The sequence below is a fragment of the Balaenoptera musculus genome, chromosome 11 (assembly GCF_009873245.2).
Source record: "Balaenoptera musculus isolate JJ_BM4_2016_0621 chromosome 11, mBalMus1.pri.v3, whole genome shotgun sequence".
Taxonomy (NCBI): Eukaryota; Metazoa; Chordata; class Mammalia; order Artiodactyla; family Balaenopteridae; genus Balaenoptera; species Balaenoptera musculus.
The window spans coordinates 37,311,597-37,455,340 of record NC_045795.1 but is presented as its reverse complement, the minus strand read 5'-3'; the positions used below and the strand labels follow the sequence as shown (position 1 = coordinate 37,455,340).

At 43.7% G+C, this 143,744-nt stretch overlaps 4 protein-coding genes and 1 non-coding gene across 6 annotated transcripts in view; 3 read left to right on the top strand and 2 right to left on the bottom strand.

Moving 5' to 3' along the window:
• Positions 1–3,441, top strand: part of PIM1 (Pim-1 proto-oncogene, serine/threonine kinase) — a 5,366-nt gene extending 1,925 nt beyond the window's left edge. Inside the window, exons 5-6 of the mRNA XM_036870010.1 lie at positions 951–1,127; positions 1,915–3,441. Of these exons, the coding sequence (XP_036725905.1) occupies positions 951–1,127; positions 1,915–2,072 (335 nt within the window). The 3' untranslated portion in view covers positions 2,073–3,441. The remainder of the gene's footprint in view (positions 1–950; positions 1,128–1,914) is intronic.
• Positions 3,442–33,940: 30,499 nt separating this feature from the next.
• LOC118904233 (transmembrane protein 217-like) lies at positions 33,941–34,495 on the bottom strand. Its single transcript, XM_036870151.1, has one exon. It carries the CDS (start codon positions 34,493–34,495, stop codon positions 33,941–33,943), a length of 555 nt encoding a protein of 184 aa, XP_036726046.1.
• A 5,669-nt stretch (positions 34,496–40,164) lies between these two features.
• LOC118904232 (transmembrane protein 217-like) lies at positions 40,165–40,740 on the bottom strand. The gene has a single exon (XM_036870150.1). It carries the CDS (start codon positions 40,738–40,740, stop codon positions 40,165–40,167), a length of 576 nt encoding a protein of 191 aa, XP_036726045.1.
• Positions 40,741–64,650: 23,910 nt separating this feature from the next.
• Positions 64,651–129,015, top strand: TBC1D22B (TBC1 domain family member 22B). Of its 2 annotated transcripts, XM_036870268.1 has the most exons (13): positions 64,651–64,875; positions 77,280–77,336; positions 84,623–84,930; positions 87,229–87,408; positions 87,956–88,026; positions 89,416–89,544; positions 90,793–90,858; positions 94,693–94,807; positions 112,896–113,002; positions 113,469–113,544; positions 115,833–115,960; positions 116,249–116,344; positions 127,017–128,037. In XM_036870268.1, exons 1-13 carry the CDS (start codon positions 64,820–64,822, stop codon positions 127,143–127,145), a joined length of 1,518 nt encoding a protein of 505 aa, XP_036726163.1. In that variant the 5' UTR covers positions 64,651–64,819; the 3' UTR covers positions 127,146–128,037. The 2 variants fall into 2 exon arrangements, with proteins under 2 accessions (XP_036726163.1, XP_036726164.1); XM_036870269.1 differs by lacking the exons at positions 115,833–115,960; positions 116,249–116,344 and having other exon boundaries at positions 64,681–64,875; positions 127,017–129,015.
• On the top strand, positions 99,528–99,646 carry LOC118904560. The gene has a single exon (XR_005022014.1). It is a non-coding gene; the product is annotated as a 5S ribosomal RNA (ribosomal RNA).
• Positions 129,016–143,744: the final 14,729 nt, after the last annotated feature.

Below are 143,744 nucleotides of genomic sequence, written 5' to 3'. Positions count from 1 at the left end.
AGATCTCTTGCTGGTTTGAAAATTAGTTGGGTGTCTCCGCAGAGAGGATGAAAACCTATCCTAGGGAGGGGCTTGGAGAGGATTCTTTCAGAAAAGAAGGAATGGAGAGCTTGAGATCAAAGCACGGGAGGGTGGGTCATCATCTGAGCGGCTTAACCTAACAAACGACAGCCTTTCAAAACTTGTGACTGGGGCTTGTGGTTTGTGTTTATTTGCCCTTGGAGGACGCTGGGTTGGGCTGCATTTTTTTGTATTTAACAGTTAATGGCTGGCCGGGTCCTCCCATGTTTTTTCCTTCCAGTCTTTGCTGCCCCCTGGTGAGCACCAGCGGGATGGCCCCACTTTTTTTTTTTTTTTTTACAACTCAAAGTTTGTAAACAGGAATCACGTGGTCTGAAGCCAGCCCTGCCTCTCTACCTTTCAAGTGTGGGGAGGAAGGGGTGTGGGTGTCTACCCCTACATCCAGAGGGTGGGGAGGAAGGCCTTTCAAAGGGCACCCTGACTTAGGATACTGTACAGGTGTCCTTTCCTGGATCATATCTGAGATGAGACTCTCACCAGGCTCCTGGGCAAGGACATTTAATGCAGTTTAAGGATAGTCTGTGGGATACCTCCCTTGATTTTGCAGATATTCATCCCCTCCTCCCATTGAGGGTGGTCCTACCACATACAGGCCTCAGGCTTTGGGTCTGTGGCCAGCCCTGTTTGTTTCTTGGAGCTGTTTATGGTCTGAGCTGGTAGAGAAGTGGGTAATGCTTTGGGTTGGAGAGCTGCCATAAGCTTCTCATCTACTCCTTTTAGCCCTGGGAGGGGAAATGGAGTTCACCCAGCTGCTGAGAGAAGTAGGGTGGTGCTTTTCTTTTTTTTTAGGAGTTACTCAGCATACTTTGTTGCTTTGTGTTTTATTTTTGCTAAAAGTATGTTTTCCTTCCTATTCCCCCGGCTTGCAGGGACCCGAGTGTATAGTCCTCCAGAGTGGATCCGCTACCATCGCTACCATGGCAGGTCGGCAGCCGTCTGGTCTCTGGGGATCCTGCTGTACGATATGGTCTGTGGAGATATTCCCTTTGAGCACGATGAGGAGATCATCAGGGGCCAAGTTTTCTTCAGGCAGAGGGTCTCTTCAGGTAACTTCTGGGAAGCCCTTTATTGAGGAGAAGCAGGAATCACGAGGCTGTTAGTCCTCAAGGATGGTCTTTGAGTTTGGAGAGCTTCAGTCTCCAGGAGATACCATGGACCTTGCCTTAGAATTCTAGCCAAATGATTCACACTTGAGAGCTGGTCTGCAGGAATCAAATGGTTTGCATTTGAGGGTGCCTTGGTGGGGGGTCAGAGGAAGAGCCATGTGTGAGAATATTAAGAAAAGACCATTTAGTTTCACTGAAAGGTTTTTTTTTAAGTACCCAAGGATCCTGATCCCTCAACTCCTGGCTGTTTTGCCAGGGAGTGAAAAATTGAGGGCTCTTTGAGCCTTCTCCCTTAAGGCAGGCTCTCTTAAATACTGGGGTTCCAGTGACCTCATCGTGGGTGGTGTTCATATTTGTAGGTCGGTAGGTGAATTGAATCACCTCATCGTGCTTAGTGATGTCTCATCAAAATCTCTTGTCATCATCTTTCCTATTTCTGTTGAGTGGGCGTCGTGGGAAAGGCCCTAGCTATTGAAGTTTGAAAACTACAGGTTTAAGAGAGGAGCTCTTTTTTAGCTGAAAGCAGACTGGAGCATCTAGGTGTTAGTTAATACCTTCTCATTGAAGAATAAGCGTTAATACCTTCTCATTGAAGAATAAGCGTTCTAGAGAGGGCAGGGTCTCTGTTGGATCCCTGACTTGTGGGCCCCTGGGAAGCAAAGTGGGAAGACCTTTTCACTGCAAAAACAAGTTGAGTCATTCATAACCTCTATCTTGCTTTCTCTAGAGTGTCAGCATCTCATTAGATGGTGCTTGGCCCTGAGACCATCAGATCGGCCATCCTTCGAAGAAATCCAGAACCATCCATGGATGCAAGATGTCCTCCTTCCCCAGGAAACTGCTGAGATCCATCTCCACAGCCTGTTGCCAGGGCCCAGCAAATAGCTTCTCGGGCAGGTTCTCCCCTCTCTGTCAGATGCTCAGGGGAGGGGTAGTGTCTGTTTCCAGCTTCCCAAGTACCAGTGACACTTCTCTCCAAGCAGGACAGTGCTTGATACAGGAACAACATTTACAACTCATTCCAGACCCCAGGCCCTGGAGGCTGCCTCCCAAAGGGAGGAAGAGACTCCACTCCAGCCGTCCTAGGCCTCAACTCCTCCCATAGAAGCTCTCCTTCTCATCAGTGTCCAGCATTGCTGGACTTTGCAAAATCCCAGGGGTGGCGGGTGGGGTGGGAGTGGATCAGAATCCAGCCATGGAACTGTTCCCTTCATCAAGAGTTCTGCTGAATGCCGTGATGGGTCGGGTAGGGGGAAATCGGGTTGGGGTGGGATAGGACTAGCACCATTTTAAGTCCCTGTCACCTCTTCCGACTCTTCTGAGTGCCTTCTGTGGGGACTCCGGCTGTGCTGGGAGAAATACTTGAACTTGCCTCTTTTACCTGCTGCTTCTCCAAAAATCTGCCTGGGTTTGGTTCCCTCTCTTTCTCCTCCACCCCTTCCCCCCATCCTTCATATGAAAGGTGCCATGGAAGAGGCTACAGGGCCAAATGCTGAGCCACCTGCCCTTTTTCCACCTCCTTTAGTAAAACTCCCAAGTGAACTGGTCTTCCTTTTTGGTTTTTACTTAACTGTTTCTAAGCCAAGACCTCACACACACACACACAAAAATGCACAAACAATGCAAATCAACAGAAAAACTGTAAATGTGTGTACAGTTGGCATGGTAGTGTACAAAAGGGTTGTAGTTGATCTAATTCTTTTTTAATTTTGCCTTTAAATTATTTTACCTGCTTTTTTTTTGTTTTGTTTTGGGTTTTTTGTTTTTTTTTCTTGGAAAGATGCGCATTCTAACCTGGAGGTCAATGTTATTTATTTATTTATTTATTTGGTTCCCTTCCTGCTCCAAGCTTCCACAGCTGCCGCCATAGTTTTCTTTTCTCCTTTCCTCCTCTGACTTGGGGACCTTTTGGGGAAGGCTGCAACGCTTGCTCTGTTTGTTCATAGGGTGACGGGACTCAGGCGGGACAGCTGCTGCAGCTCCCTGACTGCTGCGGGCCCCCTCGCCTGCTTACCCAAGTGGGCATGGGGTCCGTGGGTGATGGGGGAGGGGCATTGCTGACTTGTGTATATAGGATAGATTTATGAAAAGCAGTTCTGGATGGTGTGCCTTCCGGATCCTCTCTGGGGCTGTGTTTTGAGCAGCATGTAGCCTGCTGGTTTTATCTGAGTGAAATACTGTACAGGGGAATAAAAGAGATCTTATTTTTTTTTTTATACTTGGCGTTTTTTGAATAAAATACCTTTTGTCTTAATTTGTGGCTTAAGTGTTGTCCATACAGAGGCATGCTAATGCGCATTAATTGAACACCTGGTAAATGCCAGAATCTATCCTGGGAGGAAAAAGGGAATTTTCAGCCTAAATCTGGTTTCCTTCAGTAGGACTTCTGGGATAGTCACCTTTCTAAAATGGTATGTATGGCCAAAGGGTAGATGAACCAAATCTTGTGTGGACAAGATTTGGCTGGAGGGGCCCAATGCAATCCCAACCTCTATTCCCAATGCAAATTCTATTAGAGCTGGGCTAATATGGCATATGTGGCTATTTCCCAGTGCTAGTCAGATTTCATGAAATGGCCACTGGTGACTAGTGGCTGTGGAACTGTAGAGCATTTCCACCATTGCAGAAAGTTCCACTGGACAAGGCTGACCTAGAAGATACCAAAATTTTGCTAAACTACCAGTTGAGGCTTTTTTCAATTGTCTCTCCCACTAGTAAAACATTTTGAGCACGTACCCTTAATAAGTGTTTACTGGGAAACTATATACCTGTGTAAATTTCCCTTCATCTTTAGTGTGGAGTTTAGTCATTGATAATAGATGTGTGGAAATGCGTTCACTGTTTTGACTTAGGCAGACTTTTCCTCTCCAGTGTGCTTGACAAAATGCTTATATTGGGAGTACGTGAAACGTTAGCCCTGCCATTTTCTTACTGCTTGTGCTGGGATAATTAGCATTTTTAGTCCGTGGTTTCTTTGCAGGGATCTGTTTAAGCCTCTTGTTCATTTGGTGAGAGTTCAGTTTAAACTAGATGGTAGAACCCATGAATCCACTTAGTGCACGTGGCCTGACTACATCCTGAAAGAACAGTGGAGCGAGCACCACTGTCAATGTGCGTGTCAAGTATTCGTAAATATTCGTTTTTTGTTTCTTTAGAAGCATCAATAGCAGCCTACAAAGTTCTTCCTTCCCCATCATCTCGCTCCCTCCCCTCGGTGCATGCACACACCCTTTGGACACTGGCCCAGATGCTGTCTTGTCAGGTTGTTTGAGGGTCCAGGCCACAATACCGCTCACTCATTGTCACTCCTCACTCCTTAAGCTTGGACTAGATCCCAAACCCTAGCTTGCCTCCCATGTGGCGGTAGGAGAGGAAGGAAGGATTTCTTGGTTCTGGGGGGCTGATTTTCTCAGTTCCCCTTTTCTCTATCCCCCTTGCTCTTCCCAATCTCTTGGAGTATGAGGGTTGCATGCCTCATCCTTTACAGTAACGTTGACAGTTGGCTTAAAAGTTGCTCTAAACGTATCGAAATCTATCAAAGCCCCACCCTTGAAGTGAGTTACTGGCAGTTTCCCCATCCTCTATTGAGACTGCTAGGGATGATAGAAGATGGTGTCTCTTTGAAGAAGAGTGCAAGATAGTAGGTGCCAAGATACTGGGTGCCAGGTATTAGGGTTTGTATAGAAGGGGTGAAAGGTCACAGTCTCTTCTATTGGGCAGTTTAAAATCTAGTGTGGAAAGGGGGTCAGATAACTAACATGACTGTGTGGCCACAGGAATATAGAGGGGAGCAATGGTTAAGAGCATGACTTGGGAATCAGCCTTGGATTTTACCGCCATTACTTAACTGGATCCCTTGGACCTTATAACACCCTCTGAGACTAATCTCTAAATAGAGATATTCCTTGAATGGATTATTAAGAAAATCCAGTTAAATAATGGGTGTACATACATGCAAACAAATATTACCTCCTGCTTAGGGATGCTTCTATATGTAGTAAAAGTACTTAGAAGTACACGGCAATAAATTCCCAGAGTCAGGATGGTGGCTGTTTCCTCTGGGGAAGAGGAAAGGAGGTTGTGATTTGGGGAGGGGTATCTGCATAGGGGCCTTCAACTGTTTGAGCAATGCTTTATTTCATAAACCAGATAGTGAGGACTAAGGTATTTGCATTATACTTTTTTTTTTTTTGGTCCACGCCTCATTGCATGTGGGATCTTAGTCCCCCCACCAGGGATCAAACTCATGCCCCCTGCAGTGGAAGCGTGGAGTCTTAACCACTGGACCGCCAGGGGAGTCCCTGCATTATACTTTATAGCTTTTGGTTTGTCTTAAATATTTCATGATAAAATTTTAAAAGTAATGAACAAATGTGTGCTTATCACAAAGGATGCAGCAGATGGAGTTATTACTGCCCTTGGCTGAGGTGATCTGGGAAGGCTTCAAAGAGGAGGCAGCATTTCAACTGGACTTTGAAGGGTGAACCTCAGTTCGTTCACCTGTAAAGTGAGGCACAGAACATACAGGTAAAGCAAAGAAATCCAGAGGGGCTAATGTTTTTCCCCCCATTAGACCGGGGAGGGACAAACCACAACCTGCTGACCGAGTCTGGCATACTACCTGGTTTTGCACGGCCTGTAAGCTAAGACTTGGTTTAACATTTTAAATGGTTGAAAACAGACTGAGTGAGGAATAACATTTCATAAGAGGTAAAGATTATGTGAAATTTAATTGTCAGCATTAATAAATAAGGCTCATCCATTTATGAATTGTTTATGACTGCTTTCATACTGCAATGGCAGAGCTGAGTAGTTGTGACAAAGACCTTATGGCCAGCAAAGCCAAAAATATTTACTATCTGGCCCTTTACAGAAAAAAGTTTGCAAATTCCTGCACTAGACCATGGTCTCATTGATTCATCTGCATCTTTCATAACACTTAGCGATAACAGCTAACACTCATTCAGTACCTACTATGTGCCCAGCCCTGTTCTGCATGCTTTGCATGTCTTAGTCTTACAACAACTCTCCACGAGGGAGATATTATTATTTATCCCCATTTTGCAGGTGGGGAAAACTGAGGTGCAGAGCAGTAAGTACTATGTCAAAAGTCACATACCTAAGAAGTGGCCAGGTTAGAATTTGGACCCAGGTGGTCCATGCTCACTACCACTCTGCTATACTGCTACTTAATAAACGTTTGTGTGGATTAGTCATCTCAAGTTTCCTTCAGGGCCCAGAATCTGGGTGGAGGTCAGGGCAGTTCTTCCCCAGACTCCAGCGAGTCAGGTAAGCAGTTCTGTTCCATGGAAATATTCATTACTGGCTCTTGTGAGCTACCCTTCACTTGGGCCTGGGTGGGGAGGAAGAGTTGGAGGCAGTAAAGGGAGGAGAGAGGGGATGGGGCGGGGTGGTTAGGGGGTGGGGCAGGCACACATTTCTGGTAAATGTTACTCAGCTCCCTCAACTGCTCTGCTGGTTCTTGGAAACCCTTACCACAAAGGACCCATCGAGAACAGTGTTAAAGCAGATATGGCCTCATCCCCAGTTCATTTCCTGCCCAGCCTTGCACTAGTAACTCCGATTGCCAAGAGCAAGGTTGCAGTGACCCCTCAGCATCGCTGTGGGAGGAAGTGCAAAAATAAGCAGAACTAGGGTCAAGCTGAGAGGACAGTCTTTATTTTTATTCACTGTAACAAGACATCCGATGTACAGAACTGGGTTAATCATAATCATTGGTTCATGATATATTCTCATCCTTGGTTCAAGGCTGGCCTGCTGTTATATTATACTGGGTGGTGAATCCCATTCAAGAAGCAGACATCAGCAATAACATCCATCTACCTATATGATCCTTTCTTAGTCCATTCCTTGCCTCTCCCAGACATAACCTGCTGTCCTGAATGTTGTGTTTAGCATTCTTTTACATTTCTTAAAAAAAGTTTTTATTTCATAGCCATGTGTTCCTAAATTATGTAGTGTTTAGTTTCCGTTGTTCTTGAACTTTATAAAAAGATTATCAGGCAGGTATGTTGTGATCTGCAACTTGCTCTTTTTACTCAACATTATGTTATAAAGATTCATGAATGTTTTAGCACGTGTTTCATTTTCACTCTAGAGTATTCCATCGTATGGACAGGCATTCGGGTTGTGGTCGTTGGAGGCCAGTCTTTAGGGCCCCCCTGGGTAAGTTACTTAGGAGGTCAGCACATACAGCCAGGTATAGCCCTTGCCCCATACCCCAGGGTAAGAGCCAGGGACTGTGGAGCCATTCCAGATTTATCCACGGAGCATCTACGGTGCACCGGGCACCATGCTGTAAACCCTGAGAACTCCTTTTTCATGCGTGAATGGGCAGAATCAGGCTTTTTTCAGGGTTTAATGTGATGCCAGCAAATAGACAAACGTCACAGCAAAGCAAAGATCCGATGTTGCATGGGGTCCAGTGAGATCTGTGGATCTGGCAGTTACTGTTGTGACTGTTGTGAATGGTGTAGGGATGATGATATGGTGAGGTGTGTGTATGTGTGCAAATATGTGTATCTTTGGTGTGTGTGGTGAAGCATGGTGGTGTATACGTATTTGCGTGTGTGTGTGTTCATGTGAATGTAGAGTATAGCATGTGCAGGTGTGGGTGTTGTATATGTGTAAGTATGTGTTGTGCCTCGGTACATACACACTCATTCTTTTTTTTAATTAAAAAAATTTTTTTATTTTTGGCTGTGCTGGGTCTTCCCTGCTGCACACGGGCTTTCTCTAGTTACAGTGAGTGGGGCCTACTCTTCATTGTGGTACATGAGCTTCTCACTGCAGTGGCTTCTCTTGTTGCGGAGCACAGGCTCTAGGCACGCAGGCTTCAGTAGATGCGGCACGTGGGCTTCAGTAGTTGTGGCTCGCGGGCTCTAGAGCGCAGGCTCAGTAGTTGTGGCGTACGGGCTTAGTTGCTCTGCGGCATGTGGGATCTTCCCGGACCAGGGCTCGAACCCGTGTCCCCTGCATTGGCAGGCGGATTCTTATCCACTGCACCACCAGGGAAGTCCCCACACTCATTCTTAGAGGTACTACCTGCTTCCCCACCTGGACTAAAGTGTCACATTTCTTCACCCCATGGCCTGCTGCCTCTTTTCCTACCTTTGCCCTGGTTCTCTCCCCTGCCCCACTCCCTTCTCTCACCTCTCTTCACCTCTTACCTTCTTCTCGATCTTCAACTCAGATCCCTCCTCCCAGAACCACCCACCCAATTCTCTTTCTTCCTCTTCCGAGCTCCTCCTCCAGATGGCCAATCCCAATATACCTTTGAGATCTCATCCTTATTTAACCTTGCAATCTTCATAAAACTGTTGGCCGCCCGCCTGGTTTCATAACTCCTGGTTTGCCTTTGACTCCTCTGTCGATTAGGCCCCATTTCCTCTCCCTCTCCTTGCCCTTTAAACTTGGGTGTTCTTTCCCTTCCTCACCCCCAAGCCCTCTGTGTTGGCCAGGATCCTGGCAGGAAACAGATGGCACACTCAGATTGGGTAATGCAGGGAAGAGTGTGAAAAAGAACTATTTACAAAGGTGTGGGGCAGGTGCTGGGAAACCGCATGGGGCAGTGCTGTACCCTGGGGCTAGCAGCAGTGGGAGCACTCCCTCGCTCAGGCCTGAGGGCTGGAGGAGGAGCCTGCCTGAGGTGAGCTGCAACCTTCATTCGGGAGAAGCGCTCACCCTGTGCTAACCCTACGTGGAGGGAGTGAGAAAGAAATACCCGTGCTTCTCTCTTCCCATCCTCTGATCTCCTACCAGGGCCTCCCAGGGACCAAACCCAGCTGAAAGCCAGAAGGCAGGGAGTCTGGTGTGAGGCAGTCCACAAAGGTCAGCCTTTCCAGGCACAGAGCAAGCTGGAGAAGGGTGGGGAATAGCTCTGGAGGCCAAGGGAAGACGCCCAGCAGGGTCGCCCCTGTATTGTGCTTCCTCCCCTGGCTTCACGGACCATCTTCTTCATGGTGATTGCCACAACTCCTGCATAGACCTCTCTCCTGAGTTCAGGCCTGGGGATCAATAGCCTCCTAGATACCACTGCCCAGGGGCTCCCAGGAACCCAGGAACTGAGTATCACTTGAGTGCCTGCAGGAAAATGATCGAGACCTTCCCAACCCCTGAATTCCACCCTGCCACTGCTCACCTCTCAGCTCCGCTCATGAAGTTCCTTAGAGACACAGATGCCCACATATTTTCTAAGTGAAAAGAATTTTTTTTGCTTATAAAAATGATACAAGCTTTTTAGTAAAAATAATGGTATGAAGTGAATTAAAGTTATGTGATGTAATTCTACCACTCCAGAGAGAAATACTTTTAGCACATCCATATTTATATTTATATATGTATATATTTATATATACACACATATTATCTATATATAATTTTATAGAACAGAGCTCATATTTTTGGTAACCTGTTTTTCCCCCACTTAACAATGTACTATTGAAATGCTTCCATTTCAAGAACTATGGACAAACATAATCATTTTGATACGGCTACAGTATGGGTGTACATTATTAATTTTGGTAGCTTGTGATTTTCTGCCGTTATATATGAAATATTCTGTTACCTGATACGGCTTTGGGCAGAGATGAATTGTTGCCTATGTCAGCATCTATTATTCTTTTCTTTCCTTGGTCATAGAACCTCTGATTTTTTAGCTAGTCATATGGCCTTTCTTAAGAATAAAGACTAACTCCCTCAGATTCCCTTGCAGCTAGCTGTGGACACATGACAAAGTTCTGCCCAGTGAAAAGGAAGCAAAAGTGTTTTGGGAGCAGATTCCAAGGAAATTCCTTAAGAGACATCTGGTATGCACCCTTCCCCTTTGGATGGAAGGAGGAGCTATTATGGGAAGAGGGTCATGTGGTTGTGGGGAGGGGATACATGCAGAGTAAGCAAAAGTAAAAAGCTCCCTCAGGCCACTCCATTCATCCAAGCCCCCATCACTATCATTTTATTTTATGGCAAGCTTTTAGTATTTCACCAGAAAAATATTTTCCCCTTAAGTGAGTGATTTTTTTAAAATGTATGGTGTCTTTAAGTATATTTCATTGTATCTTGGAGGCCAGTGTCTGCCCTCTCACGCCCCTCATGACACATCTCTCCAATTTTTTAATACAAGTCAGTTAAAAAGTGAAATTTGATATCAAGCCAAGTCTCATTTATTTACACTGATTCATGGGGGAAATTATATGGTAATATGAATAATCTAAAATAAAAGATAAAATGTATATTTGGCCCTGGAATGTGTGCCTTAATCTGACACATTTTCATTGATGGAGAGAGGAAGGGAATGAACATTCTTTTTAAAACCAACTTTATTGAGGGATCATTTACATATACTAACTAGCACCCATTTTAAGTGCACTGTTTCATGTGTTTTGACAAACGTACACGCCCATATAAACACTACCACAATCAAGATAGAATATTTCCACCCCCGCAAAAGTTCCTTTGGCCTTTTCCCTTGATTACCCATCCCACCCCCACCAGCCCCAGGCAACCACTGATCTAGTTTCTGTCACTATAGATTAGTTTTGCCTGTTCTAGAATTTCATTTAAATGGTGTCATACAGCATGTCATTTTTGAGAATGACCATTTATTGGGTGCCTAGCATGTGACAGACACTTTACAAGTGTATAATCATTTCCCTTTTAGAGATAAGAAAACCAAGACTTAGAAGTTAAATAATTTACGAAGGTCACATGGCTAGTATAGTCAGATGCTCAAGTCCCTTATAGAAAACAACATGGTATTTGCACGTAACCTACACATATCCTCCCATATACTTTAAATCATCTCTAGATTACTTTTAACACTTAATATGATGCAAATGCTACGTAAATAGTTGTAAATACAATGTAAATGCTATATAAATAGTTACCAGTGCAGCAAATTCAAGTTTTGCTTTTTGGAACTTTATGGAATTTATTTTCTTCCCAAATATTTTCGATCTGCATTTGGTTGAATCCTCGGATGCGAAACCCGAGGATACGGAGGGCTGACTGTAAATGGCAGAGTAGAATCCTAAGTTTATCTGACTCCAAGTTTATGGTCCCACCTTACACACCACACTGCTGCTGCCCTTGGTTTTACAGAGACCCTAAAAGATGAATATATTAGGGGCAGATGTAAGGTCAAAGTTTACAATCTTATGAAAAGGTGAGAGTAAGGCACACAGAACAACTGGAGAACAGACAAGAAGATACATAATAAAATGTCAAGATATATTGTGGTTACACAATAAAATACACACCCAAAATATGTTGTGTACATTGTACAGATACAAATAGCCACATAAGGCCTAAGAAGAGAATGTTGGCTGAAGATGTCATGGCAGGTTCTTAGTGGGGCAAGATTATCTGCCACCCTAGGCATTTACTTCAGACAAAATCATGGAGCTGAGCCAGGAGAATCTGACTCAGAGGGGCCAGATCTCAGGTCTTCTTCCTTCCTGTCTGGTCAAATCCATGTTGGAATCTGAAGTTTAGGAAATTATAATTTAATAAGGCAAACACAGAGTCCCCAAATCCCAGAACAGTAGCGTTAGAAGGGCAGCTGGGATGCTTCAAGGAGTTTAAGGACAAGTGAAAAGAAGAACAACAATTCTCCAGCTTCTATAGGGTCATGTTTCAAAAGTTTGTTTATCACTTGTTTGAAATTCAACACATCTTTTCAGAGAAACCACATTACAAATGGAGGTTGGTCTCTCAGATCTGCCCTCAAATGCTGAGTTAACACATGAGGTGGCTGAAATACTATACAACCACTATGAAAACAATACTGTGGCAATCCTAGAACTCAGACAAAGCAGTGGATTGTGGACTCATAGACAGCTTGACCTGTTGTCTAGACCTCCCTCCTACCCAGTACAGCGATCAGCTCCACCATACCCCTGTCTGTAGGCATTCATTCTACCTTAGCTGAGTCCATCCTCCTTGCAGGAGAGAAAATTCTTCCTTGTTTCAAGCTGAAGTTTGTCTTATGCTACCTTCCCTTCCTTGGTCCTAGTTCCACTCTCTAACTCTACATGAAACTGATCACTTTCCCATTTAACAAGTCTTCAAAGGGTTTATGGGTATTCATTTTACTATTTTTTTCAACCTTTCTTTCGGTTTGAAGTCTTTCCTAATAAGAAGTCGCAGGAAATTTTTGAAAAAATAAGTGACAAACAAGTGTTTGTCACCTCAGTAAATATTTTCTCTCTCAAATTGGCAAGGACTAAATATAGTAATCAAGAAAGATTATTGGCCTACTTGAAAAAAAAATGTGACTACAAAGTACCCAGCTAATCAGACATCTGTCAGGGGTAAGAAAATGACAGAAGAGCCAGCCAACTTCAGCACTTGGATGACTGGCAGAAGCCTAAAACAAAAACATTTTTCTAGGATGTTGTCAGGAATATTTGAGATTATGTCAAAGAAAGTATAGGGTGGTGGGACTTCCCTGGTGGCGCAGTGGTTAAGAATCCACCTGCCAATGCAGGGCACATGGGTTCGATCCCTGGTCTGGGAAGATCCCACATGCCACGGAGCAACTAAGCCCGTGTGCCACAACTACTGAGCCTGTGCTCTAGAGCTCACGACACACAATACTGAGCCCGTGTGCCACTACTGAAGCCCGCGCAGCTAGAGCCCGTGCTCCGCAACAAGAGAAGCCACTGCAATGAGAAGACCGTGCTCCACAATGAAGAGTAGCCCCGCTCGCCGCAACTAGAGAAAGCCCTCACGCAGCAACAACAACCCAACACAGCCAAAAAATAAATAAAATAAATAAATTAAATTAAAAAAAGAAAAGAAAGTATAGGGTGGGCCAGGTACATAGAAGGTGCTACTAAATACTGTCAGTTTTTGTCATTCACAGTAGCTGTGTTCTATAAAGTTGCTGCAAACTGAATTAGTGAATAGTGAACCACTACTCTTAGGGGAAATACAGGGTTAGGTTCCTGTGAACCTTTGGGCACAAACATTTCAGGTGTGCTTCGTGTTATTTAATATATATTATTGATCCATTCACATTAAACTCATGGCCAACAGTCCTATAATTTATGCCTGAGGGAAGCTTATCTAGCACATGGGGGCAGTTTTAAACAGCAGAGTCACCAACAATAAGCACAAAAATGCCAAAAGCATGGCACTAAATTTACCACAAAAGGACACTTGTTTACAGTATGATAGCTGAAACAAGAAGGCAGTATCACCTTACCCCACCTTAGCTGGCAGTGTTGGGCAAGTCATGCATGGCGGGTGACAAATATTTTGACAATTTGCATACATCTGAAATTACCATGAAAGCACTGTGAATATTGATTTGGGGATGACAAATAAGTTTTAGCGAGAAGGCAAATTGACAAATACAGAATCCACGAATAATAAAGATTAATTTTATCATGATATGGATGGTTGAAGTCCTTGGTGATTAAGGAGTTTTGTTTTTATTTATTTATTTATTTTTGCATTTAACTTTTCTTTCATATACTTTATTTCTTTGGAGAATCATGAGGTCAGCAAGGTAGATGGTCTTATCCTCATTTTATAGATGTTGAGTGGCAGAGACAAGATGAGAACTAAGTCTTTAACCTTCTGTCTGTCCACTCCAAGCAGGTTTTAGTTTCAGTTACCACAAAATGTAATTATTCAAGCCTACTCAACTGCCACTCAGTTTTGACATCTTCAAATTTCTAGTCATCTAGATACTCAGTTAAGGAAGTCTTTTTTTTTTAACTAATTAATTTATTTTATTTATTTATTTTTGGCTGCATTGGATCTTCGTTGCTGTGTGCGTGTTTTTCTCTAGTTGCGGTGAGCGGGGGCTACTCTTTGTTGCGGTGCACGGTCTTCTCATTGCAGTGGCTTCTCTTGTTGCAGAGCACGGGCTCTAGGCATGTGGGCTTCAGTAGTTGTGGCTCGCGGGCTCTAGAGTGCAGGCTCAGTAGTTGTGGCGCACGGGCTTAGTTGCTCCCCAGCATGTGGGATCTTCCCAGACCAGGGATCGAACCCATGTCCCCTACATTGGCAGGAGGATACTTAACCACTGTGCCACCAGGGAAGCCCTAAAGAAGTCTTTTTTTATGCAATGAGTTATTTATATCAGTATGGAGCCATGGATATTTGTTTTATTCTACGGGTTAGAAAATCCAAAACTATGGTTACTTATTGTCTTGCTCAAACTGTTCCAGCTTTGGCTATTGGGAGCGCTTTCAGGTTGGTTCCTGTGTCCTTTCGAAGAGCTCCCATCCTTTTCTGAGCGCTCTCCTACTTCCTGTCACAACAAGATGCCCTAGGCTCATCTTGTGTTTTGCCTCCCCAGCCCAGAATCAACCACTTCTCTAAGGAACCTTGGTTCCTTTTGTGGAAGAATGGTATTTAAAAACAAAGTCTGGGTTCTAGATGTGCTCAATTGCTCCTGGGGTGTCATTGCTTCTATGCCATCTCAGGGCCCAGAGTTAGGAAATGTATGTACAGATACTGATCCGTGCCTAAACGCAGATCTATTTATGTATCTATTTATGATACCAGTTAAGGAACTTTTTATGAAGGTCCTTCCTATGTCTTCACAACTTAGTATGTACTAGGTTTACAATAAATATTTGCTGAATTGAATCAAATTAATTAGAAATCTAGGGGAACAATATGACGCAGAACAGCGTTTGAGGATTGAAAGAGAGAGCAAGATAAATCTTTGTCACCTGGTGACGCAGAAAGGGCCCAGTCCTGAATCAGAGGTCAGGGGTCAAGGACCAGCTCTTGCTACTTAGGACCTTGAGTCAGTTACCTAACCTCTATGGACCTCAGTTTCCCATGCATAAGAAGAAGGACTAACCGGCCTAAGTGATTCATAAGATTCCTTTCAGCTTGGGAACACAAATCTGATCAAATTGCTCACTTGCTTCAAACATATTTTAAGGGCAGGCAGTTTCTCTATTTTTTTAAACCACAATCCTTATATAATTTATATATGGCCTGATGTGTGTACGTGTGTGTGTGTAAACACATATCCATATATGAACACACACATACATACACACGTACACATACATCTGTGTATTAGGGATTGGTTTGAGATACTGTAACAGAAATGTAAGTGTCCCTTAACTAAGATAGAAATTATCTTTTACATAACTTGACTTCTCTTTTATAGTCTGCTTTTCAAGGCTTTAACACTCAAACCACAGCTTTCAGCTCTGGGCCCAAAGTGACTGTTCTAGTTCCGACCATCAAGTCTGTATCCCAGCCAGTGGAAAAGGGAAAGACACAAAGGACTGCATACCATTCCTTCAGGAGCAGGACTCAGAAGTGGCACACACCATGGCTGCTCACACTGCACTGGCCAGAACTTAGGTACATGGCCACATCTGACAGCAAAAGAGGCTGGACAATGTAGACTCCTGCTGCGTGGCCACGTGCCAACACTTGGGGATCTGAATATTAAAATGAAGAAGAGGAGCATGGATTGATGGAAAACTTGTATCTGCCACAATATATAAAACTCAAACACCATTTTCACAAAATGGTGCTTACTTTTTTTTTTTTGGCCACGCTGCGCGGCTTGCAGGATCTTAGTTCCCTGACCAGGGATTGAACCAGGGCCCTCGGCAGTGAGAGCGCAGAGACATAACCACTGGATCGCCAGGAAATTCCTGGTACTTACTCTTAATACAGAGAGTATCATATTTCTCTATTTTATTCTAGTCTATTCCATTTAATTTCCTTTTTATTTTTAAAAATACTGGTCTTGTCCTACTAAATTGACTTCACCGTACTTGAATGAATTACAACCCTCATTTTGAAAAACACATCCCCAGAGCAAAGTGCAAACTCCTTGGCACAGTATGGTGGCCTCTTCAAGACATGACTGCCCATCACTCTGCAGCCTCCTTTCTGGCTGCTGCCCACCAGTGCTGTGGCAATCCAGCTGAGCTCCCACCTCCTCGGACACACCATTGTGTCCCCCACCTCCTTGTCTTGGGATGCTTTCTGCCCACCCTCGCCTCCCTCACCCCCCACCTCCAAACGATCAGCATGGCAAATCATCTTTATTGTTCAAAGCCTAACTTGTGTGAAGTCCTTTTTATTTGGCAGCACTGCGAGTCATGCTGGATCTTAGTTCCCTGACCAGGGATCGAACCCGTGCCCCCTGCAGTGGAAGCACAGAGTCTTAACCACTGGACCACCAGGGAAATCCCAAGAAGTCTTTTCTTATCCATTAGTCACCTGCAGAGTTGATCCACCCCTCCATGATATCTCTGAACTCCTTATTATCCCATATTGTAATTAATGTTCTTTTTTGGGGGGGGATTTTATTATGATATTAGGAAAATTACACTTTAAAAAGGGACATAGATATTCGCTTATAAGAAGTTAATTGTGGGCTTTTAGTTTTCTCACCCTGCCCGTGGAAAGCCGCATTGGTGTGGGATTGTAGGAGGATGTAGGAGTAACTAGCTCTAATAGCTTTCTTTTTCTTTTTCTTTTTTTGATTGAAATATAGCTGACATACAATATTATGATAGTTTCAGGTGTACTACATAATGATTTGACATTTGCATACATTATGAAATGATCACCACAATTAGTCTAGTTACCATCTACCCCCAAAGTTATTACAATATTATTGACCACATTCCTATGTTGTGTATCATAATCCCCATGACTTACTAATTATATAACTGGAGATTTATACCTCTTAATCTCCACCTATTTCACCCACACCTCTACCTCTCTCCTTTCTGACAACCACCCGTTTGTTCTCTGCATCTAAGGGTTTGTTTTGTTTTTTAGAATACACGTATAAGTGAGATCAAGTATCAATAGTGTTTGTTTTACTCTGACTTATTTCACTTAGTATGATACCCTCTAGATTCATCCATGTTGTTGCAAATGACAATAATTCTCTTTTTATGGCTAAGTAATATTCCATTTCAGATATATATATATATATATATATATATATATATATATATTACACCCTACTCACATGACTGACCTTCCTATATACTTGCCCCTACCCCAGCTAGTGATTGTTCTAACTTTTAGATCAGAACATGTCCGCCTTGATAGCTTGTCAAGGGGGCGGCGAGGGGCGTGCTCCTCTGCGAGTTTCCCTGGTAACTGATGAGCCAACATGACGTCAATTTCCCCTACACCTGGTAACCTCCCCCTCCCCAGGGGAGCAAAGACTGCCGCCATGTCCTGCCCCCCTCCCTGTCGTCTGCTGCACATGGTGGGGAGTTGCTCCAGGACCTTGCTTCAGATGTGTAAGCTCCCCCATCCACTAAACCAGCGGTCCCCAACCTTTTTGGCACCAGGGACCGGTTTCATGGAAGACAATTTTTCCACGTTCTGGGTGGGTGGGGGGATGGTTCAGGCGGTAATGCCAGCCATGGGGAGCAATGGGGAGCGATGGGGAGCCGCAGACGAAGCTGCGCTCCTTCGCCTGACGCTCACCTTCTGCTGTGCAGCCCGGTTCCTAACAGGCCGCAGACCGGTACCGGTCCGCAGCCCAGGGGCTAGGGACCCCTGCATTAAACCATTGATGGCTCTGTCGCTGACTCTGGCTCTTTCTTCAGTCTTGAATCTGGGCAAGTATAGGCTTTGCGGATCTGTGGGGTGCAGCCCAGCAATTGGTGGAGCAGCCAGGAGACCAAGGAAACTCCTGTGAGCACCGAGATGTCGGGAAATGAGGATGGGGAATGGAAATTTGCGGGGGCCGTCCACTAATGTGGGGTCCAAAAGTTGCAGGAGTGATCCCCAAAGTTGCAGGGGAACGTCTGGGGTGGCTGTCCTTGATGAATGGGGGCCCCCAAGAGAGCACAAAGAACTCATAGACACCCCTAAGGCTGTTGTGGAGATATTGGCTGCCATTACAGTGGGAAAAAAAAAGTTAGACAATAAGGCAGTGGCCACAGCTGTGGGCTGGCCGTTGCTTTTTATGTTAAGAAAGGCCACAGGTGCTGCGCTAACAGCTGAGGCGAAGGCTGACTTGAGTGCTGATTCATGTTCCTCTGAAAGTGAGGCATGTGAATGTGAGTGAATATGTATTATTGTCTATTACTGTTATTTGTTTAAACTGAATTGGCTATTTAGAAACTGAAAAAAAAAAAAAAATCCCTGAAAATGGCCAAAATGGGAATCTTTTGCTGTTCTAAAACTGGTTTTTGCATATGCCATTAGAGAAAGTTAGCTTTCTAGAAGGAATGGATATTTCTCTTCCTGTGCCTTTGAGATGTAAATGACCTACCTGGGCTCTCAGGAACTTTAATCTAATCATATGTGATCTCTAAGAGTGAAGAAAAAAAAAAAGCCTTTTTAAACTCTAGCAGGAAAACTGAGATCTCTGGGTCATTTCAAATAGGATAAAATATTGGAACGTTAATTGCTGTCGGGTCTTTGCCTTCTTACAAGAGGAAACTAAAGCATAAGTTTTCCAGTCAGGAAATGCTGGTATGACAGAGTTCACAATTACTTGCTTCTTGATTTTTGCTAGAGATTAAGGTTTTTAAAGGTTAAGATTATAATCAGTCATAATTCTAGTTATTGTAACCAAGTTTTTTCATTGATTACATAGTAATCAGTTGTTGAACTGTGCCTTTTTAAGTCTTTTGTCATTTATAGACAGTTATTGTACTCCGATGCTATTGCAAAGTGCTTCATCTTTTTTTAATTTAATTTTTTTTTTTTAATTTATTTATTTATTTATTTTTGGCTGCTTTGGGTCTTTGTTGCTGTGCGCAGGCTTTCTCTAGTTGCGGCGAGCAGGGGCTACTCTTCGTTGCAGTGCATGGCCTTCTCATTGCGGTGCCTTCTCGTTGCAGAGCACAGGCTTTAGGCGCCCAGGCTCAGTATTGTGGCTCATGGGCTTAGTTGCTCTGTGGCATGTGGGATCTTCCTGGACCAGGGCTCGAACCCGTGTCCCCTGCACTGGCAGGAGGATTCTTAACCACTACACCACCAGGGAAGTCCCTAATTTAATATTTTTTCATTGAAGTATAGTTGATTTACAATGTTGTGTTAATTTCTACTGTTCAGCACAGTGATTCAGTTATACATATATATACCTTTTTTTTTTGGCCGTGCTGCGGCATGTGGGATTTTAGCTCCCCAGCCAGGGATTGAACCTGTGCCCCCTGCAGTGGAAGCGCAGAGTCTTAACCACTGGACCGCCAGGGAAGTCCCTACATTCTTTTTTTTTTTTAATATTCTTTTCCATTATGGTTTATCACAGGATACTGAATATAGTTCTCTGTGCTCTACAGTAGGACCTTGTTGTTTATTCATTCTATATATAAAAGCTTACATCTGCTAACCCCAACCTCCCACTCCATCCCTTCCCCAATCCCCTCCCCCTTGGCAGCCACCAGTCTGTTCTCTATGTCCGTGAGTCTGTTTCTGTTTTGTAGATAGGTTCATTTGTGTCATATTTTAGATTCCATGTATAAGTGATATCATATGGTATTTGTCTTTCTCTTTCTGACTTACTTCACTTAATATGATAATCTCTAGTTGCATCCATGTTGCTGTGAATGGCATTATTTTGTTCTTTTTTATGGCTGAGTAGTATTCCATTGTATATATGTACCACGTCTTCTTTATCCGTTCATCTGTCGATGGACATTTGGTTGTTTCCATGTTTTGGCTATTGTGGATAGTGCTGCTATGAACACAGGGGTGAGTGTATCTTTTTGGATTAGAGTTTTGTCTGGCTATATGCACAGGAAGGGATTGCCTGAATCATATGGTAACTATATTTTTAGTTTTCTGAGGAACCTCCATGCTGTTTTCCATAGTGGCTGTATCAATTTACATTCCCACCAACAGTATAGGAGGATTCCCTTTTCTCCACATCCTCTCCGGCATTTGTTATTTGTAGTGTTTTTAATTATGGCCATTCTGATGGGTGTGAGTTGGTGCCTCACTGTAGTTTTCATTTGAAAAGTGCTTCATCTTTAAGAAGATTCGTAGGAAAGAGCTTTTGACCAGTACAGGTCTCTGATAAATTTTAGATCATTTGGCTAAACTGGGTAAGAAATTAAAGAATCCTAATGGAAGACCTGATGGCTTCATAAAAAGTTAACTAAAGGATTGGTTACTGAGTGAACTGGTGAATATGGTTATAATTTTTATGGTTTTTATCTGGAATATTACTGGTTTTGATCCGTGCTTTCCAGATATAGGGAAGCCTTTTCCTCAAGTTAGTTATGACTTACAGCAATTTGGTAAACTACACCTGTGGGTAGAATTGAGATATTTTTGTTTTCTCTCTGCCTGGTCCCCACAGAAATTGGAGACTCTTGGGTTCTGAGCAGCCTTATTAGGTGAATGGGAAAGACTCTTCTGGCAGGTGCAGGAATCTTAATATTTTGAGGACCTCTAGAAGAGAGAAATCCACTGAGGCAGGGCCTTATGGCAGGCTTTTGGCCTGCTCTGATCATTATTATTCCTTTCCGTCTACTAACTTTGTGTTTTGTTTGCTCCTCTTTCTCTAGTTCCTTTAGGTGTGAAGTTAGATTGCTTTGTTTGTTTGTTTTGAGATTTTTCTTGTTTCCTGAGGTGGACTTGTATCACTATAAACTTCCTTCTTAGAACTGCTTTTGCTGCATCCCATAGATTTTGGATCATTGTGTTTCCATTTTCATTTGTCTCCAGGTATTTTTTGATGTCCTCTTTGATTTCTTCAGTCACTCATTGGTTGTTTAGTAGCATATTGGTAGCCTCCACGTTTGTGTTTTTCACAATTCTTTTCTTGTAGTTGATTTCTAGTCTCATACCTCTGTGGTCGGAAAAGATGCTTGATATGAGTTCAACCTTTATACATTTATTGAGACTTGTTTCATGGCCCAGTATGCGTTTTATCCTGGAGAATGTTCCATGTGCACTGTAAAAGAATGTGTATTCTGCTGCTTTTGGATGGAATGTTCTATATATAAAGTCCATCTAATCTAATGTGTCAGTTAAGGCCTGTGTTTCCTTATTGATTTTTTGTATAGATGATATATCTATTGATGTAAGTGGGGTGCTAAAGTCCCCTACAATTATTGTGTTACTGTCAATTTCTCACTTTTTATTTATTTATTTATTTTTAGCTGCATTGGGTCTTCATTGCTGTGTGTGGTCTTTCTCTAGTTGTAGCAAGCGGGGGCTACTCTTCATTGCAGTGCACGGTCTTCTCACTGCAGTGGCTTCCCTTGTTGCGGAGCTCTAGGTGCACAGGCTTCAGTAGTTGTGGCTCACGGGCTCTAGAGCACAGGCTCAGTAGTTGTGGCGCACGGGCTTAGTTGCTCCGCAGCATGTGGAATCTTCCTGGACCAGGGCTTGAACCCGTGTCCCCTGCCTTGGCAGGCGGATTCTTAACCACTGCACCACCAAAGAATCCCTCTCCCTTTATTTTGTTAATATTTGCTTTATGTATTTAGGGGCTCCTATGTTGGGTTCATGTATATTTATAATTGTTATATCTTCTTGTTGGATTGATCTCTTTATCATTATGTAATGTCTTTCTCTGTCTCTTGCTACAGTCTTTGTTCTAAAGTCTATTTTGTCTGGTATAAGTATTGCTACTGCAGCTTTCTCTTCATTTCCTTTTGCATGGAATACCTTTGTTCATACTCTCACTTTTAGTCTTTGTGTGTCATTAGATCTGAAGTCAGTCTCTTGTAGGCAGCATATATATGGGTCTTTTTCTTTTAATCCATTCAACCACTCTATGTCTTTTGATTGGAGCATTTAGTCCATTTACCTTTAAAGTAATTATTGATAGGTATGTACTTATGGTCGTTTTGTGTTTTCTGGTTGTTTTTGTAACTCTTTTTGGTTCCTTTCTTCTTCTTTTGCTCTCTTCCGTTGTGATTTGATGCCTATCTTTAGTGTTACTTTTGGTTCCCTTTCTGTTTTTTTGTGTGTGTATCTATTTTGGTTTGTGGTTACCACAAGGTTTGTATACAACAACATATATATATGATTATTTAAAGTTGATGATCTCTTAAGTTCAAATGCATTCTAACAATGCTGCATTTTTACTCCTCCTTACTCACTTTAAAATTTTTTTCACCTCATGTTTTACATCATTTTGTTTTGTGTGTTCCTTAACTACTTATTGTGAATAAAGATGATTTGACTACTTTTGTCGTTTAAACTTTCTACTATCTTCATCAGTGGTTGATCTACTACCTTTATGTTTGCCTTTACCAATGAAACTTTTCCTATCGTAATTTTCATATTTCTTTTTGTGGTCTTGTCTTTTCTGCTTAGAGAAGTCCCTTTAACATTTTTTATAAAGTCGGTTTAGTGGTGCTGAACTCTTTCAGCTTTTAGCTTGTCTGTAAAACTTTATCTGTCCTTCAAATCCAAATGATCTCCTTGCCGGGTAAAGTATTCTTGTTGTAGGTTTTTTCCTCTCATCACTTTGAATATCTTGTGCCTCTCTTTTCTGGCCTGCAAAGTTTCTTCTGAAAAGCCAGCTGATAGTCTTATGGGAGTTCCATTTTATGTAACTAATTGTTTTTTCTTGCTGCTTTTAAGATTCTCTCTTATCTTTAATTTTTGCCTTTTTAATTACAACATTGTTTTGGCATGGACCTCTTTGGGTTCATCTTGCTTAGGACTCTCTACGTTTCCTAGACCTGGATGCCTGTTTCTTTCCCCAGGTTAGGACAGTTTTTAGCTATTATCTCTTCAAATAAGTTTTGAGCCCATTTCTCTCTGTCTTCTCCTTCTGGGATCCCTATAATTCAAATGTTAGTTTGCTTGGTGTTGTCTCAGAAGTCTCTTAAGCTATCTTTATTTTTTTAATTCTTTTTTTCTGTTCAGCTTGGGTGATTTCCACTTCTCTGTCTTCCAGTTTGCTGATCCATTCCTCTGTATCATCTAAGCTACTGTTAATTCCTTCCAGTGTTTTTTGTAATTTCACTCATTGTATTCTTCAGCTCTCTTTGGTTCTTCTTTATATTTCTAACTCTTTGTTAAAATTTTCACTGTGTTCATCCATTCTTCTCCTGAGTTCACTCTGCATCTTTATGATCATTACTTTGAACACTTGACCATGTAGATTGCTTATCTCTACTTTGTTTAGTTCTTTTTCTGAGGTTTTTGTCTGTTTAAACATATTCCTCTGTCTCCTCATTTTGCCTAATTCTCTGTATTTATTTATTTTATTTTTCTTTCTTTTTTAAAAAAATCTGTGTTTATTTCTATGTGTTAGGTCAGTTACATTTCCTAATCTTGAAGAAGTTGCCTTATGTTAGAGATGTCCTACGGGCCCCAGCAGCACACTCCCCTCTGGTCACCAAAGCTATATGCTCTGGGGGTGCCCCTTATGTGGGTTGCATGGGTCCTTCTGTTGTGGTGGGGCTGAGCACTGTGGGCATGCTGGTAGGTGGGGCTGGCCCCTGGCCTTGTTGGCTGCCAGGCCCTGCCTCATGCTGTGACTGCTGGCCTCCTGGTTGAGGGGGGGTGGGTCCCAGGGCAGCTGGCTGCATGGCCTGGGGGCGGGTCTCAGGGCTGGTGCTTCCCTCCCCCCATCCCCAGTGCTAATAGACTAGAGAGAGGACTCCAAGATGGTGCTTGCCAAGCACCAGTGTCCTTGTGGTAGAACAATCTCCCTAAAATGACTTCTGCCAGGTCTATGTCCCCAGGGGGAGTCCCAGTTGCCTGCTGCCTCTCTGAGAGGCTCTCAAGGTCAGCAGGTGGGTCTGACCCAAGCTCCTTTCATATTACTGCCTGTGCACTGGAACTCAGAGTGTGTGAGATTTCGCATGTGCCCTTGAAGAGCACAGTCTCTGGGGAATTCCCTGGTGGTCCAGTGGTTGGGACTCCATGCTTCCACTGTTGGGGGCCAGGGTTCGATCCCTGGTCAGGGAACTAAGATCCCATAAGCTGTGCTGCCAATAAAAAAAAAAAAAAAAGATCAGAGTCTCTGTTTCCTACATCCCTCCAGCTCTCCTGAAAGTAAGCCCTGCTAACCTTTAAAGTCAGATGTTCTGGAGGCTCATCTTCCCAGTGCAGGAACCCCAAAGTGGGGAACCTGATGTGAGGCTTGAACCCTTCACTCCTGAGGGAGAACCAGTGCTGTTGTGCTTGTCCTCCCGTTTGTGGGTCACCTACCCATGGTGTGGGTCTTGGCTATACAGTATCTCTTCCTCTTCTACCCATCTCATGGTGGTTTCTTCTTTATATCTTTAGCTGTAGAAGATCTTTTCTGTTAGTCTTCAGGTTATTCTCATAGATAATTGCTTTGTATATAGTTGTAATTTTTTTTTTTTATTTTTTTTATTTTTTTTATTTTTTATTTTTTTTTAATTTATGGCTGTGTTGGGTCTTCATTTCTGTGCGAGGGCTTTCTCTAGCCGTGGCAAGTGGGGGCCACTCCTCATCACGGTGCGCGGGCCTCTCACTATCGCGGCCTCTCTCGTTGCGGAGCACAGGCTCCAGACGCGCAGGCTCAGCAATTGTGGCTCACGGGCCCAGCTGCTCCGCGGCATGTGGGATCCTCCCAGACCAGGGCTCGAACCCGTGTCCCCCGCATTGGCAGGCGGACTCTCAACCACTGCGCCACCAGGGAAGCCCCTAGTTGTAATTTTGATGTGCCTGTGGGAGGAGGTGAGCTCAGGGTCTTCTACTCTGCCATCTTGGCTAGGTCTCTCACAACTAATGTTCTCAGCTGTCAGCTTCTCCTCCTACCTTGTGAGCCCCTCAAGGGCAGGAAAGCAGGTCTCATTCATCTTTATACCACCAGCACCTTTCTCAAGATCCAGCACAAAGTCCAGGTCCAATGCACGTTTGCTGAATTGACCAAAAAATGGGAGATTTCTTTCAGTGGTGGAGGGGGAAGGCTGCTCTGATTCCCTTAGGCTGAATTAGTTCTACCTCTGCTTTGCTCCCCTAATGCTTTCCTTGAGCCTCACACAGTGGTTATGATTAACTGCAGGCATCTGGAGCCAGGCTGCCTGGTTAAAGTCCCAGCAGTGCCACTTTATGTGTGACTCTAGAAAAATAACATAACCTTCCTGGGCCTCAGTTTCCTCATCTGTAAAATGGGGAAAACAATACAATTTACTTCATAGCATTGTTGTGAGAATTAAATGAGTTCATTCATTTGAATCAGGACCTAGTAAACACTCTATCAGCATAAGTTAGTTTGGTCTATCTATCTATTTATCTCTACTAGATTGTCAGCACCTGAAGAGAAGCTTTACATTTCCCTTGGTGCTTTTTGTACAAGACTTGCTCAAAGTAGCACTCCATAAATATGCTGACTTTAATTGGCAAGTCACCTGGATATCCATACCAGTATCATTTCCATATCTGGCTAGCCTAGTAATAAAGGGCAGGTCAGTGAACATCTAACCAAGTGTAACTTACTCAGGGAGACACAGCCAAAGGAAACCAAGCCTGACACATCTATTCAAATTCTTTGAGCAATTTATCAAGCATGGCAGACAAAAGGAAACTTGTGGACTTGTTTATTAAGATTGTCAACAATTGTTTGACCAAGTTCGAACTACCCTGAGTGAGGAAAAAATGTTTTGTTATGAATATGAAGTTGGCTTTGCCCTGGAAAACAGCAAGTAGGGTTAGATGGGTACTTCTCTGTTTAAATGTGGGGTATGCCAAAGTGGAGAGCCGGGTTTCACAAACCCGCATATAACTCAGAACCCCTTATAGCTGCAGGAAACCAGAGACCTTTCCAGGTATTTGAGGCAAAAAGGGATTGAATAAGGAATTGGTTCCTTCTAAATCTTTGGAAGGGTACAAGAGGCTTTGTGCTAGGCCTCTGGGATGACTCCTGAAATAACACTGCTGAACCTGCCTGCCAAGAGAGCTGCTGCCACCGCCCCCCTTGGGAAGGTGGGAATCAGGAGGCCACCTTTGGACTGTTGATTTCCAGAAAACACCACCACAATAGCAACCCAGGATCAGGAGGCTAGCTGCCCACAAGCTAGTGACCGAGCACTGGAACATTGCTGCAGAGAAAAAGGTTGACTCTACGACCTTGTTTGTCAGAAGCAGTCAAAGGTGGCAGGAAGGTGGCCTCTGCCTCACTTCTCCCTTCTCAAGTTCACAATCCATGTCCAGCCTGTAGGACCACAGCTGCAAGGGAGGCTAGAGCATTTGGTTTTAGCTTTCCCTTCTGAGACGAAGGAAGGTACTCTAGAGGGATTGAGAGGGATGCTGGACCAGTTGATTAATATATCCCCCATGCCCTCATTCACTGTGCTCCAGTCACTGGCTTTCTGGCTGTTGTCAGCACACACCAAACTTTTCTCCCATGCTTGGATCTTTGCATTTGCTGTTCCCTCTGCTTGGAATGTCTTTCCCACAGATCTTCCGAGTCCTGTTAAGCATCACTTCCCCAGAGTCATTCCTCATTCAAAGACCTCCTAGATGGCCTCACCTCCCTAGAGAGACATTCCTCATACAAAGACCTCCTAGATGCCCCTCTCCACTGGCTTGGGCCTGTTTCTAAAACAGTGACTCGCAAGAGGATGGAATTACTAGGCTAAGTCTCACTATCTGGGATAAAACTCTATTATATCACCTTGCTTTATTTTATTCCTAGTACCTATTACTAACTGAAATTATTATATATACTTATCTGTTCACTTGTTTATCACTTGTCTTCCCTCCTTAGAATGCAAGTTTCATGAGAGTAGGAACTTTATTTTCTTTATCCCTGTGGCCAACATCTAACATACCTGATATATAGCATGCACTCAATAAACATTTGTTGAACAAACCACTGAAAAATAGAGAGAACATAGCACTTTGGACTTAACCTCTGTTACCTGATTTATCATATAATATTGTAATTACTCCCTCACAGGCACTCTTCTTGGTTCAGAGCCAAGACTGCATCTTGTTTTTTTATTTTTGCTTCACTTCTTAGCATAATGCCCAGCAAATAGTTGACAAGCCCTGCATTTTGATGAATGGATAAATGAGAAAGAAGGCGTGAATGCACATGTTAAGGAAGCAAGGGTGTGTTTCAGGATGTAAGAAAGTGGGGAAGGAGGTGGCTATTGCAGAAAAGTGATTAAATGCTAAATAAAATCATCTCAATCAGGCCAGAAAATGCAAGAGATCCTCAGATCAGAGTGAGAGGCAGATGGGGTCAGGTTGAGTTCAAGGTAGCCAACAGAAGGCTCAGCCTGGGCAGAGGAAGATGCCAGGAGCTGAGAATCCTTCAAAACAAGCTGCCAAGTGTCTACTAGCAGACTTGATAGGATCTCTCGTTTCTTGGACACTTTTTTTTTTTTCTTGGACACTTTTTACAACTACTTTTTCGCAGTTCCTTTGAATGGGATCCTTTTGTCTCCCTAAAACTCTGAGAAGCAAGATGGCCGTAAGTTCCATTCTCCACATCATTCATAAAATACATCTTGTCAGTGTTGTGCTATGGGGCAAGAGAAAAACCAAACATCCCCTTTTAAAAAAGATGCATTCTGGAAATTTCCTGGCGGTCCAGTGGTTAAGACTCGGTGCTTTCACTGCTGGGGCCCAGGTTCAATCCCTGGTCAGGGAACTAAGATCCCGCAAGCTGTGCGGTGCGGGCAAAAAAAAAAGTGCATTCCAGTGTTGCCTCTCATTGGATAGATTTCTGAAGGGAAAAGGTAGCCTTCGTAGCAGGCAAAAGAAAATTTTAGAAAAATATAAAGCCTTAATAAGTTTTTGATCTTTTTATATCTTTAATATGTAAGTTATTTCTGACAATCACCAAATAATTGTTTAACTCAGCCTTTTACATATACACAAACGTGCAAACACACAACATACACAAATACGTACATTCACAAACACAGATACACAGACACACAGAATCACATGCACGAACACACAAACCTAAAGCGAAGCCCTTGTTTATGAAACAAAATTAATACAGTCAAAAGATATTTGTAAGACCTGTTTCCCACGGAAGAAAATCATAATTTATTGCATTTTTTAAAAAATTTAAGCATTGAAAATGGTAAAAATCTATTTTACTAACAACTGGTGAGGGGCCGAGGGAAGAGGAAGGAAGCTTAGGAGGGTTTCACCAGGCAGCTCGCCCTGTGAAAGGCTGTCTTGAAAAGTCAGGAGCTCAACCTTCATCACCACAGCAGCCTTACCTAGGGGCCGGCTCTCAGGGGCCCTCATTAACCACTTGCTGGGTGGGCAAGTTGATTGGAAAAAGAAAAGTATAGCATCAGTCTGTGCGTAGAGACTGATGATAGAAGAGACCGAAGAAAGGAAAAACGAGGGCTTCAAAGGCTGAGAATAGTAGCAATCGATGTGGGGACTTCCGGGGGAAAGAAAGCAGGGGGAATAGAGACCCAAGGCCCGGAGGAAAAAAGAAGTAAGACCTACAGAAATGTTTACACACCTTGAAACCAGTGGGGAGATGTCAACACGGAACGAAGTCTGTACTTCGTGGGACATTGGACTTACAGGTGACAGCAGTGAGGTGGGAAAGACGCTCGGAACTATTCAGTGGTTATATGCTTAAGAGCAAGCGCCTTCCGGGAGCAGCCAGCAGAGGCCGTGGGAAAAGGGGAGACGCTCTTTTCTCTGGGGAAGTTCGAGCCTGCTTGCTTCCTCTTGACACCACCGTTCCCCTGTGCAGAGACCCTTCCTTCACCCTGAGGTGGAAATGATGAATACGAGTGCACAGCTCTACTGTCCCAGGGTTTTCTGCACCTTCTCAGGCTCCCACCTTTCCATTTCCTCCCCTCCCTTCTCAGGGCTAAATCAAACTTTCTTCTAGGACTCAACTTAAAGGTCTCCTCCTCCAGGAAGACTTCCCTGACTCTCCAACCTCCTTCCTTCTGTGGCCCCCAGTGCTTCCCTCAATACCTATCATACTGGGTCCAAATGGCCCTGAATGACCCCCACCCCTCACTAGGTTGGGAGCCCCTTGAAATGTGGGCTGTTTCTTACTTTTCAGGGTATCCCCCCATTCCTAGCTCAGGGCCTGCTACACAGTAGATACTCAGCAAACCTAGTGAAGAAACGGAGGGCGGAAGGCCAGAGATCTTCACAGGGGTGGGTGACAGCTCTCAGAATATTGCCCTTCCCAGGGACTCCTGCATTGTTTGAAAGTCTTGTTTTAGGCTTGGTAAGGTGGCGCTGGGAGATGAGGTGGTGTTTCTAGTGTCAGCAGCTGGTGCAGGGAAAAGGATTAGGAAAGGAGGAAAGGGACAAGGAAGCTGATATTCTTGTATCCTTTGTGGGTATTTTCCCACGTGTAACTGTCTACAGTCTTCACCAGAGTCTCCAGAAGTGAGTGAGAGAAAAAAAGGAGTAGGAAGAGGAGGCCAAAAGAGCAGTAGTAATTTGCCCGTCACCAGCCCAGCTACCGTAAGCATCATTTCGAAAACAAGGAACAACAGGACATTCTCTTCTGCTGAGGGTGCAGGCCCATTCATTCCACAAATATTTATCGAGCACCTGCTATGTGTTGGGTGTTGTTCTCGGTGCTGGGGAAATAGCAATGAAGATAATATGGTGCTTACATTTTGGGGGGAGATAACTGTATTAGTAAGTCAGGTGATAATATGTGTTATGGAAAAAGTAAAGCAGGGTAAGTGGGTTAGAGAGGGGTGGTGGGAGGGACTGCTTCACATAGGTTGGTCGGGAAGCCCTCTGTGATGGCTTTTGAGCAGACCCCTGAAAGAAACAAGAGGAAGCCAGTGGACCCCTGGAGTAAGAACATCCCAGGCTGAAGAGACAGGTGCAAAGGCCCTGAGGCTGGAGTGTGCTGGGTGTGTAAGAGGAACTGCAAGGCAGCCAGGGCAGCTGGAGCAGAGGGAGGAAGGGCAGAATGGTTAGGAAGGAGATTGGAGGGATGACAGGGAACTGGATCACTTAGCACCCAACATTCTATGATGAGGACTCACGATTTTTCCTCTGAGTGTGGTGGGAAGCCCTGGCAGGATGTGAATAGCAGAGTAGAGGGAGGAACATGATCTGACTTAGGTTTCAACAGGATCCTTCTAGCTGCTGGGTGGAGAACTGACTGCAGAGGGAGCCAGGGTGGTGTCAGGGAGACCAGTTAGGACGCTGCTACTGCAACAGCCGGGGCAAAAGACAGTGACAGCCAGGGCCAGGGCAGTGGGAGGGGAGGGGATGAGAAGTGGTGGGATCTAAATGCGCATTGAAGGTGGGGCTGACAGGGTTTTCTGAGGAGTTGGGTGAAGGCTGAGAGAGAGAGAGAACCCAAGGATGATTCCTGGGTCCTTGACCTGAGCAACTGGAAGGGTGGAGGAGGGAAAGACTGGGCGTTAGGGCAGCTTTATGGGAGAAAAACCACCACAAGTATGGATCGCAACATGTTTTGAGATAGCTACTGGGCACTTGTATTACTTATTGACTGCTTTGTAATAAATTACCCCCAAACATAGCAGCTTAAGAGAACATGCATCTATGTCACAGTTTCTGTGGGTCAGAAACCCCGGCGCAGCTGGCACAGGTCCTCTGACTCAGGGGCTCTCACCTGCAGTGGAGGTGTCCAGCTGGGGCTGTGGCCCCCCTCAAGACTCGACTTGGGGAGGATCTGCTTCCAAGCTCACTTAGGAGGCTGTTGGTAGGACTTAGGTCCTTGGGGGCTGTTGGTTAGCAACGTCCTTCCTAACCATGCCAGCCTCTCCATCGAGATGCTCCCAGTGTGGCAGCTGGCCTCCCGTGGAGAGAGCGAGCAACCCTGAGGTCATCGTGGTTTTGTAACCTAATCTTAGAGATGACATCCTATCACTTCTGCTGTGTTTTATTTATTAGAAGAGGGTTGCTAGCCCAGCCTGCACTCAAGGGGAGGTGACGAGTGTGAATATCAATTGGCAGGGACCTTTGGGAACCATGTAGAGGCACCTGCCACAGCAAGGAGGCGACTGGACCAACAAGTACACATTTCAGGGAGAGGTCCAGACAGGAGCTGTCCATATGGGGGTTACCCATGACGGGCCTGAGCCAGGAGAGCTGGGAGTGACCCAGACAGAGAAGAGAAGGGGACCAAGGACTGAGCCTGGGAGCTCGTCAATGTGTGGAGGTCAGGGAGATGCAGAGGGACCAGCAAAGGAGATGGAGGAGGGCCAGTGATGTAGGTGGTGAATGGAGAGTGGTGGCCCTGGTGTCCCATAGGCCAAAAGAGAGACCTGTTTGCAGGACAGGGAGGGATCAGCTGGTCAAAAGCCATGGAGAGGTCTGGCAAGCGAAGGCTGAGCTCAGGATTGGGCAGCATGGAGATCAGCTTAACAAGAGCTGTCTCAGTGGAGTGGAAGGAGTTCCAGAGAGAATGGGAGGCTGGGAAGTGGAGATGGACAGAGCACTTTCCAAGGACTCTTGGTGTCGAGGCGCGCACAGCCTTGTATCTGAGGGCAGCAGGTAACTCTTAGTTGAGCTGATTCTTGGAACTCTGTTTCTCTCTCCACCCCTTCTACACACACACACACACACACACACACACACACACACACGACCTTCCCACTGCTACCGCAGCTGGGACAGGGGATTAGAACCCTGAAGTTGGCCTGTTTTGGTTTTTGTTTCTGGTACCAAGTTACACATTATGAGACTAGGGTGGAGACACATGCTGTTAATCCTGAGTCATCAGCTTGAGGTTCCCTAAATCCCCAAATCAGCCACCCCTAGAGGATCTGGTTTAGAAGGCAAACAGCACTAAGCAAAAGCTTATTGCTGACTGCCATCTGGTGGTCATTTTGGGACCTGGCCTGGATCTAAATCTGTCCCTCACAGGGTGGTGGGAAGAATTGAGCGAATTGTTAGAATACTACCTGGCACAAATTGTGTTCAGTAAAACTGGGCTGCTGTCATTATGCTCATGGTTTGGAGGAGCATGGTCAAAACAGTGTCCCTGACTTCACTCCCAACATTTTTTGAAGGAAAAGGAATTATTCTAAAAAGAGGTCCCTCTTCTTATCCTGGTAAAAGTAAGAGTGCTTCAGGGAACCAAGTTGGACAGTCATATAAGAAGTTAGATGATCTAGGGACTTCCCTGGTGGTGCAGTGGTTAAGAATCCGCCTGCTAACACAGGGGACATGGGTTCGAGCCCTGGTCCGGGAAGATCCCACATGCCACGGAGCAGCTAAGCCCGTGCACCACAACTACTGAGCCTGTGCTCTAGAGCCCACAAGCCACAACTGCTGAGCCTGAGTGCCACAACTACTGAAGCCCGCGCGCCTAGAGCCCCTGCTCTGCAGCAAGAGAAGCCACCGCAATGAGAAGCCCGTGCACCGCAATGAAGAGTAGCCCCTGCTCACTGCAACTAGAGAAAGCCCGTGAACAGCCAAAAGCAAAACAAAACGAACAAACAAAACAAAAACTATACAAGGTGGTAAATGTAAAGAGCTCTTATTAAAGGTGCTCTCCATTAGTTAATAGTAGTGGCATACCAGCTCTCAGCGCTGGGGATGTGTTGCTTTAAAATAGAGGTTCTCAACTGGGGGTAATTTTGCCCCCCAGAGAACAACTGGCAATGCATGGTGATATTTTTGTTTGTCACAAGGCTGGGGGATGCTAAAAAAAAAAAAAAAAGGCTGGGGGATGCTACTGTCATCTAGTGGGTAGAGGCCAGGGATGCTGCTAGACATCCTGCAGTGCACAGGACCCCCCTATGAGACAGAATTATCCAGTCCAAAATGCCAATAGTGCTTGAGTTGAGAAATCTTGGAACTTTTTTTTTTTTTAATTTATTATTTATTTATAAATTTATTTATTTTATTTATTTATTTTTAGCTGCACTGGGTCTTAGTTGCTGGGCGTGGGCTTTCTCTAGTTGCGGCGCGCGGGCTTTCTCTAGTTGCGGCGAGCGGGGGCTGCTCTTCATTGTGGTGCACGGGCTTCTCATTGCGGTGGCTTCTCCTGTTGCGGAGCACGGGCTCTAGGCGTGCAGGCTCAGTCGTTGTGGATCGCGGGCTCTAGAGCGCAGCCTCAGTAGTTGTGGCGCACGGGCTTAGTTGCTCCGCGGCATGTGGGATCTTCCCGGACCAGGGCTAGAACCTGTGTCCCCTGCATTGGCAGGCGGATTCTTAACCACTGTGCCACCAGGGAAGCCCGGAATTTTCTTAAATGGGGATTCTTCTTGCCATGTTATGAACCAACATGAGGAATTGCTTTCTGAACATAATGAGGAAAGCAGAGTGACGCATGAAGTTGGAAAGGGGGTCTACAGTTATACGCAGGAGTAAAATGAGGCTCCAGATTACTGTGCTCTGCGATATGGTAGCCACAAGCCAGCCGCATGTGGCTATTGAAACTGAAAGTAATTAAAACCGAATAAAATTTTAAATTTGATTCCTAGATTGTAATAACCATGTCCCAAGTGCTCAGTAGCCACATGTGGCTAGTGGACAGCGCAGATGTAGAACTGTTCCATCAGCACAGAAATTTCTATCAAATAGCACTGCTCATAAAGGATTCAGCAGAATCAGGCATCAGTGGGGCAATCCACAAGAGAAAAGTTAGAAACTAAGAATGTGCAGAGAGGAGGGTACAATGAGAGACAACAGGATACACCAATGAGATGGTTAAGTAAGCACAAAGGCGGTCTATAATTAAATGCCAAAACAAGTCACAAATACACATGTGTAATAACTGATCCATGCAACCCTCCCTCCCCCAAGGGTCATTCTTAAGCGCATAAAACTCGAGAACCCGGAAAAGGCAAGGAGAATCGGCAGAAGGCAGGCAGGGAAGGGGGAGCCACCGCTGGGGAGCGCCGTCCCTCTCTCTCCCTTCTTCCTGGCACAGTTTAGTTTAACTTGCGGTACAAGGTTCCCAGCCCGACAGGTGGCCACGAGTCAACTGTACTGACAGAGGAGCGTTTGCAGCGGCCTATCTTGCTTAAAGTCTTGAGGTCCTTGTAAAGGGAGTACGCATACTTGGTGACGAAGGGCAGACAGAAAAAGTGCAGGATCATTCGAGAGACCTGGAAAATCAAGTGCAAGTACTTCAGCTCCTTGAACTGCTCTTTGATGGTCCCGTTGGTGAGCAGGACCACGGAGAAGCTGAGGAGCTCATAGGTGATGATCCACATGGTGTAGCACAGCAGCCCCACGTAGTTGCTGATGTGGATGCAATAGAGGAACAAGGAGCTGACCATGAGGGTGATGGTGGATAGGCAGATGTTGATGTTCTTCTTGTAGGTCGTGACCCAAGAGACTAGCTCAGACTTTGTCTCCTTGTAGATGCTGAAGTTGTCCTCGTAGCCGATGTATGCAACCTCGTTCGCTTCAAAGATGAGGAACTGGATGGTGTTGAGGATACAGAAGATGCCCATCATGAAGGAGAACTTCTTGTCATTCATTTTATACTTGTTTTACTGGAGCATCGGCTGCAGGAAAAAAAAAAAAATTGTGGAGATACCTGACAAGAGGGCAGTGCTAGCCCAGGACAAATCCTCAAGCCACTAGATATAAATGGAAGAGCTAAGAGTAATAAGGGTATATAGACAGACAATGGGCTGGAAGTCAAGGGACACGGGCTCTGACCCTGCTCTGGCCTCACTAGCTACAGGTGAGCACATCACTGGGAAGTGAGGGCATCTCTGGCCTGGAATAATCTTCAGGTAGCTCTGCTCTTCCAGCGGCAGCCATGCTTTAAGGTGGCAAAAAGGGTACTCCTGTTGGTGTCAGGCTTGTGGGAATTAGGAAGTTCCTGTATCTGGAATAATGGTAGAGTCAGTTCTGGGCTCCTCTCTGGGATATTCGTTTCTCCGAAGAAACACATTTTCTCAGAAAACTAGCATGGCTCCTCAAGGGCCTAGAATCATCCCTGACCTTCCCCTCGGCCCCTTTTTCTTTCCTTCCAAGCCCTTAAAAATGTAATTTCCCTGAGTTACTCCCTGGGTCTGACCCAGAATTGTCCCAAGTCACAGGATTCAGCCAGCAGTGAATGGAATGGGGGAAGGTTTACGGATCCAAGGCTGACTATCTCGTTTGCCCAGGGTGAAGGTGCCACAACGATAAGCCAGGTCGTTCAGGCGACAATCCAGCATGCAGACCCCCAGCTGCAACCTAGGTTAGACCTGAACTCTAGAGGCTGGCTCCAGCCAGGGTGGAGTCGCCTAGCACCCACGCAGACCTGTTGAAGATATTTATGGTGGAGGGCCCAAGGCTGTGGTAGGGCGGGCCCTGGAGCAACCGTCCCTCCCAGCTCAAATCGCCTTCTTACTGACTCCCAGTTCGGAGAACTCCAGAGCAAAGCTGCCTCCTCTTCATTCCCCACACTGGCCAGCTACCACTGTGAGGGCAGAGGGAGGGGGAAGAGTTACACATGAGGGGAACATGTGCAGGCCTCTGGCTGATGTGTTTCCAAGGAGGGACAACCAGTTGGAAGCTTGGCATGGTTTCCTTCTAAGGTCACTGGACCGGGCTCCTCCTCAGTCCTGTCAGAGCCCAGATAGGCTGCCATACGCCTCCCTCCAGCCTTCTCCTCGCTCACTCTATCAATCCCAAATATTCTTTTTTTTTTTTTTTTTTGTCAGTAGCAATTGTTTTATTGCTATGGTAAAATATACATAACATAAATCTTACCATTTTAACCCTTTTTCAGTGTACCATTCAATGGCATTAAGTACATTCATACTGTTGTGCAAGCAACACCACCCCCCACCTCAACTTTTTCATATTCTCCAAGAAAAACCTCTGTACTCATCAGACACTAATTCTTCCTCCCTCGTCTCCCGCCAGCCCCTGTTAATTCTACTTTCTGTCTCTATAAATCTGACTACCTCTAAGTACCCCATATAAATTGAATCATACAGTATTTGTCTTTTTGTGTCTGGCTTACTTCACAGCATAATCTTTTCTTTTTTTAGGTTTTTAAAAAAATTTTTATTAGAGTATAGTTGACTTACAATGTTGTGTTAGTTTCTGCTGTACAGAAAAGAACATTAGTTAGACATATATCCACTCTTTTTTAGATTCTATTCCCATATATGTCATTACAGAGTATTGAGTAGAGTTCCCTGTGCTATACAGTAGGTCCTTATTAGTTATCTATTTTATGTATAGTAGCATGTATATGTCAATCCCAATCTCCCAGTTTATCCTTTCCCCCACCAGCATAGTATTTTCAAGGTTCAGCCCAAATGTTTTTACACCTTATTCCCCACTAACCTCCCAACTGTGTGTGACTCCACAGTTCAGTCCTTGAGACACAGACCTCTCACTGCACCCCAGGCCCTGAAGGGTCCCATGTGGGGTGGGAGAGGCAGTGTACTGGCTGGTGGATAGCTGCACCGATACTTCCCTGTCCGCATCAACTAAACCTCTTCCCTACTCACAGAGCAGCTTCCAGAGCATTTGAGAAAAATATTTCTTGCTCCTGTGGGGGCCATGGGTCAGAAGGGGGGGCAAGCGTGGATGCAAGCAGAGCAGTTGAGAGGCTGTTGAAAGAAATGGGGTGAAGCAAGGCAACAGAGGGATATGGGGTTGTGTGTTTGGGGCCTGGGGCTTTGGGAGAAGGAGTCTGGAATGAGCACCTGGGTGGAGGGTGGCCCATGCACTGAGCTGGAGAGCATGGAGGAAGGAACACACTTATTATGGGGGTGGGGAAGATGATGAGGACAGCTTGGGAAATGGTGGGTTTGAATTCCCCTGGGACATCCAAATAGACATGTCGACCATGAAGTCACCTCCATCAACCTGGAACTCAGAGGGAATCTGAGTATTTGTTTTTGAAATATAACTTTGCTGGATATAGGATTTTTGATTAACAGTGGTTCAGGGGGAGCACTTTGAATATGCTATTATCCCACTACCCTCTGGCCTCCATTGTTTCTGCTGAGAAATCAGCTGTTAATCTTATTGGGATTCCCTTATTAAGTGATGAGTGATTTTTTCCCAAGCTCTTTTCAAGATTTTCTTCTTGACGTTGACTTGAGCATTTTTACTGTGCAGTGTCTGCTTGTGGATCTCTTTGATTTATCCTAATTGAAATTCACTGAGTTTCCTGGATGTGTAGGTTAGTCTTTTTCAATAAACTTGGGAAGTTTTCAGCCATTTTTTTCTTAAAATATTTTTTCTGTTCCTTTCTCTCCCTCCTCTTCTTCCAGTACTCCCATTATGCATATGTTGGTTGGTATGCTTAATAATGTCCCACATTTCTGTGAGGCTCTGTTTATTTTTTTTCACCTCTTTTTCTCTCTGTTCAGAAAAACAGATTGCATAATCTCTACCACTTATCTTCATTAATCATTCCTTCTGCCACTTCAAAACTACTGCTGAGCTTCTCTAGTGAGTTTTTCATTTCAGTTATTGTACTTTTAAACTCCAGAATTTCCATTTGGTTCTTTTTTTATAACTTCTATCTCTTTACTGATATTCTCTATTTGATGTGACATTGCCATTGTATTTTCCTTTACTTTTTAAAATCATGGTGGGACTTCCCTGGTGGCTCAGTGGTTAAGAATCTGCCTGCCAATACAGGGGACACAGGTTCGATCCCTGGTCCAGGAAGATCCCACATGCCACGGAGCAACTCAGCCCATGCACCACAACTACTGAGCCTGCGCTCTAGAGCCCGTAAGCCACAACTACTGAGCTCATGTGCCACGACTACTGAAGCCCACGCACCACAACTACTGAGCCCACGAGCCACAACTACTGAAGCCCAAGTTCTCTAGGGCCCATGTGCCACAACTACTGAGCCCACATGCTGCAACTACTGAAGCCCGCATGCCTAGAGCCCGTGCTCTTCAACAAGAGAAGCCACCACAATGAGAAGCCCATGCACCGCAATGAATACTACTCGGCCATAAAAAATAATGAAATTTTGTCATTTGCAGCAACATGGATGGAACTGGAGGGTATTATGCTTAGTGAAATCAGTCAGACAGAGAAAGACAAATACTGTATGTTTTCACTTATATATGGAATCTAAAAAATAAGACAAACTAGTGAATAAAACAAAAAAATGGGTGAAAGATTTGAACAGACACCTTACCAAAAAAGATATAAGAATGCTAAATAAGCACATGAAAAGATGCTCAACATCATTTGTTATTAAAGAAATGAAAGTTAAAACCACAATGAGATGCCACTATATACTCACTCTCTCTCTCTCTCTCTATATATATATATATATTAGAATGGCTAAAATGAAAAACGTATTGTCTATATGAAGTACTGGCAAGGATGTGAAGGAACTGGAATTCTCATACACTGGGAGTATAAAATGGTACATCCCCTCTGGAAAAAAGTTTGCTAGTTTCTTAAAAAGTAAAAATGGTATTTACTCAAGATAAATGAAATCATAAGTCCACACAAAGCCTTGTACACAATTGCTTATAGTGCTCTTATTCATAATTGCCCCAAACTACAAACCACTCTATGTCTTTCAGTGGGCAAATGGATAAACAATCTGTGGTACATTCATGCCATGGCATACTACTCAGCAATAAAGAATGAACTATCGGGCTTCCCTGGTGGCGCAGTGTTTGAGAATCTGCCTGCCAGTGCGGGGGACACGGGTTCGAGCCCTGGTCTGGGAAGATCCCACATGCCGGGGAGCAACTAGACCCGTGAGCCACAATTACTGAGCCTGCGCGTCTGGAGCTTGTGCTCCGCAACAAGAGAGGCCGCGATAGTGAGAGGCCCGCGCACCACGATGAAGAGTGGCCCCCGCTTGCCGCAACTAGAGAAAGCCCTCGCACAGAAACGAAGACCCAACACAGCCAAAAATAAATAAATAAATATATAAATAAATTTATTAAAAAAAAAAAAAGAATGAACTATCAATATACATAATGACATGGGTGAATCTTTAAGGTCTTAGGCTGAGCAAAAGGAGCCAGGCAAAAAAAAAAATAAAGATTATATACTGTATGATGCCATTTATGTAAAATTCTAGAAAATGCAAACTAATATATAGGGACAGCAAATCAGTGCCTTGTGATGGTGGGGGGGTGTGGTGCAAGAAGGGGCAGGAGACAGGGATTAGGAGGAAACTTTTGGGGGTGATACATGTGTTCATCAATTCAATTACGGTGATGGTTTCACTGGGATATACTAGTGTCAAAACTGATCAAATTATATTCCTTAAACGTGCTGTTTACTGTTTGTCAATTATACCTCAAGAAAGCTATTAAGTAAACAAACACTTAACATAATGTCTAATGTTTGAAGTAGAGGTTTGCTCAGTTTGTCTTCCATTCTGGCTTAAACTGCTTCTGACAGTTTCTGAACCTGAATTCAAAGTGAAGTTTGTTGTTATGTGATAGTGTGTAATCTTGTACTGTCTTATGTGGTTGGCTAATTGATTCATAAACATGATTTAGTTTCTCCCACTAAACTGAAAAATCCTCAAGGTCAGGCCTCATATCTTACACTTTTCTGTATCCTCCTGCAATGTCCAGCACAGTGACAGAAAGAAAAGTTTAACAAATACCTTTCGATTAACCACAAGTGTCTTTTGTGCTCCTTGAAAAATTTGGGGGGCAGGGAGTCAAGACAGAAAATGAAGTATGATTTTTCTCTATTTTTATTCTTTTACTTATCTGGAATATAGTATAGAGGACATAGGGAGAAAAACCATAACACAAAGCGACCTCAAGGCCCCAACACTATTCTTTGTGCTATAACACTCAGATATAAATACAGGTTTGCCTGTCGCTGGGTTACATCAGAGAGCTGTGGGTTGAAGGCTGATGAAGATATACCAAGATGAAAGGATTGCCAGACTGCAATTCAGTTTGATTTCATTCCTCACCCTCTTCGTTTTGACCAATAAGGAGGTAATGACAAGACAAGGAAAGAGGAACTCAAAGAGTGCTTGATAATAACAATGTCCTTTAACTAAACATCCTTAATGAGCAGCGTGTTCCAGTTGTCACTATAATCACTCTTCTCTCCGTATCCCTCCAAAAGAGTGGCAGTAGAGTCTCTGCTTGCTGAAAAGTGAAAGAGATGGAAACTGAACTACCATGAGAACCTGGGAGATTTGCCTATCACGGAAAAGGGCCAACGTCATTCACTATAGTGGCCGGTGGGTAAAGTGTATTATCTTTGATTTCCGCCGTGGGAATTCTCTACTACCTGTAGAAATACGTCTGTTGTAGGAAATGATATTGCCCTGACTTTGATTTTTGTAGATCATGTAGGCATAGGTGATGACAAAGTACATCCAGAAACAGTGCACCAATATACGGGACACCAAACCAAACCAGCGTATGATTCTGACCTCTCCAATGTTAGAATCATCATTGGTAAGTGTTTGTACTACAATGTTTACAGTTTCATAGAAAAAGATCCAGATGATGTAGATCACCAGGCCCTTGTACATATGGGCATATACTGAGTATAGGAGCAAGAAGCAGATGATGATGGTGATGAAAGATAGGAAGAAGACGATAGTCAAACTCCAGCAGATCATGAACTGTTTTATCAGGATACTTGTACTCTTGGTCTGTGCGGTAAGCTCAGTGCAATTGCTTCTCCTTAAGTACTTCTGTTCGAAGATGAGGTACAAGTCGATGGCCATGATGGTAAAGACCCCTGATAACACGGAGCCCATTTTGGCGGTCATCCCACACCAGTGCTGCCGTCTCATGCTGAGACCTCCTGTGAAGACAAATAATATGGGGGAGAATTCTGATTCCTGCCAATGTGGTAAATTACCAGGGTTTCTGCCTCCTTCCCCAAATTCACTTGGAGAAACAATAGAGAGAAATATGGAAACCAGACAATAACAGCTTTGAGAAAGACAGAAGACTGTTTAAAATTAATTGGGAGTGTGAATGGGGAGGAGGGAGATGCAGTCTGGGGCTTGGTGGCAGTGAGCAGATAAATCGGAGAAGTGGTTCTCAATGCCGGCTTCACATTACAGTCACTGAAAGTCACCACCCCACACCAATTAGAACATTCTCTGGGTAGGACCCAGATATCAGTCTTTTTAAAAACCTCCCTGTGATTTTCATATGTAGGCAGTATTGAAAAACACTGAATAGAAAAAGTTAGTTTACGTTTGTTTTTTTTTTAAATTAATTTATTTATTTTTGACTGTGTTGGGTCTTCGTTTTTGTGCGAGGGCTTTCTCTAGTTGTGGCAAGCAGGGGCCACTCTTCATCGCGGAGTTTACGTATTTTTAAAATTTATTTATTTATTTTTGGCTGCAGGCTTTTCTAGTTGAGGCACGTGGGCTTAGTTGCAGTATGTGGGATCTTAGTTCCCAGACCTGGGCCCCCTGCATTGGGAGTGTGGAGTCTTAACCACTGGACTGCCAGGGAAGTCCCAGAAAAAGTTAGTTTAAATTATGCTCTTATCTCTTCCAGCATTGCTTTGGGCAACCATTGCTGCCCCCTGATGGGGAAAATTGGCCGCATCATCCAGACATTGAGTGCAGGTATCTCAGGAAAAAAATCAGGGTAGCGCAATAGCCCTGCTGGGGTGAGTTGATGAAAACAATTAGGCTTTGAGCAATCACTCCTCCACTACATACCAAAACTTAAGGAATACAATGAAAGCCGTACTTTAAGGGAAATTTAGAAACTTAGAATAGAATAGCCTTATCATGGAAAAAAAAAAGGCAATAATGAACTAAGCATTCAACCCAAGAAGTAAGGGGGAAAAAAAACAACCAACGGTAAGAACAAAAAAAAAAAAAAAAAAGGAGGGAGAAAATAAATAAAAGAACAGAAATCAATAAAAAGGAAGAAAAGATAAAGCAGAGGGACTTCTGATTGCTAAGGTTATTGGGGCCAACTTGCTGCCAAAAAAAAAAACACAACTAAAAACTGCTGTATAAAATAGTTTTAAAATATTCTTGAAAGCACAGAAGAGCTGACAAGATAGGAGGTAGGAGACCAAAGACTATAGGAATTCAGGAATTGGGACAGGTAAGCAAACATGAAAGTTAAATTTGCTCTGAGGGTATTTGCCAATCTGGGCAAACTTGAATTTCATTATGAGAACTCTGTAGGGTAAGGGTGAATGAAATTAAAGCTCAGGGTCCACCAAGGTGTGTAGTCTATTTTTTTTTAATTAATTAATCTCTAGTTGCGGTGAGCGGGGGCCACTCTTCGTTGCGGTACGCAGGCTTCTCACTGCGGTGGCTTCCCTTGTTGCGGAGCACGGGCTCTAGTTGCGTGGGCTACAGTAGTTGTGGCCCATGGGCTTAGCTGCTCCGCGGCATGTGGGATCTTCCTGGACCAGGGATCGAACCCATGGGTTCCCTGCATTGGCAGGCGGATTCCCAACCACTGCGCCACCAGGGAAGTCCTGGTGGGGAGTCTGTTAGAAGGCCTTCCCTGTATTAGTCATGGCCCCAAAGGTCTATGATTAGAGTAAAGGGGAATCGGAAGTAAACTTGCCCCCACATCTTGTCCCAAGAGACTCCAAGGAAAGTGAACTTAGTACTACACTGAACATATGCAGGGGGGCGGGGGGAACTCTCCTTGAGACATTGTAACCATAACTAACCTTTTTATAGATTTGTAGCCCAAATTACATGAAGTATTCAAGAAAACTTTTAAGTCATAAATCTAGTTTAAGGTAGTCCTAAACTGAAGTGTCTCTAAGTGCCTGGCAGAAGCAAACTCAGACCCTCTCTGGAAGGATACATCTTTGTGCTGGTCCTCAAAGTATCACCATCAGTAATTTTTCAGGGACAATGACTAGTACATAGTGAAAAATAACTGAGCATACAAGGAACAAGGCACTGTGAGAACCAGCAGAAATAACAACTGCAAAAATACCACATTATTAAACAATTATGATTAGGACTTTTTTTGAATTATTTAAAATTTTTATTTTATTTTTAATTTTGGTAAAATACACGTAACATGAAGCCTACCATCTTAACCATTTTAAAGTATAAATATTTTATACTAACAATAGTCTTCCTAGTGGCTAACAATGAGGACATTAGAATTAGAGAAGTTAATTTATTTTGCCTAAAGCTGTACATCTGGTCAGTAGCAAAATCAGGATTTGAACTCATACCTGCCTGGCTCTAAAACCAGTCTTAATACTCAACCCACTTGTGCCTTATCTGCCTCAGAGATTTGTGAGCGCAGAGAGCTCAGAGACTCTATTTATCCCACAGCTCCTAACAGAGGGCCTTGACTAGAAAAGAGCCTTGATTAGAGCAGACCCTTTACTAGCTTCCTTCTGCTTATTCTTTTTTTTTTTTAATATTTATTTATTTATTTGGCTGCGTTGGGTCTTTGTTGCTGCACGCAGGCTTTCTCTAGTTGTGCCGAGTGGGGGCTACTCTTCGTTGCGGTGCGCAGGCTTCTCATTGCAGTGGCTTCTCTTGTTGCAGAGCACAGGCTCTAGGTGCATGGGCTTCAGTAGCTGTGGCACACAGACTCAATAGTTGTGGCTCGTGGGCTCTAGAGCACAGGCTCAGCAGTTGTGGTGCACAGGCCTAGTTGCTCCGCGGCATGTGGGATCTTCCCGGACCAGGGCTCGAACCCGTGTCCCCCGCGTTGGCAGGCGGATTTCCAACCACTGCTCCACCAGGGAAGTCCCTCCTTCTGCTTATTCTTAAATGTTAGTCTTCTTCAGTGCACAAACCAAGACACTCTTCTTACTTTATACTCTTTTCCTAGGTAACGTCACTTATTCCCGTGGTTCAGTTGCCATCTACACACTGATGACTCCCAAATCCAGTCCAGTCTTCTACTTGGAGATCCAAACCTGCACACTAAACTCTTCTGCCTCCATTTGGGAACTCTCTTTGGACTGCTCAAGCTCAATATATTCCAAACTGAGCTTACAATTTCTCCCACCCCACCCTCACCTGCTGCTATGACAGTGTTTCTTATTTCGGTAAATATCAGCGTCCACCTGCCCATTTCCCCATGTACCTGCCTTTCTCTCATCCCCTATATTCAAAAACTCTAAGTTCCATCTACCCTCCCTCCCATGTATCTCTCAAATCAGTCATTGTTTTTCCCATCTCCACTGCCACCACCATAGTCCAATCACCACCATGTCTCCTCTGTGATTAACACTACTTATGCAGTTGTAGTCTTGATATAATCATGCATGGTGACCCAGCCATGTTGGGAGTTTGGGAGGAAAGGCAGTGCGTATGTGTGTATGGGATAAGAAGTCCTCACTATCATGATGGGAAGTCAATAGATAATGTCTAAAAATGATTAATCAAGAAATAGCAGTATAAGTATATAATTTAGAGATAAAGAGGTACATAGGAGGGGAAATAGAAGAATTGATGTGGTTGCCTGTGGGAAGTATGACTAGGGGTGAGGGGAGTACAGAGGACTGAAGTTTTTATTATAAGCCTTTAAGTATTATTACTACACTTATATAATTTAATAAAAATAAATTTGAAAATATAGTTGTTCCATGAATTCTTAATAAATCCAGATCATTAAATAAATCCCACTGGCTCCCTTTTGGCTGGTGTAACTTTAATACAGTATGTTCGTAGCCCCAGAAATGGTTTGCTGGCCTCGTGGAAGCAAGGTTTGCTGGATATCTTTGTTGTAGTCTGAACCAGGAGCTAAAAATGTTACCATGGAAAGTAGTTGGTGATAGTGCAAAGTCTTTTCTATTTTTAAATTTTATTTATTTATTTATTTATTTTTGGCTGTGTTGGGTCTTCGCTGCTGCACGTGAGCTTTCTCTAGCTGCAGCAAGAGGGGGCTACACTTTGTTGAAGTGCGCGGGCTTCTCATTGCGGTGGCTTCTCTTGCTGCGGAGCACGGGCTGTAGGCGCACGGGCTTCAGTAGTTGCGGCACGTGGGCTCCGTAGTTGTGGCGCACGGGCTTAGTTGCTCTGAGACATGTGGGATCTTCCCGGACCAGGGCTTGAGCCCGTGTCCCCTGCATTGGCAGGCAGATTCTTAACCACTGCACCACCAGGGAAGTCCGTCTTTTCTGTTTATTTATGAAATTTTCTGAAAATGATACATCATTTCAACTACTACACAACTAGAAGAGATTCTGATTCCATCTTTGAATAGTTACAACATTTTAAATGGTTTTTAAGTTAAAGATATCTCTACATAGATTTTCAAATAAACTATACTAGAAAAATTAAAAAATTAATGTAACAGAATATTGTAAAAGAAAGTTGATTTTTATCCTTCCACTTCACTTTAACATCATCCTTTTTGAACTCAGTAGAAGTGTGTAATGTTTATTTTTAAATATTCTGTTTTGGGGGACTTCCCTGGTGGTCCAGTGGTTAAGAATCCACCTTCCAATGCAGGGGACACGGGTTCAATCCATAGTCAGGGAACTAAGAACCCACGTGCCGCGGGGCAGCTAAGCCCGAGTGCCTCAACTACTGAGCCTGCGCACCACAACTAGATAGCCCGCATGCCACAGCTACTGAGTCCGCGAACTCTGGAGCCCATGCGCCACGACTAGAGAAGCCTGCACGCCACAACAAAGAAGAACCGGTGCCCCACGACGAAGGCCCAGAGCAGCCAGAAAAAAAAAATTCTGTTTTTTAGGCCCTGAACTAAGCTTTTTTTTTTTTTTTTTTTTTTATTTATTTATGTATTTATTTTTGGCTGTGTTGGGTCTTCGTTTCTGTGCGAGGGCTTTCTCTAGTTGCAGCAAGCGGGGGCCACTCTTCATCGCGGTGCGCGGGCCTTTCACTGTCGCGGCCTCTCTTGTTGCGGAGCACAGGCTCCAGACGCGCAGGCTCAGTAATTGTGGCTCACGGGCCCAGTCGCTCCGCGGCATGCGGGATCCTCCCGGACCAGGGCTCGAACCCGTGTCCCCTGCATTGGCAGGCAGAGTCTCAACCACTGCGCCACCAGGGAAGCCCCCTGAACTAAGCTTTTATCTTACTTGGGCAGGTCTCATTTGACAATCTGAAGATCAGTCTAGTCCTTTCTGAGTGGGGCTATATTTAGGGCATCGGCACGTGTCTTTGTTTTGTTTTTTTGACCACGCTGCGCAGCTTGCGAGATCTTAGTTCCCCGCCGGACCAGGAATGGAACCCGACCCCTCAGCAGTGAAAGCGCAGAGTCGTAACCACTGGACTGTCAGGGAATTCCCCGTTTTGTTTTTTTGGACGCTCTGCCCGACCAGGTTCAACCTCAGGGGTAGGGAGGTTCAGCCTTGGGGGAGCGAGTTAATTAGTCATGTTCTGAGCCATCCACGGTATCCTGAAAAGGCAAGGGAAGAAATAGATTGTAGACAATGTAAGGGAGGCATCAATATTAAGAACAGCTTCAAATCACATGAAGCTATTAGCAAACCTGGATGTGACACAGAGTTAGTCCAGTTAATAACCAGAAAAGAAAAATGTAATAGGTACTTTTACACTGAGAATATAATAGGTACTTCAGTAAAGAATGGTTTGAGGGCTTCCCTGGTGGCGCAGTGGTTGAGAATCTGCCTGCCAATGCAGGGGACACGGGTTCGAGCCCTGGTCTGGGAAGATCCCACATGCCGCGGAGCAACTAGGCCCGTGAGCCACAACTACTGAGCCTGCGCGTCTGGAGCCTGTGCTCCGCAACAAGAGAGGCCGCGATAGTGAGAGGCCCGCGCACCGCGATGAAGAGTGGCCCCCGCTTGCCGCAGCTGGAGGGAGCCCTCGCACAGAGACGAAGACCCAACACAGCAATCAATCAATCAATAAATGAATAAATAAATAAATAAATAAGCTTTAAAAAAAAAAAAAAAGAATGGTTTGAGGATGAATAAACTGCTACATATTCACACAATGGGATGTTAAACGGTCATCAAAATGAATGACTGTAGCAACACACAACAATTGGAATGAATCTTAGTAATGTAATAGTAAGTGGAAAAAGTACCAAAAGAAGATACACAGTTAAAAACAACTATAGATATATATTATACACACACACACAATTTTTGGACTGTATATATAGATGCAATAAAACTATATAAGGAAAGCAAAGGAATGATGAACTTAGGATTCTAAATGACGATCACCTTGGGCCAGGGGAAGGAAGTGAAATGGGTTGGGCAGATCATATACTCAGATCTGAATTACTGACACGATCCTAATTTTATTTTGGGTAGAGGATTTGAGGGTACATATTACTTTATTAAAAATAACTAGTATTTTAAAAGTAAATAAAAGAGCTATGCATGGATCAGTGAGGGATATGTCATGCACCGAGGATTATGATACGTCTAATTGTGAGCATATGAAGAACAATAAAAAATACTAAAACAAAACAAGGATAATAACAGCATTTATCTTGTAAAGTTGCTGTGAGGATTAAACAAGTTAATATATTTAAAACACTCAGAACAGTGCTTGGAACATGGTAAGCACTGTACTATGTAGGAGTTTTTGCTGTCATCATTTTTGCTTTATGCCAAGGGGTAACCACTATTTATTATGCATGTAAAACTACTATTGGGAATTCCTTGGCAGTCCAGTAGTTATGAAACAGGAGGGAAGGGGACAGGGCACGACCTTTAAAAGAATGACATAGCCCAAGGGCACGACTTAAACTGATTAGAACCAAATAGGTCCAAGATAACAAGTTGAATTCCACTAGACCTTAAGCCTCAGTATACGCTCATTGTAACACATCAGCAAGCTAAATGACACACCCACAGGTGCCATGACAGTTCCAAGGCCAACCATAAAGGTCAAAAAGTGGGCAGTGACCCAATTTATGGAAATCCCCACCCCTTCCCCAAAATAGCTGGAATACCCCTCCCACTCATTAGCCTATGAAATTACCCACCCCTATAAAAACTGACAACCCCACATCCTGGGTCCGCTTTCGCCTTCTGAGATGGCCCACACTCTGTCTGTGGAGTGTGTTTCTCTCTAAATAAATCCGCTTCTAACCTGTCACTTTGTCTCTCACTGAATTCTTTTGGCGATGAGACATCAAGAACCTGAATTTCATTAAGTCCTAAAACCAGGTGTGTGATCTCAGAAGACTGTGGAGGGCTTCCCTGGTGGTGCAGTGGTTAAGAATCCGCCTGCCAACGCAGGGGACCCGGGTTCAAGCCCTGGTCCGGGAAGATCCCACATGCCACGGAGCAACTAAGCCTGTGCGCCACAACTACTGAGCCCGCGTGCCACAGCTACTGAAGCCTGCGTGCCTAGAGCCCATGCTCCGCAACAAGCCACGGCAGTGAGAAGCCCGCACACCGCAATGAAGAGTAGCCCCTGCTCACCACAACTAGAGAAAGCCTGCATGCAGCAACGAAGACTCAACACAGCCATAAATAAATAAATAAATAAATTTATTAAAAAAAAAAAAAAAAAAGACCGTGGGTTTTGGCCGGGTTCGAGTCCTGGCCGTGTGGATTCAAGTCCCAATCTGAGTTACATGGTTTCAGCTAGGACTCCATGCTTCCACTGCAGGGGGCATGGGTTCCATCCCTGGTTGGGGAACTAAGATCCCGTATGCCAAGAGGCGCAGCCAAAAAAAAAAAAAAGTGAAACTACTATTTATTAAGCTGTATTGCAACAGATACCATCAGCTTCCCCCCTAATACCCATTTCCTCTTCTTTGCTAACAGAAGTCTTCTTTTGTCTAGAATGCCAGTGAACTTAGACACAGGCTAAATATTTGCTTTTCTAGATATTTGCTTGTATCAAGAGTGTCCATGGGCCATAGTTCTGGCAAATGACATACAAGCAGAAATCTGCTGGGATGACGTTTGCTTTTCCTGATAAAAGAGGATGATGTGGCTGGCACTATTGTAAACGGATAGGTTAGGGTTCCCCAGAGAAGGAGAACCAGGAATGGCTTTCTTGACATAAGAGAACCAATTTTGGCCTAAGCCATTTTGTGATCTAAGCCTGGCCACAATGCTTGCCCTTGAACAGGTCTCAGTAATTAATGATCTTAAGGGAGGGAATGCAGAAACAAGGGAGGATCAGTCAAGAAACAATAGTGCAGCCTTGGGGCAGGGCCCTGGTTCCTCAAGGGATATATATAACAATATATATAAAATCTTTTAAAAAAATTTTTATTGAAGTATAGTTGATTTACAATGTTGTGTTAATTTCTGCTGTACAGCAAAGTGATTCAGTTATACATATATATACCTTTTTAAAATATTCTTTTCCATTATGGTTTATCACAGAATATTCAATAGAGTTCTCTGTGCTATACAGTAAGACCTTATTGTTTATCCATTCTCTATATAATAGCTTACATCTGCTAACCCCTACCTCCCGTTCCATCCCTCCCCCATTCCCCACCCCCTTGGCAACCAAAGTCTGTTCTCTCTCTATGAGTCTGTTTCTGTTTCATAGAGAGGTTCATTTGTACCATATTTAGATTCCACATATAAGTGATAGCATGTGGTATTTGTCTTTCTCTTTCTGACTTGCTTCACTTAGTATGATAATCTCTAGGTCCATCCATGTTGCTGCAAATGGCATTATTTCATTCTTTTTTTATGGCTGAGTAGTATTCCATTATATATATATGTACCATATCTTCTTTATCCATTCATCTGTCCATGGACATTTAGGTTGCTTCCATGTCTTGGCTGTTGTAAATAGTGCTGCAGTGAACATTGGGGTACATGTATCTTTTCGAAGTATGGTTTTCATTGGATATATGCCCAGGAGTAGGACTACTGGGTCATAGGGTAGCTCTATTTTTAGTTTTTAAAGGAACCTCCATACTGTTTTCCATAGTGGCTGTACCAACTTACATTCCCACCAACAGTGTAGGAGGGTTCCCTTTTCTCCACATCCTCTCCAGCATTTGCATAACAAAATCTTTTGAGTTTTGCAGGAACTAAGGCCCCCACCCAGGTGGAGGATAGGATGGTGATGTTGACCCTCCTGACTTTAGGTCAACTAAAGCTTGGACTCTGTCAACCTTTGCCCCAATTCTATGCTGAATTCTCAGTCCTCTCACGAATATGCATGTACCCTTAGCTTAAAACTTCCCCAATTTTGCTGTTCGGGGAAACACTGCTTTGGGAAAGATCCCTGGTGTTCTCTTTACTTGCTGCAAGTATTAATAAATCCTTCCTTCTTTGGTTTGGATGTGTCTATTGGCTTGGTTGTGTCTGTTGGCTCAACACCCACCAAGAGGCAAACCCAGTTTTTGGGTAACACTATCTCTACATCTTCTTTCTTCTTAGCTTGAATATACTATGTTGCCTAGAGCCTCAGCAGTCATTTGTTACTATGAGGCAACAGGCATGAAGACAAAAGCAAGTATGCCAAGGATGTCAACATTGAAAAAGAAAGTCTTTTTGCATTTTATTGATTACTTCTGAAGTTGAATATTATTTTTTTTTGGCCGCACCATGCGGCATGTGGAATCTTAGTTCCCTGACCATGGATGGAACCGCGTGCCCCCCCTTCAGTGGAAGCATGGAGTCTTAACCACTGGACCGCAAGGGAAGTCCTGAAGTTGAATATTCTTATAAGTATTGATATGTAATTTAAAAATCTATGTCTAAATAAGTCTAGAAAATCATTTTGATAAGTAGAAAATAAAAATACAAAGTGATGAGAAAGCATAAAGGCATAATTTAATTAATAGTATTTTTCTTTCAGTGATACCTGGAATATTAATGCATCTTGCATTTGATAATATCTTAGATTTACACAGTTATGGTAAGAACTTTACATTTTCTGTTCCTTTCACAATTTGACTTGTGACCCCAGCAGAGAATGTTGCAGCCAGCTCTCTTCAGCTGGATCTCTGCATTATTGGGTTGAGGGAGGAAAATACCAACGTCAATGAGCACATTATAAGAGCCTAAGGCACCTATATCAGTTAAGAGTACATTTGGCTGCAGAGAACAGAGACTCGAACAATAGTAGTTTTTAAAAAAAGAGAGACTTATTTTCTTCTTATAACAAAAACTCTAGCAGCGGCAGTCCAGCCTTTGGGCATTGGCCTCTGAGGGGCATGTCTGTGTGGATAATGAAAGGTAGGATAAAAAACTTTTTTAAAAAACTCTTTAAGTGTATTTTACTATCCCCCTCCGAACTATTATATTAGATATCTATTGCCCTGTAACGAATTACCTCAAGCCTTAGAAGCTCATGATAACAAACGTTTATTATCTGATCATTTCTGTGTGTCAGGAATCTGGGAGTGGCTTAGCTGGGTAGTTCCGGCTCAGGGTCTCTCATGTGGTTCAGTCCAGCTGTTGGCTCAGCTGTGGTCATTTGAAGGCACTACTGTGGGGAGGAGATCCTCATCCAAGCTCACCCACGTGGTTGTTGACAGGAAGCCTTAGTTTCTTGCTGGTTTTTGGCTAGAGACCTCAATTCTTCACCTCATGAGTCTTTCTATAGGCTGCCTGCGTGTTCTCACAACATGGCAGCTGGCTTCCTCCAGAGCAAGTGAGGAGGTAGAGAGACCAAAATGGAAGCTGCAGTACCTTTTATAACCTAATCTCAAGAGTGACATCTATCATTCCAGCTGCATTCAACTGGTCACACAAACCAACTCTGGAGGGGCCTATGAGGTATTTATACCTGCACAAAGGTGTAAACACCAGGAGGCAAGGATTGTTGATGGCCAGCTTGGAATGCCTACCACAACTATGTGTTTTGTTTGTTTGTTTGTTTTATAGATTAATTAAATTAATTAATTAATTAATTTTTGGCTGCATTGGGTCTTTGTTGCTGCGTGCGGGCTTTCTCTAGTTGTGGCGGGCGGGGGCTACTCTTTGTTGCGGAGCACAGGCTCTAGGCGCACAGGCTTCAGTAGTTGTGGCATGCAGGCTCAGTAGTTGTGGCTTGCGGGGTCTAGAGCGCAGGGTCAGTAGTTGTGGTGCATGGGCTTAGTTGCTCCGCGGCATGTGGGATCTTCCCGGACCAGGGCTCGAACACGTGTCCCCTGCATTGGCAGGCGGATTCTTAACTACTGTGCCACCAGGGAAACCCCAAACTATGTGTTTTTAATATATATATATAGTAAAAGCATAGTTAATTTAAAACAAGAAAATAAACAATTATAAAAACACTAGATATAAGCAAAACACCAAATGGCTGTTAATAATTCACTCTTCCACCCAAAGTAAATGTACATACCTGTTTCAGGACATATATGTCATAATTTGGTATTACCGTTTTAAAATTATTTTCCATCTTGACTTACTCTTTCCATTTAACCTACATAGTAAGTAAAAAATCGTATTTTAATTTTTTCATCTTATTGATTACTACTCTTAAGGCTGAATATTTTAAAAGTATTTGTTAACTAGTTTTACTGCCCTTTTTACATTGTTTATATCCTTTACCTGATACATTCATGTATTAGGATGTTACTGATTTTTTTTTTTCAATCCCTGGTCGGGGAACTAAAATCCTGCATGCTGCGAGGCGCGGCCAAAAAAAAAAAAAAAAAATCCCCTACCCTTGGTATCTGATCACCCTGGCCTGCCTTCAGCAAGAGTCCTCCAGCCTTGATGTTTCCTCTCGGTCATTTTCCATGTACTGCTCCCCACCCTGCGACTTAGCTATAAATCTCTACTTGTCCTTGTATTCAGAGTTGGGACCCCTCTCTCCCCTACCACAAAACCTCTATTGCAATAGTCCCTTTTGAAGATAATCGTCCTTAGAATCTTTAACAAGTGTCATGAATGTATATATATATATATATATTTTTTTTTTTTTTTTTTTTTTTGGCTGTGCCGCGTGGCTTGTGGGATCTTAGTTCCCCAACCAGGGATTGAACCCGCACCCTCGGCAGTGAAAGCGCAGAGTCCTAACCACTGGATTGCTAGGGAATTCCTTCATGAATAATTTTTTTTCTTTAACACCTCAGTAAAAATGCCTATACCTTATGTGGGGCCTGAAGCAGGCGCTGGTGGGCTTCAAGGCTCCATTCCGTGGGCTTGCACGAGGCAGCTGTCAGCAGGCCCCATGATGGTCACGGGTACGAGGCTGGCCCTTTTCTGGCACCCGGTTCTACTTCTGGATTCTGAGGCATCCCTGAGAGCCAGAGGAGCCCTGGTAATAATGGAGATTGGATTTCCTTCTAGCCTGGCAGTGTCCGGCCAATTTAATTGGATTTTTAAAAATGAAAATTAGGGGCTTCCCTGGTGGTGCAGTGGTTAGGAATCTGCCTGCCAATGCAGGGAACACGGGTTCGAGCCCCGGTCCGTGAAGATCCCACATGCCGCGGAGCAACTAAGCCCGTGCACCGCAACTACTGAGCCTGCACTCTAGAGCCCACGAGCCACAACTACTGAAGCCCGCGCGCCTAGAGCCTGCGCTCCGCAACAAGAGAAGCCACCACAATGAGAAGCCGCACACTGCAACAAAGAGTAGCCCCCGCTCGCCACAACTAGAGAAAGCCTTCATGCAGCAACGAAGACCCAATGCAGGCCAAAATAAATAAATTTATTTAGAAAAAACTGAAAATGAATACTTTGCATATATACCAGCTTGAGCTCTTAGAGACACATCTTCTACAGTCTCTTGTAAAAAAATCTGTCGACTTAAAAAAAAAAGCTACTGAGATAATTTATGACCTCTTCTTACTCCCTTTCCTTTGGCTTTGTATACCACAGAATCAGTTCGTACCATAACTGGACACTCTAATGCAAGAAAGCAGTATTTCATTTTATTTTATTTTATTTTATTTTATTTTATTTTATTTTATATTTCTGCATGTCTTGTGGGATCTTAGTTCCCCAGCCAGGGATTGAAACTGTAACCCCTGCAGTGGAAGCACAGAGTCCTAACCACTGGACCGCCAGGGAGGAATTCCCTCTATTTTTATTTATTTATTTATTTATTAAAATATAATAATAATTATTTTTTTTTAATTTTTATTTATTTATTTATTTATGGCTGTGTTGGGTCTTTGTTTCTGTGCGAGGGCTTTCTCTAGTTGCGGCAAGTGGGGGCCACTCTTCATCGCGGTGCGCGGGCCTCTCACTATCGCGGCCTCTCTTGTTGCGGAGCACAGGCTCCAGACGCGCAGGCTCAGTAATTGTGGCTCACGGGCTAGTCGCTCCGCGGCATGTGGGATCTTCCCAGACCAGGGCTCGAACCCGTGTCCCCTGCATTGGCAGGCAGATTCTCAACCACTGCGCCACCAGGGAAGCCCCATTCCCTTTATTTTTTAAAAATAATATCAAATCGGACTCAGTTGTCTTCCTCAAGGAGTTAGGGAGAAATTCTTTCTCAATCAGTTTTTTTTGTTTGTTTGTTTGTTCGTTTTCACTCCCCTCTCCCATTGCTGGAGTCACATAGAACTCCCAAGTTCACCCAATCCTGGAAACTCAGGGAAGGGCTCTAGACTTCAGGCTGGCGTGGCTGCTCACCGTGAGAGGCTTGATGTCCTAGCCTCAGTGGTCCCACTGGCCACAGCCCGAAGGTTGTGGCTCACAGCTCAGTCCCCAGCCTGGGGTCCACACAGACATCCTGTCACTCTGGGGTCTGGGAGGGAGTCAAACACAGGCCCCAAGGTGGTCAGAGCCAGGCACCTCTCCATTCCCCAAGGGTAGGGAAATCCCACTTGCTGTAGGGGTTGGGAATGATTCCCTTCTCCCTCATCTTTTCAAATCTACACCCACTACCCACCCACATCATCTAGATCTCTGCCTTTGAGAGCCTAGGTTTTCCAAAACAGAAGTATTTTAACTCTCCAACGGGGGAAGAGATGGTCAGTCATCTTAAACCTACAAAGGAAAAATGCCTGTCATGCTTTGGTGGTGTATCAACCAACAAGCAGGAAACCAGCCCCAACTCTGAATGAGGCAATTCTGACAATAAATCACACTGCTGCATACAAAGTCCTCACGATTTGACTCCAGTCCAACTTTCCAGGAACATCTCTGAGCATTCCTTCTCGTGTTTATAACACTCTTACTTTCTCAAATATCTTTTCTCCCCTTCTCCACCTGACTCACTCATACTCATCCCTCAAGTTCATTGGAATCCTCAAGAAGGTGCCAGGGCTCTAGTTTGGCAATTGTAATTCTCTTGGCCTTTCTTTTATGGTTATAAGCTTCACACCAGTATCACAAACAGGAGTGCGACAGTAAGCTCTCCTCTGCATTTGTCTCTTCCATAGGAAGGAAACCACTTCCCAGAATCCCCCCCCCAGCAGCCTTCCCTTCATGGCTCACTGGTCAGAACTGGGTCACATGGTCACACATAGTTTCAGGGGAGGTTGGGGAAACCAGTTCCTGACAAAGCTGAGTAGAATTGCCATCATTAGTTTAGACATATGAGTTATGCCCAGACTGGGAACACAGTTGCCTCACCTCTCCAAAAGATGAGTCCCCTTAACAAGGAAGAAGGAAGGAAATGGCTAATAAAGTCTACCACAGAGATCCTGTTCCATTAATTATCCCTTCTTCCCCAATGACATGGCAAGAACTCTTACTATCTGTTTGCCCCTTCTTCCACAGAAGCAGGATTTTTAGATATACACATGATTGGCCAGAATAAGGTTTGCCTTTCCTGGCCTCCCTTGCAGTTGGGTGTAACTGTGTGACCAATCTCTGAGAATGGGTTGGAAGGGGGAGAAATGAATGTAACCACCAGGTATTCAGGAGAAAGTCATGTCTTCCTTTTCCCTCTTCCCAATGGCTGAAATGTGGATGGAGTAGGGAGTCATCTCAGACTAAGTGGGCAAGGACATGATAAACACAGAGAAAAGGATCTAGGCTTCTGAAGATTCCCAGAGCAGGGCTGCCCACTTACTTAGGCTCTTACATGAGAGAGGGAAACTGTAAACTCCTATCATGTTTAAAGCACTGTTATTTTTCAGCCAAACTTACATCCTAATAAACACAATTGCCTCCAATCCTCTGCCGGTAAGCATGCCAAAGTCTCTCCCAGCTCAAACAATCTCTCCTTTGACCCTGTGTCTCTCTCTGATTTACATTCAGGCTTTGTGTTAGGGCAAGCAACAGATACTGGCTCTTGGCTGATTTAAGCAGAAAAGGCATAGCTCATAGATGTGTAGAGAGGACCAGTTATCTATTGCCACAACGATGCTACATAAACAACCACAAAACCTCAGTGGCATGTAGCAGTGAACAGTACTTAGTTCACAAGTCTGTGGGGTTCAGCTTATCTGGGGCTGGGCTGAGCTGGGCTGATTTCAGCTGGACTCACTCGAGTGTCTGGGGTCAACTGTTGGTTGGCTAGACAGTTTTGTTGATTTTGGCTGAGCTCATTCATATGCCTGAGGGTCAACTGGCTGTTGGCTGATCTAGGATGGCCTCAGCTGGGATAACTCAGGGAGACTTGGCCTAGGGCCACAGGTTTCTCATCATCCAACAGGCTAGCCTAGATATGTTGTAATGGCAATGGCAGAGGACAACAGTGAGAGTGCTACAGATTGAATGCTTTTGTCCTCCCCAAATTCATACGTTGAAAATCTAATGCCCAATGGGATGGTATTAGAAGGAAGGGCCTTTGGGAGGTGATTAGGTCATGATGGTGGAGCCCTCCTGAATGAAGAGCTCCCAGAGAAATCCCTTGCTCCTTCCACTATGCGAGGACATGGCAAGAAGTTGGCAGTCTGCAACTCGGAAGAGAGCCTTGGCCAGAATCTGGCCATGCTGGCACCCTGATCTTGGACTTCCAGCCTCCAGAACTGTGAGAAATAAATTTCTGTTGTTTACAAGCCACTCAGTCTGTAGTATTTTGTTATAGAATCACAAACAGACTAAGACAGAGAGCAAGTGCAGCCACCCGAGTGCTTTTCAAGCTTCTGCTTGTGTAATGTTTGCGAACATCCATTGATCACAGCAAGTCACAATAGTCAGTCCAGAGTCAGAATGAGAAGGTCCCATGGGACTTCCCTGGTGGTTCAGTGGTTAAGACTCTGTGCTCCCAATGCAGGGGGCCCGGGTTCGATCCCTGGTCAGGGAACTAAATCCCGCATGCTGCAACTAAGACCGAGTGCAGCCAAATAAATAAATAAATATTAAAAAAAAAAAAAAAAAAGAATGAGAAGGTCCCACAGGATAATACGGATGCAGGGAGAGGTGAAGAATTGGGGCATGAATGCCATCAGTCTACCACACCACATTCAAAGGTTTTGCTTACAGGATGGTAGCCAATATCACACCACATTCAGAGGTTTTGCTTACAGGATGGTAGCCAATATCACACCACAGGGCTGGGCCACTGAAGACACTGCTGCTGCCAGCAGTGAGCATTTGATGCCATAGTTAAACTGAGAGAGAGGCCTTCTAGCACTAGACTCTAGATGTTGCTGTTGCCAGGGTTATTCCGCCGAACTGGGTGTTGCTGTCACAGCTGGCACTGCCCACCAAGAATGGATTTTCTTGTTCTCTTTTTTCTTTGCCTCATAGGCTCCTCCTGATTCAAAGTCTAGTTTGGGAAAATTTTATTAGCAGAGCCTATGACATGTGCATATGACTTAGTTCATAAGGAAGGATGGAAAACTAAGTAGCTGCCAGTTTTAGCTGCAATACTGGTAGGTGAGCTCTGCTTCCCACAAAGTTTCATAGAGTGAAAAATTCTCTGTACATGGGAAAGGGGTTTATATTACAGGCAACTAAAGACCTAAAACAGAACAACAATGATGAGGGGGAGGAAGAGGAAGAAACTAGCCTCTCAATCTCTTCACAGCTAAGCTTCTTCTTTCTCTCTCTCTCTCTCTCTTTTTTTTTTTTAGGCTGCACCGCGTGTCTTGTGGCATCTTAGTTCTCCAACCAGGAGTTGAACCCATGCCCTTGGTAGTGAAAGCGCAGAGTCCTAACCCCTGGATTGCCAGGGAATTCCCCCACAGCTAAGCTTCTTGAAAGAGTACACCTAGCTGACTTTTCTCTTCTACTTTCCTTCCATTCCACGTCTATAATAATCAGTTATGGCCACACTAATAATGCAAAACCCAGTGGTTTACAACCACAAGCATCTATTTTTCTCACTCTTGCTTCAGGCTGCAGATCAGCCTGAAACAACTAAATGCTCACCAGTAGTAACATAGATAAATGGTGCTATTTATAAAATGGAATATTATACAGCAGTGGAAAATGAGGGTAAATCTCAAAACCATCCTGTTGTCTAAAGAATCAAGCAACAGGAGAATGGATACCATACAATATCATTAATATAAACAATACTTTACTTAAGATTACAAACGTAGGTTGAAAAATATAAATACACAGAGGATGATTAATACAAAATTCTGCACAGTGGTTACACCTGAAGTGGGGAGAAAGGGGAATGCCCAGAGCAAGGGACCTCCAAGAGGTGTCTAAGGTACTGGTGATGTCCTATTGTTGCATAGTGTGGGGAGTGGGTACATGCAGGCAAATGCTATTATTATTCATCAAACTATACATATTAATTTTTTAAAATTAATTAATTAATTAATTTTATTTTTGGCTGCTTTGGGTCTTCATTGCCGCGCGGGCTTTCTCTGGTTGTGGCGAGCGGGGGCTACTCTTCGTTGTGGTGCGCGGGCTTCTCACTGCGGTGGCTTCTCTTGTTATGGAGCACGGGCTCTAGGCATGCGGGCTTCAGTAGTTGTGGCACATGGGCTCTAGAGCGCAGGCTCAGTAGTTGTGGTGCACGGGCTTAGTTGCTCCGTGGCATGTGGGATCTTCCCAGACCAGGGCTCAAACACGTGTCCCCTGCATTGGCAGGCGGATACACATTAGTTTTATACGTTCTTTCATGTATGTGGTATATTTAACATCCCATGAGAAAAACCTACTACAGGTGAGGATGTGAAGCAATGGAAACTCACTCATTGCTGTGAGGACCAATATAAATTGGAAAAACCACTTCAGAGAGCATTTTGCAGAGTCTGGTTAAGTGGAAACTGTGCATATTCTGTGATCCTGCAATGTTTTTCTTGGGTGTCCCTAAGCACCTTAAAGCAATGGGTTTTTCAAACTTTGTGACAACCGCTAAGAAATACATTTTACATTACAATCAAGTACACATAAACGCACACAAACACATGCATGTATAAGTGCGTATAAAGTTGAAATAAAAATTTTGCACAATGCCTTTTCCTATTACATGTAACACGATCTGATCATTTCTAATCCTGTCTATTCTTTTTTTTTAAATTGAGATATAATTGACACATTATGTAACTTTAAGATATAAATGTTGCTGTCTATTTGATTTCATTAAAGGTTCCAAACTTTAATGTCAACTCACTAATAGCTGACAAACTGTACTTTGAAAAACACCACAGTAGAGAAAATTTTGCACGTGGTAAATGTGTAAAAGAATGTTAATTGGGCACTGTTCAAAATAAAAATAACTGGCGATGACAATTGAGGAATATTTACATAGTGGAACACAATAGGGCAGTTAAGATGAACAAACTAGAGCTCCTTGTGTCAACAGAATGCAGCGTGAAAAAACCCAGTTGCTGAAGCATATGTACAGTGTGTTGCTATTTATAAAGTTTCAAAACATGAAAAACATGTTTATAGATTCGCACATATATAGTAAAAGTCGACAACATGGATGAGAGTGGATCCTGGTTTCCACTGGAGTGGGAGGGGCATGGGATCAAGGAGGGGCAAAAGGTTTTTTGTTTCTTAATCTTGTTATTTATTCTTTATTCTTTTTTTTTTTTTTTTGGCGACTTGGCTTGCAGGATCTTTTTTTTTTTTTTTGGCTGCGTTGTGTCTGTTGCTGCGCGCGGGCTTTCTTTAGTTGAGGCGAGTGGGGGCTACTCTTCGTTGCAGTGTGCGGGCTTCTCATTGCAGTGGCTTCTCTTGTTGCGGAGCACGGGCTCTAGGCGTGTGGGCTTCAGTAGTTGTGGCACGCAGGCTCAGTAGTTGTGGCTTGCAGGCTCAGTAGTTGTGGCATACGGGCTTAGTTGCTCCGCGGCATGTGGGATCTTCCCGGACCAGGGATTGAACCCATGTCCCCTGCATTGGCAGGCGGATTCTTAACCACTGTGCCACTAGGGAAGTCCCGCGGCTTGCAGGATCTTAGTCCCCAACCTGGGACTGGACCTGGACCCTCGGCAGTGAAAGTGTGGAGTCCTAACCGCTGGACAGCCAGGGAATTCCCTATTCTTTAGTCTTTACTGCAGGGTTGGCAAACTACTACCCATGAGCCAAATCTGGTGCACTGTTTTTGTATGGTCTGTGAACTAAGAATGGTTTTTTACATATTTTAATATTTGGAAAAAAAACTGAAAGAATAATTTGTGATGTGAAAATCATATAGAATCCCAATTTTTGTAGCTACAAATCAAGTTTTATTGGAACACAGCCTTGCTAGTTTTGCAAAGCTGAAAATTGTTTACAGCCTGGACCTTTATAGAAAAATGTTTGCCACCCCCTAATTTATTATGTGACATATATTTCATAATAATAAAAAATATGGTAGCATTAGAGAAGAATTCTGGAAATAAAATGATGTATAATTCTACTATCTAACAAAATTTTCTAAATTTTTCCATGTTTTCTTCTACTCTGACAAAACCCATATATTTTTATTGAAATCGGGCAAAGACATTTTGCATTCTGCTTTTTCCCTGCTGTACCTCACTTCATAAACCTTTTTGACGCACAATGTAGCATTCAAATTTGCACGATTTAATGACCTAGCATGCTTCAAGTTTACAAACCACACGCCGTAATTTGTGTAACTGCCTTCTCATGTTTAAACCTTTATATTCTTTTGATTTGTCCTGTTTATTATTGGTTACTAGGCAAAGAATACCTTTGTACACAGAGCTTTTTTCCCCCTCCTTTTGACTTACTTTCTTAGAATAAGTTCCTAGGAAAGAAATTCTTAACCTTCCCTCCACTCCTTCAAACTCTAATTACTCTCTCTTCCTTTCTTTACTCGTATAACCTTGCTTCTTCAGTCTTTTTGCTTAGCCCTTTGCCTTCCCTAACATAACTGATCTCTCTCAGTTGGCTCTGTCTAGTGGTTGTTTAGGTACCGCAAAGGCTCTCTTGCTTTTAGATCCCAGCTTGACCTCACCGTCCCTTTGGTGGTCCAACATTCTGCAGTGCATTGTGAGGGCTGCTTCTTGCTCTCATTTCTTAACCCTTCCTTTTAGCACAGGGTCCACTCCACTCCCACACTGAGGTTAAAGCCAGCCAGTGATCTCTTTGTAACTTAGTCCAAAGGCTTTTTTCTTGATTTTTATCTCCCCCTGGAGCTGCTACTCCGAAAGGTCCTTCAGGTCTTTCTCTTTCTTTGCCTGCATGTGTCTCCACGCACAGTTTATCTCTTCCATAGAACTTTCTCTAAGGATTGGGATACGCCCACTCTTTTGAGTGCGCATTCAACCCAGACATAGCTCATTCCCTTTGCTCCAAAGAGCTTGCAGGCAGACAATACTGAGAGTCTTCTACTTATAGTTTCAAAATAATCAAACCTTTGTGATAAATTTAAGGATCATAGGCCATATTGTGCCAAGTAACAGAAGATCTACAAAGTGAGGTCCACAAATCGGCAGCATCAGTGTCACCTGGGAGCTTGTTAGAAATGCATAACTGTAAGCTCCACCCCAGGCCTACTAAATCAGAATCTAGACGTTTAACATGATCCCCAGGTGATTCACATGTACATTAACGTATAAGAAGCACCAGTATAGTGGACCAGTGAGTGCCTATCACTAAGAGTCTCCATCAAAAGTACTCCAAGGGCCCCTTGGGAACCTCAAACCAATGATTTTCACCTTTAGTTGGGCAAAGTTTGGTGTGACGGTGATCTTGCTGTCACAGCTGTCACCATTTGATGGACAGGTGGCTAGGTGTGTGGCCTCCCTCCTTCATCATTTTAGGTACAGGTTTATTCCTCTGAAGATGCAAAAGGGTTTGAAGAGGACAATCTTTCCCAAGAAAGGAAGACTGTTCTTCAACCAAGAGCATAGGTAAGCTTATAGATTCTATGGTAAAGTGGACACATCCTGCTAGGGGTGAGAAAAATGGTTCCTATCATCTTTTCCAACAAAAAATGTGTGTGAACAACATAGAACCAAAAGACAAGAATAGTTTACACTCTTCATTCTCTCATTCAGTAAATATTAAGCACCTACTGTGTGCCAAGCACTATTCTAGGTGAGAATAGCAGAGGAGAGCAGAGAACAAAGCAGACAAAATCCTTGCCTTAGTGGAATTTACATTCTAGGGGGTGGAGATGGACAAGAAACAGGTATATAGTATGGAAGGTAGGGAGAGTGCTTTAAAGAAAAATAGAGTGGTGGAGCCCGCTATTTAAGGTGGGTGGTAGGGGAGGGTATCCCCAAGGTGAAGACACTTGGGAATATGGAATGTGGAGCAAGCCATCCAGATATTTGGGGGAAGAGAATTCCAAGCAGAGGAAATGGCTAATACAAAGACTTTGAGGTAGGAACATGCTTGGAGTGTTCAAGGAATAGCAAAAAGGCAATACGTGTGGTTGGAGCAGATTAAGCAAGGAAGAGAGTGGAACCAAATCATATAGGGTCTTTAAGGAGCTTGAATTTTATGCCAAGTGTGATGGAGCCATTGCAAGATATTGATCAGAGGAGTGACATAATCTGACTGACATTCTAAAAGGCTCTCTCTCTGCTGTGTGGGGAACAGACTCTAAGGGGGCAAGAGTGGAAGCAAGAGGCCTAATAGCAGGCTGCTGTAAAGATGTGGGTGGTTTCAATTTGGGTGGTCATGGTGGTGGTGAAAAAAGGCCCAACGATCTCAACTTCCCTAACAAGGAGTATTTTAAAAGTTATCGCTAGACAAGTAAACTTTTTTTATCTTGGATGGGAAAATGGCTTAGATGTAAAAAATAAAGAGTAAGAATATTAAGGGCTTCTCTGGGTTGAACAATGTTAAGGCATCCCCTGGGAATCAGTGTTATTTAACATTTCATAAATGATTAAGAAAAAGGAATACTTTGAGACATTTCTAGGTACACAATTATACTCTGCTTTCCACATAGGAAAATGTCAAGTCAACAGGGGGCATCTCCTGGAACATTTCTAAAGCTATGTGAATTGGCTGGAAAGTGGCAGGTCACTTGCCAGGTGAATAAGCGTAAGGCAGCTCACATAGGGGGAGACAATTCAGGTGGCATCTTTAAGATAATGAACTCTGAACTGCCAGCTGCCACAGAGGAAAGGGATCAGAAATTGCTGCAGATTAGCCCTTCAAGACATCAGCTCTTGTAAAATCCAAAATGCCAGTAAAGTTCTGGTGGTCCAGAGTAAACACAAAACATCAGTCTCAACAAAAACCTCAGGAAATCCCTTTTGGATCTCAGTATGCAGTGCTAGCCACCGCATCCTAAGAAAAAGAGCCAAAGAAAGGCAGCTTAAAGGATTAAAAGGATAGAGCAGCTTTTGTTTGATGGAGCAAATGCCCATAAAGGTGACTATCAGAGACAAGATAAGATGAAAGTCTATAAAAAGATGAGAAATTCAGAGAAAATTAAAATAGCCCTTTTCATACAATCTCATGATGATTGTAAAATCAGGGGACAAAAGAGGCTTGAGAATGGAGGTATTTCTGTGTAGAAAGGGGCCATCAGAAGGCATATAAAAGAAGGTCTTTTAGACCTTCCAACATGTGGAAGGACTGTGCTAGCAGTAACCAGGAGTGGGGGTGGGGAACGATCAGCCTATCTCATCAGTCCTTCGTTGGGACAAAAACTACTCTGGACTAGGGTGTGCTCCCTGCCCTCCCCCCCCCCACCTCCCCGCGCCGGCCCCACCTCAGTCACTGTGGTATACAACCACAGAGACTCAAAAAGAGCAAAAAACACCGACAAGACATTCAAAGGATTCAAAATGCTAATATTAAATCTCATTCTGAGTCAAAACTAGGTTGAAAATAAATTCAAGGGCGAAGGATTTATAATTGATTCATAAGGGACATTAAGGATGTTTGAGGGTACATCCTTAATCTCTGTGATTCACGCCTTGGAGATGCGCTATGTCCTCTCAAGAAATGTTACTTTGTAGTCTGAACTGGATAGATAAAATAAGAATATTTCCTAAACAGTTTGTCAGCATCTGGGTTCTCATAGTCAGAAAGTGACAGTTATTGGTTGAAACAGAGATTTAATCATTTGAATTTCACCTACAGCACAAGTCCTTTAATAGTGATCAATTACCTGAGGAGAGCGAGGCCCTTGTGAACCAACCGTTACTCACGTGTTGAACAGTTAGCAACTCTGGGCCATCGGGTCAGTACTGATCTTCCTCTACAGATTAAAATATATCAGGGTCCGAACGGAACGGGGGAGGGGAGAAGGTAATAACTAGAATGTCGTTGAGTTGGGAGATGTTAAAAATGGGCTGCAACCAACACATGGGCCCTTATTTTTAGGTCAAAGATTTATGTATATAAATATATATGCTCTCTCTTTCCAAAAAGTATTAGACTCAGGAACCTCATTACCCCCAAAGAAAACAGCACCCTCTCCTCCTTCCCATAGGTTCCTTTCTTTACCTGCTTCTTCTCCTGCCTGGGTTAAGGAACTTTCAGCCCCGCCTCCCGGCTCGTCCAAGCTCCGCCTGCCCGGTTCACCTGTGTGCCCAGCCCCTGACGGTACCGTTCGGCTTCAGCGGCCTGCAGGATTCCAGCTCCCGATTGGTCTGTCTGACCACAGCCTGCGCAGCCCACCAATGGCAGCGGCGCTGGGTGGGAGGGTGCCCACATCCAAGATGGCGCCCCCGGGAGCTGGGAGAGGGTGACCGGCAGCGGGGAAGCGGCCTGGGCTGGCCCTGCGATTGCGGGGTCCTGGGGGCATCTCGCTGGGTACCCCCCTGGCCAGCCTACAAGGCCTTCCCCGGGCCGGAGCGATGGCCGCCGATAACAGCAAGCAGTTTTGGAAGAGGAGCGCTAAGCTACCGGGGAGGTGAGCCTAGGACGCTGAGAAGAGGGAATTGGACCAAACCTTTCCAGATCCTAAGCCCTAAATCCCGCGGGCCTGGGGCGTCAACGACCCAAGAAGACTGGTTTGGGGAACCTGGGCGGGGGGAGCTGGGGCTGCCTGGTGGCGGGAGGACAGCTGTCAGGCAAAGGAGCGGGCACCGAGCTTTGGAGGTGGCTGGGTGTGGGAGCAGACCCGGGACTGGGGGCGTAGGGCTCTGGAGGGGCTGCCCTCGGCCGGGAGGTGGCCGGAGTTCGGGCATAGGGGACAGTGGAATTGGGTGAATAATCAATGTCGGTCCTGGGTTTGGAAGGCCATCCCCAGAGCTGCTTTTCACTTTAAACAGAACTCCTTCGTTGGGGGGGGGGGGTCTCCACCGCGCACAGGTGGTTGTTTGCACGAGGATGGCTCCTGCCGTTGCTCCCCCAGCTCTGCACGTACGAATTTTTCTCCTGGACTCCCAAAAAAGTTCTGGTGGGAGCTTGGGACCGTCTGCGGGGGGACAAGAAAAGTGAGGAAAATTCTTAAGCTCGACCTTACTTTATCTTGAGTTGGCCCTTTCCTGTTAGGAATTATTACAGGGTGACCTAGAATTGAGATTATTTCTTTAGCGTTCTCTAAGGATTTGTTCAACCCCAAGTGACCTCTTCTCCTCTGCCTGGTAATGTACTTCTTGCATTAAATTGTTTAGTAGGAGAACAGACTTTCTAAGTTACTCTCCACTCCCACCATCACCCCCTTTTTGGTATATGTTGAGTCTCTTAGCAATTGTACATTCGTCAGTCTACTGTTGGTTTATAGTTTAAATTTGTTTGGGGGTAGTCCTAAGGAGTAAAAGGAGGAGTGTATATTTCAGTCTTAAATTTAAGATTTCTGACAGCCACAGTCTACTTCATAATGAAATTCATGTTTGGTTGTGCCCCACGTGCTACCCTTCCTTATTGATTGATTCAGGGATATAATCCTTTAAACCTGTGGCTTTTTTTTTTTTTTTTTTTAAATAGCAAGAGAGAAATGAGGGTCAGTGGTTGCTATACAGCAGTCTTATTTTATTTAGGATCCTGTTAGACATCTGGGGATCAGCTTTAAGTAATACAAGGGAATGCAGAAATAGCTTCAGGTTAAAGTGCTGTGGAATCACAGTGTTAATGGTAAAGACGTCTATGTTTTTAGATAGGCACCACTTCCTGCCAACGATTCTTTTTCATTCCTGGTCTAGGGAGCTCTCCAGTCTCGCTAACTGCTGTTCTCTGGGGATTTCCATGGTGAGATCATTAAATTTTGACACCTGAAGGTTATAATCAGAATCTATGGGAAAACTGTTAAATCAGGAAGCAGTGTTTGAGATGTGGGACATGGCAAAGTATTTTGTGCCTACTGACTTCTGGTCGTTATTAACAATTTTTGTTTTCATATTTCCTCTTTTGGATTGTAGAAACAGTCATCTTTTTTGCAAAGCACTACTTTTGTGAGATAGGAAGAGGAGTCTTTTCAGTTTCTTCAAGTTTCTGGCTTCCTTTTTCATTTTGAAGAGGAATATACAGGGATAGAAGAGAGAACATTTGAGTTCTGAAAGACTTGGATTATTATGGGACTGTTATCTGTGTGATCAAGGGCAAATGATTTACTTAATCTCTTTAGGCCTCAGTTTCCTTATCTGTAAAATGAGGATAAAAATACTTTCTTAAAGGTTCCTGTGAGGACTGAATTAAACACCGTATTTGTGAAGAACCTAGGACAGTATTTAGCGCATTATAGTTGCTCGATAAATACTAGTTATTAGTATTACTGTTATTATTAGAGAAAATAAACATTTAAAAGAATGTTTCTCTGATCCTTACTCCAGTACTAGGTATTTATTTTCATTGTTTATCTTAAGGCATTAAAATGTTGCCAAAATTCATAATAGTACCTTGCTTGTTGAAGAGAAACATTGTTCAGCTGTGCTTTTAGCAGGGAAGCCCCAGGAGCCCCTGGTTATGGGAGAAAACTAAAGTTCTTTTAGATAGAAAGTGCTTTGATTTAAGGAAAATATTAGGATATTTTCTCAAGAACAGAACTTTTGCATTTGTACTCTTTCAGTCATACTGAAGAAAAACTTCCTCTGGTTGGGGAAATGACACAGATAACTGTGTCTAGGTCCATGGCAACCTAGAAGTGAAACTAGTTTACTCTTTGCAAATTGAAAAGGTAAAAATTCAAAGCAGTGGCAGATTACTTTCAGTTTCTTTGATCATGATCCAGCAACCTTAATTACAACAAATAGGAATTTTATGTAGTAAAATAGCCTCAAGTTCAAAATGAATTAAACATCCTTTTGTAAAATAATAGCTTTATTGAGATAATTCACATATCATAAAAATTCACCCTTTTAAAGTGTATAATTCAGTGGTATTTAGTATATTCATCTAGAGTATAAACGGTTTTGTGCAGCCATCACCACTAATTTCAGAACATTTTCATCACCCCAAAAAGAAACCTCATAGCCATTAGTAGTCACTCCCCATCCCTTCCTCCCTCTGGCCCCTGGCAACCACTAATCTTTCTGTTTCTATGGATTTACCTTTTCTGAACATTTCATATAAATGGAATAATGTGATACGAGGCCTTTTGTGCCTGGTTTCTTTTATTAAGTGTAATGTTTTCAAGGCTCATTCATGTTGTGGCATGTATCAGTATTTCATTCCTTTTATGGCTAAATAATATTCCTTGTATGGAAGTACCTCATTTGTTTATCCATTCATTAGTTGATGGACATTAGGGTTGTTTCCACTTTTTGGCTATTATGAATAATGCTATGAAATTCATGTGCAGGTTTTTGTGTGAAAGTATGTTTTCTATTGTTTTGAGTATATGTAGGAGTGGAATTGCTGGGTCATATGGTAATTTGATGGAATTAAACATCTTTTTTAAGTTCTTTCAGTTATTCATAAGAGCCCCATGTACTTAATACATCAAATGGTCCTTGTGTGGATGCCTAGGAAGACAGGACGTAGTATGTACCATGTGGTTAAGAATACAGACTCTGGAAACTTGAAACTAGTAGATAAATAAGTTCTGGAGAGTTAATGGACAGCATAGTGATTATAGTCAACAACACTGTATTATAAACTTCAAAGTTGCTAAGAGACTAGATCTTAATTGTTCTAACCACAAAGAAGAAATGATAATTATGTGACATGATAGAGGTGTCAGCCAATGCGACAGTGGTATCATATTGCAGTACAGTCAGCCCTCAGTGTCTGGGGGGGATTGGTTCCAGGACCCCCTCAGATACCAAAATCTGCAGATGCTCAAGTCCTTTATATGAAATGGCAGTATGGTTGGCCCTCAATATCCATGGGTTCCACATCCATCCGCAGATTCAACCAATTGTGGATCAAACTTCGGAGGGCGACTGTAAGTGTACTGAACCAACAGAATGTACCTCTTAAACTTACACAATGTTGTATGTCAATTATATCTCCAAAAAAGGAGAAAAAACAAAAAAGAATGCAAGCTCTGGAACCTGACTGCCTGGTTTCAAATCCCAGCTCTGCCACTTTCTAACTGTGTGACCTTGGGCAGTTACTTAACCTCTTTGTGCCTTAGTTTCCTCATCTGTAAAATGGAGACAGACTATCTACCTTATAAGGCTGTTATGAGGATTAAATGAGATAATGCATAGAAAGTACATAGAAGGTACTCACTAATATTAGCCATTATGAAAATGATAGTTGTGATTACAGTAGCTCCTAATTTTATTTGTTTCTCCTATTGCTCTAGTTTCTGAAACTGGAATTGAAAAACTTTGATCAGTGGTGTGTCTGGAGCCCCCAGTGAGTCCTGGGTGGAAAAAAATACCACCTATTGTTAATTAGGCAGAGGGTTTACGGAGGCACAAAGAAGCCTAATGCAGGGTCTCTGTGGGTGTCAGGTGTTCCTTAGCGATGAAGAGTATGATTTTGAGCAATGGTTCTCAAACTTCAGTGAGTCACCTGGCAGGCTCGTTAAAACATAGATTGCCAGGCCTCACTTCCAGAGTTTCTTTTTTTAAAAATTAATTAATTAATTAATTTTTGGCTGCATTGTGTGTTCGTTCATTGTGGTGTGCGGGCTTCTCATTGCAGTGGCTTCTCTTGTTGCGGAGCACAGGCTCTAGGCGCGCGGGCTTCAGTAGCTGTGGCTCACGGGTTTAGTTGCTCCGTGGCATGTGGGATCTTCCCAGACCAGTCCTCGAACCCATGTCTCCTGCATTGGCAGACAGATTCTTAATGACTGCGCCACCAGGGAAGCCCACTTCCAGAGTTTCTAATTCAGTAGGTCTGAGGTGGAACCTGAGAAGTTGAGCTTCCAAGAAGTTCCCAAAGGATACCGCTACTGCTAATCTGGGAGCTGCACGTTGAGAACCACTGAGAAAAATAGCCCTGAATTAGATTGAAAGAAACCTGATTCCTAGTGCTGGATGCTTTTGCTGTATGGATACTGAACAATTTTTTTTTTTTTGGCCACACCACGAGGCATGTGGGATCTTAGTTCCCCGATCAGGGATCGAACCCGTGCCCCCTGCAGTAGAAGTGTGGAGTCTTAACCACTGGACTGCCGGGGAAGTCCCTGGATACTGAACAATTAATGCGTCTCTGTTTTGCTGTCTAATAGCATCTCTCACGTAACACATCCAAGCAGAACTCTTGATTTCCACATCTGCCCACTCCTGCAAAGCTATTCTGTCCATCTCACTTAATGGCCCATTGACCAAGTTTCTCAGACCAAAAATCCTAATGTCTTTCATCCTTCTCTTTATCTTCCTGCCACATCCAATTCATTAGCAAGTCCTGTGTTGGCTTATCAAAATATATCCTGAATATGAGCTGTTCTCACCACTTCTCCCCCTACTACCAGGATCAGACTGAGTCCTCTCTTGCCTGGACCACTGTTATACCTTCCTAACTGGTCTCCCTGCTGTGAGTGGAGTCGGTGCCCCTAATCCCCGTTGTTCAAGTCAGCTGCAGTTAGGAGGCTACAGCAGTTAGTAGAGGGAGAGGTTAAGAGGGCTTGGACTAGGGCAATGGCAATAAAGGACAAGTTTGGGAATATCTACAGGACTTGGTAAATCATTGGATTTGGGGAGTAAGGGAGAAGGAGGTGCCAAAGAGATGTCACCTTCAGGTTTCTGGCTTGGGTGGTCAGGTAAGATTGTGGTGTCCTATCCTCAGAAAAAGCCACATTTTCAGACAACATACTAACTACTCCATGCTCAGTTTTCTCATCTATGAAATGAGAAGTCTGGATTAAGTGAGCTCTGAGGCTCTTACCAGTTCTGACGTTGAATGTTAAACTTGCCAACTGCAACTCGTGTCACTGGATATTTCTCTTTTGCTCTGTCACTCACAAAAGCATGATTGATAGGTAAGAGTAGATCTGGGTGGGGGGGGGGTGGGGGGGGGGTGGCGCGCCGAAAGTGGGTTTTTCTATCTTGTGCTTTTGAAAGCAGTGAATCACTGGCCCCACTGAACATCTGAGTCTCACGAAATTGTAGAATGTTAGAATTCCACCCTAAGAGCACTGCCAGTGAGGAAACTGAGGCCAGAGAGGGAAAGTGACTTGCCCCAAAGGACACTGTAAATTTCTTGACTCCTGATCCACACTCTGCTTCCCCCTTCCCTCCATCTCTGCTAAGATTTAGACACCGTCTGTCCAAGCACCTCATCCAGTCCAAGGGTGTGGATGCTGCCGTTGAAAAGATGCGGATGAGACTTGGAGGAGGAGAGACAAATGTGAGCCAAAGCCTGGCTCATTTCCCACGTTCTTATTTCCAATCCTTCTGGGAAGGGCTTCTCCCTCTTTTAAAGCAAAAGTGTTTATTGTGAAAGTCAAGGAGCTCTTTTAACATTCAGTGACGTTGAGAAAAGTGTCTAATCACTTGAATTACTTAGGAGCCCATGGATTTTTAACTGAAACCGTCTCTGTCATTTGGTCATTTTTCATAACACGAATGAATCTGATAGTAGACTCGGTGTAACGGTCCCAGCCTATCTGGGCAGGTACATTACAACCTATTCTTAGCTTGGAAATGCTTTATTGATAAAGTCAGTGACTAGGAGATACTGAATTATCCCTGAAACAGCCAGTTCTGGAAGACTTCCATCAAGTGAGTGTGTGACCCTGCATTGATTGCCAGCATGTTTGGCTTTAAATTGGATAGCTCTGTTCCCGTGTTTGCTTTAGCTCCTCTGTCAGTGCTGAACAAACACCTGTTGATTTTTTCCTGCCAAGCTTTTTGCACCGTTCCGACTACGTGAACCAGCTATGCCAGTATATCCTTTGGCGTTGGTTTATTGAAGAGAACAATGGAGGTTGACCGAGATTTTTGCTTCATTTTGTCTTCGTTGTAGCACAGCCCGTGACATTCTTTTCTCTGTGTGAGCAGTGTGATTTCTCTGAGATGCAGTGTGATTGCCTCTTGTTTTTAGGTCTAGCTAGGCAGGAGTCAGCTTAAACAGAGGTCTGGGTTTTGTATAGTTCCAGCCTTGACTCACTAAGGATTGTTAAGTGCCTGCTGGTGTGTGTCATGCTCTGCCAGGTGGTGAGGGGACTACAGAAAAAGACATGGCGCCACCACTGCTCAGTAGAAGCTGAAAATCTCCTTGGCAGCACAGCTTCCCCTGGCGAGGATGCTGCGTATTATTGCCTTTCCAGTTTTTCCACTTAGCATATGTTACTTTTGTAATCAGAAAAACTTAAAAGCACAGCTGGGTAAAACACATTGTTGAGTGAGAAAAGCAAGATGTAGACCGATATGTACATGCAGTCTTTTATGTAAAGGTTTAAAACATACAAAAGATATTATGGATATTATGTTTATGGATACATGAATACATGTAAAAGTATCAAAGCAGATGGGAAGGATTTTGTACCCACTTCAGGATAGTGGTTATTTCTTGGGGAGGCAGGGGAATGGGGCTGGAGACTGCAACCGGGACTTCAGAAGTCTCTCTAACGCTTTATTTTCTTAAAAAAAGAAATGTGACAAGTGTTAATATTAGTTAAGTCAGAGTGATGGGTTCATGGATGTTATATCTTTCTCTGTACTTTTCTTTGTGTTTGAAAATGTGAATTAAATGCCTTTTACATTTGTGGTAGAGCAAATGTTTTTTAAATTTGTGTTGGAGAAGTCAGCCAGCCAGCCATGAAATTAAGTAGTATTTAAAGTAGCATTTATGATTTAGCCCATGAAATTAAGTAGTATTTAAAGTAGCATTTATGATTTAGTGTCAAAGTAAGTCACAAATACAGTATGATGTCATTTATATAAAGTCTTTAAAACATGCAAAGCAACACTATATATTGTTTAGGGATACATACATAGAAAATGTAAAAACAAAAATGAGGGTGAAAAATGCCAGATTCAATAAAATGGTTTCCTAGGAAGGGAGGAAGGGTTGTGCTGGGGTTTCAACTCCATAATGTCTTATTTCTTTTCTTTTTTTTTTGGCTGCGCCACGCGGCATGTGGGATCTTAGTTCCCTGACCAGGGATCAAACCCGTGTCCCCTGCATTGGAAGCGCAGAGTCTTAACCACTGAACCGCCAGGGAAGTCCGATAATGTCTTATTTCTTATATAGGTGTTAAGCACCTACCTGGGTGTACCCTATATTATGATCTAAATCTAGTTTATTTTTTAAAATGTCTGCATTTTAGGGAATCAGAGAAGGCATGGGTTAGTGGACGCTCAGAGAAGGTCTCATGGGGCAGGGGGTGTAGAATTTGAAGGAATTTTTTAGGATGGATAAGATTTTGAAAATGGAGTAGGCAGAAGAGCCCAGTTTAGCATTTAAGGTGTTTTTGGAAGGTGTAGTGGAGACCAGCCTGCTCTAGAGTTGAGTTTGGGTTTGGGAGGAGTGGATGGTACAGGTTGATAGGTGAATTATACATGCCAGGAAATTGAGCACCTTAATCACCAGGCTCTTTCCGTCTGTCTTCATTTAGTCTCTGTGATCATCTGGGCTTCTCTTCCTTTTCTAACTTCTTGCTTCTCCTTTTTGAGATTCAATAAACTGATAAATTATACAAAGTGTTCCTGGTACAGATAACATCATGGTTTAGTTCAAGAATATGTTAAGTTCAATTTATGCTCTGATACCTTTGCTGATGAAGTGCATCATTTATCTTGGCCTTTCTGGCTGTGCCAGCTGACATCTTTAAAAAATAGCCTACCATGATTTTAAGATCCCTTTCCTGGATGGTAATTGATGGCCTTTGGCCCTTAAACCTGCACAATTGGGATTGGTTTTTTTCTGCGTGGATTACTGGCAGGTGGTAATACTCGTTTATGGAGAGAACCTAAGGATTCTCTCATATTTTTCTACTCAGTCACCCAACCCAACTTGCCCATTGAGATCTTCCTGAAAAGTTTATTCTCTGATCTTTATATTTTACTAACATAGAAGCTTATGGACTTGGAGAGTTCAAGTGTACTCAGAGTATTTGCAAACATTAAAGTAGAAATCAGTGGCCCTTTGGGTTTTCTAGTTTGTTTGTGCTTTTTGTTTTGTCTAAGCTTTCTCTCTCTAAGCCAGACTTTCCTGTATTCTTTAATCCCTCGTATTTTCTCTCTTCTTTTCCTCTGCCTAGGAAACTCTATAAATACATTCAAGTAATACTGTTTGTATTTCTGTGGTCCTACATGTGATGGTTAATTTACAAATTACTTAACCTTCCAGAGAAGTTTAAGGAGTAGGGATTCTTACAACTAAAAAGGTCAGGGATGTAGTCATAACTAAAGATTGTACACAAGAATATTCCCTTTGGGGAACCTCTTGCACTGTTGGTAGGAATGTAAATTGATACGCCACTGTGGAGAACAGTATGGAGGTTCCTTAAAAAACTAAAAATAGAACTACCATACAACCCAGCAATCCCACTACTGGGCATATACCCTGAGAAAACCATAATTCAAGAAGAGTCATGTACCACAATGTTCATTGCAGCTCTATTTACAATAGCCAGGACATGGAAGCAACCTAAGTGTCCATCGACAGATGAATGGATAAAAAAAGATGTTGCACATATATACAATGGGATATTACTAAGCCATAAAAGGAAACGAAATTGAGTTATTTGTAGTGAGGTGGATGGACCTAGAGTCTGTCGTACAGAGTGAAGTTAGTCAGAAAGAGAAAAACAAATACCGCATGCTAACACAATAAAGACGCAGACATAGGGAATGGACTTGAGGACATGGGGAGGGGGAAGGGTAAGCTGGGAGGAAGTGAGAGAGTGGCATGAATTTATATATACTACCAAATGTAAAATAGATAGTGGGAAGCAGCCGCATAGCACAGGGAGATCAGCTCGGTGCTGTGTGACCACCTAGAGGGGTGGGATAGGGAGGGTGGGAGGGAGACGCAAGAGGGAGGAGATATGGGGATATATGTATATGTATAGCTGATTCACTTTCTTTGTTATACAGTAGAAACTAACACACCATTGTAAAGCAATTATACTCCAATAAAGATGTTTTAAAAAAAAAGATTATTCCCTTTGGAATCTTAGTAGAAATAAATGTGAATTGGCTACATTTTTATTTAAAAGCAACTTTAGGATCACATCTGTTATGTCAAAGTAGGTACTTGGTAAACTTGTTCTGTTTTCTATACGTTAGGTAAGGAATAAATTGCAAAAATTGGAAGGAGGAAGAAAACCAACATTTCTTAAGCACTGAGTGTGTGCCAGGCAGTGTTCACCTCACTACTTGCTAGTGTTACTACCTGCAGGAATTGTGCTGAAGGGCTTTTTACACATTGTCCCGTTTAAACCTCCCAACCCTCTTAAGATTGCTTAATTTATTTCTTAAAAAGGTGATAATGTACACAGTGCTAATTCAGAAAGGTACAAAAAGGTTTGCACTGAAAACTGAGTCTCTGTCACAGGGCCCTCCAGTCATCAGTTCCACTTCCAAACCACTGCTACTGGTGTCTTGTGTGTTCTTTCAGAGCTACTCTATAAATACATAGACATAATCATATATAATTATGTGGATATATTTTATTTTAAAGATTTTTACAAAAATGGAGGTATTATTATGCATATAATTCTGCATCTTTTTTTAAAAAATAAATTTATTTATTTATTTATTTATTTTTGGCTGCGTTGACTCTTCGTTGCTGCATGCGGGCTTTCTCTAGCTGTGGAGAGCGAGGGCTGCTCTTCATTGTGGTGCACGGGCTTCTCATTGCAGTGGCTTCTCTTGTTGTGGAGCACAGGCTCTAGGCGTGCAGGCTTCAGTAGTTGTGGCACGCAGGCTCAGTAGTTGTGGCTTGCGGGCTCTAGAGTGCAGGCTCAGTAGTTGTGGCACATGGGCTCAGTTGCTCCACAGCATGTGGGATCTTCCCCGACCAGGGATCGAACCCACGTCCCCTGCATTGGCAGACGGATTCTCAACCACTGTGCCACCAGGGAAGAGCCCTCTGCATCTTTTTTCAGTGAATGTTTCATGTCAGTGGATATAGAACCGCCTAATTCTTTTTAACAGATGTACTGTAATTTATTTAACCAGCCCCATTGATGGTAATCCTTCTTCTTTTAATAGGAAAGTTCAGCCCATTTATATTTATTGGAAAGACTGTTATATTTGGTTTTAGTTCTATTTTTAATATTTTCTTTTAAAAAAAACTTTCACTATCAGGATAGTACTTGCTTTGGGAGGTGGGTGTGCATGTGTATATTCTGATGATTTGAAAGGTTTATCTTTTTATTCTAGTGATTGCATATAACTTTTTACCATATTTCTTCAGACAGTATCTATTGACTCCCTGCCATGAGTAATGATGAAATTAGTAGTTATATTTCCTGCCTCCTCCTCACTTGCTTTTAGTTGATTGTATTATTTTTCTTAGTTTTATTTTATATCTTGAAACATACTTATACCTATATTACTTGAGTTATCAGCTTTAAGTATCTTTCGAGCCTTGTCAGTAAAAGATGAGGGAATCAGTCTACTTATTTCAGTCTACTTTTTCCTCCATCCCACTTTAACATTTGCCAATTACATTTTTTTACATTCTCTTCTGCAACCATAAAGCCTCAAATTTAAGACTCAGGCTTAAGGTAAAATCAATTAAATGCTCTCCATCAGTCCTTTTGCCATAGTTTCTCCATTTATTTCATTATTAATAGAAGATTTTCCTCTAGTAGTTTCTTCAGGAAGGAGTCAGGGAGACCATATTCCCTGAGTTCTTACGTGTTGAAACATGTTTTTCTGTCACCTTTGTGCTTAAACAACAGCTTGGCTTGATAAACAATTATTTTCAGGTCCCTCTTTTTTTCTTTTTTTTTTAAACTGTGAACTACTACAGAAAAGTACATGAAACAATTGTTTGGTATAATAACTTGATAAATAATCTCAAAGTGAACACCCCAGAATCCCCCTGTGTCTGTTCTCTCTCACACCTCCTTCCTTCCCTCCAGTGATAACCACGTCCTTTTATGTTAATCACTCCTTGCTTTCTTTATAGTGTTACTACTATGGATGCATCCCTAAACAATAGAAATCATTTTTGTCAGTTTCTGAAGTGTATATATATATAGAATTATACAGTATCTACTCTTTTATTCTTTGCTTTTTTGCTCAACATGACATGTGTAAGATCCATTCACATTACTTTCAGCCTTACTCCGTTTATTTACGTTGCTGTAAAGTATTCTATTATGTGAACACATGACAGTTTATTTCTCTGTCGATAGACACTTGGGTTATTTCTAGTTTGGGGCTAAAAGGATCCATAATGCTATGGACACTTTTATATGTATCTCTTGATACACATATCTATATATTTCTCTAAAGATATATATTTGGGAGTGAAAATACTGGGTCTTAGGGTATGCATATTTTGTTCTTCCTAGATACAGCCAAACTTTTTTGAAGTGGTCGTATCTCTTTATACCCCTACAAGCAGTGTGTGAGAGTCCCGTGGGTCACTCTACTCTTGATTTGTGGTGTTGCTTCACTGTCTTGTAGTCCAAGTGGTCCTTTGGGGTAGGTGATATTCCAATTTTATAGATGAGAGAGCATATTCAAAGTGGTCAGGTAATCTAGTGCAAGTTTATAGAGGTAGTAGATGCCACAACTGGCATTTGAACTCTGTTCTCTCCAACTCTAAAGCCTTTCCATGCTGCCTTCTTTACAGTTAGAACTTCCTGACAGTCAGTTACGTAGGGCACTGAAACCTCACCGGGGAAGATGAACATTTTTTTGTAAAGAGTAGGGTGCTATCCTTTGGCTTGGGTATAGTTGTTCTTGGAGGCAACCTGCTTCTCAAAGTCCCTTCCAATGTTGTGATGCAGGTGGTACTCACCCAACATATTTACTTTCCTGACAACTTGCTTCTTCCTTTGTCCCTTGCTTTTAGCATCCAGCCCGTGTATGGAGCACAGCACCCTCCTTTGGATCCTCGGCTCACCAAAAAGTAAGTCAAGATATTTTTCCTTTCATGTATGTACTTCTCCTAAAACCCCAAAACCCTCCCCTACTTTGTTGAAATGACAGTTTCCACTTGGACCTTTTCTAGCGTCTCCTCTGCTCTGTTTTTGATCAGAAGATGAGCAATCTTCTTACCTCTAAGCAGTCCATTACTAAGTGGAAAATTAACTTACATCAGAGATTTTTTTCTTATATTGGACGCTGGTATATGTAGGGGTTTGGTGTTGGATTCTCTGTTCTGTGAGAAGGTCTTTATTGATTAAGTATTGTCCTGAAATTGAATGATTGATGACCTTCTTCTGGTTTCTGGGGCCCATTGCTTCTGAATATATATATAGGTCTGCCCTCTTCCTTATTCTCTGAGAATTGAGGCAAATAGAACATAACTGTGGGGCTGGCAGTTTTCTGGTCCTCTTTCTCTTTGACACACTCAAGGAAACCCAGCCAGACAATGGAGTTAAAAGCTCCCTGGAGGCTATTTCTTTTATTTCTTTTTTGTTTCTTTTTTTTTTAATCCCACCCCACCCCCTGTCCTGAAGGCTATTTCTTCTAGTAAAATTCTAGTAAATTATTTTCTAACACAACAGAGACCCTAGTTAAATCCAAGATGTGTGGGTGTATTTGTACCCCCAATTATCACTTTATCACATCTTTCTCTCATAGGCCATCATTCAGCCACAATAAATTTAAATGAGGAGATGGGTCGTCTTCTCGCATGTTCTAAGAACTTTTGCCTCTATCTTTGAGCAGGCTTAATCTTAGAGACTTATTTCTAGGAAAGTTGTCACTTGTAGTGAAAGCTGAATGATTTGAGAGGTACAGGAGACCTAGGTTCTCATCCTTCAGGGGCCTGTGTGATAATATCTACCCTTTCTTTCTTCATAGTCAATGGGGAAGTAAAGATAATGTACATTAAAATATTTTGAATACCTAGAAAAATACCTTATCAAATATGCATTATCAATATTTTAATATTCTTTTAATAACTTAATGTGTGGTGAACTTTCTATAATTCTACCAACTCATTCTTTTTGCAGTTTGGCCAATGTGTAGAAGGTACAGTCTTCTGAATTACTATAGAGGCATGACTGCTGTTCATTTCTGTAAAATGCACAATTTTTATATCAGGAACCGCTAGAGTGTAAGCTCTCTGTTCACCACTGTACCCTTAGCACCTAGACCAGCAGGTGGCACATAGTAGGCACTGAGTAAATATTTATGGAATGAAAGAATGAAATCCTGGCATTTACTTAGACAATGGGTTTTTCTTTAACGTTTCTTAGTATGTACCTTGTATTAGATCTTCTTAAGGGGAAACATGTTTTCTGTGATATTTTTGTGATATTTTCATTAAGTATAATGAATTCTATTTCCTCGTTTTACCAACCGTGGACTCTCTGGTCTGTTGGCCAGTGTAACAGGCACGGTTAATTACCTTCCCAACAGTCTTCCCTTCACCTGCTTCTTCCTTGCTCAGGAACCACAGTTCTATTCAGTTCTTGAGCAGGTGACAGTGTACTTAGAGTAGGTATCTGGGTTAGTTTAAGCCTTATATAATAATTCCTTGGTAATACCAGTGACTGGTCTATGATGGGCTCATCTCATTGGTTCTGGCCAATGAGATGTAAAGGAAAGTCTCCTGAAGGAGGGTTCTTGGAAGGATTTTCTTTTTTTGACCAGAGAGAGATCGTTTTGTGAAGAAAGCTGCGTTTCGCCTCCACTCACATTTCCTGCTTTTCAATGTGTTAGTGTGAAAATGAGATGTGAGGGACTTCCCTGGTGGCGCAGTGATTAAGAATCCGCCTGCCAGTGCAGGGGACAGAGGTTCGAGCCCTGGTCCGGGAAGATCCCACATGCTGCGGAGCAACTAAGCCCATGTGCCACAACTACTGAGCCTGCGCTCCAGAGCCCACGAGCCACACTACTGAGCCTGCATGCCACAACTACTGAAGCCCGTGCGCCTAGAGCCCGTGCTCCTCAACAAGAGAAACCACCACAATGAGAAGCCCGCATGCTGCAATGAAGAGTAGCCCTCGCTCGCCACAACTAGTGGAAGCCCACACACAGCAACGAAAACAAAACGCAGCCAAAAATAAATAAATAAATTAATTAAAAAAAAAAAAAAAAAGAAAATGAGATGCGAAGAACTCATAGTAGTTAACTTGTACCCTGAGGGAAAGATGAGAATTGCAGAGACACCAGCTCAGTGCCCTGACATCATGGTCTTTACAACTTAAGCGTCATAGTTGAGTATTCTGTTCCTTGTAGCCAGTTCTGTTCGCAGCCAGGATTTGTTGATTGGTAATAGATCCATTCCAGCATAATTTATAATGGCCTTTGATAAACACATGGCTAACGTAAAATCTGCCATCCACCTGTATATGAGGCAGTGGGATGTACTGTCCTATTTTATGTTTGGGTCAGAGTCACCATACCTTCTCTGCATCTGTCATCAACTGAGTTTTCCCTGATTCTGTATTTAGGGCAGGTCTTGAGGAATATCACCATATCCCAAACTGCCAAGGCAAACTTTATATACTATTGTTTTTCCCACCTATTTTTATTTTATTTTAAATTTATTTTTATGTTCATTTTTTGGCTGCGCTGCAGCATGCGGGATCTTAGTTCCCTGACCAGGGATCAAACCCGTGCCCCTTGCAGTGGAAGCGCGAAGTCTTAACCACTGGACCGCCAGGGAAGTCCCTTTTTCCCACCTATTAATGATATAAAACCATGAATGTTTTCACTGGTCATTCAGCAGAGTTGCATTCATACTTTCAGTAGAAGTAGTTATTTAGCTCTGCAATTTGGGAGGAATATAATTGTCACTCAATAAATTGCATCCCTTTTTCGTGCATGTGGTGGTTTGGTATTACCACTCTACAATCTGGGACAACATCTAGGTCTGCACTGGACCATTTTACAATTCCAGATTGTTACTATAAAACATTTATTGCCCTTATTTGAGTGCCTTTGTTGGGACATTTTTATTACTTTCTCCGCTACCTGATTACCATTCCACTTCAGGCTACCATTAATTACTGTGTGGTTAATCCTCATCACAGCGAAGCCTTTACATTGGGTCTTTAATCATCGAAACTGCACGAGCACAGCAAGTCATTACCCGTCTGTGTATATTGACTTCCATTTGCCAAATTATTACCATTAGTGATAATATTGCCTGCAATAATTTTTATACCTCAGATAAAACTAGTCTTACCGCAGAGCGGCCCCATTGGCCACTTGATGGTATGATAAGCTTCTAAATTTATTGTTTTCTGAATTGATATCCTAGTTCTGAGTTATAAATCTAGTTCATGTGAAGCCACACTAGTCATTGATATGACTGGATTTAGCAAATTCTCCACTTGCTTCACACCCCTTACCAGTGTCAAACGTTATTTTTCTAAATAAATTTGTGTTGTATTTCTATTAAGTGAACAGCCGTCTCAGTAAAACAACATAGTGTTAATCAAATCACAGAATGATTGATCTTTTGTTTCCTAACCCATATAACAAACAAACTATAATTTGGCATACAGATGTAAGGAGGTATGGTGAAGGTGGCTATGCGAGGCCAGGTTGGTTGTAACTTTGATATGGTTCTGTTTAAGTAATTTTGGTTAAACTTCAAGCCACACTGTGGCATTATTGTGCCTCAGGTAAGTTATAGATTAGTTGGGACCATGTTAAAATTAGGCAACCTATAAGCCAGAGGCACCCCCAGCTAGAATTACCTGGATTAATATTTTACTGACACTCACCATGGCCCATCTCTTGGTGCGGTATTTTTTTGTTTGTTTGTTTGTTTTTTTTTTTGTTTGTTTGTTTGTTTGTTTTTAAAATTTATTATTATTTTTGGCTGCATTGGGTCTTCGTTGCTGCGCGCAGACTTTCTCTGGTTGCAGCGAGCGGGGCTACTCTTCGTTGCGATGCACGGGCTTCTCATTGCGGTGGCTTCTCTTGCTGAGGAGCACGGACTCTAGAGCGCAGGCTCAGTAGTTGTGGCTCGCGGGCTTAGTTGCTCCGCGGTGTGTGGGATCTTCCTGGACCAGGGCTTGAACCCATGACCCCTGCACTGGCAGGCAGATCCTTAACCACTGTGCCACCAGGCAAGTCCCTGGTGCAGTGTTTTGATCCACTCCAGGGTGTGCATATGCTTCACCCAATGTTAGACTAATAGCATCTAGTCAATTCTTTGACCTGAGTTAAAATTCAGCTTCTTGATTCATGCTTTATTTAAAGAATTCTTAAGACATCAAGAGGGTATTTAAGAAACATCAACCAAGGAAAAAAAAAATAACCTTGGCATCCAAAGTACTCTTTATCACTCCATTGGAATCATCGTGTGCAATCTTGAGGTACATGTGGTCTCTAAGGAGGAAAACAATAACAATAGCCACATACTCCTATGCAGCATTTTTTTGATGACAGATCTTTCTTACACATCCGCCTATTTGTTCTTGACAGTGAACCCACTGAGGTGAGTACTGCAGGTTGTGGATCCTGGATCCCCTTTCACAGAGGAGAAGCATAGTGATGAATCCAGAACATACAGCCTCAAGAGGTCTGCAGAGAAGTAATTTGCCTCTGGCTCATGGATTTCTTTCTTTTTTTTTTTTTTTAATATTTCCAGATCCTTTTTTTAAAAAAAAAAAAATCTTTATTGGGGTATAATTGCTTTACTGGCTCATGGATTTTTGACGTGCAGATTTTTGCGCTGCATTGCCTCAGTTTTATTTTCTTTGATTTGGGCTCTTGTTCATTTTTGATTGTTCATTCAGTACTCTTACTTTGGGGATTGACAAAAGCCAACAAAACAACCTTTCCCAGTGGTTAATAAAAATAATATGCTCATTGTAGAAAACATGAATAATTCAGAGAAGTATAAAAATTAAATTAATCCCCTATAATTCCATAGCCCAGAGATAAGCAATGTTAACATTTTGATGCATTTTATTCCTGGTCTTTTCTGTGCATATACTTTCTAAGAAATATAGAGATCACAGAAAATATATAATTTTGGTTCAATTTTCACTTTATTGAGATCATTTTCTAGTGTTATTAAATAGCCTTCAATATGTGATTTTCGATAAGCAGTATAGCATTCCATTTGGTGGCTGAAACATAATATATTTCATCATTTGCAATTTCTAGATGTTTATGTTGTTTGCAGTTTTTAACCAAAATAAATAATACCATTATAAACTGTTTTAGATTACCTTTGTTTGATTCTCTGATTATTTTCTTATGGTCAGAAATGATGAATCATTTTCAGGCTCATGGTGTGTATGTTGCCAGATTGTTTTCCAGAAAGTGGTACAACATACACCCCCACCTGCAGTATTAGAGAGCTGGTCTCACTACACCTTAGTTAGCACCAAAGAGGATGCATCTTTAAATCTTTACTGATTTAGTGGGTGGAAAATGGTATCTTGTTTCCTTCCCGTTTGAACTGTTACTTCCTGTAATCTTATGTTATCTCCTGCATCCTGGGTGATAGAGTGATATATTTTCCTTTACTCTGTGCAAGACTAGTGTTTGAAATTATGCCTCAGTGATATCTTTTTTGGTGTTAATAATAGGGACTTTCCGATGACCTGTATGAGTTACGAGTCTGTATTTATAGATGTTAGGAACAGTTATCTTTCAGAATAACTATTGGACGTATCTAGGGAGATGGGATGGGTATTAGACCACCCACCTCTACCCAAAGGGAAGAAACATCTCTTGGAAATGGGGGAACTTCAGCTCTTCCAGCAGAGCCTTGTTTTTAGTCTCGAGTTGCCCTGGCTTGCTGAGGGAAACAGTAAGGCATTTTAATGATGTTTTTACCCCTTGCATTCCAGTCCTCAGGGATGCTAATTAGGACTGAATTAGAAATGTCCCAACTACCTAGTCCCTTAGAACCAGAATAAGGGCCCCCAGACCTTAAGGGGTTCACAGAGAGGAAAAGTTCAGGGAGATTTTCCTGGCAGTCCAGTGGTTAAGACTCCACACTTCCACTGCAGGGGGCACGGGCTCGATCCCTGGTCAGGGAACTAAGATCCCGCAAGCCACATGGTGCAGCCAAAAAAGAAAAAGAAGAGGAAAAGTGCAAGAAAGTAGGAAAGGTCTACATCAGCGGTCCCCAACCTTTTTGGCACCAGGGACTGGTTTCATGGAAGACAGTTTTTCCATGGACTGCGGGGCGGCGTGGGGAGATGGTTTCGGGATGATTCAAGCACATTACATTTATTGTGCACTTTATTTCTATTATTCAGTCATGTACTGTCTCCACGATTTTTTTGCTGTATTCTACACTATTATTTATTAAATGCATTTGAAAAAATAAACTCGTATATACTCAGTTAGATTTATTTTTAAAATAAACCTTATTAGTTCCCTAAGTGGAAAACCAGTATCATTTGCCAAAAATAGAAAGTAACCTTAAAAATAAATAGAGTGAAACACAAAACAATCTTATTAATTAAATTCTAAGCCAGATTCTGTTCTTACAAAATGTTGATCCTGAGACTGCCCTCACTTTGTTAAAAAATAGTCGTAAAGACAGAGTGGCAGCAAACTCAGATCTCTCCTCAAGGGCAGCAGAAGGACTTTAACAGAATAAAAAGGGAACAACTTGTTCATTTTGGAACTCAGTGTTTCATCATACATGTGGGCTACCTAAAATTGTCTCTTGTTCTACCAGTAGTTGATGTCCTGCTTTAAAAAATAGTTTAGGTTATGTTGTCATAACAGATTAACTCTGAAATCTCAGCGGATTGACACAACAAAGGCTTATTTCTCACTCACACCACCTGTCCAAAGTAGAGTCAGGTGGGTGTGGAGGGCAGGCTCTGCTCCACATAGTCACTCTGTTATCCAGGCTGAGGGAGGCGCCACCATCTGGAGTTGTCATGATAGAAGAAAGCTTATAGAGAACTCACACCTGTTCTTTTATACTTTGGCTCAGAAGGGACTGCCTCACTTCTCTCCTTAGCCCATTGGCCAGAACTAGTCATATAGCGTCACCTAAGTGCCGGGGGGCTGGAAAGTATAGAGGAGCACATGGAATATTTGGAGAGCGTTAATGTCCTTGTTCATCTGGCTCTGCAGCATAGGGGTGGTCTGGATGCATCACATGAGGAATGGAAACGGATATTTTTTTGTTTGAAGAAGGTAATGATTGTGCACGAGATAGTTTGTAATACTATTACTATTATATCAAGCAAGTGAAGATGGTCAGATGTGTCAGACCATTCCTTCGTAACGGTGTCTCCTTTCTTAAAGCTTCATTAAAGAACGGTCAAAAGTCAGCACGGTTCCTCTGAAGAATAAGAAGGCCTCCAGTTTTCATGAGTTTGCCCGGAACACCAGTGATGCTTGGGACATTGGCGATGATGAGGAAGAGGACTTTTCCTCCCCTTCTTTCCAAACTCTGAACTCAAAAGTTGCTTTGGCAACTGCTGCCCAAGTGCTAGAAAACCATAGCAAGCTGAGGGTGAAACCAGAGCGGTCCCAGTCAACGACATCCGATGTTCCTGCCAGCTACAAGGTCATAAAGTCCAGCAGTGACGCCCAGCTGTCCAGAAATTCCAGTAAGTCTGTCCAGCTCCCCTCCTTAGGCTCAGCCTCTTCAGCAGAGTGCCTTTTAAATAAAAACAGTTTTTTTTAGGGCCTCCCTCAGATCTTCCACTGGATGATAAATAAGCGAGCTCAAGCCTGAGGGACGTCAGTGAGCCTCGCTGGTCCTGAGCTGTACTTGCTCCTCCCACCTGGATGGCTGCCTGGCCCTGGGACCCAGGGTTTCACTTCCTGACGCCTGAGTGTTGCCTGCCATGCTCTTCTTCCTTTACCTGTGGTGGGGTCCAGAACTTCTGTGGTTTGGTTGCTTCACATTGCTTTAGGCCTGGTCAGGTTGAAGACTACTGACTATATGTAGTTACAGTTGTTAGTGGCTGAATTTCACAAATGTTTGGCACTGTTGGTTGACCTCCTCAGCTGTGGGGAACAGCCACTGGCATAGGTTGTCTTTTTCCTGTTCCTGAGGGACGGAGTCCCTGTGTCACGGCTCCCTGCCCACCAGGTTGGGTGGGGCGGGAGGAGATACCCCTTCTTTTCAGGAAACTGGCAGCAGTAACTGGTTGAGATGATGGTGTTTTTATCAGACGTTTGGGGATGCTCGGTGTACTCTTTTAAGTATCCGTTGCTGTATTTAACGTTGCCCTGAAGGGTTTTATGGAAGCCAGTTATTCTGAGCTGGAGGGGGAAGTGCCCTCAAGCTAGTGAAAGTTAAAACAGCTGACTGGTAAAGGATGAAAAAGAAAGTAGAATGTCAGAGCCCTGGCGCGTGTCCTGGCTCATGTTCTAAGAGAACTTCTTTTACGGTTTCAGACTAAGGTTGTGGTCAGGAAATTAGGCTGAAAGGCCTTTAAAATCATTCCGTAGTCACTTTCCGTTGCTGATTCGGGCCCCAGCTCAGACCTTCAATGACGTGCCCAGGACAGGCATTCAGTGTCCATTGACCGGGTGGCCACAGCTACAGGCCGTGGAAAGTGTCTTCACACGTGATTGAGGGTCTCCACAGGGTCCCAGTGTGAGGGAAGGCCCCACCACGATCCCTAATGAGCTGCCCTTGTGCAGCCAGGACTGCCCAGAGCATTCCTGTTATGAGGTTCCCTCCGGGGAGCATCTGTCTGTCAGTCACTGATTCCGAAAGTGCACACTGGTCTGAGCTCTGCAGCGCGTGGTCTGTGTTTTCTAGGCCCCGTGTTACACTAGGCATCCAAGCCAAGTACTCCGTGGCAGTTGTTTCTGTAAACCTTCTTGTCATGCTGGTTGATGAGTATTCACTGTTTTATTCTTGTTGTGACTACTACTTTTTAAGGCCCTAATATGTAAAGAATATGAAACAGTCATGAAAGGACAGTCAGAGTTTAAAACTGAGTTTCATTTGGGGTAGTAAAATAAATAAGGGTTTTGGAGTCAGGCAGACCTAAGGTGGTATCTCAGCTCTCTCTTGCAAATTCCTTAACCTCTCTGAGCTACAGTTTCCTAATCTCTAAAATAGTGATAAATTCCTACCGTATGTTGCAAGGATCAAATGAGAGGTCATATGTAACTGTGACCAGCACAGTGCCTTAATAAGCATTCAATAAATGTTAGTCCTACACTGCTCATTTCTCCTACCTACCATCTAGTTTAGAAGTGTCTAGAACTGGACACAGAGATCAGCTTGAGTCTGTGTTCCTGTTATTTCAGTTAGAGAAATGTGATTGGCTGGTGAGAAATATGGGGGCACAGAGGAACCCGCCTTAGGCCAGAGCCTCTCACCCGTGTGCAGAGCACAACTAGTGGGCCAAGGACAGGTGAGAGTTGTGCCAGAGGTATTGACCCTCTCAGCCCTTGGGGCAGCTGGCTGGGCCTGGGGCTTCGGGAGATCAGCCACCTCCTTTCATTGCGGTGTGCTTTACAGTGTCATTTTCTCTGTGCTCCGTGACGTGGAAAAGGAAGGCAAACACTGCCTTTGACTGCGTTGCCCCAAAACTTGCTATTAGGCACCAAGAAAAGTTCCAGGTTGGGGTAGAAAGAAGACAACTGATTTTCCTCTGAAGTCACAAAAGAAGTTGTCAAATTTGCTACCGCAGCTGGAGTCTCTGCACATAAGGTGCCTTGGTGTGTATGACAAAAACGCAGGCCTTCCCCTGGGCGGATGGATGGAGCGCAGCTGGGTTTCCATCCCCTGGCTGCTCCACACCGAGCACCTTCAGGCAGCGCACAAACCATGAAGCCGCAGCTCTGGTGGAGGAGAGCAGTGCTCAACAGTCAGGTTTAAGGTTTCTCAGAACCTGTGCTCTTCACACAGCTTGTCCTCTTTCTCTTTCAAATTATCTCAGGTGATACATGCCTGAGGAACCCACTCCACAAACAGCAGTCCCTCCCTCTCCGACCCATCATCCCCCTTGTTGCCCGGATCTCGGACCAGAACGCTTCTGGGGCACCCCCGATGACTGTCCGGGAGAAAACCCGCCTAGAAAAATTCCGTCAGCTTCTCTCCAGCCACAACACCGACTTAGGTGAGTCGCCGTGAGCCCTGGGCAAAAGCTAGCACCTCTTGGTGACTGGAATTCTCAGAGACCTGGAAGCTATTGCTCTTTATTCTTCCTTCTTTTACTTTTCCAGCATCTCCTGATCTGGTGCCCATTGAAGTGACATGCAGGTATTAAGTCAGAAATATGTTACTAGGAATTAGGGACCAAATTAGGTGGGACTGGATTCTGTGGCCTGTAGCTATTCTGGCTTTGGTCTCCCCTACCTCCAGGTGATTCTTACTGAAATCCACACCTACTGGCCTTTCTCTTCCCCTCTAACTCTAATCTCTGAGCTGACTGGATCACTGCTGCAGAGCCGTGACCTTGGCGCTTTGCTGCTCAGGGCTGTGTTTTGGGCTTTTTCCCTGTGCTTGTCGGTAGCTGGTGGCGGTGGTGGCAGCGGCAGTGGTGGCGGTGGCGATGGCAATCGTCCTACTGGAACGGTGGGAGGCACCAGGCAGCGCTGGCTGAGGCTTGTCTTAGGGCATCTGTGGGAAGGGCTACATCCAACAAAGCCTTTATCTATTTGCAGATGAACTGAGGAAGTGTAGCTGGCCAGGGGTTCCCAGGGAGGTTCGGCCTGTAACCTGGAGACTCCTATCGGTGAGTTCTACCCACTGTGTAGAGAAGCGTGAGCCTCACGCAGCCCTTCTTACCTGCTGAGGTTAGTCTGGTCACATAAGTCTTGCTCCGTAGACTTCTCTAGTCCTACCGGATGTGGCAGACCTGTGGGACCGTAGTCCTATTTCTTTGCATAAAGAAACACATTCTTGAGAGTTTATTCCCACACACGTAGAAGAGCACACGTTTGTGCCTGTAGCCCTGATCTCGCCTTCTCAGCACCGAGGAGGAAGAATACAGTGAGGCTGGGTGAGCCAGCGCTTGTTTGAACAGGCTCCCACATTCCCTGGGCTTCCCTCCTTTTTCAGTAGGAGTAACCTACTTTGCAACTGTGAAGAGTTGATAAACGGGCCTCCCTCAGAAGCCTGCACTAGTCCCACTTTCACTGAGTAACAGAGCACTCTGCCTGTCACTGTGATAGGAACATTTTGATTTCCTGAGCCTGTAAAATTCATTCATTCGTTCAGTAAATCTTTTAAGGATTTATTGAGGGCCTGCTGTTTGCCAGGCATGGTGCCAGGTGCTGTGAGGATATACAGAAGTGAAGACGGCACAGCCCCTGCTCTCCAGGCGCTTGCTTGCTCGCTATGGAATGTATCCCTTAGCTGCCTGCAAGAGGACGGCTCTCTCCTGACTGCCCCCACCCCCAGTCTTGCAGCCGTGTAATCATTGCCCCTGCTTCTTCTAAGTTTGAATGCTATTAGAAGTAGATGTGGTGAGAATGGAAGGGGAACAGGAGATGTAAGAATTGAGAGTGGGATCTAGACCAGGGATAAGAATGTAAGTTGGCCTGGAGCTGGGGCCAGGAGCGGGGCTGCTGCCAGCAGTTCTGTGTCCGGACGTTGCAGCTGCTGTGTCGCAGATTCCATTCAGGTTCCTAAGCTGGTAATTCTGAGTGTTACCGTAGAAAAGAATGTGTAACCGGCACCGACTCACGTGGCACACCACTGAGATACGCCACAGAGGCGGCCACCTCCCCGTGACCCTGGGAAGGATTGCCTCGTGCACACGCAGCCCCAGGAGGTCCTGACTTGGGTCCAGTTCCCTCCCACTGACCTACATTCGCTGCTCTGCTGTGCCAGCTCCGGAGCTCCGCAGTGCTCCAGCAGTACCCGCTCCTAGCGCAGTGCAGGGGGTGCAGGGGTAAATAACCCTGGTTGGCCGTGCTTCATCTGCCCACATGTGCATCGCATTGAAGGAGGAGAGGGCAAACACTGGGGGGCCAGAACCAAGATGGGATTTACGGCTGTGTCTTGGCAGCTTTCTTTCGGTTCCTTTGATAGTTTCCAAGCCACTGCTCAGGCTGAAATAAAAATTAAGGATTCATCCAACCAGTGCCTGTCCCCATCTGACTAGCAGTCCTGTCTACAGGGCTATCTCCCAGCGAACACCGAGAGGAGGAAGCTGACCTTGCAGCGGAAGCGGGAGGAGTATTTTGGCTTCATTGAACAGTATTATGACTCTCGAAATGAGGAACATCACCAGGATACCTACAGACAGGTACAGTCATCGCCTGCTGCCCTTTTGCTCACTAGTCGTAATCTTAAGGTGTGGCTCCTGGAAGTGCTCTTGGGGTGCGAGTTTTCCAAGTCTTCAGGCTACAGTGTGCTGGTTAGGAATTAAATTTATTCCCAGAGCTACTTCCCCTCTTTCTAATTCAGTAGCTCTTATCTTAGCCATTTTAAATAGATAGATTCTAGGGGGTCCTGGTCGGTGGCAGTGCTTCTCTGACTTTAATGTGCATACACATCACCTAGGATTATGATAAAATCCCAACTAGGGATTGTGGTGAAATGCAGATTCTAATTCAGGAGGTCTGGGGTGAGACCTTCACTTCTAATGAGCTCCCAGGTGATGCCACCTGCTGCTGGTCCACAGACCACACAGAGAGTAGTAAGGGTTATGGGACACAAGCTGAAAGATGAGTTCACTCTGTGGTCCATCCCTCTGGACTGTGACATCGGTGTGTCCTCCTGGGAGCTGCAATGCCTCTTTAGCATCCATATTTGTCTGTCTGCAGGAGCCGTAGCCATCAGCAGTCTTAGCAGGGAGTGTTCTGTCATTGCGCATAGTGGTCCCCACAGCCTGCGGAAAGGTGGAGGGTGTGAAGGGGAGTCTCGTGGTTGCAGAGGGGAAAATACTGGGGGAGGCAACTGTCTACAACAAGCTCCAAGAATTGAAGTAGCCTCTGCGGCTATTGACACAGTCCTTAGGATTGTTAGACATTGGGAAATCCCGAAGCCAAAGCCAATCATCGTGACTTCACAGAAGTCAGAACTTTCAGTGCCAGTTATTAAAGGCCAGCTCCCTCTAGTTCTCTATGCTGGCATGTTTTTGCAGCTTTCAGAGCTCTTTTACTTCTCGGGAACTGTTGAGTAAGAATCTGAAAGAGGCGTACACATTTTGATCATACCTGTTAAATAAGTACCAGCCCAGAGTAAAACAGATTCCAGACAATAGGAAAAAAGCGGGTGATTCTCTTAAGTTGTGAAGCCTATTGCTGTTTGGTGTAAGTAGTTTATTTGGGAAGGTTTCCTCACTGTTCAATAAGCTATTGCTGTCATGGAAATGTATTCCAGATGCACAGGTAGGTAGGTTTAACTAGACTATTTTTGTATGGCAGTCAGTTCTTTCTAAAGATAAATTGTGCTCTCACTCTTACTCCCTTGATTTCTGGTTCCTAAGAAAATAACTTCTCAAAAGAACAAACTGGCATTTGTGTTTTTGGATGCGGCTTCTCTTTTTCAGATTCACATCGACATTCCAAGGACGAATCCTCTCATTCCATTGTTCCAGCAACCACTTGTACAGGAGGTGAGGGAAGTACTCAACATTCTCGGTCCTCCTCCCCCCATCCTTCTGTGGCACCATCTGTGTGGATGTGTGCTTAGCCCTCCCTCTAGGCATGGGCAGGTTTATGGCTAATCGTGATAGTACCTTGTGTTCCCATATGGAGCTTTGGTCCTTTCAGAGCACTTTCTTATGCATTCTCATTCGATCCTCATAACAAACCTGTGGGCTGAGTAGCACTTTGAGAGGCTAAGGGACTTGCCCAGCATCTTGAGTCTACCTGGTGACAGAATGAAGACAGAAACCACACCCTAGAATTCCTAGTCTTGTGTTTGCTCTGCTTTATCTAGCTGGTAGTGATATGTGTGTGTGTGTGTGTGTGTGTGTGTGTGTGTGTGTGTGTGTGTGTGTGTGTAGTAAACATACATAACAAAATTCACCATTTTAACCATTTTTAAGTGTATAGTTCAGTGACATTAAGTACATTCATATTGTTATTCAACCATTACCACAGTCCATCTCTACAACTTTTTTTCATCTTCCCAAACTGAAGCTCTGTACGCATGAAACAATAACTTTCCATCCCCCAGCAACTGCCATTCTACTTTCTGTGTCTATGAATTTGACTATTCCAGGTACCTCAAATAAGTGGGATCATACAGTATTTGTCCTTTTGTGACTGGCTTGTTTCACTTAGCATGATATCTTCAAGGTTCATCCATGTTGTAGCATGTCTCAGAATTTCCTTCCTTTTTATTTTTATTTATTTATTTTCTTGGCCGCACCGCGCGGCACACGGGATCCTAGTTCCCCGACCAGGGATCGAACTTGCGCCCCCTGCATCGGAAGCACGGAGTCTTAACCACTGAACCGCCAGGGAAGTCCCCTTCCTTCCTTTTTAAGACTGAATGATATTCCATTATATGTGTATAAGACATATTGTTGATCTGCCATCTGTCAGTGGACACTTGAGTTGCTTCCACATTTTGGGTATTGTGAGTAATGCTGCTGTGAATGTGGGTGTGCAAATATCTGAGTCCCTGTTTTAAATTCTTTCGGATACCTACCCAGAAGTCAAATTAGTAGTGATATGTTGAGACCTAACAAGTTGGCAAAGCACATGAAAGGTTTCAGTGGGACTATTAATCTTTTGACCAAGCAGTAAGTATTGATATAAACTCCTCAAGATTAGGGATTTCCTTTGCAGCTTCATAGTAGCTAGGATACTGGATGTAAGTGCTCTTTGAATTATATTTTCACTCATCCTCATAATAGAGAAAATGTGATAAAAAATGCTCAAAATAATTTCTGTTTGACTTTAGATTATACTCATAATTCTGTTTAAATATAGATGTGTCTACTGATGGGATCCCTCATAACTTACCACTAGCATAAAGAAGATTTTGAGGGTGACACCATTATTTTACCTGTAAGAGTCAGCTCAAAGGAAGCTAAAAACCGCCCAGGATCCCTTTGTGTCTCCCGTTCAGTTTCCCATGGCTCAGCCCTGCTTATTCCTCATTTTAACTTGAAGATGTTCAGATTCTTTTCTCTTACCTGTGCATGGTTACTTTAAATTTGGAGATAGGGAAAGTAGTTTATTTAAAAGGCTTCTCCTAGTAGTGGAACCTGCCTACAGAGAAAGAAATTCAAACTGTAGTCTTTCCAATTTTTCTTGAATCACCTTTCCATCTAGCAGACTGTAGTAATCATAAACAGAATAAATTGCCAACCAAAGAGCAGAAAATTAAGTAACATTGAATATTGAAAGACTTGTTTTATAAACCTAAAGATACTTGAGAATTGACTATAGTAAGTGAGAATTACCCACGCTAGTAGAAGAGGTGTCTCAGAGGCAGACAAGATTGTCCCAGGCTTTTTCTGTAGGGAAGATTCCATGGTCTCCCCTGGTAACCAGGCTTGGTTTTCATCTACTTCCATCTCTTTGGCGTTTTCACTTGTACAGTGTGAGTGTGTCTGCACTGTCCCATCCTTACTAGAGAGGGATTATTGCAGGTCTCCTGATTCTGAATGGTTAGCTTCCATGCGCTTGGCCATTGTTTGAGCCAGTCACCAGGGATTTGTGTATTCACAAGGAGCTGATAGCGTGAAGTAGAAGCCCTGATAAGTCCTTCAGAAGGATTGATCTGGAAGAGCTTTTAACAGAGACATCCAGACAGACACAGGCCACAGGAGGTGTGAGGAGACAGAGTGGAGCAGGGAACTCTTGAGATCTTCCTGAACGTGGTAGGTCTAGCTTGAGCCACAGTTGCAAGGGAGGCAGGAGGGTATTTAGCAGCAAAGAATGTAAGAGGGGTCCCCTTGGAGCGCTGGGCCTGACACAAATGAGGACGCCACACCCTTCCCTCAGCCCCGGGGAGCAAGTGGGCCCATCTGGTGGAGGCAGAGGCCAGCTCCTTCCAGGCTGGGCTTTGCTCTCACTGCCTGCAAGGGCAGGGGTGTTGACGGTGGGAGTGTTTCTTGGCTCTCTCTGCCAGCTGGAAGGCAGACTCAACACGAGGGCTGGGAAACATCCTTTACTGTGTCTAGATTCTCCACATCTCTCCTACACTGGCTAACCAACTCCAAAACCATACGACCACTTCCTTTTTACTTTTCCCCATGGGAGGTTTTTTTCTCCCTTGCACCTGACCTCCGAGAGAGCCTCTTCAATCTGCCCGCAGAGCTGACTGACTCTGAGCTCTGCAGAGCCAGGTGCTGTGGAGGCCCCTAATCTCCTGTCCTCCCTGCATGTAGTCATTACCACCTCTGTCATCCCTCTGGTGTGGTTCAGAGACCCAAGACGGCCCAGTCAAAGCCTGTCTAAGGAATGTATTGGGCCCAGGAGTTGTGGTCAGCAGGATGAAGCCAGGGGAGGAGTGTCAGCAAGCTGAGAGAAGACAGGGGAAGAGCTCCAAGGGCACAGTGAAAACAGAGAGGAGTGTAACAGAATGCGACAGGGCCGGACTCTGTAAAAGGACCATAAAGATCTTTTCAGGGACATCCCTGGTGGTCCAGTGGTTAGGACTCCATGCTTCCACTTCAGGGGGCACGGATTCGATCCCTGGTTGGGGAACTAAGATCCTGAGTGCTGTGCAGTGCGGCCAAAAAAAAAAAAAAGATTTTTTCTTTCTCCCCAGTCTAGTCCTCTGGGCTCTTGTGGCTAATGTACTTAACCCCAGAGGCTTTCCCCATGGAGGCCCTGGCTGACTTCTCTGTTCTCAAGTTCCTGGCTGTAGGAATCCACAGGATTTGGTTTATTTGACTTCCTGTCCCCAGTAAACGTCTGGGTTGCATCCTGATATGTGAAATGACTTCCTGCATTTAGAGTCTGTCACTGGTTCCTAGTCAAGCTGGGTTAGAACTAAATCCAGATCTAGATCTCCTTCCGTCTCAGCAGGGAGAGAGGGGAGTGTGGTAAAGAAGGCATTTCCTCTTTAAATCCTGTAATGACCAAAAGAGATTTAGAAAATGTATCAGAGCTTAGATATTCTGATATCTTGCTCCTGGAAATAGAGAAACAGCATCTACAAATGAGCATGGTGGCCTGAATTAATGACATCCACAACAAACCTTTTTCTAAGCCATTTGTGTCACTCTCCTTTCCGTTTCCCAATTTTATGTCACATTGGCTAGACACTGAAAAGAGAAAGGGCAAGAAGCACCTACCCCTGTTTAAAAACAGTTAGTGTCTTAGAAACTTTTTGTATTTGTAGACTGCCTTTGTCCACAATATTTTAAAATTTTTTCTACAAATTCTGTAGCATCGCTGAGTTAAATTGTGAGGTAGGTAAATGGAGGGAGGGAGAGTATCCCCGTGATTTAACATCATGTCGTCTTTTTTTCTCATTTTCCTAGATCTTCGAAAGAATTCTATTTATTTGGGCAATCCGACACCCTGCCAGTGGGTATGTCCAAGGAATTAATGACCTGGTCACTCCGTTCTTTGTCGTCTTCCTCTCAGAATATGTCGGTAAGAAGCATGAGTACCAAGTTGAGCAAGCTTTTGCTCTTTCTTATCTGTGGTCTGTTTGTTTTTCCCAAGAGTGCAGCCAGTGGGCACGTCTTGCTGAAAAAGAGATAGTGGCTTTAGAATACACAGCTAAACCTGTTTTGTTTTGTTTTTTAATTATTTATTTATTATTTATTTTTGGCTGTGTTGGGCCTTCGTTTCTGTGCGAGGGCTTTCTGTAGTTGCGGCAAGCGGGGGCCACTCTTCATCGCGGTGCGCGGGCCTCTCACTATCGCGGCCTCTCTCGTTGTGGAGCACAGGCTCCAGACGCACAGGCTCAGCAATTGTGGCTCACGGGCCTAGTTGCTCCGTGGCATGTGGGATCTTCCCAGACTAGGGCTTGAACCCGTGTCCCCTGCATTGGGAGGCAGATTCTCAACCACTGTGCCACCAGGGAAGCCATAAACCTGTTTTAACAGCAGCCGCAGCAGCAGCCTGGAATTTCTCTCTCGAGATGGTCACAGATCTCACCTAAGAAGACCTTTGCCAAAGAATGACCAAATTGATATATTTATGTTCTGCCATAAACAGATGGTTTGACTGAGGTTCCTTTTGGATTATTTTGAACTCGTCTCAAATGCAGACCCTCATCTGTGAAAGCTGGAATTTTAGATTATACATCAGGCCTTCACACTTCAGTTCACATGCTGTATCTTAGGAGCAGGATGTGGACGTATAGAGCGGGAAAGGTGCCAGAATCCAGCTCACACTGGAGGTAATGGAATGGGCCAAGGAGAGCTCCAGGACCTCGGTTTCTCCTCCTCTTCCTTCACCTCTTACCCCACTGGGTTCTTGTCACTTTGAACAGAGTGATTCGCTGTCACGGCAGCAGTTAGGTTTTCTTACAGCTCCAGCCACCTGCTCCAGCCAGGCCTAAATCGTCAGAGTCTTAAAAGGCATTGAGGATCCTCCACTTTTTTGGTTTCCTCAGTCACTTGTGCTTCAAGACTCAGAGGAAAACCTGTCTGTCATGGCCTGATGCTTTGTTCTCTTAGTCAAAGAGAAGTTCATGTGGGAATAAGAACATTGAAAAGGATTTTAGAAAACTATCCGTCTACTCCCCTCATTTCACAGATGGATTGTGAGATTCCTTGCCTCCTTATTAGTGGCAGGGCTAGGACCAGAACCCTCTTCTTCAGACTCTGGGGGTGGTGGGTTATTTTTGTAGAAAGCCATTGCAGGGGGTAGGATGGTAATGAGAAGGGGACTGGAATGGAGCCCCTTGGAGGGGGAAGGCATAAGAAATGCCTCACTTGATCCTTCCCATTCAGGTTTTCTCGTGGGACTCAAAGCTGTGGTGTTTTGGTCTTTCATGAGGCAGCCTTTTTTATTTTTCATTACTCAAAACGTTAAGGCAACCTAATGATGCCATTCCTTGTTCCCCTTAAGTGACAGCAGCCAGGGCAGAACTGGAAGTCAGGGTGGAAGGTCACACTCTTGTTCACTCTGTCCAGTGACCCTAAGCAAAAGCATATAAATAAAGCTTTTGCTGGAGAACTTTCATTTTCCCCTCACATTAATAGGTCAATTTTCAGAGGCATCTTAATTCTCTGTGGTTTAACTTTATTAAAGAGCGGTGCAGCTGGTCTGTTGGGATTTGGGGGTTGATTCTTGCAGTAGTACTTTTCTGAAATGGTATTCAAGGATGAGGATCAAGGTATTAATCCATTCATTAATCTACATTTGAGGTCTGAATGCTGGCATTGCCAGTTTTTATGCCAATTAAGGGAAATCCTCAGCAGCTGCAGTTCTAATTGGATATTAACTATCTTGTTAGCTGTCATTTATATTTTGTACCAAATTTTCCTTTACCTTCTATAGGCACCCATCCCAGTGCTACCCTCAGCCCCACCAAGCACTGTGCCTTTCTTTTTTGTTTTTTCATAAATTTATTTATTTATTTATTTTTGGCTGCATTGGGTCTTCGTTACTGTGCATGGGCTTTTTCTAGTTGCAATGAGCGGGGGCTACTCTTCGTTGTGGTGTGCGGGCTTCTCACTGCGGTGGCTTCTCTTGTTGCGGAGCACAGGCTCTAGGCGTGCAGGCTCAGTAGTCGTGGCTCGAGGGCTCTAGAGCACAGGCTCAGTAGTTGTGGCGCACAGGCTTAGTTGCTCCACGACATGTGGGATCTTCCCAGACCAGGGCTCAAACCCATGTCTCCTGCATTGGCAGGCGGATTCTTAACCACTGCACCACCAGGGAAGTCCACTGTGCCTGTCTTTGATAGATATGACTGCATTCTGATCTGGGTGTTGGGTTTGTCAGTCTTACCTGCTGACCAGTGAAACCATTGCTGACCCACAGCGTTTACACAGTGAAGCGTGGGCTTCTCTGCCCTTCCTGAGCAAGGAAGCCTTTCTTGGCAAGGCTGTACTCAGTTTCACCTCTGCAGCAGACTTCAGATGGGTGTTTGGTACCTCCTCCTAGAACTAGGAAGGCGGGGCCCATTCTTTTTTTACAAAAACTTTTCAGTTTCAAGCATATGTACAAGTAGAAAAAATAATACCATAAATCCTTATATACCTGCCACCCAACTTCATAACTCTGTCCATTCTTCACCCACTCATCTTTGTGAGTAAGCAAATCTCAATGTCAAGCACCATATAATTTCATCCATAAATATTTTCATATGTACCTTTCGAAGATAATGATTAAAGAAACTCACAGCTGTAATGCAATTATTACATCTAAAAAGTTATAATAGCTCCTTAATATAATCTAATATACAACACCATTCAAATTTTCTTGATTCCCGTACATATATTTAACAGTTTGTTTGAATCAGGGTTCAAATCAGGTCCACACATTCTACTAATTGGTTGATATGTCTCTTAAGTCTCTCTTAATCTATCAATTCCCATCCATCTCTCTTTTCCTTAGGAGTTTGTACCTTTAGCCCTTATTTTTCCAGTTTTCAAACTAGGACTTGCCAGGCCAACCAGTAATATGACCCTGATTTTTTAAAGCACTTTACCGTTTGCAAAGTACTTTGACTTACCTGATTTCATTTAGTAGCCCCCAATATCTCTTTAAGGTAGATGTATCAACCTATTTTAAATGAGCTCCCAAACTCAAACCTAGGTCTTTTGACCTAAATACCTGTGCTCTTTATAAGAATTGGTGGTATCTCAACTTAGATCTATCTAGTGGCTCCCTCTTCTCCATTCCCTGCTCCAAAGCAGGCAGCACATTTCTTATTGCTCCTTTTCTTAAAACAAAAACAAACAAACAAACAAAAATACAATAGAGGTACATACTCATTTAAAAAAATCAAGGACTTCCCTGGTGGCGCAGTGGTTAAGAGTCTGCCTGCTGATGCAGGGGACACGGGTTTGAGCCCTGGTCTGGGAAGATCCCACATGCCGCGGAGCAACTAGGCGCGTGAGCCACAACTACTGAGCCTGCGCGTCTGGAGCGTGTGCTCCGCAACAAGAGAGGCCACGACAGTGAGAGGCCCGCGCACAGCGATGAAGAGTGGCCCCCGCTCGCCGCAACTAGAGAAAGCCCTTGCACAGAAACGAAGGCCCAACACAGCCATAAATAAATTAAAAAAAAAAAAAAAAATAGAGGTACATACTCATTTAAAAAAATCAAGGACTTCCCTGGTGGCGCAGTGGTTAAGAATCCGCCTGCCAATGCAGGGGACACGGGTTCGAGCCCTGGTCTGGGAAGATCCCACATGCTGTGGAGCAACTAAGCCTGTGTGCCACAACTACTGAGCCTGCGCTCTAGAGCCCGTGAGCCACAACTCCTGAGCCCGCATGCCACAACTACTGAAGCCTGTGTTCCTAGAGCCTGTGCTCTGCAATAAAGAGAAGCCACTGCAATGAGAAGCCCACACATCACAGCAAAGAGCAGCCCTCGTTCGCCGCAACTAGAGAAAGCCTGCGCACAGCAACGAAGACCCAACGCAGCCAAAAATAAACAAATAAATAAATAAATTTATTTAAAAAAATAAAAACAATATAGAATTGTTATTACCTCACCCCTACCCCCCCATCACCAGAGATAACTACCGTTGACCTCTTGGTGTGTATTTTTCCAGTCCTTTTCCTGTGTGCGGATAGAGCTGCATATATTATTTTTCTTTGTTGTATTCAGAAAACTGGGATCAAACTTATCCATACTTTTCTCTATCTTGCTTGTTTTCATTCACAAATATCTGGCCAGCTTTCCAAGTTTGGTCATATGGATCTACCTCATCGTTTTCAGCAATTATATTTGCTTTCATCAAACTTTACTATAGTTGAGTAAACAATTCTTTTATAATAGGACATTTAAATAATCTACAATTTTTAGCTATTATAAAGAACACTTCAATGAATATCCTTGTACATATTTTCTTATACATTTGTGTTAAAATACACGTTTCCCTGAAAGAGAGCCCATAGAACGGAAATTACTAGTCCTAAAAGCATGCCAAATAGGTACCACTCCAAAATTACACTGCAAAAAGGTTTACAGCAGTTTATACTCCAGCCACTATTGTTTGGGTGCACTCTTCACATCCTTAGCAAAACTGGGTATTTTAGTCTAACTGTGTTTCACCAATTTGGCAAATAAACCATGGTTTGTGTTTCAGTTTTTATTTCCACTTGCTCATCAGTGAGGTGGTTTATCTTTTCTTTTGTGTATTAGCATTTGTTTCTTTTGTCATCTGCTTGTTCAAATCTTTTATCCAGTCTATGGCCATACCACCCTGAATGCGTCTGATCTTGTCTGATCTCGGAAGCTAAGCAGGGTCGGGCCTGGTTAGTACCTGGATGGGAGACCGCCTGGGAATACCGGGTGCTGTAGGCTTAAAAAAAGAAAAAAAAGAAGAAAAAAATTTCTTTTATCCAGTTTTTTCGTTTTTTAAAAAATAACTTTATTTATTTGGTTAGTTAGTTATTTAGTTATTTATTTATTTTTGGCTTCTTGGGGTCTTTGTTGCTGCGCGCGGGCTTTCTCTAGTTGCGGAGAGCAGGGGCTACTCTTCGTTGCGGTGCGTGGGCTTCTCATTGCGGTGGCTTCTCTTGTTGAGGAGCACGGGTTCGAGGTGCGCAGGCTTCAGTAGTTGCAGCACACGGGCTCAGCAGTTGCCGCGCGTGGACTCTAGGGCATGTGGGCTTTGGTAGTTGTGGCACGTGGGCTCAGTAGTTGTGGCTCGTGGGCTCTAGAGTGCAGGCTCAGTAGTTGTGGTGCACGGGCTTAGTCGCTCTGTGGCATGTGGGGTCTTCCCAGACTAGGGATCAAACCCGTGACCCCTGCATTGGCAGGTGGATTTTTAACCGTTGCGCCACCAGGGAAGTCCTATCCAGTTTTTTCTATTGGACTGTTGGTCTTGTTTTGTAAGAGCTTTATGTGGATTAGATATATTCATTTTTCATCTGCTATGTGTTAAAAATATGAGGTCAAACCACATGAAATTGCTAATATTCAACCATTTTTGACACATCCCTCTGTGGGAATTTTATATAGTTCAAGCTAATTCTTTTTTTTTTTCTCCCAGACCATCATTTGTCTTGTCAACTTTGTTTACTGTGTCTCCTTACGTAGCACTTCCTAATTTTTATGTGGTCAAATCTGTCCATTCGACAGGTATTTATTGAGCTCCTCCTATGTGCCAGAGGATAGAGTGACTAAGATAACAGATGTGGGCCCTGCCCTTATGGAGCCTCCCATCTAGTGCAGGGGTTAAAAGGTTCACAGAAAATTAAACAAGTCATTGCAAAGTGTGAGAAGGACATGAAGGAAATACCTCCTCCTGTATGGTTTTTAGATTCGGTATATTGCTTAGGAAGTCTTTCCCCACCCCGGTATTATAAGAATATTCTTCCATGTTTTCTTCTAATACGCTTGTGGTTTTGATTTTACATTTAGCTTTTTAAATTCCAGTAGTAATTTATTTTCCTGTACAGTGGGGGTTGGATTTAAAGTTACTGTTGCAACTGGATAGTTCATTTTTTGAACACTATTTATAAATAGTACATCCTTTCTTCACTCATGTGAAATCCCTCTTCATAATATAAATTTCTTTATTTATATGGTTTACTTATTTCTGTTCCATTTATCTCCATTTCTATGCATGTACCAACAGCTTAGATTTTTGACTTTTGTAGTGTGTTTTATTATCATTTCAGGGCCAGTCTCTTTCATCATCCTTTTGTAAAAATTGTCTTGGCTCTTCTTCCAGGTGAACTTTAGAATCAACTTGCCAAGTTCAGGATGTAGGGAACCCTTTTGAATTTTTATTGGAGGTGCTGCAGTAAATGTACAAATTAGTTTGGTGGGGTATTGTTTTCTTTTTTTGATAGCAGCTTTGTTGAGATGGCATTCATATACCATACAATTCACCCATTTAAAGTGTACAATTCAATGGTTTTTAGTATATTTATAGAGCTGTGTAACCATCAGCACAGTCAATTTTAGAATATTTTCATCAGCCCGAAAAGAAACCCTGTACCCCTTAGCCATCACTCCCAAGCCCCCGCACCCCCTCTATTCCTAGGCAACCATTAATCTACTCTCTGTCTCTATGGATTTGCCTTTTCTGGACATTTCATAAAAATGGTCATTCCTTTTTATGGTCAAATAAATATTCCATTGTATGAATATACCACATTTTATTTGTCTGTTCATCGGTTGCTGGGTATAAATTAAGCTTCAAAGAAACAAGGCATACAGACTTCCCTCCAGCCTCAAGGCCTTTCCTGAACATAGATTCAACATTGTTTGTGGCCTTCAAGAATAGTTCTCTTGTCTGAGTAATAATGCTGCTTTTCTTCCCTTCTCTAATAGTGCCATATCCTAGTAAGGCAGCTACTGTGAAAGGTGTGTTGTTATGACCTCTCTGATATGACTCTCCCTACCACAGGAGGCCTCAGGTATCCTTCACCCATGGAACAGGCCAGGCAGTTGCCCTGATCATCCCAGGCAGGTATCATCAGGCAGCCTTAGCCCACCGCCCCATCTTACTGAGCTGTAGTGTGGAGGACATGTCCTAGTAGAGCTATGGGATCCACATACCACCAGGACGTTGTTTGGCCTCTCTCCTATCTCCTCCCCTATCTGTTCTTTATTACTTTTATAAATTGGTACCTGAGCTGGCTTCATGCTTTGTGTCATGTTTGTTGTAAAATAGTTGAAAACGGGGAGAACCAGTGACTCCCCTCTGAGTTGCTAGAGGATTTTTCTGTAGCTGGCTTAGCCCCCCAGTAGCCTCTTTATCTGCTGAAACCAGCTGCTCACATAGAAGTGGGTCCTCTGTGGATAAACCAGCTATGTCTGGGTCCAGAGGTGACAATGCTGGAGGGTCACCCCTGGGGAGATAGAGTCTCTGGACTGTGACCCCTGAGATGGTGGAATGCCTTTAGACTCTCATCTCCAAAACCTAATGGACTTAGATGACATTATTGATCTAGCTTGGAACATATTAAGGTCAAATGTAATTGATGATGTGGCCATCACCAAATTAAGCTGTGTAACAGCAACTGTTTAAGTGATGCAAATGAGGAAGTCGTATAGAAAAGTGGGGCTCATGACATGTCCTGTTTTCAAAAGAAGAGTGGTGCCTGGTGATTTCTTTCATTACAAAATGAAACACTGTCAAATAACTCTCCCCCTTTTCCTCTGCATGAAGTAGTACAGCAGGATTTTCATTTCAGGTTTTACTTAGAAGCATGACAGCAGTAGAACTCCCAGAAGGGAAGTCTTTCCCATACCTCTGACTCATGTTCCCTGCGTGACATTTACACTCAGATATGTCATAAATGACCAGTTAGGATTAGCTTGTCTGCACTGACAGGGAACCAATACCTTAAGCAAGAGAGAAAATCTTACTTCTCTCACATTAAAAGTCAGGAGGTAAGTAGTCTGGGGCTCCGGGGTATCAGGGATCCAGCCTCCTCTCTCTGTTGTCCTACCATTCTCAGCATGTGTTTTTGTACTCATGATCCAAGATAGCTGCTTGTGCTCTAGCCATCACATCTATATTCCAGCCAGTATGGAGGGGGAAAGGAAGAAAGGCATACTCCTTCTGTTGAAGGACACTTCCCAAGTACATGACACTTGGTTTTGAATCTCTCTTGTCTGAACTTAGTCTTATGGCCATGCCCATCTGCAAGTGAGCCTGGAAAACATAGTCTGTATCCCAGGTGGCCAGTACCCTTACGAGTCCTTTCCCCAAGGAGGAGTGGGTTATAGTTATTTATGGATAGTGACAGTCTTTGCTATCCCTAGGCTCCTCAGACGCAGTGTTTGACTAACTCCTCTCCATACCCAACCACCCTTTTCTCTCAGTTGCCAGCATTTCCTGTCACTTAAGTCAGAAATGCTAAGACTTGTTCGTAATTCTTTTTTCTCATTCTTGCATATCCAATCAGTTACAGAGCTCTGATGATTTCATGTCCTAAATATTTCTTGAATCTGCTTCCCTCTCTATTCCTCCTATGACTACCCTAGCTTAGCCCTGGATTGCTGAAATGGCCAAGTGTGTTTTCCCATCTCTGGTTTTTATCCCCTTCTTCCCATCTTTCACACCATTTAAACACAGACTTGTCGGCGCAGCTCCTTTGCTTAAAACCTTTCACTAGCATCCCATCACCTACAGTTAAAATGTCCATATTCTCAGGAGTTCCCTCGTGCCCTAGTGGTTAGGATTCTGGGCTTTCACTGCCATGGCTCGGGTTCAGTCCCTCGTCGGGGAACTGAGATCCTGCAAGCCACGCAGCACAGCTAAAAAAAAAAAAAAGTTCAGATTCTCTAGCTTGTGCAAGGCCCTGTGTGCTCTACTTCCTGCCTCACTTCTTAAACTCAGAAATCCAAAACTGACAGTTTTAATCTAAAGCCTTGTCCTGTACCACCTCTTTATCCCCTGGGCTAATCCTTGTGCATCCTTTAAGACACCCCTTCTTCCTGGAAGCCTGCCCTGAGACTTCTTGCCTGCCCCCCCCACCCAAGTGGTACTCTTTCCATAACCCTGTGCATTTCCCCTTTGTAGGACTTTACCACACCAATTATTGTGTGTTTCCCTCCTACCCTCTCCCACCAGACTGTATGATTCTTTGAAGCCAGAGACTATTTTAAACATCTTTATATTCCCAGTGCTTTTATTATGGTGTCCAAAATAGGCATTCCATACATGTCTAGATGAATGAAAGAATGAAAATTTCGTAACGTTGCTAGATATTCAGGAAATAGTGCAGCTTTGCTGGACTTGGCCACTGGAGGGCAGTGAGTTACCGTATTCTGCTACTGTGCTGAGATAGTCAAAAGTTCTCTCTCTTGTAAGGGATGGAGATGGAGTTCTATCACTCATTCAGCAAATACTTATTGAGAACTACACCGTGCCAGGCACTGCTCTAGGCACTGGGGATACAACCGTAAACAAAGTGGACAAAAATCCCTGCCTTTCACTTCTAGGTATTTATACAAGGAAGATGAAAGCGTATAGTCCCTCAAAGGCTGCATAGGAATATTCATAACAACTGTATTAATATAGACAAAAATTGGAAACAACCCAAATATCTGTTAAGAGGAGAATGGGTGGTCACACAGTGGAATAGTACTCAGCCATAAAAAAGAATGAACTACTGATAAAAGCAAGAACATGGAAGAAATCATCTCAAAAACCATTATGTTGAACAAAAGAAGCCAGATACCGAAAAAGTACACATTGTATGATTCCATTTAAATGGAGTTCATAAATAATCTACAGTGATAGAAATCAGAATGATGGTCGACTCTTGGTGGGAGATTGATTGGGAAGAGGCAAGAAGAGACTTTATAGGGTGATGAAAATGTTCTCTATTTGGACTGGGGCACTTTTTTACACAGATGTATACATGTGTCAAAACAGAACCGTGTGCTTATGTGTAGTCTAATGTAGGTAAGTTATATGTAAAACTAAATCCCTTCCACTGAGTGTAAATTCTGATGAGCAGAAACTGACAATAAATAGAAAAATAGGGCTTTCCTGGTGGCGCAGTGGTTGAGAATCCGCCTGCCAAGGCAGGGGACACGGGTTCGAGCCCTGGTCCGGGAAGATCCCACATGCCACGGAGCAGCTAAGCCCGTGCGCCACAATTACTGAGCCTGCGCGTCTGGAGCCTGTGCTCCGCAACAAGAGAGGCCGCGATAGTGAGAGGCCCGCGCACAGCGATGAGGAGTGGCCCCCGCTTGCCACAACTAGAGAAAGCCCTCGCACAGAAACTAAGACCCAACACAACCATAAATAAATAAATTAAAAAAAAAAATCAGAAGATTCCTACATTACAAGTGTATATGAAGTAAAAAAAAAAAAATAAGTAAGGTATTTGTTACCTTGACTGCGATAAGTGCTATGCAGGAGAACAAAGGAGGAAAGAAGGACACAGTTGTGCCCTGTTGGCAAGAGTGGGAACAGGAGCAGGTTTCAATCAGGGTAGTGAGCCGGGGTCACACTGAGAAGACGATGTCTGAGCAAAGTCCTGAAGGAGGAGAGGGGGTGAGCCATGCAGTTAATTTTTGGTTGTTAACACTCAGATTTTCAGAGGAAAGGAGTTGTTGTTAATAACTCCCCATATGCCCAGGTACCATGGCCCCTGCTGCCGTGTCTTGCTCCTGGGCTGCTGTGGATTATACTCCAGCTCCGTGCCCTTAGATCCTGGGAGGCTTCATTGTGCATCTCACGCCCGACTCTGCCCTGCCGCTCCTGTTCCTCCCCGCCTGGCAAGGTGTGGAGGCCAAAGATGAAACTGGACAGACTTACGTAGTCTTTCATTGTCTTAAGAGGACGTTCCTTTTTTTCCTTTTAAAATGTAAACTTCGTATTGAAGTATAACATACACTTTTTAAAGTATATATGTCATTAAATGCACAGCTCAATAAATTTCCCCTAAATAACCAGCACCCAAGTGGAACATTTCCAGCACTGCAGAAGTCCCCTTGTGTTCCCTTCTAGCCACTCCCCTCACCCCCACAAGGGTAACTATTTTCCTGACTTCTAACACCTTGATTAGTTTTGCCTGTCTCTAAACTATATAAATTGAATCATAGAGTAAGGATATTCCACTTTGCATTTTCATGCTACTGGTTTGGAGGGAACTGGGAGTGAGACCGATGCTAAATTTTTAGCGCTCACCCTGTTTGGGACTTTACCCCTTTCTTCAAGGTGCCTCCTGGCCCCGTCTTCATAGATGCAGCAGCCTCATATGTGATAGTTGAGACATATGAGACTCTTTCCAGCAATAGACATGTATGTGGGGACGCCCAGTCAGAATGCTGAGCTGAGCTGAGCTGCTTTCAGCGGACAGTTGAGAGCAGTGTGAGCATTTGGTGGGATGTCCAGTGCTGGATTTTCTCCCTTGTAGGAGGTAAGCTCTCCCAGGGCTAGTTGTAGCTTGTCATCTCCCGCACTGTAGGACCCGGCCTGCTCTCTCCCTGGTGGTAAACCAAGTGACACGTGCATGCCCACTTGCTCTCTCTCTCATCTGACCCCCCCAAAAAATGAGAAATTATAACAGAGGAGAAATTGAGGTAGCCAACATAGTCAAGATGTTTGAGCCTAGATGAGGAGCCTCTGGGCAGCTGACATTGGCACTGGGGACCTTGGACTCCCTAGAGCCTGTTCACATACACAGTGTCTTGGTGACATGCTGCCTGGCTCTGTGGGTGGTCTTTGGGCAGGTCCTAGAAGGTGAAGTGTGTGCTGGATCTGGCCCCTCTCTGCCCCCATAACCTGAATACTCATATAGTTCAGGTTCATGTAATCTGAGGTCATAGCCAACAGCCACTCGTGTTTGTTAAATAAAAGTAATCCAAAAAATAATAATAATAATAATCCAGGAGCCTCAGGAAAGTAGAAACGGTTTAGTGATATGTTGGTTTTTAAAATTAATTTTAGCCAGGCTGCCCCACGCTGAGTAGTGGACAGCCAGAGATCATTTTGAGTTAATATTTACCTTTTAGTCACTGCCCTGATTGACAGGCATGGCGTCGGGAAGGGCTCCATGGTCAGCTGTTTCTCTGTGTCTTGGAAACAGCACGTCTCCTCTCACTCAATCTGGAACATGGTCCTCATGAAGCAGAAAGGCCCCGCATGGGTCTCCGCTCTTTAGGAACCTCAGAAGAAGTCTTTCCTCTAACCTCCTCCCTGTCCTCACTGCCCTTTCTTTGTCAGGTGGTTTGACTTTTCTGGGTTTAGCCGAGGGGCCCCTCTACTTTTTTTTTTTTTTTAATATTTATTTATTTATTTATTTGGCTGCGTTGGGTCTTCGCTGCTGCGCGGGCTTTCTCTAGTTGGCGGCGAGCGGGGGCTACTCTTCTTTGCTGTGCGTGGGCTTCTCATTGCGGTGGCTTCTCTTGTTGCGGAGCATGGGCTCTAAGCACGTGGGCCTCAGTAGTTGTGGCATGTGGGTCAGTAGTTGTGGCTAGCAGGCTCTAGAGTGCAGGCTCAGTAGTTGTGGTGCATGGGCTTAGCTCCTCCACGGCATGTGGCATCTTCCTGGACCAGCGATCGAACCCACGTCCCCTGCATTGGCAGGTGGATTCTTAACCACTGCACCACCAGGGAAGTCCCGGGGCCCCTCTACTTTGTCCATGCTCAGCTGTGGTGGCCTTGTCTCAGCTGCTGCTATCAAATACTTGCCTGAAAATACCAGATGAATAACACCCAACAATAAGTTTCTATAGCACTTGAACCACTTAAAAATTAGTACATACAGGTGATCAGATGAATTCCTTGACACTTTTCTTAAAACTGTGTTTCTTTTTTTTTTAATATATATATATTTTTAACTTTTTATTTTTGGCTGCGTTGGGTCTTCGCTGCTGCACAGGCTTTCTTCTAGTTGCGGTGAGTGGGGGCTACTCTTCGTGGTGGTGCGCGGGCTTCTCATTGCAGTGGCTTCTCCTGTTGCAGAGCACGGGCTCTAGGCGCACGGGCTTCAGTAGTTGTGGCGTGTAGGCTCAGTAGTTGTGGCTCACGGGCTCTAGAACGCAGGCTCAGTAGCTGTGGCACACAGGCTTAATTGCTTCACGGCATGTGAGATCTTCCAGGACCAGGGCTTGAACCCGTGTCCCCTGCATTGGCAGGCAGATTCTTAACCACTGCGCCACCAGGGAAGCCCAAAACTGTGTTTTTCTGGATGAAATATTTAACTCTTATTTTATGAAGTTCTTTAGATGTATAGCTGAAAAGGTTTTTTTTTTTCCTTTTCTCAATCAGTTTACTTTTGTGATCAGAAAATATTATGTAAGGTATTCTTATGAGTCCAGTTTAAAAAAAAAAAAAGAGGAATCAGGTAAGCCAGAGGCTTTGGAAAAATACAAGGGCTGTCTGTAGTCTGATGCCTTGAATCCTCTCATGCCTGCCAGTCGGGCTGATTAATTCTGACCCAGCAGATCACAAAGTACAGAAATTGCCCTGCGATCACAGATGGTTCCTGGGAAATGCCTAAAGCAGTTAACGGACAAGTTAACTCTTGTCAGTTTAAGCGAAAGCGGTTCTTCCCGAAGCTGTAGGGGAGTGTTTGAGGCATAGGTGAGGCTGATTTTAGGCCCGAGATCTGGAGTTTTCAGAAAAATAAATACTTGACTGGGGCTACCACTCAGGTGGTACATTTTCTCAGCTAATAATGCCGGGCTTGACAGCATGTTCTTGTCAAGCCTGGAATGGGCAATTTGATTTTTATAAAGAGCTTTTGGGTTTCCTCTTTTTGGACGCTTTGCCTCTTAAAACAGCCATAAAATATCCCTTAAAATCTCACTCCCTCCAATCTGAGTCCTGGCTGCTGAATGCTGCATAATGACAACCAGAGACGCTGCCCTCGTTGGAGACTGTGTTGCTGGCATGGTTTCCCGTTCCAGCTTCAATTATATGTTGGATTTTCTCAAGTGGGACGTTTAATGATCCTTCTGAACAGACTGTTTATGCTGAATGAAGCCCTTCAGAGAGCATTTGGGCCTCCCTTTCTCTGCTGCTTTTTGATGGTGCACTCAGCTCACAGTTTTTGACTGAATGTGTGAATTTTATCCTCCCAGCAGCCAGAACACTAAAACTAAACTCTCCTCCCACTCTCTGAAATGCTGGTGAGCTCTCCCACTGACTGTGAAAGCCATGGGCTAACGGGCAGGCCAGGCGTAAGGGCAGAACATGGGGAAACAACAACCCCCAATTTGAGGCCCCAAGAGAGGGTTCAGCATCCTGTCTGGTCCCTTTTCCCCCTGGACAGCTAAAGGTTTGGAACTGGCACAGTTACTGAGAGCTGTATCTTACCAACTTAAACCTCATGTTCAGTTTTCTTCCTTGAGACCAGAAGGTGGAAATGGAAAGCTTTGAAAATTGACTTTTATTTTTTAGGTACGTTTGGAATTAGGTTAGGTTTGGCTGTGAATAACAGAGATCTAAAATAACAGTGGCTTAAACAAGGTAGAAGTTTATTTGTTCCTCATATAATAACAATAATACTAGCTAACATTTGCATAATGCTTATTTTATGGCAGACACTGTTAGCACTTTTCGTGTATTGATTTGTTTAACCCTTACAATGTGCATTGACACTAGTAGGATATTACCACCTTAACAGATGAGGTGTTGAGGCACGGAAGGTAAAGTCACTTGCCTAAAGCCACATAGCTCGTGAGTGACAGAGCCAGGATTTGAGCCACACAGTCTGGCTCCAGAGTCTGTGCTCTTAGCCACGTGCTCGTCTGTCTGACAGAAAAGCCACAGGTCACCAGGGCTGATGTGGCAGCTGTGCTCCCCAGTCTACTTGGGGACCCAGGCTCTTTCTCCCTTGTTACTCTGCTGTGTGTGGTTTCCATTCCCAGTGACATTCCCGCTGCAATGTTCTGGAGTGGTAGAATGCCCAGGTAGGAAAAGACCCTTCAAATTATTGTGGCACTCTGGATTTTCTTTTGGGAAACGTGTATGAATAGTGGGAGTGGTTTTATCTTGAGCCTTCCTTGTGGGTTTCATTTTTTTCTTACAACCCTATTTTCTTTTTCTTTAATAAATTTATTATTTTTTTATTTTTGGCTGTGTTGGGTCTTCATTGCTGCACGCGGGCTTTCCCTAGTTGCGGCGAGCGGGGGCTACTCTTCGTTGCAGTGCACGAGCTTCTCATTGCAGTGGCTTCTCTTGTTGCGGAGCACGAGCTCTAGGCGCGCGGGCTTCAGTAGTTGTGGCATGCGGGCTCAGTAGTTTTGGCTCATGGGCTCAGTAATTGTGGCTCACAGGCTCTAGAGCGCAGGCTCAGTAATTGTGGCGCACGGGCTTAGTTGCTCCACAGCATGTGGAATCTTCCCGGACCAGGGATCGAACCCTGACCCCTGCATTGGCAGGCGGATTCTTAACCACTGCACCACCAGGGAAGTTCCACAACCCTATTTTCATAAAGAGTGAAACTACTGCCTTGGACGGTTGGTGTGATCAGTCTCGCTCACTAAAAAGAACACACGCTTCCCTAGCGCACTGCTGGGGGTCTGGTCCTGGAGAGTGGTCTGGTGGTACCTGAGGTTAGGTCACTTGAACCTGTGGCCCAGAGTGGTTCTCATATGGTTCCTCTGGCCATTGTTCACGGTAGTGGGAGTTGGAGGCACCTGGGTATCCATCCATGGGGGGAACGGATATGTAACGGGGTGGTGCTGTGTGTGGGGCAGTGAACTAGAGGTCTGTACAGCAACACGGAAGGATCTTAGAAATGTAAGATGAAGCAACAAGAAAAAGGAAGATTCTGAGCTGGGTCTTAGAGCCCAGTATCACTTAATTAAATTAATAGTATATATATGGCTACCCCCGACCCCACACACAAGCCCCCACTATATAGTAAGTGTTTAAGTTAGAAAAATAGAAAGATGGTATTTTCTGGAAGGATTTTTTTTTACGTGGTTTCTCAAACGGACCTTTATATATTATCTGAAGTCTTCATTTCTTCAGGCTCAGTGTTGTTTTACAAAATCTTGTTTGTTCTTTTTTGGTGGTGAAAGGCAGATGTAGTCAATGGTAGCCCCTTTTTTCTAAAATCATGTGCATTTTTTCCTGACTATAAAAATTGTTTATTGTAGAAATTTTGAATAGTAAGGCTTAAAGAAAATAAAAATTCTTTATCCCTACCACCTTGGGAATAAGCACTGTAAACCTTTGTGATCTATTTTGTCTTTCCTCTGTGATTATATAAACACATAAATATTGTATGTACAGTAGTTGAGAGTAAACCATAAATAATTTTGTACTTTACTCCTTTCCCTCAATGCTGTGACATGCTTTCCCGTGTCATTACAAATTCCTAGTAAACTTCATCTAAAATAAACTATATCGTGCCTACTGTGTGCCAGGCACTGTTGTTGACACTTTACTTGTATTAACTATGGACTTTTACACTGTTCCCAGGGTCATAGCTTTTCTGTCAAAGCACCCCGCCCTCCCCAGAAGGGTTTTTACAGCCCTTGATGTCCATTAGAAAAACGCTGTTTATACAGGATGAGAATCTGAGAGTTGTTACACATTTCCCCAAGACGGTCCAGATGTAGGTCTAAATAGAGTAATAATTCTCATAAATGAAAGAGAATACATTTCATCATATGCCCGTGTCTCTCTGCAGCACCAGGGACTGCAGTGAACACCCTGTTTTCAAAACAGGGCTCCAAGGAGATAAGCTGCGTTTGGCACAGTACTCAAGGGCCTGAACATTTCCATGTGTGGCCTCTGACAGGCATGCAGGGGCCTGTAGGTTGAGGTGGCCTGTCTTGTCCACCTCTCTCTGGCAGGAAGGAAACATCACATGGCCTCTTCCTTCTTCTAGAAGACTGTTATGTTCTCCCCGCTTGTATCTCAGACCAGATAGACAACCTCTCACTCTTGTCACTTAGTGTGGGATTTCCATGAGAGGCTAATAGGCGATCCTCTTTAAAAGAGGTCCCATGGCTAAAGAAGCTGGGGAAATGCTGGATAAGCAAGGTTAAGGAGATTTACTTAATGCAGAATGTCTAATAACTTCTCAAATCCTTTTGTGTGCTATGATCTTCGTGAATCTCCAAGATGAGGATATATAATGCAGCATTTCTCAACCATATTTGTCTGTGGAACCTTTTTTCTTGAGTATCCTATAGGATTGAGGTTTTGCAGAACCCATCTTGATAACTACCAGATTGGTGAGATTAAATCCTGGGAGCTTTCACGGGTTTGGGCCATCTTCCTTCACACACTCATCTTCACTTCTGAGTGGTGAGGCCATGGGTCTGCCTCGTCAGAACTAGAGGATTTCATCTTTAAAATGAACTATGGGGGCTACCTGATCCCACCTTTTCTCACTACCTGTAAGTGTGAGTGTGCTAGACAGTTCAGTGAATTTCTGAAATCAAGGAATTTTTCCAGACCATCTCCAGGGGGCTGGATATAGCTCTTTTTTAAAATTTATTTATTTTTATTTTATTTTTGGCTGCGTTGGGTCTTTGTTGCTGCGCACGGCCTTTTCTCTGGTTGTGGCGAGCGGGGGCTACTCTTCGTTGCGGTGCGCGGGCTTCTCATTGCGGTGGCTTCTCTTGTTGCGGAGCACAGGCTCTAGGTGCACGGGCTTCAGTAGTTGTGGCACGCGGGCTCAGTAGTTGTGGCTCACGGGCTCTAGAGCACAGGCTCAGTAGTTGTGGCGCACGGGCTTAGTTGCTCTGCAGCATGTGGGATCTTCCCGGACCAGGGCTCGAACCTGTGTCCCCTGCATTGGCAGGTGAACTCTTAACCACTGCGCCACCAAGGAAGCCCCTGGATATAGCTCTTTGAACAGGAGGCCTGAAGTATTTTTTTCCTCAAACTAAATGAACAAATGCAGTGGAAGAGGAAGATGTGTTGGCCCCAGCAAAACTGCTGTGAGAGATGGCCTGTTCAGCGTTGTAAGGAGATCCTCAAGAGCCTTCCTGGGACACGTTTGCCCACCTGACAAGGGGACGGGGAGGGCAGGCCCCTGTTCCTTGGCATCGCGTTAGCCTGGCTCTCTCCTGGCCTTAAGGACCCCGTTGAAGATACTAGACTCTGTCTTTCTCTCTCCATTTTTTGGAGAAGACCTCTGGACTTTCTTCACCTTTTGTTTTACAGAAGAGGACGTGGAGAACTTTGACGTGACCAATTTGTCTCAGGACATGCTGCGAAGCATAGAAGCCGACAGCTTTTGGTGCATGAGCAAACTGCTGGATGGGATACAGGTGAGTGGTTCTGCCCTTGTGGGACACCTGGGTTGGGGCTCCCTGAAGCCCTTTGGGTTCCTTGTTGCTCTTCTGCATCAGACAGGGCCCCCCCCACCCAGCATGGCTCCTCTCCTTTTTGGTCCATCCATCTTTACCTCGTTCATTAGCTTTACAGCTTTCAAAAGGCAATGGTCTAGTGTCCCCTGGAGCCTAAGGAAGTCTCCGTGTTGCCCTGCCTTTGTCATCAGACGGTGCCCCTCCTTTCTTCTGTGCTCCCGGGCCATGCGGTTTGCCTCCACAGCACAGGGCTCTCTTAGGCTTTCCTCACACTCTGCTGTTCTGTGAGATTCCTTTGTTCCCCATAACACTGGCACCAGCCTCGGAAAAACAGCTTGTGTTTTATAAATGTATTTCAGTGAATTTGAGGGATGGTGGCACGACTGTTTGGTACCCCTGTTCATCCTGAGTCCTATGTTGTTTGCAGGATAACTACACCTTTGCACAACCAGGGATCCAGAAGAAGGTCAAGGCACTAGAAGAGCTTGTCAGTCGGATTGATGGTAGGTTCAGAGGAAGAATTCTCTAGCAGTAGCACAGTGTGCTTCTGACACAAGCCAGTTATGCTTGTGGGCCGCCTCCTCAGCCCCCTTCCAAGCCACGGCCCTTTTCAATTCACTCTGTGCTGTTGGCACTGGCATCCTTCCGCATCTCAACCGGAAGGCGAGGTGAGAACTCTGCGGTTACGTCAAGTTCTTTTCTCTCCTTAGTTTTCTACCACTGAGTTCTGTCAGTCCTCCTTCAGCATCTCTCCTCAAATTCACTCTTTCTTCTCGATGTCCATAGCCACAGCTCTGGTCCAGCCTTGCTTGGGATTTTGCAACTTCCTCCAGAAGGACTTGCCTCCTCCATACTCTTTGCTCTTCCACACCATCTATCACACACCTGCATCTTCCCAAAGCACTGTTCTGGTCATGTCCCTCTTTTGCTCTGAAACCTCCCGTGCTCTCCATTGCTTTTAGCATCAAGTCTGTAGTCTGACCTTGTCCTTCATGCTGTGATGTGACTCAGGACTCCTGGGCTCCATGCCGGGTCCCCAGGTCTGACTGATACCCCAGCAGGACGTCCCATAGCTCCCTGTGACCTGTCTGGGTGGGGAATATGAGTCGTGGCTTCCTGAAGCAGAATGTCTCTGAGGAACAGGAGCCCTACAGTAAGTCCTTGGCTCTGGCCTGGAATCATGGAGTGTTAGAACTGAAGGCAACTCGGGAAGCCCTGCTGTTGACCGATGAGGAAACTGAGGCCCAGGGAGAGAAGTCGGAATTACTGTCACGTAGAGGTCTGACGGCGAGGTCTTCTGTTAAGAGGAATCTCTAGCACCAGTTAATTCCACCAATTACTACACAGCTGTTAAGTCCCATTGTCTGGTTTTCTATCATGGATTTTTCTGCTTCACCAAAGCATTCCCTTCCCCAGTATAGAGATTGTGTATCTTTCTCCTTTCCCAGGTTCTCTTTCCATGAAAACCTTCCCTGATTTGTTCCACTCACTCCAGCTTCCTTTTATGACTTAGGATTTCAGTCTTCCCGGCGTGTTTGATTATTTACTATTTTTATCCTGTGCATCGTATGTGGGATACTTTTAGCCTCTTTGCCTTATTGCCCTGGCCCAGCTGTTAGCTCCACGATGGGGCCCACACCCAGCTCTCCTGCATCCCTCCTGGTACAGGGCCTGTGCTAAGCTGTCTGACAAGGGCTAGGTTCCAGAGGGTCTGAGCTGTGGTTTTTGCCACTGTCTGGCCTGTCCTTTTTTTTTTTTTCCTTTTTCCAGCCCTCAAAAATACCTGAGAAATACAGGCACAGTACTTTAGGATGGTGGATTTTTAAACGCATATATCTTTATGCTTTGAGTTATCGGAGTAATACTTAATCATTACAAAAATTTAGACACTTGAGAAAAACACAGGATAAAAAGTAAAAATCCTCCCCCTTCCTTAAATTCCACTCCCCAGAAACAACCATCGTTGATAGTTACTCTTTCAAAAATTGTATTAAGTATTTGCCCCATGCAGGTGCTATTGTAAGCACTTTTATTTTCTCCTTTTATTCTCCCCCAAACTTTCTGAGGTATGGATGATTATCTACATTTATAGATTAGGAAACTGAAGAGGGTAGTGATTTTTTTTTTTTTTTAATCCTGTCAAGCAGTATTTGAGGGGCTGTCATGTAGAACAGGGGTCAGGTTTGTTTGTGTTGCTCCAGAATACTACACCAATACCAAGGGGTGGGAGTGGGGAGGAGCTAGTGTCTGCTAGTGTCGACGAGACACTTTCTGGTGAATCACTTAATACATCAGTGGGTGAGGCTGCCCTTGAGTGGAGTCGGTGAACCTCCTTCACTGGCGGTTTAAGACCCTGCTGGCTGCCATCTGTCAGGGATTCTGAAGAGGAATCCTCACTGGTGGGAGGATGGCCAAGGTGACCCGCACCGTTCTTTTCCATTCTGGCTTCTTCTCTGATGAGTAACAAGGTCAAGCAGGCAAGTGAGCCTTATGTCTCCTGCTGTATGGCTCGAGCAGCCGTGCGAAGGAAGAAAGGTGCCTAGAATATCACTGTGGGGTGTTCAAATAGTTCTACTACATGCAGGGCTGAGTAGTAACCATGCACTGTTGCTGCGAGGTGGTGGAGTCAAACGTAAAGGATGGTCAGATGCCGGTTTGGCCCCTCTGTGTCTGGCTTCTCCAGGGAGAGTGGCTGAAAAGAAATGGAAAGCACCTTTTTGGCTCATGTGACTCTTTCAGGGTCCAGTCCCCTAGGTTACTCTCAGGGGGACAATGACACTTTCTGTTTCAGAGCAGGTACATAATCACTTCCGGAGGTACGAGGTCGAATACCTACAGTTTGCCTTTCGTTGGATGAACAACCTGCTTATGCGGGAGCTTCCCCTTCGCTGCACCATCCGCCTGTGGGACACATACCAGGTATGAGGAGACCCCTGCCCTCTCCATGCCAGGCTGTCCCTGAGGCACCCAGCTCCCTGCCGGGTGTGCAGTATAGCTGCTCGGAAGTTCCCGCCACCTCCTTTCTACCTCTGTGTCTGCCTTAGCCTCATGGGCAGGGCCTCTGCTAAATCTTTTCAGGCCTCTGCTCAGCCAGCCATTAAAGGGGTGCTGTTCTGCTTTCCCACCTTGCAGAAGGATTGGCTCTGAGAGGGCTAGAGCCAGCTCCTTGTCAGGGCTTGGAGACCTAACAGTTTTTTCCCTTCCCAGTCTGAACCAGAAGGGTTCTCCCACTTTCATCTCTACGTGTGTGCAGCCTTCTTGATCAAGTGGAGGAAAGAGATCTTGGATGAGGAGGACTTTCAGGTGAGTGGCCTGGAGCTCAGCCCGCACTGGCGATGAGTGTCAGAATGGGAGTCACCCCGCTAGTGGGGCTGTGTGCATAGAAGCTACCACAGCAGGTACCTGGCTGGAAAGAGCGAAGGAGAAAGGATGCTCACAAGAGGGTGCCCTTCCCAGGTGGCAGGAAGGCACTGGGGCCCAGAGTTCTTCAGCGTGAAAGGGTCTTACTGCCAGAAAGGCTGCAGAGCAGCTGGGCGGGTCTAAGAGACCTTTCAGTCATTCGCTGACCAGCACTGGTTGAATGCCTGCAACATACTAGGCACCATTGAGGGAGTAGGACATACAGAAAGTAGGACATACAGAGAACTCTGCTCTTGTAGAGCTTACATACTGTTGGGGAGAGACTTAAAGTAAACAAAAGCCTAGTAAATAGTAAATTAAAATGAATGTTAGAAGGAGATAAGAAATATAATTTTTTTAAAGGTAGAGCAGGATAAAGGGATTATTAGGTGGTAGGGAAGGGACAGGTTGCAATTTCAAAGTAGTCAGGATAGGCTCACTGAGAAGGTGACATTTGAGCAAAAGCTGGGAGAAGGTGAGGGAGCGAGCCATGTGGACATCTGGGGATCTGCGGGGAGAGCGTCCAGGCAGGAGGAACAGGCTTGCAGAGGCCATGGGGTCGCAATGTGCCTGGGCTGTTGGTGGAACCATGATGGTGGCCAGTGTGGCCTGGAGCAGAGTGGCCCAAGGGAAGAGTAGGAAGAAGTGAGGCCAGAGAAGTCACAAGGGACCCAGATCACGGAGGACTTCGTAGCCAGAGTAAGGACTTTGGCTTTTACTCTGAGTGGAAGGGGAGCCATAAGAGGGTCTTGAGCAGAGGAGGGACATGATCTGACTTACGGTTTCAGAGGTTCACTCTGGTGTGGACTGCAGGTGTGGGCAAGGCTGGAAGCAGGGAGACGACCCAGGAGGCTAGTGTAAGTCGTCCAGGTAACACACGAGAGTGGCTTGGACCTGGATGGTGGAGTGGAGGTGTGACAAGCGGCCTGAGCTTGGATATAGAGCCAACAGGAATTCCTGAGGAATTGTGTGTCGAGTATGACAAAGGGATGAGTCAGGGTGGCTTTGCAGTTTGTGAGAAGCTGTAGGAGGAGCACGTTTACGGAGGAAGATCAGGAGTTCAGTTTTGGGCATGTCGAATTTTAAATGCCATTAGACATCCGAATGGAGAGGTAGCATAGGGAGATAAACCTTAGGGGTCTGGAGTCGAAAGAGAGAGCAGTCTGGACTGGACATGTATGTTTAGGAGCCTTTGGCTAGATGGTCTTTAAAGCCAGCGCCTTGCATGAGATCCGAAGGAGGTGGGAGTGGACAGGGGAGAGAAGAGGGCCAGGCCTGAGCCCTGCACCCTTCTACACAAGAGGTCAGGGAGGCGAGGCAGACAGGCAAGGAGGCAGGGGGGTGACCAGTGGGAGCCCAGCGTCCTGGAACCCGAGGTGGGGGATGTGAAGAAGACTGAAGAGGTGGCGGAAGCCAGGCAGCTGCTGCAGGGGGCCCAGGACAGGGGGACGGGGAGTGGGGATAGAGGAGACAGGTTGCCAGGCTCTGCCATCTGCAGAGAGAGAGGCCTGAAGGCAGTTCATGGTCGTAATCTCTGGGGGTGGCAGTGGGCTTTTGTTTTCCTGCTTTGTGCATTGCTGAACTGAGGGGTTTGGGGGTTGTTTTTGTTTTTGTTTTTTTAATTTATTTTTATTTATTTATTTTTGGCTGCACTGGGTCTTCGTTGCTGCACGCGGGCTTTCTCCAGTTGTGGAGAGCGGGGGTTGCTCAGCAGTTGTGGCGCACGGGCCTAGCTGCTCCGCAGCATGTGGGATCCTCCCGGGCCAGGGCTCGAACCCGTGTCCCCCGCACTGGCAGGCAGACTCCCAACCACTGCGCCACCAGGGAAGTCCCTTTGTTTTTGTTTTAATGGGTATATATTCCTTTTGAAAATGGGAGGGGAAAAAGCCAGAGGAGGTTGAATGTTTTTCTAAGTTCTAACCAATACCGTAGGTGTTCTCAAGAACGGCAGCATCTCCAGGTGACCCCCGGGGAAGTCCCACTCTGTAACTGGTGTTAGGTGGTTAGAGCACAGAAGCCTGTTCAGCAGATAAATGGAAAGACAGGACCCGATTTGCCCAAGGAAGGGCTTTGGAAGAAAAAAGGAAAGAGTGGGCTTCTGTGAGTAGGTGGTAGCTACGGGGCCAAGGCTGCAGGCAGCGGATAAAGAGCCACAGCTTCTGCCAACCAGCAGCATGTGTGACGCCCTAGGATAAATGAGGACAAGGGGCTGGACTGGCCACGTGCTGGGCGAGCTGTCAGTTTTGATAATGTGGTTGAGGTGGAGCAGGATATCGAGAGCACGACGTCTAATTTGGTTATCATGAGCCAGGCTCAGAGGGCCTTGTCATATGTGATAAAAGTGCTTCCGAGATTAGCTCAGGGAGGTGGACGTGATTCCTGGAATGGCTTTTAGCCATTCACAATATCGATAGAGTATAGGACAATAGTCTGTGACTTTAAAACTCTGGTAGACATGGAGGTATTCTATGCTGGGTAGCATATTCGATTATCTGATGGATCTGAGGTCTTTCTGCACTAACCCACAGAATGACAGTGGACTTTTTGTCAGCTTATTAGCACCTCAGCTAGTCCTACTCATAGAGGAGTCTCCCCTCTTTCCTTTAGACAAAACAGAATGGGTGATTAAAGTTCCTTCCAACTCCATAGTTCTATAATTCTATGAATAATAAAAGAAAAACTGCACCTGGCTGTGTTAGGATAGATGAGCGGTGTCCCTTAGGAGACAGAAGCATGGCACGGGTGTGAGGAACAAGGGCAGAAGAGCGTTCTGTGGGGTTGTGAGATGCTGTTCTGTGACCTCTGTAGAGAAAGAAGGCCCATACATCCTAACTGCTAAAGGGCTGCCTGCAATTAAATCACTGCAGAGGGAGCTCCGTCAGTGAATACAGGTATCCCAGAGAGCCAAACAGGCCTAGCCTGGGGGAGAGAAGTTTTTAGGGCTAAAAGCTGAGTGACTCGAAGAAAAACCAGGTGAAGTAGCTGCAGGTATAAAAGTTAGAGTTGTGGCAGTTTCAGCAGACCGGCCATGTATCACCCTTAAAGAGCAGAGAAGGGGAGCCAGCTGAGGGTATAGGGTGAAGCAGCAACCCTCCTTCTAAAGTTGGGGACTGTGCAGAATAGTACAGTGGTTAAGCCACGGTCTCTGGGGCCAGTCTGCCTGGTGTCAAATCCTAGCTCTGCCATTTTTCTAGGTGTGCAACCTTAAGCATGTAAATTGGCCCTCTATGCCTCAGTTTTCTTACCTGTAAAATGGGGATGAGAGTACTTACCTCCTAGGACTATTATGAGGATTATACAAATCACTACATGTGAAGCTGTTAGAATGGTATACTTTGCATATGGCCCTCAAAACAGTGAGCTTATTATCAGTAATATTACTTCCTGCAATGTACTCTGAGTCCGGGGAGCAGTGAAGTGAAGACAGCTTTAGAAACCCAAGTCTCTAAGTGGTTTTAAACTTACCTGAGTAAACCGTGCTGGGCTAATCCTGGGTGAAACCAAGCTGGATGACCAAATGGGGCTGGAGAGGAGGTGTTCAGAGGGTGCAGGGGCAAAGGGCGGTGCCCCAGCTGTGGTGAGAGTGCCCAGAAGAAAGGCACCTGCCTCTCCCTAGCTGGGCGATTGTCTGGGGTCTGCCTGGGAGAGGGGACCAAAAACTGACACAGGAGGCTCACTTTAAGAGGTTTCTGGGACTTCCCTGGTGGTCCAGCGGTTGGAACTCTGCACTCCCACTGCAGGGAGCATGGGTTTGATCCCTGCTCAGGGAACTAGGATCCCACATCGCAGCGTGGCCAACAACAACAAAAAAAAGAAGTTTCCTTCCTGAGACCTCTGAGCAAGGGAACCTCAGGCGTGTCCGTGCACAGGTGCTGTAGGGGCAGAATGGCCCCATCCTCTGGGCCATAGGCTGCTTCAAATGAGAGCTTCCAGCAGATCTGCACCAAGGCTCTTTCATGGTAGAGGGGGCCTCAGTGATTCTGGCCCTCAGCCTGGGCTGGCGTAATAGAATAATGGTGATAATGTTAGGTTGCATCTTGTGAAATTATTTGTATAGGTCAAAACAATCAAGTATTGGCAATTTAATAAGGTTCAATCTAATAATAACTAATTCTTAGTACTTTTAATGTACCAGGCACTATCCTAAATGTCTCTCTGTGTTAATTCATTGCAACAGTCCCACAAGATAAGTTGTAATTACTACCCCCATTTCACAAATGGGGAAACTGAGTCACGGAGAGATTGACTAGGCCAAGATCACCCAGGGAGTAAGTGTAGAGACCTGGAATCTGTGCTCTGGGCATGGATTATGCTCTGATGCCTCTCCCTCAGGGCCTGGCCAGGCACTTCCTGGGGCACGTGAGCTCGGTTTACGTGGTACCTGCTCACGGGCAAGGTTCTTCCTCCCCCTCCCCCTCCTCCATTATTATGGAGGTAATAATTTCCTAGATACATTATTTTATGTAAGTCAGAGAGACCAGGCACTTGAGCAAATGCCTGGTCACCTGCAGCCTAAAACGTCGCCTCGGGAAAAGCAGCATCTTTGAGAGTCTAGGAGAGCATGGGACCCCACAGATGGCTAAGAAGTGATGTTGAGAAGCCCCGCGCAGGGAACTCTAAGACTAATAACCACAGTTCCTTTAAATACATAAAAAGGGAACTGGCAGAGGAGTTGTGGGACCAGCTGATGACTCTAAACCAGAGTAGCAGCTCGTCTCAGAATCCTTTGCTTTCATCTTATGGAAGAAAACCTCGGAGAGATTCCCACTCTGAAAGTGACTTTTGTAGGAGATAGGTCAGAGTTATTAAATGAAATAGTGCTAAGTCCGTGGGATGTTCCAGGCCTAAATAACAAACTAAATGTAAATAAATCCGTTGAACCAGATGGCGTCCACCCACCACTTCTGCAGGAACTCAAGGGTAGGATTGTGAAACATTGCCCAAATGCAGGCCCCATCTTCACAGAGATCCAGTAAATTGCCAGTTTGAATCCTGCCCAGAAGAAGGGTTCAGAGACAACGCTGGGACCTAAAGATCTTCCACCAAGAACAAGCTGGTGTGAGAAAGGGCACGATTCCTCAACATGTAAACAAAACAAACATTGGAGGGGGACTCAGCTTTCTCTGGTGGGGGAACTTGCTAAAAGTACTAGGTGCTTTGACACCAGGGAAGCCTATGAATACGTTTGACTGAAAAAGTTTGCATACCAGGACATGTTTTTGAAAGTTTTTATTGAGACCAAGGGAATTGTTTTGCTACCTCACTGATTCTCAAAACAAGAGGGATTTGTTTCAAAATACTTATTTGACTAGGAGAGTATTTTTACATGCCTGAATACACTTAACGTTTGCAAAGAATGTTCCAGTATTGCTAGGTGATTCTGTATACAGTGTCATATTTAATAGTATATATTTAATGTGATCTGTAAGTTCTTTGCTGGTAATTATTACTCATCCTCTTTGGTTGTCCTTGGCCCTTATTACCGAGTAAAATTAATCAACTCTTCCAGATTTCCTTCAAACAGCCTCTTCTATGACTTCTTTTCTTTTCATTCCTTCTCCATCATGCCCCACTTTTCTTACTCCAGGCATGCAGCATATAGTATAGTGGTTATGAGCACAAGCTCTAGAACCAGATTGCCTGGGTTCCAATCCCAGCCTAGCACTACGCTCTGACCCCAGGCAACTTCCTTAACTTCTGTGCCTCAGTTTCCTCATCTGTAAGATGGAGGTAATAATATGTGCCTCATAGAGTTGATGTGAGGATTAAATGTGGTAGTAGAGTACGTGTGAAGAACCCCATCTGGTGAGTAGTAAGTGCTCAGTAAATGATAATTACCATTATGCAGACTATTATCTTTCATGGTCCCCCTCTTCCTCATCAATTCTTCCATCTGTTGGACATTCTCTAATGACTTTCCCCTGCATTTTTTTCTTACCAAGGCCTCTTTGCTTGTTACCTACTACCCCTTCTCCTTTGGCCCCCTTGTCTAATTGTTGTCTTCCCCCCACCCCCTCACACATGGCTCAGATTCTTCCTCTGCAATATTCAGTTTCCTTTGGAATCTGTGGATTCTCAGAAGGTACCTTTTTCAGCCATTTCGAGCTTTTCTTTTCTGAAAGCCGTTGCCCCCTTCTGTTAACGTGGAAACACTCTCTGCTGTTTGCCCCACAAGCTGTCTTCTCACAGCTGTAGTGTTTCACCTGACTGCATGTTATGCTTAGTGCTCCCATGAGCTGGCTTTGTAACAAATGTTCAGTTGTTCCCCACCCTAGCAGTGTCTCTTCTCTACCCCTTGATTAAAGCACCTGATTTGTGATTAACACCTTCTTTCCCCACACATGATAATTTGGTTTCTACTTCTTTATCCCTAATTTATCAATGCATGGGCAGGGTTCCCATTGTTACAGCATTGTGTGGGCGGTGCAGTTCCTAGGCATGGCCACCAGGTGGCAGAATGGTTCCTCCATCTAAGCCTCCCTGCCCTTGGGAGAGGTGGGAGGTTGACTTGGTCAGGGGAAGAAATATTTCAAGGCTTCTGGGAGGTTTTTAGCAAGACTAGAAGAATTGGAAATTACAGGTAGAGCTTCTCCTATCAAAGAATATTCTCTTCTAGAGAGGTCACCCCTTTGTTGGTTATTTTTGCTTGTCAATTATGCAAGTGTGTGTAACCATTATAGAAAAATTAGAAATACCAATAAGCAAAAAGAAAAAATAAAAAGTTACCTGAAATCTTACCACACAAAGGTGATATATCTCCTTCCAGACATTTTGCCATGCAAATCCATATGAATAAAAACATATTGTATGTACGTAACTGTTAATGGAAACATTTTGTATATGTTGTTTTTGTAACCTCTTTTTATCACTGTACAAAATATAGTGGGTGTTCTATAATGTCAGAAAACATAAATCTATATGATTTTCCCCATTTTTGTATTTTTTTCACATTACATGAGTACATGCTTGTACAAAAATTGTGAAAACATTAAAATAATAACTTGAGTGCAGGGTTTTCCAATTTACAGATTTATCTTTTTTTTTTTTGGCTGCGCCACACAGGCCCTCGGCAGTGAAAGTGGCAGTGAAAGCGTGGAGTCCTAACCACTGGACCACCAGGGAATTCCCTTGACTTATGGCTTTGAGTTCTGTTCTCAGGCTTGGAAATCTCAGGGACAGGAGTTACAATTAACTAAGTTTGTTGAATGAGAGTATTCAGTGCTGGTAGAAATCTAGGGAAATGAGCATTTTTCTGAGTGAGCTTTAAGTACCTTTGAAATGTTCATGCCCTTTGATACAGTAATTGCATTCCTAGGAATTTAGCCCACGGAAATCATCTAAAATATGGCTTTTTGCACAAGGCTGTTCATTGTAATTTCATTATAGTGAAAACCCAGAAATGATTAAATGCTCAAAGCAGGAACATGTAAATTATGGTACATCTGCATCATGGAAAATTCTTTGGCCGTTGAAAATGTCTAAAAGGAGTTTTTAATATTAGAGGAAATGCTTATGATAAATGCTAAACAGATTCAAAATTATTTTGAGAAAGTATTTCAACTGTGTAAAATGTGCAGAAGAACTAGAAGGAAATATGCCAGAATCTTTAAACGTGGCTTCCTCTTGATTATGAAGTTAAGGGTAATTTATTTTCTGAGTTTCTACTTTTTACAAAGTAAACAAAACTTTAAACTTCCAGAGAATGTGTATTACTCGAAAAAAAATTTTATAAGTAGGTAATATACAAAGACTTTATTGTAATAATTGAAAACAAGGGGACGTATGATGAGAAAAAGTGGAAGTCTCCCATCCCCAAAGGTAACCACTGTTAACAGTTTACCACTTAGCCTTCTAAAAATTTTATATACCTATGTACATATACAAACATATAGTTGTGTTTTTTCTTTTACCTCAGTGGGATCGTACTATGAGTATTTTTCTGCAACTTGCTTGTTCCTCCCCACCCCCGCCAAAATGTCTTTGATATCTTTGCACCTTGGCACATGTAGTCCTGCTTCATTTTACAGGTGATGCCTTGTACTTCATGATTTGGATAAGTGGTTTATCTAAGTGTCCCACACTGACAGACACTTCCCTCGTGTCCTTTTCCCCACTATTTGAAGCGATGATGCGGTGCAGACCCTTGTACAGGAGTGCGAATATTTCCTGAGGAGAGGTACATAGAAGTTGAGTTGCTGGATCAGAGACCATGTGCATTTCTGGTTTTTTGTTTTGGTTTGGTTTTGGTTTGTTTGTTTGTTTTGGCCGCACTGCCACAACTTGGCGGGATCTTAGTTCCCTGACCAGGGATCGAAACCGGCCCCCCGGCAGTGAAAGCTCCAAGTCCTAACCACTGGGCCAGCAGGGAGTTCCCTGCATTTCTGGTTTTGATAGATGTGGCCTGTGTTTGTTAAGATGATATACACTTGTCTCTTGAAACCAAGACCAGAGAATAACAGTGGCGTAAAACAAGGTAGTTGTTTACTTCTCTTCAACTAACAGTCTGAGCGTAAGAGTCCAGGGCTAACAGGCTCACATGGCTCCAGAGTAGCAGGGACTCGGATTTCTTCTCTCATGTTGCTCTGCCGTGTTCAACACATAGCTTTATTCTTACGGTCTAAGATGACCACTTCTGCTCCTCCATTCATAGCCATTTTCTAGGAAGGAGAGAAGGGTAAGCTTAGGGCAGAACCCAGGAGTTACACTGTCTCCAAAATTGGCCAGAACTTAATCATGCTGGCCATACGTAGCCTTGATGTGCTTAGGCAGCTTTGTGCCCCGCTAAATTTCTATTACTAAAGGAAGAAATTTTATAAAAGATACGCAGGACCTCTACACTGAAAACCACAAAGCATTGCTGGATGGTGCGAATCAGCCAAAGGCAGGGTTCTAGCATGTTGGTGGGCCCTTGATATTTTATATATATCTATTCGCATCTGTTTTTTCCATTTGGTGGTTTTCCTTTTTTTCTTACTGATTTGTAGGTACTCCTATTTTTATTGTGGATATTAACCTTTTGTCTTTTATAAGTGTTATATTTTCTTACAGTCAGTTTCTTATATTTCAACCTTGTTTTTGTGCCTCCACATATTGAGGTTTCAAAATTGTATCAAGTCTGTCAGCCTCTTTTTGTCTCTGGGTTTTGTCTTGCTACTATTTCTTTAATAATCAGAAAAATAAGAAGAATATCCAGTTCAGAAAGAAGACAGAGAAAGAACACAGAGTAGCAGCAGAAGCATGGGTAGCTAAATTACAGAGATAACCTAAAGTCTCACATTCATTTTTTTAAAAATTTATTTAATTAATTTATTTATTATAAATTTATTTATTTTATTTATTTATTTTTGCCTGCGTTGGGTCTTCGTTGCTGCGCGCGGTCTGTCTCTAGTTGCGGCGAGTGGGGGCTACTCTTCGTTGCAGCAGGTGGGTTTTCCATTGCGGTGGCTTCTCTTGTTGGCAGAGCACGGGCTCTAGGCGCGCGGGCTTCAGTAGTTGTGGCACGTGGGCTCAGTAGTTGTGGCTTGCGGGCTCTAGAGCGCAGGCTCAGTAGCTGTGGCGGACGGGCTTAGTTGCTCTGCAGCATGTGGGATCTTCCCGGACCAGGGCTCGAACCCATGTCCCCTGCATTGGCAGGCGGATTCTTAACCACTGCGCCACCAGGGAAATCCTCACATTCATCTTTTACTCTAATATCCTCTTTAACAGGCTCTCTCCATGGAGCTGTTTGAGGGACCTGGGCTTTGAAAACAATAAGATTTAGATAGGGAGAGGAGAAAAGAGGAGGTGTTCCAAGCGAAAGGAACAACCTAAATTAAACCCTGGAGGCACAGATAAATGTGGCTGAAGTGGACCTGGCTGGATGAGGCTCATATATTGGGAACAGTGGGAAATCAGCTGGACAGGTTGGTTGAGGAGAGTCTTTGGAGAACAGGGCAGAAGATAAATAAAGTGATTACAAGTGAACACTGGGATTCAGAGAAAGATGTCAAATGCAAAAGGGTACATAGCAGCCTTATCAATAACGGTTTTGTTTTGGTTTTTTTCCTTAAAGGAAACAAGTATCTAATAAAAGGGAAAAAGGGAAACGGTTGAGTCAATTAGGGTATAGCCACATGCTAGAATACTGACATTGAGAATAATCATTTTTGAAGGCTGCATGGAAAAACACAAAAATTATAGTAAAAAAGGATGGTTAAAAAGCATGTAAAATCATAATTATGATTACAGCTATTTAAAGAAATATGCATGTGAAAAAAGGCTGAAAAGGAATACTTTGAAATTAAGAGAGGTATATTTGGATGATGAGTGATTATTTTTCTCTTTTAAAGATCCTTATTTATTGTTGTCATTCTCTATTTATAATATTATTAAAGAGGCAGGTGTTAGTGGATCAGAGACTCAGCAGAGGCTATTCAAGGCTTCCTGAAGGTGAATTAGGGGCCAAGGGCTGTGTGCCGCCTGGGAGGAGGGAGATCAGACCCTTGGGATGCATGACCCAGGAGAAGGGGCTCCATTCCAGGGCCTGCTGGTCCCTTGGTCAGTGATAAAATGATGAAAGTCCTTTCTTGCATTCCAGGGTCTCCTCATGCTGCTACAAAACCTACCTACGATACACTGGGGCAACGAAGAGATTGGGCTGCTCCTCGCTGAGGCGTATAGACTCAAGTACATGTTTGCCGACGCCCCCAATCACTACCGCCGATAGGTGCTGTCTCCCCGCGGGGACCCAGACTGCCCCCATCTCTGATGGCAATCTGATCACTGTGGCCACTGTGCGAGCCGTGGACCCCGGCCAGGAACCACTCCTGCTGTAAAAAGCTCACATCCGCCGCCCAGGTCTTAACTTTTTGGCGTGCCTGTCCGCCACTCCATGTCTCCAGATGGCTCTCCTGGACCACTATCAGTATTCCATGACGTGTGGATGGGCCCAGCTCTGGGAGAGGACAGAAAAGGAGGTACAGGGTTGTCCGCCCCTTTAAAAGAAACTGGACAGAAGAAGGGGAAGGCTCAGGGTCTCAAGTCACATTGCCCTACACGGACTGGCTGTCTCTTGCCTCCCAGCTCCAACTGATACTGTTGCTTTTTCGTGACATAGTTTGATTTGCTCACAGGTCAAAAACGCCTTATGTTTTCAAAAGACTCCTGGCCCCTCCCCTCTACCCCCAATTCCTAGCCTTTCTCCTTCTGCCCAAGTCTGAGCCAGTGAGGGGCAGCTTTTTAAGACCATTGTTCTCAGATGGAGGAAGCACTGGATGTTTATAACTCTGGGAAGAGGCCTACACCCAAGGGCTGGGAATTTCATTTTTCCTTTTCTCACCAGACATCTGTATGTGTGCCTGCGTCTGTGTGTGTATGTGTGTATACACACCCATCAGCATTTAGTTACACGTCTGAATGTCTGTGTCCAGACTATCCCCATTGCAACCAGCTGGGAAGGGCCCCAGTGACGACATACACAAGCATCCCTTGAGAAGGATCAGGGCAGGGGAGGGAGAAGGGGCTTTTTACCTCTCCAGACCCTTTTTCCATGATGACCCACTCCAAGATATTATGTGTAAATTGTGTTATTATGTATATGGGTAAAGATGTATAAATATATGTCTTCTTTGTAGCAGATATGATTTTATATTTATAATGTGCATCAACATGTGAAAGCAATCTAGGTCACTAGCACAAATGAAGTTGCCAGGCAGGTGGCTTCAGCACCTCCAGGTTGGTTTCTGGGTGCCCTCCTGTGAGGGAAGTGAATGGGAGTCTGCTAGAGTGAGCACAGCCAAGCAGATGGAGCTGCTTTGAAGACCGGGTGGCAGCCAACCCAAGCATCAGTGTCTCAGAGTTTTTCTCTCCCCGCCCCCCCCCGCCCCTCAATCCCTGCCCCAGGCCTTTGTGGAGCATCTGCTGTGCTCCTTACACGTCTTCAGCGGTCAGAGCTCCCCACCCTTCACCCCTAGCAGCCTCCCAGAGAGAGGACTACAGAGGCAGAAGCCCTTCTGCATGTTTCAGCCCCCGCCTTTCCCCTGGAAGCTGGGGAGGGCTTTTGTTTTTACATTTTTAAGTCAGCATTGTATTCAAGACAGAAGCTGTGACTGACTGTCAGTGCCAAGGAGAGGGGTTCCTGTGTGTCCCTGGGGTTTTGGGCTCTTCCCAGAGAGAGGTGTTCGGTGTCCCCCACTGTAACCATCGCACCCCACACAGCTCATGAGATGTGTGACCTGCGTTGGATGTTGGGTGTTTGGTAGTGAAGAGGTGGCAGGCAGCCGGCACCCGCGTGGAAAGCCAGGCAGTTTTCCCCTGTGGGTAAGGCCCTGAGTCTGCCAGTGAAGCCCACCACACTGGCATGTTACATTTCTCATCGGGAGCTGTTTCTCAGGCGTTCTTTCTAGCCCTTTCCTTTTCCCCTTCAGTGTGCCTCAATAGTCTCCTTCACAGAGTGAGAGGGCTGGGATCCTCCCTCGATGGACTAACTAAAGAAAGACACTTGTGTTCCCAAGTGGTGGTTTTATTTTTTTAGTTTTTATGTTTGTATGGGAAATTGTGGATAAAGTGAAAGAATTGTAAATAAACAGTGTATTTCCTCCTCCACTGCTGATTTTTCTGCCATGGATTTGTGTAACCTGGAACCTAACGTCTCCTTTTCTCAGGTTCTTCGTGCTGACGCCAGTAAGTACGGGGGAGAAGCCTTCTGTAGGGCAGGCAGGGGACCAACAGAAGATAAGGCAGCCTCGGAGGATGCGGCAAACACTCGCCGAGCACCTCCTCTGTGCAGGACACTGTGGAAACTACAACAATGAGTAACGTGGTCCCTCCTAGCTGATGTTTATAGGGCGCCTTGCCGTGCGCCAAGCACTGTGAAAAACACTTGAGGATTATTTAATTTATCCAAAAAGGAGTATATAATGTAATGGAGGTTAGAAAATGGACTAGAATTTCAGTGCTGTATGAAAGCCTACAGATATCTAGCTCAACAACCCTCACTGTTCACAGAGGAAAACCCAACCCAAGGCCAAGGAAGGGAGCATCGGAATGAGAACTAGAGGACAGGTCTTCCAGCTTACCTGCACTGTGTTTTTCCCACCAAATCATGCAGAACTCAAATGTTTTCCAAGACTGGCCCTCCATTTAGGGTTTTCATTAAGGTTTTGGTTTTGGGGTTGTTGGTTGTTTTTGTTTGTTTGTGTTTTGTTTTGTTTTGTTGGTTGGTTGGTTTTTCTCTTGGTAACCTTACTGTGAAACGTCTCAAGGAAGGCAGTTGACTGCACTTTTCTTCTACAAAGAATAGGTTGGAATGGTGGTTTCTCCACCCAGAACGTCTTCCTGGGAATCCCTGGAGAGTGTTTCTTGGTTTCAGTCATTAGGAGCTATATTAGGATTAGATTCAGCTACATGTAACACAAACCAAAAATAACAGCAGGGTTTACACAACATGGGAATTTACTTCTCCCTACCATGAAAGTCCAGAAGTAGGCAACCCAGGGCTGGTGTGCTGAGTCTGTTTCACAAAGTCTTTAGGAACCTGGACTCCTCCAGGTCTTCATGGTCAAGGTGGCAGCTAGCACTCCAGCTACTACATCCACTTTCCAAGCAACAAGATGGATTAAAGAAAGGAGACATAAAAGAGTGCAGGAAGTGTGTGAGCAGTGTTCTATAGAAGGTTCCTGAAGGCTGCTTCATAATATCTCCTCTTACAACTCACAGGCTAGGACTTAGTCCCATAGTAGGTCACACCTAGTTGCAAGGGAGGTTGGGGGATTAGTCTATTCCAGGCCACCATTTGCCTGGCTCAGAATCAGTATTCTATACCATGGAGGAAGGGGAGAACAGATACTAGGATTCAGGTAGCAATCTGTACAATAAGAACTTAACGAAAATAAGTTGAAAATGGAGACCAGACTTTCCCATAAGCATATGGGGGTGGGGGGTAGATCTGACTGAAATTCAAGTGATTGTTCACGATTAACCTTAGAATTTAACCTTTTTCATAAAACATGGACAGTTGGGACTTCCCGGGTGGCACAGTGGTTAAGAATCCGCCTGCCAATGCAGGGGACACAGGTTCGAGCCCTGGTCCGGGAAGATCCCACGTGCCGCAGAGCAGCTAAGCCCATGGGCCACGACTACTGAGCCTGTGCTCCTAGAGCTCGTGCTCTGCAACAGGAGAAGCCACAGCAATGAGAAGCCCATGCACCGCAACGAAGAGTAGCCCCCGCTCGCCGCAACTAGAGAAAGCCCGTGCACAGCAATGAAGACCTAATACAGCCAATAAATAAATTAATTAAAATTAACAAAATGAAACAAAACATGGACAGTATTTCTACTTGGTGTTATTTGGACCAAGACCATTAATTGTTCCTGAGGCTGGTAGAGAAAATAACTGACCTGGACTAGCCTTCATTCAAAAATTCTGTTTTTCATTTATGTAGGAAGTTAATCATTTTCTGAAATATGTTTGATCATGATTAGGAAATTGGTGAAAACTTGCAAACTAATCCTGGCATACTTTGACCTGTAGTTTATCTATTCTCTCTGCGATCAAAACCTCTACGGTTCTACTTAAGTAGGCCTTACCTCTGTTTTTATTCGTCTGTGAGGGGACAGTGGCACAGATTCTTCGAATAGTGACCTCATTTGCTCCTAGAGGCATGAATCTCATTTTGAGCTTTTGGCTTGTCTTGGATTGGACTTTCCATGTCAAACAGCTTTGTAAAGCTTCAAGGATTGGAGTCAGAACCTAAGGCCCAGTAACTGAGCTCTTCATACCTCTCCTCAGGACTTCCAATATTCCCTTACCAGTTGGAGACAGTTTTGATTTATTAGACTCACGATGGAAAAGATGAGATTCACAGAGGATCAGCGAACATAAAGCACATTGTACAAGACCTGACTCTTTGGAGCCTGTGCCAGCTTGCCAGGATAGCCACAGCTACAGCCGATCAGAGCATCCCCTTATTTTGGCAAAGGCTGAATTAGAATTATTGGAAGCAAGGAGAATCCCTGTTGAGTTTGATTCAGCAGGTGGTTTGTGAACTGTGGCTTCTGGGTGATGAATGTGAAAGTCCCTGCTTGAACTGATAGCTGAGGTGGGGAGTCTGGGAGCCAGACTCTGGGGACTCACTGCTTTTGCTGTTGGGATACCAAGCTTGTCTCTGTAGTGACCCAAACACACCTGTCCTACCCCACCCAGCTATCCAAGAGAGGAAAACCCAGACCTTCTCTTCAAGCCACTGGTCTCTAAAATTTTTCTCCATCCCTTTAACCTATGTCTTTATATTTAATGTGGGATTCTTAGAGACAGGATATCGTTGGGTCTTATTCTCCAATCCAGTCTGATAATCTCTCTTTTTTTTAAATTTTTTTTAATTTTTGCATTTAGACCATTTACAGGGAATTCCCTGGCGGTCCAGTGGTTAGTACTCTGCACTTCCACTGCAGGGGGCACAGGTTCCATCCCTGGTTGGGGAACTAAGGTCCTACATGCCACACGGTGCAGCCAAAAAAATGAAAAATAAAAATAAAAATATAGACTTTTTACGAATGATATGGATGTGGTTGGATTTAGGTCTACCATTTTATTTGTTTTCTGTTCCTGTCTGTCCCCTTTCCTGCCACTTCTTGGATTATTTGAATATTTTTTAGTATTTCATTTTAATATATCTATTGACTTTTGGTTATATCTCTGTACTTTTTAAGAGGTTGCTCTCAAGATTATAATATACATATCTAACTACTTACAGTTAATATTTTATCACTTCAAGTAAAATGTAGATGCCTCACAACTATATAGATCCTTTTACCCTCCCCCTTTTATGTTATACTGTAGTAGTTGTGTAAATTATGTCAAGATACATTGAAAACCTTACCAGATACTGTTATAATTTTTGCTCTCAATAGTTATACATAATTGAAAGAACTTAAGAGGAGATACTTACCATTTATGTTCTTCCTTGACTCCTTAAGTTCCAAGTTTCTCTCTGCTATTATTTCCCTTCAGCCTGAAAAACTTGCTTGAGCACTTCTCTTAGAGCAAGTATGCTAATTAATTCTCTTAGTTTTCCTTCATCTGAGAATTGTCTTTATTTTGCCTTCATTCCTGAATTTATTCTCTCTGGATATAGTTATTTTCTTTCAGCACTTTAAAGATGTCCCACTGTCTTCTTGCTTCCACAGTTTCTAATGAGAAATCCACAGCCATTGAAATCATTGTTCTATATCTAATTAATCATTTTTATCAGACTGCTTTTTTAAAAAAAATTGTAACAAAATGTACATGTACATAATATAAAATTTGCCATCTTGAGCATTTTTGGAAGGGTGACCTGGCAGTCTAGTGGTTAGGACTTGGTGCTTTCACTGCCAGGGCCCAGGTTCAATCCCTGGTCAGGGAACTAAGATCCTGCAAGCTGCAAATTTTTTATATAAAATTTGCCATCTTAATCGTTTTTAAGAGTACAGTTCAAAAAAAAAAAATAAAAAAAATAAAAAAAAAATAAAAAAAAAAAGAGTACAGTTCAGTAGTGTTAAGTACATTCACATTGTTGTACAGCCATCACCACCATCCATCTCGAGAACTCTTTTCATCTTGCAAAACTGAAATTCTGTACCCATTAATAGCTCCCTATTTTCCCCTCCCCGCAGCCCCTAGCAACCACCATTCTCTTATAGTTTCTGTCTCTATGAATTTGCCGCTCTAGGTGCCTCATATAAGTGGAATCACACAGTATTTGTCTTTTTGTGACTGGCTTATTTCACTTAGCATAATGTCCTCAAGGTTCATCTATGTTGTAGCATATGTCAGACTTTCTTTTTTAAGGCTAAGGAGTCCATTGTATGTATATACCATATTTTGTTTTCCCATTCATCTGTCAGTTGGCTTGCTTCCATTTTTTGGCTATCGTGAGCATTCCACTATGAGCATGAGTATATAAATATCTCTCTGAGACCCTGCTTTCAGTTCTTTGGGGTATATATCCAGAAGTGGAATTGCCAGATCATATGGTAATTCTATTTTTAATTTTCTGAGGAACCACCATATTGTTTCTCAGAGTGCTTTTAAGATTTTTTTTCTTTTTCTTTGGGTTTATGTGTCTGAGTGTACATTGTTTTGTTTCTTTGGTTTTTGGAAGGTTTGTTGGTTTTGGCATTTATCCTGTTTGGGGTTCACTGAATTTCTTGAATCTGTAATTTTATGTCTTTCACCAAAATTGAGAATCTTTCAGCTATGTCTTCAAATTTGTTTTTTTTCCTGCACCAATCTCTTACTCCTCCTGTCGGACTCTGATTATAGGAATGTTGGACCCACAGTCTCTAAGACTCTTGTTCATTAGTTTGTTTAATCTTTTTCTCTCCTTTCTGTTCTTCAGATCTATCTTCATCTGTCTTCAAGTTCATTGACTCCTTTTCTGTCATCTCCATTCTGCTATTAAACCCATACAGTGAATTTTAATTTCAGATATTGTGGTTTTCGGTTCTAACATTCGGTTCTAACAACAAGTCTTCTATGTTGAGCAATTTTGGATTGTATCCTGGACATTTTGAATACTGTGTGTGAGACTCTGGGTCTTATTGAAATCCAGCTCTCTTCCTGTTGTTTTGTTTTGTTTTGTTTTAGCCACGCTGCATGGCTTGCAGGATCTTAGTTCCCTGATCAGGGATTGAACCCAGGCCCTCGGCAGTGAAAGCACAGAGTCCTAACCACTGGACCACCAGGGAATTCCCTCCTGTTTTCATAAGTAAAGTTTTGTTGGAACACAGCCCTGCCTGTTTGTTTACATATTGTCTATGGCTGCTTTGGCATTACAACAGCAGAGTTGAATAGTTGTGATAGACTGTATGGCCCACAAAGCCCAAACTGTGTAATATCTGTTCCCTTACGGAAAAAGTTTGCTGACCCCTGCTGTGGAGAACGTTGATTTTGTTTTGTTTTATCAGGCAATCCAGTTAGGTTCAAACTGCAAGTTCTGTCTCATCTTCTATGAGCTATAGTTCTGATGTCATTTCAGTTTTTCAGAGGCTTTGCTATGCTGCTTAGGGTTTGTTTTGACTATGTAAAACTTGTGCTAGTTCATGCACAGAATTAGGGGATTCCCTTTCTAGCTGGCTCCTCTCTGGGATTCTCCCTATACCCTCTGGTTCACCAGGGCTCCATTTCCTAGTCAATTAACCAGAATGACAGTGTTTCTCTTGAAATTTTAGCTGCCTATACTGCTGCCACCACTGCCCCACAATTGAGGGCTGCCCTTGGGACAGGTCTGGGAGAGAGAGAAAACATTTTAAATGAGAATTCTGACTTGGAAGAACCCTTTTCCCAAGTCCTCTGGTCAGAGAGATGGGGTTTGTGACATAATAAGAAATATATATTTGGTCTCTGTCTCCAGTTCCTGACACAGAGCTCCTAAAACCCTTGTAATTTTTTGAGGGATAGGAGTGTTAGGAGTATCTTTTTTTCTAGCATTTGGTCTTTGCCCCCCCACTCCCCCCCCCCACCCCCGGTTTCTGACACAGATCTCCTAAATCCCTTGGAATTTCCTGAGTGGTAGGAGCACCTTTTGTTCTAATGAGGTGACTCTTGGTGGGCTCCTGGGTGGCTTCAGGATGGGGGCGCTGGTCATCAGAAAGACCAAGCCATGATTAGAAGCTTTGAATTTTCAGCCCCACCTCCCATCCTCTGGGGAGGGGAGGAAGGTTGGGGATTGAATTAATAATCAATTATGCCTACATGATGAAGCCTTCATTAAAAACCCTTACCAAAGAGGTTCAGGGACATTCCAGTTGGTGAACACATCCATGTGCCTGGAGGGTGGTGCTCCCCAGCTTCACAGGGACCCTTCCAGACCTCCCCTGATGTACCTCTTCATCTTCCTTTATAATAAACCGGTAAACGTAAGTAAGTGTTTCCTTGAGTTCTGTGAGCTGATATCGCAAATTATCGAACCTGAGGAAGAGGTAGGTTATGGGAACCCCCAATTTGTAGCTAGTTGGTCAGAATATAGGTGACAACTTGGGACTCGTGACTGGCATCTGAAACGGGCAATCTTGTGGGACTGAGCCCTTAACCTTTTTTTTTTTAATAAATTTTATTTATTTTTGGCTGCGTTGGGTCTTCATTGCTGTGCACGGGGCTTTCTCTAGTTTTGGCGATCGGCGGCTACTCTTCGTTGCGGTGCACCGGCTTCTCATTGCGGTGGCTTCTCTTGTTGCAGAGCACAGGCTCTAGGCGCGTGGGCTTCAGTAGTTGCGGCACGCGGGCTGAGTTGCTCCGAGGCATGTGGGATCTTCCTGGACCAGGGCTCGAACCCGCGTCCCCTGCATTAGCAGGCAGATTCTTAACCACTGCGCCACCAGGGAAGCCTGCCCTTAACCTTTGAGGTCTGCACTAACTCCAGGTAGTTAACGTCAGAATTGAGCTGTAGGACACACAGTTGGTGTCTGAAGAGTTAAGAGAATTGGTTGGTGTGGCAAAAACCCACACACTTTTGGTGTCAAAAGTGGAGTTGTGAGTAGAGTAGAAGAAATAAGAGTTGTTTTCTTTTAGGTTTCTCTCAGTTTTTGCTGACTTTGCTACTGTAAAGCTCCCCACTGGGGCCTACTCTCCAGTCAAAGCTGAGAGGAAAAAAAGGAAAAAAATTGAGAAACTTACCCAATACAGATAGCTTCTCCAAGCTCCCTAATTTACCTGCTTGTTTACTTTGCAGAGTTCTCAGGTAGTTGTATTTTGTCGAGAATATTTAGTTGTAACTGTTGGCAGAGAGACTGCAATGGGCTTATTTCATCTTGTCCAGAACCAAAAACCCTTCAAAAGTTTTGATCACAACCTACAGTAAAAAAACACATTTTACACTGAGACCCAGTACAGACACACACACTAATATGAGCAACGTTTCACAAACAGTGCCCACCCTCCCTATGTGTGATGGCCTCTGACCTGTTCTACTGTATTCCATTTTTCAAAAATGCTGGTCAAGACTCATTACCGTTAACCTGAGTTTGAAAAACACAGCTCCAAACATTATTACGGAAATGAGAGAGAGAAGGCTTGTACTAGCTGTAATAAATGTAAGCACATTTCAACAAGTCCTGGATAATAAATACTAAAGCTGATAGTGCAATACATTTATGAGTCAAAAAAATGTGATGGAAATTGCATTATTACCTTGGATTGTAGAACTCAAGGTTCTCCAAATGAGAAATAGCCCCACTCTCTCCCCTTTCCCCAACCCTGGATGAAAGTGAATTGAGTTAGGGATCTTTGTGATTTTTGTAGTCCCAAAGTAGCCAATTCAGAGTGATACGATTCAACTGTAAGTCACCCCAAGCCTGATTTTATATTAGGTGCTTGATACCATGTATTACTTGCAAAATAAACAGTCTGAAGCCAACTCTGCAATGAGAGGAAAACAAGGCAGTAATTATTGATACCTGATTCCCACTGCCTTCTTTCCCTCCCTCTTGCCTACCTCCTCACCTCGCACCCCCTTTAATAAAATCAGATGGGTAGTAAACATTTGAACCGGATACTGATCCTTGGCAAGTTAAAGGATATAGATGCTTAAAGAAACAGCCAGGGCCCCAACAAAAAAGGAAGAAGGTAGTTTCCTACAGTACTAATTTCAAGTACCTCCAAATCATCCACCTTAATTACTAATTACAGATACTCCAGAATATAATAAATTCGATGACTTATAAGTACTTCCAAAATATAATAAACTTAATTAAAAGTATCAGAAATATCTTACGACTCTATACTTGAAACCCTATGTTTACATAAAATAGCACTTAATAAACAAGCTGTTCAAAGTAGTTGGTCCCTTTTTTCCTCCTCACCTACTTCCTGTTTTCTAAAACAGTTCTCTTTCAGAAATAAAAGACATCTTTCCTTGATTCTTTCAGCATAGAGTCTTCCATTTTGGAGATGGGCAGAGGAGAGAAGGTGGGAGGATAAATGAGTAAGAAAAATAGGTAGAATGAATAAGAATGTGGAGCCATCAGCCCCAACTCTCCACCTCTGACCCCCACCCCCAGACACAAAGGCTGGATCACCCCTTCTGGGATTTTACCTCCCTTCAGTTACCCTGAATTCCTCCCAGTCTAAGAGACCCATCTGTGCACTCACTGCCCACCCCACCCCCAATTGTAGCAGTCTATTGAAAAATTGGCCTGTGATCTCAAGGTTAGAGAGTACTTAAGGAGAAACACAGGACCTCACCTGAGATGCTACATCAAGACCCCTTTCTTCTCTGCTCTATCTTTCAAAAAAACACTGAAAAAGTCCCACCTCACCTTTACCTCACAAAGAGGAACCATGCTTCAAATCAATTGGCAGAGATGTGCCCCCAGATTGAATCAACCCTTGCTCACAGAGGGAGCTCTCTCGTTTAGATATTTTAAAAACCCATCTTGCTTGGAGACGGGTAATAATAGAGTTTAAAATTGATTGAAGGGATTTCTACTTTATAACTTCATCAATTTAAAGAGAAGAAAACATCTTGTTTTCATGCCTGGACAAGGGAGCATAGAAGAGGCATAGGGAGATAGAGTTTATACCTGCAGGAGGTGGCTTCTGCAGAAGCTGACACTCCATTCTTCAACAGTAGCTAGCAATTATTGGGTACTTACTAGGTACCAAGCATAACTATCTTACAGGAATTAACCAAATCAATTTTCACAACAATCCTATAAGTTAAATGCTATCCTTATCATTACCCTTATCTTATAAATGGAGAAACAGGCTTGGAGAGGTCAAGTAATTTGCTCATGATCTCATATCTCATAAGTAGCAGAGCTGAGATTTGAACCCAAGCAACTTAGCTCCAACTCCACACACCTCACTACCATGGTGCAGTAGCCTCTGGTTTACCACTGAATTGAGTAAGGGCTGGTCCCACAAAAACCACAGAGTGAGCAAAATGTGATCAGTTGTACTCCATCCCTTTATGCCACCTCTATTCCAGGGAGATAAAAAGAAAGGAAATGGGAGAGAGGGAAAGAGAAAGCTTTGTCATGATCATCATTTTAATTCATTAACTTCAATTCTAAAGTCTGCAGAGACAGCTATCTACCAAAAATCCATGCTCCCCTTTCCATAGTATACAACTGTTTCTGGGAATTGGCTGATTAACCAGGGACTACATTTCCCAAACTTCCTTGGATCTAGGTGGTGTCATGTGACTAGTTCTCGCCAATAAAATATATATCACTTTTGAGACAAGACAGTTAAGAAGCAGGTGTGCCTTCTCCATTCTCTCCTCCCCTGTTTTGCTTTCTGGATGCAGAGGACTCCAAGCCCTGGGGAACAGAGAAGCCACAGAATGATAGTAGTCGGAGTTCCTGAGTGACTTAATGGAAGGCTGTCCACCAACCAGGAACACTGCTCTGAATAATTATGTGAGTAAGAAATAAACTTCTACTGTGTTAAGCCACTGAAATTTGGTGTTTGTATGTTACAGCAGCTAGCATTACCCTAACTAGTATATAAAGCAGACAACCAACAACTCTCCAAGGGTCTGCCCCCATACACCCTTCCTGTTCCAGTTCTTAATCATTGTGTAACAAACCATCCCCAAACTAAATGGCTTAACATAACCATTGTATTATGCTCACAAACTCTATGGGTAAGGAACTCAAATGGGGCACAGCAGGAATGGTTTAGATCAACTCCACCATGTCTGGGGCCTCAGCAGAATGACTCAAAGAATGGTATCCTCTAGGGGTACCTTCATTCATATGTCTGCCATGTTATTTGGGACCTCAAGACTATTGGCCAGAACATGTACATGTGGCCTCTTCATGTGACCTCTCCACTTTGTCATGGTTGACTGGGCTCTAAGAACATCCCAAAAAAGCCACATGGAAGCTGTATCACCTTTTATGGCATAGCATCACTTCTGCTGGAGTCATATACCCACCCAGATTCAAGGGAAGGAAATACAGATGTCGTCTTGCAATGTGAGGAATGTCAGTGTCACACTGTGAGAGCATGTGGCATGGGCGATCTTGTTGCAATCATCTTGGAAAACGATCTGCTGCACTTTCCCCATATTTTTCTTCTCCTTTTCCCTTTCTTCTTCCTGCCCTGTGCTTCCTTTTCTGCTTGCCATTTTCCTTTCCCATTCCCCAAGCCTCTCCTTTGCCAACTCTAACATTCCTCGGCTCTGTTCAATTAACATTAATTGGGCATATGTAATGAGACAGGTGTTAGGTCTACAGATATAGATAACAACCTACTTCCTTTTCTGCATCCTGCTCTTTCTTGCGCCTCCATTTTTCCCTCTTGAGATGGGTATAAGGCAAAATTTCTCAACCTTACCACTACTGACATTTGGGACTGGATAATTCTCGCTGTGGGGGCTGTCTTGTGATTTGTAGGATGTTTTGCAACATCCCTGGCTTTTACTCACTAAATGCCAGTAGCACCCCTGTCCCTGTCATGACAATCAAAAATGTCTCCAAATGTCATTGCCAAATGTCCTCTGGGGCTCAAAAATCACCCCCGGTTGGGAATCACTGTTATAAGGGAAGATATAGGGGAGGTGGAGTTAATAAAATCCCCAAATCTTAGAAGGCAGTAACTCCAAACTGTTTTCATCATGCACTCTTGGCGTCAAAATAAAGTCTGAGCATACAGCCTGATATATGAATATTTATTTATTCATAAAAAGTCTATACATATTCTATATGTTCTTTTATGTAAGTAAAAAATATTCACAAAACTGGACATTTTTAAAAGAACAGGATAAAATCCTAATTAGACATCCTGATATATTCTTTCCACAAGCAAATGGGCCATCTTGTTCACTCCCTGGGATATGGCCATTCCACCTTAGAGACCACTGCCAGACAGTAATGAATGCAACTTTGGGGCTGGAAAGATCCGGTCTCCAGCCCTGGCTTCAGCTCCCTGTGCTGCCATTTACTATAGAGTTTCATTCATTCATTCAATAAAAATGCCAGGAATGCAATGGAAAACAAGACATAACCCTCAAGAAGCTCATGGTAATGAGACCTTGGGCAGCCCAGTAGTCTCAGGTTCCTCACAGGTAAATGGATGCAGGATGGTGTGAGAATCAAGTAAGATAATATATGAAAATTTTGTAATAGGTACTAAAAAGTGGTACCTACTAATTCATTGCAGGGCCATTTGTGATCGAGAAAGACTGAAAAGAACACAACCATATATCAATAAGGGACTGGTTCAATAAACAATGGTACATCAGCACAATGGAGTAATATACATCTGAAAAGAGGAAGGAGGACTATATGTTTATACTGCTATGGAGTGATGTCCATGATATATTGTTAAATAAAACAAGCAAGGTGCAGGCTTGGGGGAGGGTTGAATAGGTAAAGAATGGGGGTTTTGTTCAGGGTGATGAAACTATTCTCTGTGATACTGTGCATGACACTATGCATTTGCCAAAACCCATAGAACTTTACAGTCAAAAGAATGAACCTTAATGTATATAATTTAAAAAAATCATTTAGGAAGTCAGGGGATTTCAGATAGAATGCAGATGGTGGCAAAAGAATATAACTGTATGAAACAACCTCTTTGAAGGGGGTGGGGAAAAAGGGTGCTGACCTAAGTAAGTCTGGAAATGAGTTAAGTCTATATGACTAAAGGCAAAAGACCTGTGTATAAGTTGTGTACTCTAACTGATAAAGTTGTTGTCCATGGGTGTATGGGTTAACAATTCTATAACCACTATACATGTATACTGGAAATAATGATTAAGTAAATGGATGGCAGATGGTGGGAGCCAGGTTTCTCACTTTTGGAGTGGTGGAAGGTCACAGGTAAGCAGGAATGATCCAGCGATAATGCATTAGAGTTTTAAGACATCAGTATGCACATGTTTAATTTACAGGTGGAGATATATATGTATGTTTATGTACATATGTATGTTTATGTATATACACACGTTATTACATACAGACATACAATATACATGCATGCATACCTACATAAATATTCATTGATGTATGGATATAAAGGGGTTAGTATTCACACATGTATTCACTGCTCTGCCTGTTGAGAGAACCAGTAACATCCCAGTAGCGATGAGCACACCCAGTGGCTAGCTCTTGGTTTCTAATACCATTTTCCAATAAAAGGAACCAGGGCTCCTTGGAGAAATGGCTCATACCAGGTCTAGAAAGTAAGGAAGTGCTCAGTAAAACACAATGATGGGAGTATGCCAAAGGGACAATGTAGCCAATTGAAAGAGCTCTCAACAGCCAACGTAGGAACAATTTGAGTAACAAAATAAAGTGGTATTGGATTATAGCACAAAGTATAAAATAATCACCCATAAGTTCATAGTGATGTAATAAATGACTTGGTAAATAAATGGAGAAGAAGAGACAAATTTCCCATGCAGAAGAATTCCAAATAATTTCTGTGGTTACCATGCCCTTAAGGAAGTGCAGCGTAACTCTCAACTCATGTGTGTGTTGTGCAGTGACTTCCTTCCAAAGAGCACAGTATGGAAAAGGGGGGAAAGAGTAACTTTATAGTAGAGAAACTTGACAAACACCACCTCAGCCAGGTGATCAAGATTAACATCAATAGTGATAATTCACATTGATAGCATGCACCCTTAATGTGATACGAGAATGGCACTCTACCTCTGTGGTCTTCCTCCCCAAAACCTATAACCCCAGTCTAATCATGAGAAAAATATCAGCCAAATTCCAGTTGAGAAGTATTCTACAAAATACCTGGCTAGTATTCCTCAAAACTGTCAAAGTCATCAAAAACAAGGAAAGTTCAAGGAACTGTCACAGCCAGGAAGAGCCTAAGGAGACATGCCAACTAAATGGCCTTAGGTGCACTTGCGGTTCCTGGGACAGAACACTAAGGTAGGGTGGAGGCATAGCAGACACTCCTCCAAAGCTTAGGGAAGCATCTCCATGAGTGCAGGTACAGCTCCCACCAATTTTCCTGACTCAGAGGCTGAAATTCTTGATCTGACAATGCCACACAGACAAAATGTTCCAGGCTGGGATTGCAACCATGGTTAGGAAACAGACCTGAATTGGCAGCCTCCTCCACTATTTAACTTGTTATTTTGGGAAGATTACTAAACCTCTCTGTGCCTCTTTTCTCATCAACCCTAAAGTAGAAATTATAATTGTAACCACCATCATTATATTGTTTGTGAGAAGCAAATAGGATAAAGTATGTAGGGTGCTTGGCCTAGTACTTGGCATTTAGCCATTTACTATTGCACTTTGTATGATTCATTTAGTATATATATTTTCTGCCAACAGAATTAGAGAAAATTGTTAACCACGTATTGGAAAATTGAAAAGACAAAAGGGGGCATTGAGTTATTAACAGAGGTAGTTGCTACAGGGAACAGCTACCAGACTATACTGCAGAATCAAAGGAAAGAGTCTGAGGTTTTTTGTTTGTTTTTTTAATTAACAGCTTTATTGAGGATAATTCACACACCATAAAATTCATCCATTGGTGGATAAAGAAGATGTGGTATATATATGCAATGGAATATTAGCCATAAAAAAGAATGAAATAATGCCATTTGCAGCAACATGGATGCAACTAGAGATTATCGTAAGTGAAGTAAGTCAGAAAGACAAAGACAAATACCATATGATATCACTTACATGTGGAATCTAAAAAATAACACGAATGAACTTGTTTATAAAACAGAAACAGACTCACAGACTTAGAAAACAAACTTACGGTTACCAAAGGGGAAGTGGGGGAGAGGGATAAATTAGGAGTTTGGGATTCACATATACACACTACTATGTATAAAATAAACAACACCGTCCTACAGTATAGCCCTGGGAACTATATTTAATATCCTGTGATAAACCATAATGGAAAAGTATATTAAAAAGAACATATAGGGACTTCCCTGGTGGTCCAGTGGTTAAGACAGTGCTCCCAATGTAGGTGGTCCAAGTTGGATCCCTGGTCAGGGAACTAGATCCTGCATGCGGTAACGAAGATCCCGCATGTGGCAACGAAGATCCTGCATGCCGCAACTAAAACCGGGCGCAAATAATTAAATAAGTCAATAAATATTTTTTAAAAAAGAATATATATATGTATAACTGAGTCACTTTGCTCGAGAGCAGAAATTAACACAACATTGTAAATCAACTATATGTCAATAAAATTTAAAAAAATTCATCCATTGGAAGTGTATGCTTCAAGGACTTTTTAGTAAATTTATACAGTTGTGCAATCATCACCACAATCTAGTTTCATTTTCACTTATTTATTTATTTATTTTTTAAAAAATATTTTATTTATTTATTTATTTATTTTTGGCTGCGTTGG

Bases quoted from the DNA above. Each gene is read 5' to 3' on its own strand.
- LOC118904233 (XM_036870151.1), bottom strand. From the start codon at position 34,495: ATGAATGACAAGAAGTTCTCCTTCATGATGGGCATCTTCTGTATCCTC.
- LOC118904232 (XM_036870150.1), bottom strand. From the start codon at position 40,740: ATGAGACGGCAGCACTGGTGTGGGATGACCGCCAAAATGGGCTCCGTG.
- TBC1D22B (XM_036870268.1), top strand. From the start codon at position 64,820: ATGGCCGCCGATAACAGCAAGCAGTTTTGGAAGAGGAGCGCTAAGCTA. The intron at 87,409-87,955 runs GTGAGTCGCCGT...ATCTATTTGCAG, and splicing joins CAGCCACAACACCGACTTAG to ATGAACTGAGGAAGTGTAGC. The intron at 90,859-94,692 runs GTGAGGGAAGTA...TCATTTTCCTAG, and splicing joins AGCAACCACTTGTACAGGAG to ATCTTCGAAAGAATTCTATT.